The sequence below is a fragment of the Dipodomys merriami genome, unplaced genomic scaffold (genome assembly GCF_024711535.1).
Source record: "Dipodomys merriami isolate MVZ:Mamm:240054 unplaced genomic scaffold, mDipMer1.0.p SCAF_52, whole genome shotgun sequence".
In the NCBI taxonomy this organism is placed as follows: domain Eukaryota; kingdom Metazoa; phylum Chordata; class Mammalia; order Rodentia; family Heteromyidae; genus Dipodomys; species Dipodomys merriami.
Genome location: NW_027206091.1, coordinates 7,117,491 through 7,229,289, shown reverse-complemented (window position 1 = coordinate 7,229,289; position 111,799 = coordinate 7,117,491). Strand labels below are relative to the sequence as shown.

At 43.8% G+C, this 111,799-nt stretch overlaps 7 protein-coding genes and 2 non-coding genes across 20 annotated transcripts in view; 6 read left to right on the top strand and 3 right to left on the bottom strand.

The window, feature by feature from the left end:
• The first annotated feature begins 619 nt into the window (after positions 1 to 619).
• On the top strand, positions 620 to 15,922 carry LOC138811289 (WD repeat-containing protein 87-like). The gene is made up of 5 exons (XM_069999020.1): positions 620 to 737; positions 1,352 to 4,203; positions 4,711 to 4,982; positions 6,270 to 12,473; positions 15,357 to 15,922. Exons 1-5 carry the CDS (start codon positions 711 to 713, stop codon positions 15,920 to 15,922), a joined length of 9,921 nt encoding a protein of 3,306 aa, XP_069855121.1. The 5' UTR covers positions 620 to 710.
• A 2,205-nt stretch (positions 15,923 to 18,127) lies between these two features.
• Positions 18,128 to 31,702, bottom strand: LOC138811111 (zinc finger protein 420-like). Of its 3 annotated transcripts, none has more exons than XM_069998704.1 (5): positions 31,389 to 31,702; positions 27,930 to 27,996; positions 25,174 to 25,300; positions 23,515 to 23,610; positions 18,128 to 19,808 (listed from the first exon to the last, which is right to left on the bottom strand). In XM_069998704.1, the coding sequence occupies exons 2-5, from the start codon at positions 27,936 to 27,938 to the stop codon at positions 18,352 to 18,354; spliced, it is 1,689 nt and encodes a 562-aa protein (XP_069854805.1). In that variant the 5' UTR covers positions 27,939 to 27,996; positions 31,389 to 31,702; the 3' UTR covers positions 18,128 to 18,351. The 3 variants fall into 3 exon arrangements, with proteins under 3 accessions (XP_069854805.1, XP_069854804.1, XP_069854806.1); XM_069998703.1 differs by having other exon boundaries at positions 31,484 to 31,702; XM_069998705.1 differs by lacking the exon at positions 31,389 to 31,702 and adding an exon at positions 31,282 to 31,322.
• Positions 31,703 to 33,495: 1,793 nt separating this feature from the next.
• On the top strand, positions 33,496 to 43,061 carry LOC138811116 (zinc finger protein 30 homolog). 6 transcript variants are annotated; one of them, XM_069998728.1, is made up of 7 exons: positions 33,496 to 33,821; positions 34,202 to 34,320; positions 34,406 to 34,517; positions 35,388 to 35,473; positions 36,374 to 36,500; positions 39,671 to 39,763; positions 41,468 to 43,061. In XM_069998728.1, exons 4-7 carry the CDS (start codon positions 35,465 to 35,467, stop codon positions 42,832 to 42,834), a joined length of 1,596 nt encoding a protein of 531 aa, XP_069854829.1. In that variant the 5' UTR covers positions 33,496 to 33,821; positions 34,202 to 34,320; positions 34,406 to 34,517; positions 35,388 to 35,464; the 3' UTR covers positions 42,835 to 43,061. The 6 variants fall into 6 exon arrangements, with proteins under 6 accessions (XP_069854829.1, XP_069854830.1, XP_069854831.1 ...); XM_069998729.1 differs by having other exon boundaries at positions 34,159 to 34,320; XM_069998730.1 differs by lacking the exon at positions 34,202 to 34,320.
• Positions 43,062 to 48,345: 5,284 nt separating this feature from the next.
• Positions 48,346 to 64,901, bottom strand: LOC138811102 (zinc finger protein 540-like). Of its 3 annotated transcripts, none has more exons than XM_069998674.1 (5): positions 64,815 to 64,901; positions 57,445 to 57,492; positions 55,618 to 55,744; positions 54,774 to 54,869; positions 48,346 to 52,821 (listed from the first exon to the last, which is right to left on the bottom strand). In XM_069998674.1, exons 2-5 carry the CDS (start codon positions 57,451 to 57,453, stop codon positions 50,591 to 50,593), a joined length of 2,463 nt encoding a protein of 820 aa, XP_069854775.1. In that variant the 5' UTR covers positions 57,454 to 57,492; positions 64,815 to 64,901; the 3' UTR covers positions 48,346 to 50,590. The 3 variants fall into 3 exon arrangements, with proteins under 3 accessions (XP_069854775.1, XP_069854774.1, XP_069854776.1); XM_069998673.1 differs by lacking the exon at positions 64,815 to 64,901 and adding an exon at positions 60,070 to 60,373; XM_069998675.1 differs by lacking the exon at positions 64,815 to 64,901 and adding an exon at positions 59,958 to 59,976.
• A 303-nt stretch (positions 64,902 to 65,204) lies between these two features.
• Positions 65,205 to 80,158, top strand: LOC138811104 (zinc finger protein 790-like). Of its 3 annotated transcripts, none has more exons than XM_069998682.1 (5): positions 65,205 to 65,297; positions 66,883 to 66,950; positions 73,605 to 73,728; positions 73,850 to 73,945; positions 77,591 to 80,158. In XM_069998682.1, the coding sequence occupies exons 2-5, from the start codon at positions 66,942 to 66,944 to the stop codon at positions 79,615 to 79,617; spliced, it is 2,256 nt and encodes a 751-aa protein (XP_069854783.1). In that variant the 5' UTR covers positions 65,205 to 65,297; positions 66,883 to 66,941; the 3' UTR covers positions 79,618 to 80,158. The 3 variants fall into 3 exon arrangements, with proteins under 3 accessions (XP_069854783.1, XP_069854784.1, XP_069854785.1); XM_069998683.1 differs by having other exon boundaries at positions 65,205 to 65,316; XM_069998684.1 differs by lacking the exon at positions 66,883 to 66,950 and having other exon boundaries at positions 65,227 to 65,297.
• Positions 67,431 to 67,557, top strand: LOC138811369 (small Cajal body-specific RNA 23). Its single transcript, XR_011367364.1, has one exon. It is a non-coding gene; the product is annotated as a small Cajal body-specific RNA 23 (non-coding RNA).
• A 1,052-nt stretch (positions 80,159 to 81,210) lies between the features above and the next one.
• Positions 81,211 to 92,757, top strand: LOC138811118 (zinc finger protein 790-like). Its single transcript, XM_069998734.1, has 5 exons — positions 81,211 to 81,582; positions 84,198 to 84,265; positions 88,827 to 88,953; positions 89,449 to 89,544; positions 91,059 to 92,757. The coding sequence occupies exons 2-5, from the start codon at positions 84,257 to 84,259 to the stop codon at positions 92,381 to 92,383; spliced, it is 1,557 nt and encodes a 518-aa protein (XP_069854835.1). The 5' UTR covers positions 81,211 to 81,582; positions 84,198 to 84,256; the 3' UTR covers positions 92,384 to 92,757.
• LOC138811376 (small nucleolar RNA SNORA5) lies at positions 88,612 to 88,746 on the top strand. The gene has a single exon (XR_011367369.1). It is a non-coding gene; the product is annotated as a small nucleolar RNA SNORA5 (small nucleolar RNA).
• A 7,555-nt stretch (positions 92,758 to 100,312) lies between the features above and the next one.
• LOC138811101 (zinc finger protein 585A-like) overlaps positions 100,313 to 111,799 on the bottom strand; it is a 38,248-nt gene continuing 26,761 nt past the window's right edge. The window contains exon 6 of the mRNA XM_069998672.1: positions 100,313 to 102,894. Within this exon, the coding sequence (XP_069854773.1) occupies positions 101,297 to 102,894 (1,598 nt within the window). The 3' untranslated portion in view covers positions 100,313 to 101,296. The remainder of the gene's footprint in view (positions 102,895 to 111,799) is intronic.

Sequence of the window (111,799 nt, the reverse complement as noted above, 5' to 3'; positions counted from 1 at the left end):
CCAGGCCCTGAGTTCAAGCCCCAGGACTGGCAAAAAAAAAAAAAAGTTTCTGCTGAGAAGGGGGAGTCCCCAGAAAAAAAAAACCTCATGAATCTTCGTTTAGGATAATCTGTATAAAGAGTTCACATAAATAAACCATAGTGTGTTGTTTATTACAAGTTAGGTATCTCTGTTGCACATACATATACATATAGGACATAATACAGAACTTTAGAGCTCAAGCATAGCTAACCTCATGTTCTAAATAGCACATTTTTCTCTTTGACACATAAGAACAGTGAAGGAAGCCATGTTTGTGGCTCACACCTGTAATCCTAGCTATTCAGGAGGCTGAGATCTGAGGGTCTTTGGTTTAAAGTCAGCCTGGGCAGGAAAGTCCATGAGATTCTTATCTCCAAGTAACCACCAATAAGCTGGAAGTGAAGCTGGAAGCACCAGCCTTGAGTGACAAAGCTCCAGGCCAGTGCCCAGGCACTGAGTTCAAGCTCTAGTGCCAGCACACAAAAAAAGAATGAATGAATGAATGAATGGATGGATGGATGGGGACTCATGTCTTAGCTCAGGCCATTCTTCTCTCTCAGATTGGTAATGATGTGGTTGTCTTGAGTGACTGGCCGGAGACTCTATACCAAGAGTCTCACAATCCCAAGAACAAGTCTTTTATCTGTTTCTACTCTACTGACAGCAACTATTTTGTCTCCTTAAACTGGATGGAACGGTTTGGAAAAGTACAGCAGGTAATACTACTTCATCCTTCCCCTCCCTGCGCCCCTCGCCATACACACACCTTTTATAATCCAATTTACCTGCACCTTACCAAAACTTTTCAAATTGCAGGATGATGAGTAACTCTGAATTAACTCATTTTCATTAACTCATGTAAGATCATCTCTATATCCTGATTTTACACAGTGATCCTTTTCACCTCCAGTTGTCACATCTACAGAATTCATATTCCCTATAACATAGACTGAAGGCCAAGAAAAGGGCCTTGAACCAATACTTCTATTACATACCAAATGCATAGTAATGCCCAGAGTCAAACTGTCCCATCTTTTTTTTTCTTTTTTTGGACCTACGCACTATCCTTGAGCTTTTTTGCTCGACTAGTGCTCTACCACTTTGAGCCACAGCTCTATTCTTCTGTTGGTTAACTGGAGATAAGAGTCTCACAGACTTTCTTTCCAAGGGCTGGCTTCAAAGCATGATCCTCAGATCTCAGCCTTTTGAATAGCTAGGATTATAGGCATGAGCTGCCAGTGCCCAGTCACCATCTTTCTTGAGAACAAAATCTAAGTATTTGGCTGATTTTTGGGAGATGATCAGGTTTCCATTTCTCATTCTCTTCTAGGCAGTGCTCTGGATGCAGGATACAGATCCGAAGACAAAAGGAATGATTAAGAGGATGAAGTTTCACTTGGTGGATCCAGTGCCAGCCATTGAAGCCATGGTCCACACGGGTTCCTACCACATGTTAGTTGTTTACTGTGGTGACTCATACCTGCGGTTCTTTGGAGATCACCATCGAGCATTCACATCTCTGGGTATACAGCCCTGTCGTTTCATCATCAACTGTCTCTGCTATGATGCAGAATCAGAGATATTGTTGTCGGGCACTGTGGGGGCTGTGGTTACCTGGTTTATCTTGCCAAATGGCAGGGGCCTCCAGATGGCTCAAACAATGCCCATTCCCAAACAAGAGCTTGTACAGGACCTTTCTTCAAATGGCCCCGAGGGATCCGTGCTGGCTCTGTGTGAAAATGTGGTGAGGGTCTTTACCCACCAGGGTCAGGGCCAGTTGAAAGAAGTAAAGACATTTACACTTGTAACCAGTGGGCACCCAGTCACTTGTTGTTTTACTTGCATCCCTAAAGGGATTTTTTATGCTGGAAATACTGCTGGAGAGGTTCACGCTTGGGGTTTAGACCAGAGTAACTTCCTCCATCATTTCCAAGCTCACTCTTCACCTATGATATGTATCCAAAGCCGGCCAGAGAACCACACCTTACTAACAGCAGACAAAGAAGGTGTACTAAGGGAGTGGGATTTTGCTTCTGGGAACCTAATGAGACAACTGAGTGTTGGTGAGCATCTGGAACAACTGCAATTTATTGATGATGCCACATTTTTCTGCCAGACTACATCGACCTTCTTGGTGAACCACCTGCCCTACTTTTACAGCCTCTTCAATGTTTGTGGTTCTACTACTCAGTGGATAAAGCGGGTCTACTGTGGGCCTAACTGGACTCGGATCCTGTGTGTCACTGAAGATGGGTTAATGCGCTTCTTGTCTCCAGTAACTGGGGAGCTCCTGATTGTCACCTGGCCTCTGCTTGTCACAGATAAGGCTGTGGCTTGGGCCTATGACTCAGACAGAGAGGAGCTCTTTGTAGCACTAGGAGGCCCAGATGTGATAGTGTTTGATACAACACATTCTCCCTGTGCAGCCAAGTATTTCATGAGTCCTTCAGAAAACAACAGGGATAAAATAAACTGCCTGGCCTATGGGAGGTACTATTTAAGTAAGGTTCTAAAAGGAGTGATGTTCTCTGCCCATGAGAGTGGCATCGTGAGAGTCCTCTCCAACTGTACTTATGCCCGAATAGAAAAGACTCTTCACTCTGGGGCAGTGTTGGCATTGTCTACCCTAGATGGTGAAGCTGAAGATCCCTTACTCTGTTCCTATGGCAGAGACAACATTGTACACCTGACAGAAGTTGTGCTTCAAGAGATGAAGTTGATCTTACAGCCCATCAGCAAAATTCTCTGTGTTTACCCCCTGAAGTACTTGATACTCATGCCAGGTTCGGTGGGTGCCCTCACACAGAAATCCTGCTGGTGTCTCTGGCGCTTTCAAGACTTTCTAACAATGTCAGAAGTGAAACCAAGTTCTATGTCAAAAAGCTTGCATACGTGTGCTATTACTTCCTTTGATGTCTGCCTTCCCTTGAAACTTTTTGTCACTGGAGCTGTGGATGGCTCAGTCCGGATCTGGGACTTTGCTGGTAAGCTTGTAACTGAGGTAGACTCAGCATTGCATTTTGGTCCACTCTGCTTTGCCAATGATCGGGGTGACCTGCTTTTGACATTCAACCACAGTATCTACATAATATCCTGCTTAAAATTGCTCCCTCAAAATAGACTGATTCAGCTAAGTAACCTAAACAATGCAGATGAAATACAAGAAATCCCTAAGCCCTTCCTTCCTAGCTTCTTCCTTTTGTTTGAAACACTGTATATACCCAAATTTGTCTATCTGAAAGATGGGATACAGGAATTAAAGGGGCTAGAGACTCTTGTTAACCAACGGGTCATTGCCTTTGATAATAATGTGCCCCATGTTGTAGGGGAAGAGACACGTACATCCCTTGTGTCTAAAGAGAAACCCAAATTACATTTTATGGAAATTGAGGCTACTGAATCGCCTATTCATGAACGTCAACATAAGCATCCCTATGTTCCTCCTCAATTACAGCTGACTGGCTGGGATGGACTGGACATCTACCACAAGTTAAAGAGCTTCTTTGGCCAACAACGTCAGTGGCCCTTTGCTCCTGATTGCTACATCCCCAACTCAGTGGTCCGTGCCAGACTCTGGCCGGATGGTACCCCAGTCTTCCTACACTATGATTTTTTTTCACCCTATCGAGATAAGTACAGAGATGTGACTGAACTCTTAAGATTGCAGTCTGGCTCTGAAGAAAATCTGCAAGTTGCAAGGAAAAAACAGAAGGATGAATTCTGGGAACAGAAAAGAACTTCTTTTACTGTCCTTGAAAGCTTGCTTGGCAAAAATCAGTTAGGAAGAAAACTTAGTGATGGGCTTGTAGCTAACATAATAGAAAACATTCTCAACTTCACCATTTACTGTCCTGCACAGACATACAAGAAATATTTTGATATCATGGCACAAATTTTTGCCACTTACCAAATATTGCCAAGGTGGCGCACGGAAGTAGCACATCATCTGCTGAAAGATACAACCCATGAAAATCCAAAAATCTGTGAACTGGCCTGGGAGATGCTAGAGAAACTAGGCTTCATGAGCCATCTTTTTGCTATCCCATTGGCTATGGGACTAATGGACAGTGATAAGAATGTACGGACTAAGGTTTTGTACCTTATGACAAGATGTACAGGCATTCAAACCAAAACCATGCTGATACGCCTGCTGAAGAACAAAGACATTCTCCAGAACCTACAGTAAGTTGAATGGTGATTATTTTATCTCAGTCTCTTCAATTTGACCCACCCATTCTCTTTCTCTCCCTTCCTTCCGCCCTCCCTCCCCTCCCTTCTCTCAGTTTAATTTTAATTTTTTTTTTAGTTCTGGTCCTAGGGCTTAAACTCATGGCCTAGGTGCTGTCCTTTTGCTTCTTTTGCTCAAAGTTAGTGCTCTATCACTTTGAGCTACAGCTCCACTTCTGCTTTTCTGGTGGTTCACTGGAGGTAAGAATCTCACAGATTTGCCTAACAGGCCTGGCTTTGAACTGTGATCTGCAGATCTCAGCCTCCTGAATAGCTAGGATTACAGGAGTGAACCACCAGTGTCTGTCTTTCTAACTTCCTTTCTTCCTTTCTTTCTTCCTTTCTTCCTTTCTTTCTTTTTTTCTTTCTTTCTTTCTTTCCTTCCCTCCCTCCCTTCCTCTCTCTTTCTTTCTTCTTAATTTTAATTCAATTATCATTAACTCTTCTCTTTGACTTTTGTAGCCAGGAAATGATCGGAGAAGTCTCTCTGGGGAAACTGCTTAGGCTCCAAGCTAATGATATCAAGAACCTGCTTACCCATGTGCAGGAGCGGCTGAATGAAAACCTGACCTTATCATACAAAGATGACACACTTACTTTTTCTTTTGATATGGAAAAGGAGAATGAACTTGAGATCATTGCAGAACAAACATTCATACCTTTGTCAAATCCTGAAAAGATCACTGAACTGAAGAAAAAAAGGAAACTTATTCAAGAAAAAAGAAAAAAGAAGAGTATGTATGGGGAAGTATATGGATATATTAGGACATATTCGAAACATTAAACTTCATTAAGCCAGGGCTAATAAGGTCTAAGTATATAAAAGAACACCAATGGAAACAGAGAAGCCAAAGGATATTATTCACAAAAAGTAGACTGAAAAAGATCTATACACAGCAAAATACCAAGGTCTTTCTTTAATATATAGAAGAAATAAAACAGGAATTTATAAATCCTAAATTTATAAATCTCTAATAGTCCACTGAGCCCGGTACTGGTGGCTCATGCTTGTAATCCTAGCTACTCAGGAGGCTAAGACCTGAGGATTATGGTTAGAAACCAGCCTAGGCAGGACAGTCTGTGAGACTCTTAGTGCTGCTAAACTACCAAAAAACTGGAAACTAAAAGTGGAACTGTGTCTCAAAAGAGTAAAGTGCTAGCTTTGAGAAGAAGCTGGCCTTGAGTTCAAACCCAAGGTTTGGCACACACACACACAAAAAAAAGAGTTCCTGAACTAGATTATAACTTAGATTATGACTTCTATGTGTTTTCTTTTTTCTTTTTTTTTTTGGGGGGGGGGTCCGGTCGTGGGGCCTAAATTCTGGGCCTGGGCGCTGTCCCTCAGCTCTTCAGCTCAAGGCTAGCACTCTACCACTTGAGCCACAGTGCCACTTCCGGCTTTTTTCTTATGTAGTGCTGAGGAATCGAACCCAGGGCCTCGAGCATGCAAGCCAAGTGCTCTACCACTGAGCCACCTTCCCAGCCCCTCTATGTGTTTTCTTTTCTTTCTTTCTTTTTCTTTTTTTGCCCATCCTGGGGCTTGGGCACCGTCCTTGAGCCTCTTTGTGCTCAAGGCTAGCGCTCTACCACTTGAGCCACAGTGTCACTTCTGGCTTTTTTGAGTAGTTTATTGGAGATAAGAGTCCCACAGGGCCAGGCACTGGTGGCTCATGCCTGTAATCCTAGCTACTCAGGAGGCTGAGATCTGAGGATCACAGTTCAAAGCCAGCCTGGGAAAGAAAATCTGTGAGACTCTTGTCTCCAATAAACCACCAGAAAACAAGAAGTGGTGCTGTAGCTTAAGTGGTAGAGCACTAGCCTTGAGCTGAAGAGCTGAGCGACAGTGCCCCAGGGCCCAGAGTTCAAGCCCCACGACTGATTAAAAAAAAAAGTCTCACAGAAACTTTTCTGTCCAGGCTGGTTTCGAATTGTGAACCTCAGATGTCAGTTTCCTGAGTAGCTAGAATTACCCAGCTCTGTATTTGTTCTTACCAAATTTTTCTCTTCTAACATATCTGCAGTTAAAAATGACCTGGCTCTTGCCAAGAAGTACAAAAGGCTACAACTAAAAAGACTTATTCCCATAACTGAGTCTTTAGAAGACAAAGAAGAAGAAGAAGGAGAGGAGGGAAAGGAGAAGAAGGAGGAGGAGGAAGAGGAGGAGGAGGAGGAGGAAGAAGAAGAAATGGCCGGCAAGTTTGGTTTTGATTATGAGGAGGCTGTCTCAAAGCTACCCCAACTCCAGGAATATGCTAAAACAATGGAAAAGCTACCCCAACTCCAGGAATATGCTGAAACAATGGAAAAGCTACCCCAACTCCAGGAATATGCTGAAACAACGGAGGCTGATGAAGAACCTACAGTTGATGAGGAAGTGATTCACAAGGTAGGGAAAAAAGAACAGGCAGACAAAAATGGCAAAAAAATATTACCTATGAAAAGAGAAGAGAAAGAAGCTCCAAAGGATCTTTTGGAGGTCACTATAGAAGAGCCTAAGAAAGAAGTTATAGACATTCCTAAGCCAGTGAAACCTTATATAAAGAAACCTGGAAAAAAGGGTCATGGTTTAGCTGGAACCCCTGGGCACCAAAGTAGATCAGACATTAAACCTTGGCAAAAGAACATCCACTATTTTATCACCCCAAGTATAGAGAGTACCCAACCAACAATGTTAGTGGATGTGGCTAAAGAAGTATTGGACCAGGCTGAGACAATATTTGATGGTTTACAGCTCAACTGGAATCTCGTCCCAGAAAGCCAAGTCTCACAAGAACTGGAGGAAGTAGAAAAAACACCTGTCAGAAAAGGAAAAGATGAAGAGAAAATAGAATCAGAAGAACAAGAGTATAGCTACATGTTAAACAAAGATGAGGCATTTGCTCCAAAAGAAAAGGAAGTTATGGCACAAAAGAAAGTTGAGGCAAAAGAAAAACTGGCTGAGCAAAAGGGGGAAATAGTTGAAGAAGAAAGGAAACTGACAAAGCCTGACAAATCACCAGTGCAAAAACAGAAGAAACTAACCAAGAGTATTAAAAAGCCAATGCATTTGGAAGAAGAAAAAGAAGAGGAAGAGGAGGAAGAAGCAGAAGCAGCATCAGAAGTTCCTTCGAAAAGAAAATTAACTACAGAAGATCAGAAGTTAGTCCTAGAAGAAGAGAGACAAACTACAGAAGAGAAGATGCCACGTGGAAAGAAAGTGACCTGGAAAGAGGGGAAGTCAATCCATGACAGAGAAATGTGGAAAAGGGAAAAGGTGGAACCCGATGAGCAAGCTGTAAGGACAAGACAAAAGGAGTTGCTGCTCCCAAAGAAGAAATTGGTCCAGGAAAAGAAGAAGCTAGATGAAGAAGAAGAACTGACTGGGGAGGAGGAGAAACAAGTTGGGAAAAGGAAAAAAAGGTTCCTGTGGAAGGGAAAACCTGTGGAAGAAGGGGAAGAGAAAGAGAAAGAGGAGGAAGAAGAAGCAGAAGCAGCATCAGAAGAAGTTCCTTCAAAAAGAAAATTAACTACAGAAAATCAGAAGTTAGTCCTAGAAGAAGAGAGACAAGCTACAGAAGAGGAGATGCCACGTGGAAAGAAAGTGACCTGGAAAGAGGAGAAGCCAATCCAAGACAGAGAAATGTGGGAAGGGGAAAAGGTAGAACCCAATGAGCAAGCTGTAAGGACAAGACAAAAGGAGTTGCTGCTCCCAAAGAAGAAATTGGTCCAGGAAAAGAAGAAGCTAGATGAAAAAGAACTGTCTGGGGAGGAGGAGAAACAAGTTGGAAAAAGGAAAAAAAGGTTCCTGTGGAAGGGAAAACTTGTAGAAGAAGGGGAAGAGAAAGAGAAAGAGGAAGAGGAGGAAGCAGAAGCAGAAGCAGAAGCAGAAGAAGTTCCTTCCAAAAGAAAATTAACTACAGAAGATCAGAAGTTAGCGCTAGAAGAAGAGAGACAAGCTACAGAAGAGGAGATGCCACGTGGAAAGGAAGTGACTTGGAAAGAGGGGAAGCCAATCCAAGACAGAGAAATGTGGGAAAGGGAAAAGGTGGAGCTCTATAAGCAAGCTGTAAAGACAAGACTAAAGGAGTTGCTGCACCAAAAGAAGAAATTGGTCCAGAAAAAGAAGAAGCTAGATGAAAAAGAACTGTCTGGGGAGGAGGAACAAGTTGGAAAAAGGAAGAAAAGGTTCCTGTGGAAGGGAAAACTTGTGGAAGAAGGGGAAGAGAAAGAGAAAGAGGAAGAGGAGGAAGCAGAAGCAGAAGCAGAAGAAGTTCCTTCCAAAAGAAAATTAACTACAGAAGATCAGAAGTTAGCGCTAGAAGAAGAGAGACAAGCTACAGAAGAGGAGATGTCACGTGGAAAGGAAGTGACTTGGAAAGAGGGGAAGCCAATCCAAGACAGAGAAATGTGGGAAAGGGAAAAGGTGGAGCTCTATAAGCAAGCTGTAAAGACAAGACTAAAGGAGTTGCTGCACCAAAAGAAGAAATTGGTCCAGAAAAAGAAGAAGCTAGATGAAGAAGAACTGTCTGGGGAGGAGGAACAAGTTGGAAAAAGGAAGAAAAGGTTCCTGTGGAAGGGAAAACTTGTGGAAGAAGGGGAAGAGAAAGAGAAAGAGGAAGAGGAGGAAGCAGAAGCAGAAGCAGAAGCAGAAGAAGTTCCTTCGAAAAGAAAATTAACTACAGAAGATCAGAAGTTAGCGCTAGAAGAAGAGAGACAAGCTACAGAAGAGGAGATGCCACGTGGAAAGGAAGTGACTTGGAAAGAGGGGAAGCCAATCCAAGACAGAGAAATGTGGGAAAGGGAAAAGGTGGAGCTCTATAAGCAAGCTGTAAAGACAAGACTAAAGGAGTTGCTGCACCAAAAGAAGAAATTGGTCCAGAAAAAGAAGAAGCTAGATGAAGAAGAACTGTCTGGGGAGGAGGAACAAGTTGGAAAAAGGAAGAAAAGGTTCCTGTGGAAGGGAAAACCTGTTGAAGAAGGGGAAGAGAAAGAGAAAGAGGAAGAGGAGGAAGCAGAAGCAGCATCAGAAGAAGTTCCTTCGAAAAGAAAATTAACTACAGAAGATCAGAAGTTAGTCCTAGAAGAAGAGAGACAAACTACAGAAGAGGAGATGCCACGTGGAAAGGAAGTGACCTGGAAAGAGGGGAAGCCAATCCAAGACAGAGAAATGTGGGAAAGGGAAAAGGTGGAGCCCTATAAGCAAGCTGTAAAGACAAGACTAAAGGAGTTGCTGCACCAAAAGAAGAAATTGGTCCAGAAAAAGAAGAAGCTAGATGAAGAAGAACTGTCTGGGGAGGAGGAACAAGTTGGAAAAAGGAAGAAAAGGTTCCTGTGGAAGGGAAAACCTATTGAAGAAGGGGAAGAGAAAGAGAAAGAGGAAGAGGAGGAAGCAGAAGCAGCATCAGAAGAAGTTCCTTCGAAAAGAAAATTAACTACAGAAGATCAGAAGTTAGTCCTAGAAGAAGAGAGACAAACTACAGAAGAGGAGATGCCACGTGGAAAGGAAGTGACCTGGAAAGAGGGGAAGCCAATCCAAGACAGAGAAATGTGGGAAAGGGAAAAGGTGGAGCCCTATAAGCAAGCTGTAAGGACAAGGCAAAAGGAGTTGCTGCACCCAAAGAAGAAATTGGTCCAGGAAAAGAAGAAGCTAAATGAAGAAGAACTGTCTGGGGAGGAGGAGAAACAAGTTGGAAAAAGGAAAAAAAGGTTCCTGTGGAAGGGAAAACCTGTTGAAGAAGGGGAAGAGAAAGAGGAAGAGGAAGAGGAGGAAGCAGAAGCAGCATCAGAAGAAGTTCCTTTGAAAAGAAAATTAACTACAGAAGATCAGAAGTTAGTTCTAGAAGAAGAGAGACAAACTACAGAAGAGGAGATGCCACGTGGAAAGGAAGTGACCTGGAAAGAGGGGAAGCCAATCCAAGACAGAGAAATGTGGGAAAGGGAAAAGGTGGAGCCCTATAAGCAAGCTGTAAGGACAAGGCAAAAGGAGTTGCTGCTCCCAAAGAAGAAATTGGTCCAGGAAAAGAAGAAGCTAGACGAAGAAGAACTGTCTGGGAAGGAGGAGAAACAAGTTGGAAAAAGGAAGGGAAAACCTGTGGAAGAGAGGGAAGAGAAAGAGAAAGAGGCCTGGAAACTAGGCATAATGACTCAGTATCATTTGTTCAGAAGAATGGAGAGATTAGCTGAGAAAAAGAGAAGACAAGCATTGGAAAGGGACAGGTTGGCAGAGCAAGAGAGTAAATTGGCCAAAGAAAAGAAATGGTTTGTAAAAGAAGAAAAAGAGGTCTATAAAAAGCCACAAATCCAAGAAAAGAAAAAACAAATCAGGGAATCAGATGAAGAGATAAAACAAGACCAGAAAGAGGAGTGGGCACAGAAAGAGAAGGAAGAGGTCAAGGAGAAAAAACATTTAGCTCAGAAAAGAAAGAAAAAAGAGGAAAGAGCATTAGAAACACCAGAAGAGAAAGAAATTAGGAAAGAAAAGGAGAAATTGCCCCGGGAAGAGAAGAAATTGGCTTATGACATTAGGACCAAGGAGAGATATGTTTCCAAGGGGGAAGAAATAACTAAAGAGGAAAGACTTCCAGCAACAAGGAAACTGGACATGGAAAAAGGGATTCCTTCTGAAGAAAAAGAAAGTCTCAAAGAAAAAGATACAGAGATACAAAAGAAGCAACTGTCCAAGGCCAGTGATGGGATAATTATAGAAGAGAGACCATCCATGATGGAAGGGAGTGAAGCAGATAACCAGAGATGGGAAATTTTAAAGAAAAAGGACATAACTGAAAAGAAAATGGAAGAGGCGCAGGAAGAGAGAAAACTAGAAGATGATAGTATGGCAATGAAAGAAAGAACACTGACTGATAAACATGACTTGGAAGAAGAACGAAGGCTGTCAGAGGAGGCCCAGGAAGGTTTACTTGATGATGCTCAGATAAAGGCTAGGTTAAGGAAGATCGATGAGAAAGATCTGTTAAGGAAAAAGGCGCTAAAGGAGCTTCTGAAGAAGGAGAGTGACATAGCAGAGATCCAAGAAAAGTGGACACTAGATGAACTCACAAAGGAATCATCTGAGACCAGCAGAGAGGAAGGTTTGGCTAGGGAGAGGGAAGAGGAAAAGAGCTGGCTAGAAGAAGGGGAAGAGAGGGAAATTCTACCTGAGAAAGAGAAAAGGAGACACATGATTAAGGAGAAAAAGATAAGCCTAAGTGAAGAGAGATTGGAGGAGAAGTTGGCTGAGGGGGAGGAGGAGGAACATAGTGAAGAGAGTTTGGCCCAAAAAAGAGAAAAGCATTTGGCCAGGAAAAGGAGAAGAGAAAAACAGCATTTGGCCAGGAAAAAGAGAAGAGAGAAGCAGCGTTTAGCCAGAAAAAGGAGAAGGGAAAAGGAGCGTTTGGCCAAGGAAAAGAGAAGAGAGAAGCAGCGTTTAGCCAGGAAAAGGAGAAGGGAAGAGAGGTTGGCCCAAAAAAGGGAAAAGGAAGCGAGGATGGCCCAAAAAATGGAAAAGAAAAAGAAGTTGAAGGAGAGGCTGAGTGAAAAGGAGGGCCCAGATGAGGAAAAGGAACACTTTATCCAGGAAGAGTGGGGGCGCCTGAGTAAGGAGGAGGTGGAGGAAGAGGAGCTCATGATTGAAGAAGAGGAAGAAGAGAGCCTGAGTAAAGAGGAAGAGGAGAGTCTTAGTGAGGAGGAGGAAGAGAGCCTGAGTGAGGAAGAGGAAGAGAGCCTGAGTGAGGAGGAAGAAAGTCTGAGTGAGGAGGAAGAGAGCCTGAGTGAGGAGGATGAAGAGAGCCTGAGTGAGGAAGAGGAAGAGAGCCTGAGTGAGGAAGAGGAAGAGAGCCTGAGTGAGGAAGAGGAAGAGAGCCTGAGTGAGGAAGAGAGCCTGAGTGAGGATGAGGAAGAGAGCCTGAGTGAGGATGAGGAAGAGAGCCTGAGTGAGGAAGAGAGCCTGAGTGAGGATGAGGAGAAAAAGAAGCTGACTGAGGAGGAAGAGGAAGCAAGTCTGAGTGAAGAGACTCTAAGCAAGGAGGAGGAAGAGAGCCTGAGTAAGAAAGAAGAGGAAAGTGAGGAAGGGGAAAGAGGGAGAAGAATGAGAAGAGGGAAGAGAGTGTTGAAATCAAAACTCTCAAAGAAAAAAATAGACACATCTAAGCCAGTGATAGAAGACAAGGGTCTTGCTGAAGAAAGGGAGGATAGGGCTAGAAAGAAAACGCTGCCTCAGGAAGATAAGAGTCTTGCTAGGGAAAGGGAGGGTAGGGTTAGATGGAAAATGCTCCCTGAGGAAGATGAGGGTCTTGCTGGGGAAAGGAAGGATAGGGCCAGAAGGAAAACGCTTCCTGAGGAAGATGAAGGTCTTGCTAGGGAAAGGAAGGATAGGGCCAGAAGGAAAATGCTTCCTGAGGAAGATGAAGGTCTTGCTAGGGAAAGGAAGGATAGGGCCAGAAGGAAAATGCTTCCTGAGGAAGATGAGGGTCTTGCTGAGGAAATGAAGGATAGGTCCAGAAGGAAAATGCTTCCTGAGGAAGGTGAAGGTCTTGCTAGGGAAAGGAAGGGTAGGGCCAGAAGGAAAATGCTTCCTGAGGAAGATGAAGGTCTTGCTGGGGAAATGAAGGATAGGGCCAGAAGGAAAATGCTTCCTGAGGAAGATGAAGGTCTTGCTGGGGAAATGAAGGATAGGGCCAGAAGGAAAATGCTTCCTGAGGAAGACGAGGGTCTTTCTGAGGAAAGGAAAGATAGGGCCAGAAGGAAAATGCTTCCTGAGGAAGATGAAGGTCTTGCTAGGGAAAGGCAGGGTAGGGCCAGAAGGAAAATGCTTCCTGAGGAAGATGAAGGTCTTGCTAGGGAAATGAAGGATAGGGCCAGAAGGAAAATGCTTCCTGAGGAAGATGAGGGTTTTTCTGAGGAAAGGAAAGATAGGGCCAGAAGGAAAATGCTTCCTGAGGAAGATGAAGGTCTTGCTAGGGAAAGGCAGGGTAGGGCCAGAAGGAAAATGCTTCCTGAGGAAGATGAAGGTCTTGCTGGGGAAATGAAGGATAGGGCCAGAAGGAAAATGCTTCCTGAGGAAGATGAAGGTCTTGCTAGGGAAAGGAAGGATAGGGCCAGAAGAAAAATGCTTCCTGAGGAAGATGAAGGTCTTGCTGGGGAAATGAAGGATAGGGCTGGAAGGAAAACGCTTCCTGAGGAAGATGAACATGTTGCTAGGGAAAGGGAAGGCAGGGCCAGAAGGAAAATGCTTCCTGAGGAAGACGAGGGTCTTTCTGAGGAAAGGAAAGATAGGGCCAGAAGGAAAATGCTTCCTGAGGAAGATGAAGGTCTTGCTAGGGAAAGGAAGGATAGGGCCAGAAGGAAAATGCTTCCTGAGGAAGATGAAGGTCTTGCTGGGGAAATGAAGGATAGGGCCAGAAGGAAAATGCTTCCTGAGGAAGTTGAAGGTCTTGCTAAGGAAAGGAAGGATAGGGCCAGAAGGAAAATGCTTCCTGAGGAAGATGAAGGTCTTGCTGGGGAAATGAAGGATAGGGCCGGAAGGAAAATGCTTCCTGAGGAAGACGAGGGTTTTTCTGAAGAAAGGAAGGATAGGGCCAAAAGGAAAATGCTTCCTGAGGAAGATGAAGGTCTTCCTAGGGAAAGGAAGGATAGGGCCAGAAGGAAAATGCTTCCTGAGGAAGATGAAGGTCTTGCTGGGGAAATGAAGGATAGGGCTGGAAGGAAAATGCTTCCTGAGGAAGGTGAGCATGTTGCTAGGGAAAGGGAAGGCAGGGCCAGAAGGAACATGCTTCCTGAGGAAGATGAGGGTCTTGCTGAGGAAAGGGAGGGTAGGGCCAGAAGAAAAATACTTCCTCAGGAAGATAAAGGCCTTGCTGTGGAAAGGGAGGGTATGGCTAGAAGGAAGATGCTTCCTGAGGAAGATGTGGGTCTTGTTAAGGAAAGGAAGGATACAACCAAAAGGAAAATGAGTCTTAAGGAATACAGATTGTACCATGTAGCAAGACTTATGGACAAGAAGAGGCCCTTCAAAATACCAACCCTAAAAGTGCCAAAAAAGCACTTAAGTTGGAAAGAAAGAATGGACAGGAAACTTCTTAGAGCACGCCTCAAGATAACTTCATTGGAAAGACTAAACCCTGTGCTCTTGGAAAAAATTAGCAATACAATTTTACAAGTCATGAAAACAGACTTAGTGACTCCAATCCCAGATCTCCACAGGCCAGCACTCCATGTACCTGAAATCATCAGGGAACCCCAGAAACCTTTAAAAGAGAGACCAAAAGGTAAAAGGAGCAGTTGGTACCTCAGACATCATATCATAACGGAGGAAATGACAGACCAAATTCCAGGTGAAGCTTTAGCACCCCTTGCCCCTTCACTTGAAAAGCCACCAGACTTGGAAGCAAAGCTCTCAGATGAGGACTGGATTAACCGTGCCTTGACGAGGCTGGAAGCAGGTGAGCAACTCTCCAGGGACAGTTTCTGTCGCCTGAGCCAACTCCTCAGAGACTTCATTTCCAAGACAGACTGGAGTTGGATACAGCTCTTAACTCTGAAGACCATTGGGAAACATCTCACACAGAATCTAGAGTTAAGTCATACTGATATGTCCCAACCCTGGAAGGATGGTCTACATCCAAGGCTCCCTCCAGTTAGAAGACAAGAAAAAGAGAGCCAGCCAGAACCAATACCTGAACCAATGTTAGCACCAGACACTAAGACTCAAACTCCAAAGGTTCTCCGGTGGCATCTCTTGGATGAGTCCTTCAGGGAGAAGCAGGTACCACAGCTAGCCAGCACAAGAAAAGACACTGAAGAGTTTTATCCAAGCAGAAGGGATGTTCCCACTGTTGCCTATCCCTTTGTGGGTAAAGATTCCCTGGCTTTGATGTTCCCGAAGGACTTCCCAGCCTTGAAGAGAGCAGAGTTCCCTATATTTTCCAAGACAAAGAGGAAAACTGTACCTTTCCCTCTGCCAGCATTACCATCAATTACCGAAAGGATCACAGACCCAAAGGCTAGAACCTGGCATCTTCTAGGAGAACCTTATAGGAGTGCAAGAATAGAACAGTTATCTAATATCAAACAAATGGAGATGCGACGCTTCTATCCTGTCAAAAGAGACCTCACAGATGCCTACACTTCTGTAGACAGACAAACCCTGGCACTAATGTTTCAGAAAGATCTCACAGTTTTTAAGGGTAAGGGCAGGCCTCCCAAATTGCCCAGGTTGGTGAAGAAGAAACAGCCCATCTCAAGACAAAAAGAAGAGGTACCTCTGTGGGAGAAATTCATGGCACTGTACTATGTTTTGCGGATGCTGCAGCAGCGTTATGGCAAAGACACAGCTGTGTGGATGGAACAGTTCTACCATGTCATGGACATGTATCAGCTTAAGTCCCCAGGAATCCAGAGGCTGCTACAGGAGTTGCTTCTGAGAGAGAAAACTCAATCCCAAGAAGTCATCAGCGAAGAGACCCTGAAGGCTGTGGAGGGAGTACCTGGAGAGCGGTTGTTCTACTGCCTGATTTGTGGTAGTTCTCATTCCCCCTCAGGTTCCCTTAGGTTCCACCATGTGATACCACTCTCTGGGAAAAACATGGTGGAAACTTTTGAACCCATGGGTATTGCCCAGTATGGATTCCTAGAACTTGCCTGGAAACGCCTACCACAAGTCAGTCCTGACTGTAGCACCATCATGCCTCTAATTCTCTGATTTGGCCTAATAGTAAGACTTTTAAGATCCTGCTGGGAAATGGTCCTGAGCCAAAGGTCATAAGATTCCTTACTTGTTCCCCACTGAAAGATGAGTCTAAACAAGGCTCCATCTTTATTCAACTCCATAAATCACTGTACTAAATAAAATGGCATTTTCTCATTTATAACAAATACTCTGGTTTCTTTTCTTCCCTAAGCTGTGAATTCCCTATAAACTTGCCCAGAGGTAAGAGGTACCCTTTGTTCCAAGAACAAGGTTTTGTTTTTCTTTTCTAATGGAACAAATCCTTTGGAGGAAAGAGGCCAGTATATGATCACTTTCTGATTAAGTGTGTATGTATATATATTACATGTTCAAAACATTATAACACTTTAAAAAATAAATTGTCTTTTAAATTAGTTAAGAGAAAATAAATATCAAATCATATCTCCCATATAGCTGGGATTACAGATATGCACCACCATATCTAGCTTGTTTGTTGATGGATGAGGGTTGGAGGGTCGTGTTAATTTCTTTTCCCCAAGCTAGCCTTGAACCTTTTGAAATAGGGATACTGGGTGTAACTGGTGCCATCTTGGCTTCTTGGTGGATGAAGGTAAGAGTCACAGCTCCCTGCGACTCTGCCCTCTGACCATGACCATATTTAGGGCCCAACCAGCTCAGCCACCATTTTGCACCATGCTTCATGTCTTCTGATGCTTCTTGGGTCATCATACCATTCCTCTTCAGCTCTCCATTGGAATTGATCTCGTTTGTTGAAACTGTTTTTCTGCTCTCTACTACCCTCAGAGCTCGGTTTCCTAACAGTATTAAGTATAACCAAGGCTGCAAATGTTTTGGGGACATGCATCCACTTGAAGTTGCTGGCTTTCTAATAAAGACTCCTAATTTGACCTCTCAAAACGTGCCTTCTCTGAATCTTGGGATCAAATTCCTGTGAAACACTTCATCCTCCTGATCATCTCTCAAGCAGCTGGACGTGAACCACAATGTCCTGCTCCGGATAAGCAATTCTTGGTGATTTGGAGGAGGTTTTATAGCACCTTGGATATGTTAGTCCAATGCTTTCTGGTCCTTACTGCTTCTTTTTTTTCCTTCAGGTGTCAGTACTGGAGTTGAACTCAGAGCCTTGCACTTGCTAGGCAGGCATACTACCACTTGATCCACTCCTCTAACCCTTTCTGCTTTATTGACTTTTTTTAAGTTTTGGAGTATTTGCATATATACATTTTTTGCATATATATATTGAGAGAGAGAGACAGACAGACAGACAGATGTGGGGATGGTAGCCAAGTCTAAACAGCCTGAAGATACTTTGTCACAACAGTTATGTGACATATAAGGATGTTTTGGTCTATGACAGGCCACATATAGGACAGTGGTCATGAAAACTTTCCAAGTATATATTATGATAATAGCACTATAATGAAATAAGGATACTGGATCTAATCAGTGTCTTCTGGGCCATGTGGTGGATGATAGGGTACTAGTTAAACTAGTACCATCTTGTCTTCATAGAAGAGGCAGGAAGTTCTACCTTCAGGTAATGGGCATGCCTGAATTCCTAGAGACTGGGGAAGGGACTTGGACGATAGGTTACTGAATCTGTCAGTCTTGTGCCTTGAACTGGAGATCACTCTTGAGTGTCCTGTAACCCTGCCCTCTGACATGGTATTTAGGCCCAGACCAGCTCAGATGCCATATGCCATGCCTTGTGTTACTGTATCACCTGTCTCCTGGCTTGCCTCAGTCATCATGGCATCCCACTTCAGCTCTCCATTGTGGTTGATCTAGTTTGTTGGTATTGTTTTTCTGCTCTTTCTTTCCTCTCCTACTCACATGGCTCAGTTTTTTGACAGTATTAAGTGTATTCAAGGGACTACAGGTCTTTGTGACAACAGTCCACCTGCAGCCACCAGCTCTCCAATAAAGACTCCTAATTGGATGACTTCTCAAAATGTGGCTTCTCTGTTTCTCGCAACTGAGTTCCTGTACTATAGGTACAATTCTCATCAATTTTGGAAGGCTCTCAGAAGGATAAATATCTTTTCCAATATACAAGGAGTGGAATAGAATGGCAATCAAAATAATTTTCCTACATTTATTAGATCAAGTGGTTTTCTGTGGTATAAGTTTAAAAATAACTGATAGTGCTGGAAGGCTTTTTTGTAAAACATAAAACATTTTTACATTCCTATAAATAAACACAAATATTCTATGTTACAATAAAATACATTAGAAATTCTCTGAACATGAATACTTGAACTGAAAAAATATATTCTGAGGGGTTTTCATATGTACAAAAGCCTTATGAGAAATGAATCATATTTAAAAATTTTTCCATATTCTTTATGTTCAAATTGTTTCTCAGCATATGAATATGCTGATAATCCACACATTATCTAATGCCTCTTCTCACAATGCTTTCATTCATCATGTTTTTCTCTAGCATGAATTCTTAGATGTACTTTAAGACTTGAATTATGTCTAAAGGACTTTCCACATTTATTACATGCAAATGGCTTCTCACTACTGTGAATAGTCTGATGTCGAGTAAGACGTCCATAGACACTAAAGGCCTTCCCGCATTCCTTGCATTCATAGGGCTTTTCACCTGTATGAATTCTCTGATGTACTTTTAGCTGGTGGCCACTCTTAAAAGCTTTCCTGCACTCTTTACATTCATAGGGTTTCTCCCCAGTGTGAAGTTTATGATGCATTCTAAGGCTTTCAACATGACTAAAGGCCTTCCAACATTCCTTACATTCATAGGGTTTCTCACCAGTGTGAATCCTCTCATGTCTAAGGAGATCTGATGTACAACCAAAAGCCTTTCCGCATTCTTTACATTTATAGGGCTTCTCACCAGTATGAATTTTCTGGTGCATCCTAAGGCTACCACCATGAATATAAGCCTTTCCACATTCTGTACATTTATAGGGCTTCTCACCAGTATGAATCCTCTCATGTTGAATAAGGGTTGAGGCACGAATAAAGGCCTTCCCACATTCATTACATTCATAGGGTTTGACACCAGTGTGCATTCTCTGATGGGGAATAAGCTGATAGACACGACTGAAGGTCATCCCACATTCTTCACATTTATAGGGCTTCTTGCCGGTGTGAATTCTCTCATGTTGAACAAGATTTGAGGCAGAACTAAAGGCCTTCCAACATTCTTTACATTTATAGGGTTTTTCACCAGTATGAATTCTATGATGTACTGTAAGATCTACACCACGACTAAAGGTCATCCCACATTTGTGGCATTCATATGGCTTCTCGCCAGTATGAATTCTGTCATGTTGCACCAGGTGAGAGGCTTGGCTAAAGGCCTTCCCACAAGTCTTACATTGGTAGGGTTTCTCCCCAGTATGGATTCTCTGATGCATTTTAAGTTTTCCACCTCTACTAAAGGCCTTCCCACATTCATGACATACATAGGATTTCTCTCCACTATGAACTTTTCCATGTTGAGTCAGGTATGAGACACGACTAAAGGCCTTCCCACATTCTTCACACTGATAGGGTTTCTCACCTGTATGGATTCTTTGATGAACTCTAAGGTCTATATTGCGACTGAATGTCATCACACATTCTTCACATTTATAGGGCTTTTCACCAGTATGAATTTTTTGATGTTGCCGAAGGTTGGACGCACGATTAAAGGCTTTTCCACATTGACTACATTCATAGGGTTTCTCACCAGTATGAATTCTCCGATGTACTATGAGGTTTGTAGGACGAGTAAAGGACTTCCCACATTTGTCACATTCATAAGACTTCTCACTACTATCAAATCTTTGCTGTAGAATGACAGAGGAATGTATTCTATAAATGTCAACTTTTCCAAGGTTGATATTTTCACACGCAGGCTTGAATTCTAAAAGAAGTAATAAAAACCTTTTGTTTTATTAGATGCCAAAAATAAATGCTCTATAGATTTTTTATTTTTTTTTTTTGTTGATTGTGGGGCTTTAACTCACAGACAAGGCATTGTCCCTGAGCCTTTTTGTTCTCAAAGCTAGCACTCTACACAGCACCACTTCTGGTTTTTTGAGTGGTTACTTGGAGATAAGAGTTTTATGGGTAATTTTCTACCCAGGCTTTGCTTACAGGCATAAGCCACTGGTGCCCGGCTTAGACCATTTTTTTAAGTGTATAATTTTATTGTTATTATTAAGGTGTTATACTTACCATTTCGTAAGTCAGGTAATGAATACATTTCTTTCTGGACAATGTCACCCCTTCCTTTGCTTTCTGAGCTTCCTTCACCCATTCTTTTTCTTTTTTTTTTTTTTTTTGGTCAGTCTTGAGGCTTGAACTCTGGGTCTGGGTGATGTCCCTCAGCTCTTCAGCTCAAGGCGAGCACTCTACCACTTGAGCCACAGCACCACTTCCGGTTTTGTGGTTTATTGGAAATAAGAGTCTCACGGACTTTTCCTGCCCGGGCTGGCTTTGAACTGCAATCCTCAGATCTCAGCCTCCTGAGTAGCTAGGATTATAGGCGTGAGCCACTGGTGCCCGGCTTCCTTCACCCATTTCTGCCCACAAGTTGCATAATTCATTTTCCACATAGTGTATACTAAATGCTCTGACTGCATTTTTCACCCTCTCTCCCTCCATTTCTACTCTCCTCCTTACCACCTCTCAAAAGATAGAAAGAACAAAAAGAAAAAACCACAAAGTAAAAACAAACACCACCAACAAACAGAAAACTCCCATGTTTGCATTGTACAGATTCTTTTCTAATAATTTAAATGTTGCCAACTAGAAATGAACATTTGTAAGAACTCTAAAATCAGCTGTACAGTTTATACTTGTTACTGTCAAAATGACTCCACAACTCTCATTTATTACTTTGCCACAGTGATAAAATGGGTGACTTCCTATATTAGCTACCATGTGTAATATAAACAAACATATCAAGAATTAAGATAGCCCAGGAATATAATAAGGATAAAAGAAAAATAAAGGGCTGGGAAGGTGGCTCAGTGGTAGAGCGCTTGCCTTGCATGCCTGAGACCCTAGGTTCCAATCCTCTGCACCACATAAGCAAAAAGAAAAAAACCGGAAGTGGTGCTGTGGCTCAAGTGGTAGAGTGCTAGCCTTGAGCTGAAGAGCTGAGGGACAGCACCCAAGCCCAGAGTTCAGGCCCCACGTCCGGACCCCCCAAAAAAAAAAAAGAAAGAAAGAAAAATAAAGTTTAGAATGCTAATGAATGTTAAGTGAAGAAAGCCGGGTGCCAGTGACTCACACCTATAATCCTAGTTACTCAGGAAGCTGAGATCTGGGGATTGCAGTTCAAAGCCAGGCCAGACAGGAAAGTCCATGGGACTCTTTCTTTTTTTGGGTCCGGTCGTGGGGCCTGAACTCAGGGCCTGGGCGTTGTCCCTCAGCTCTTCAGCTCAAGGCTAGCACTCTACCACTTGAGCCACAGTGTCACTTCCAGCTTTTTTCTTTTTTCTTATGTGGTGTTGAGGAATCGAACCGAGGGCCTCATGCATGCAAGGCAAGCGCTCTACCACTGAGCCACCATTCCAGCCCCTCCATGAGACTCTTATCTGCAATAAACCACCAGAAAACTGGAACTGGCACTGTGGGAAGATTGAGATTTTTTTTAAGTGAATATCTGAAAAGCATGAATACGAATAATTCGCCAATCTATATTGATTTAATGTAGAGTTCTATTAAACTTTTTTTTCTGTTTTTTCTTGCCAGTCCTGAGGCTTGAACTCAGGGCCTGAGCATTATCCCTGAGCTTCTTTTGCTCAAGGCTAGCACTCTACCCCTTGAGCCACAGCTCCACTTCCGGCTCTGTTTATGTGGTACTGAGGAACCAAACCCACGGCTTCATGCACGCTAAGCAAGCACTCTATCACTGAGCCACCTTCCCAGCCTCTATTAAGTTTTATTTAAAATTAAAGATATAGGGCTGGGAAGATAGCTCAGTGGTAGAGTGCTTACCTTGCATACATGAGGCCCTGGGTTGGATTCTTCAATACCACCTAAGCAGAAAAAGCTCAGTGGCGCTGTGGCTCAAGCTGTAGAGCTCTAGCCTTGAGCTGAAGAGCTAAGGCACAGCACTCAGGCCCAGAGTTCAGGCCCCACAACCAACAAAAATAAATAAATTAATAAAATAATAAAATTAAAGATATAAAAATTTAATCAAATCATGGATCCTAATTAACCTTAAGAAACAACTGTAGGGCTGGGAAGGTAGCTCAGTGGTAGAGTGCTTGCCTCAAATGCATGAGGCCCTGGGTTCAATTCCGCAGCACCATATAAACAGAAAAGGCCAGAAGTGTCGCTGTGGCTCAAGTGGTAAAACACGAGCCTTGATCTGAAGAGCTGAGGGACAGTGCCCAGGCTCAGAGTTTAGGCCCTACAACTGACAAAAACAAAAACAAAAATAAAAACAAAAAAAAAACTGTAGTTCTTCTTAATAAATGATAATACTTACTAATACATAATCATTCGTGACATACTGAGTTTATTTTATCCTTTTTTTTTTTTTGGGGTGCCAGTAATAGGGTTTGAACTCAACACTGTCCCTGAGCTTTATTGCTCCAGGATAGCGCTCTACAACTTGAGCCACAGCTCTACTTTCCAACTTTTTGTGGCTAATTGGAGATTCTTTTTTTTTTTTTTTTGTCAGTCATGGGGCTTGAACTCTGGGCCTGGGCACTATCACTGAGTCTTCAGCTCCAGGCAAGTGCTCTACCACTTGAGACACAGTACCACTCCCAGTCTTCTAGTGGCTAATTGGACATAAGAGTCTTCCCAGACTGGCTTTGAACCGTGATCTTCAGCTCTCAGCCTCCTCAGTCGCTAGGATTATGGGCGTGAGCCACCAGCACCCTGGAGATTCTTATAGACTTTTCTTGCCTGGGCTGTCTTCAAACCTCAATTGTCAGATCTCGACCTTCTAAGTAGCAAGGTTTACAGGTATGAGCCTCCATTACCTGGCAATTGTGATATTCTTGCTGCTCCTAAAACTGACAATACTCACACCCTCTTCAAGATCTTCATATGAGCTGTTCACTCTTCTTGGCATATTACTTTTAATATACTTGAATGACCTAAGCCCTTATAATATACCATCAGCTGAGTCCAAAATCCAGAGCACAGTGCCCCTTTCTGAACTGGAATAGGAATATGAAGCTGAAAAAACTGAGTAACTAACTAAAGTGAAGCTCATGGGGAGTATTTCTCTCCTCTCAGGACCACAAACCTTTCCCCTCTATCCCCTGTGGTGAGACTTTGAACTCAGGGTCTGGGCACTGTTCCTGAGCTCTTTTGCTCAAAGCTAGTGCTGTAGACATAGTACCACTTCTAGTTTTTGAGTAGTTAATTGGAGACAAGAGTTTCACAGGAGCTGTTTTGGCCAGGTTGGTTTCAAACCAAAATCTTCAGATGTCAGCCTCCTGGGCAGCTAGGATTACAGGTGTGAGCCACCAGTGCCTGGCACAAGCCTTTTCTTTACTATGAGATTTCCAACCAACATTCTAAGTGTGTGTCTCTCTTCTTTGGCCAGTTGGGCCTCTGCCTGAAAATGGCTTCCTATAGTCAGAGTTACTGTTACTTACCTCTAAAGCCCTTTCTTGTTTCTTCCCTCACAATCATCCAGGGATCTTTTCCTTGTTCCAATAATGTAATTATATCTGGCTTAGAAATGGAATGTCCTATTTTTAAAAAATGAACACATTAAAATGTAGAAATGCTTTGCTTAGTCAAATTCATATTAATGGTAAAAGAAAAAGTGATGTTATATAAAAACAGATGAGAACATTGAAGGAATTATTATTATTATTATTATTATTATTGTGCCAGTGCTGGAGCCTAAACTTAGGACCTGGGTACTGTTCCTGAGCTTCCTTTGCTCAAGGCTAACATTCTATGACTTGAGCCACAGTTCTACTTGTGGCGTTTTTGTATTTAAGTGGAGATAAGAGTCTCATTGGGCTGGGAAGTTGGCTCAGTGCATGCATGAGGCTCTGGGCTCAATTCCTCAGCACCACATAAGCAGAAAAAAGCCAGAAGTGGCACTGTGGTAGAGTGGTAGAGTGCTAGCCTTGAGCTGAAGAGCTGAGGGACAAAGCCCAGGCCCAGAGTGCAGGCCCTATGACCAACAACAATGAAAAAAAAAAAAGAGTCTCATTAACTTTTCTGCCCAGGATGGCTTTTAACTATGATCCTCAGATCTCAACCTCCTGAGTTGCTAGAATTATAGGCATGAGCCACTGGTGCCTGGTGGAAATTAAAGAATCCTTAAAATCATATAAAGTTTGTCTTAGGAAGCAAAATAATTTACTTCAATTTTAAGGGAATCCACCATTATATAAATTGTAGAAGTACATTTAGTAATTAGAACAACTCAGAATCATCTGTCAAGCTGTTCTTCCTGAAAATGGATCAGATAACATAATATAGTAAACTTGGGCATAAATAGGCAACCTAAGTCCTTTAACGATGCTTATACTGTACATGCCCAGAACCCTAATCTAGCTAAGGAACAGAGATAATTCTAAGTGAGATTAGAGAAGGTTTAACTATGATTGAAAGATGGGAAAGACAAATGCGTTTATAATGGACTTGCCATTGTAACCTAACCACTTCTTTTGAGAAGGAAAAGAAAAAAGAAAAAAAAATTAACCAGTTTCCCATAGTTTGTCTTCAAAATAGGAGTAGGAAAAGAAACTGTTAGCCAGGCCCTGGTGGCTCTTGCCTGTAATCCTAGCTACTCAGGAGGCTGAGATTTGAGGATCATGGTATGAAGCCAGCTTAGGCAGCAAAGTCCATGAGACTCTTTTTTTTTTGGTCGGTTGTAGGGCTTGAACTTTGGGCCTGGGCACTGTCCCTCAGCTCTTCAGCTCAAGTCAAGCACTCTACCCCTTGAGCCACAGCACCACTTCTGGTTTTCTGAATGGTTTATTGGAGATAAGAGTCTCAAGGACTTTCCTTGCCTGGGCTGGCTTTGAACCATGATCCTCAGATCTCAGACTCCTGAGTAGCTAGAACTATAGGCGTGAGCCACCAGCACCCAACTTCCAGGAGACTCTTATCTCCACTTAACCACCAGAAAACAGGAAGTGGTTCTGTGGCTCAAAGTGGTAGAGTGCTAGCTTTGAACAAAAAAGCTCAGGGACAGTACCCAGTACATGAGTTCAAGCCACACTACTGACCAAAAAAAAAAAAAAATTCTAGAAAAGATCTAAATTATCCATTATTTGAATCAGAAAACATACCCAATGAGACCAAGTTACCATAGTTCTCCATCATCACATTCCGGTACAAGTTCTTCTGGGAAGAGTTGAGGCATTCCCACTCCTGCTGGGAAAAGTCTATGGCTATATCCCTGAATGTCACTGGTCCCTGAAATGGCAAACCCATATATCACTGGAGAAATTAAAGGAATTACTTTAAAGATTGCAGCCAGGCGCCAGTGGCTCACATCTATAATTCTTCCTACTCAGGAGGCTGAGATCTGAGGAACATGGTTCAAAGTCAGCCTGGGCAGCAAAGACCGAGACTCTTTTTTTGGGGGGAGGGGGCCCAGTCGTGGGGTCTGAACTCTGGGCCTGGGCGCTGTCCCTCAGCTCTTCAGCTCAAGGCAAGCGCTCTACCACTTGAGCCACAGCACCATTTCTGGCTTTTTTCTGCTTATGTGGTGCTGAGGAATCGAACCCAGGGCCTCATGCATGTGAGGCAAGCACTCTACCACTGAGCCAACTTCCCAGCCCCAAGACTGAGACTCTTATCTCCAATTAACCACCAGAAAACCAGAAGTGGGGCTTGTGGCTAAAGTGATAGAGCGCTCACCTTGAGCTCAAGGATAGTGCCCAGGCCCAGAGTTCAAGCCCCAGGACTGACAGGAAGGAAGGAAGGAAGGAAGGAAGGAAGGAAGGAAGGAAGGAAGGAAGGAAGGAAGGAAGGAAAGAGTATAGAAAAGAAAGATTGCAGAGATGAGAAATGGACTGCATTATACAAAGAGGGCAATAAAATCAGCCCAGGTGCTGATTTATACAAATTTATAATATGCAAAGTGCAGAATTAACAGTTTTTTTTTTGAAGCAAACTTCTAGCATAAACAAAACTGTCTGGTGCATTTTGGGGAGGGGGGGAGGGCTGGTCGTCAGGCGTGAACTCTGGTCCTAGGCACTTTCCCTCAGCTCTTCAGCTCAAGGCTAGTGCTCTACCACTTGAGACACAGTGTCACTTGTGGCTTTTCTGCTTATGTGGTGCTGAGGAATCAAACCCAGAGCCTCATGCATGCAAGGCAAGTACTCTACCACTGAACCACCTTCCTAGACCTAGTGCACTCTTAAAGATGCAAAACATTTGGTGATAAATAAGGTTTATGTATTAAAATAGTGAATACAAGTATAATCTCTGATATCTGCCAAATAAATTGTTTTGGGGTGGTGATACTAAGAACAGAACCTGAGGCCTAGTGCTTGCTAAGTAAGCACTCAACTTTGCTTTTTAGATTTTAATTCTTTTAGGTAGGGTCTCAAGCTAACCTTTGGCTCAAAAATCCTCTTACCTCTGCCTTTTGAATAGTTGGGATTACAGGCATACACCAACACACCCAGCAAAATTTTTGCTTTTAAAAGAAAAAGTAAAGCCGGGTGCTGGTGGCTCACGCCTGTAATCCTAGCTACTCAGGAGGCTGAGATCTGAGGATCGCGGTTCAAAGCCAGCCCGGACAAGAAAGACCATGAGACTCCTATCTCCAATAAACCACCAGAAAACCGGAAGTGGTGCTGTAGCTCAAGTGGTAGAGCGCTCGCCTTGAGCTGAAGAGCTGAGGGACAGCGCCCAGGCCCAGAGTTCAAGCCCCACGACCGACAAAAAAAAAAGAAAAAGTAAGTGGTGCTGTGGCTCAAGTGGTAGAGTACTGGCCTTGCGCTGAAGAGCTGAGGAACAGCACCCACACCCAGAGTTCAAGCCTACGACTGACCAAAAAAAAAAAAAAAAAGAAAGAAAAAAGAAGAAAAGAAAAAGTTAATCCAATGTTTTGGTTTTGGTTTTGTTGTGCTAATCCAGGAGTGTCCCTGGGGAGATTTTTTGTTTTGCTCAAGGCTAGCACTCTACAGCCACAGCTCTGTCTGGCTTTTTTGGTGGATAACTGAAGATAAGAGTCTCATAGATTTTCCTGCTTTGAACAGCAATCCTCAGGATTACAGGTGTGAGCAATTTTCCTTGTTTTGACAAGCCCATGTGGTTTATCTAATTTTTTTTTTTTTTGTCGGTTGTGGGGCTTGAACTCTGGGCCTGGGCGCTGTCCCTCAGCTCTTCAGCTCAAGGTGAGCGCTCTACCACTTGAGCTACAGCGCCACTTCTGGTTTTCTGGTGGTTTATTGGAGATAGGAGTCTCACGGTCTTTCCTGCCCGGGCTGGCTTTGAACCGCGATCCTCAGATCTCAGCCTCCTGAGTAGCTAGGATTACAGGCGTGAGCCACCAGCGCCCGGCTAAGCCCATGTGGTTTAGAGTATCTACATAAGCTTTTTATGTAGCTATAACACATATACGTGAGTTCATTTTCAGTTCTCTCTCTTTTGTGTCCATCTAATATTTCTCATTGACTCTTTGTCCTGAGTGTGTTATGCAGCTTCTATATGGGTTACCAATAATCCCCAAGTCCCAGTATGATGTCCTGTGTAAGTCTGTTCCCTTACACATGAACTAAACCAAATGGCTTGTTTGTAATAAATGAAACAGCTAAAGTTCAATTCTGAATGAGCCACACAGTAGAAGAAGCTGGGTAATTTGGCATCACATTTGGCATCAGTGAAAGAATGAGAATTAGAAACAAGTTATTTTGAGGAAAAATTTCCTCTGGTGAAAACTTCAAGAAAATACTTGCATGACCTAATATATATATATATATATATATATATATATATATATATATATATATATATATATACACACACATACATACAAATATACATATATATGCACACACATATACATTTCAATAAAGAAACATCAACTTACATAGGCCATGATTTTCAAACTTCAGGACTTTACAGTTCCACTCTCAGAAAAGCATGGATCCAGAGAGCTAGAAATGGAAGAAGAAAAGACCTTCAGACTAGGATTCTGCTGTGTTCTAAGAGGACAGAACTTAAAAGTTACTTAGTAACTGGGCACTAGTGGCTGACACCTATAATCCTAGCCACTGAGGAGGCTAAGATCTGAGGATCACAGTTCAAAGCCAGCCTGGGCAAGAAAATTCATGAGACTCTTATCTCCAAAAACCACTAGAAATCCAGAAGTGGCACTGTGGCTCAAATAGTGCTAGCCTTGAGCTGAAGAGGACAGCACCCAGGTGCAGAGTCCAAGCCCCACAACCCAAAAAAAAAAAAAAAGGAGAGTTACTTAGTATTGCTGTTAAGCTTTTCCATCCCCATTGCACATAATTTCAGCAGATTGAGGTTTCTAGATAAATCTATTTCCATGTAAACCTATACACCAAATATTAAAAAGTCATTATCTCACTAAGCTAAATGTCTGTTCTATTATTTAAGCTACTTGGGAGGCAGAGATCTGAAGGATAGTAGTTCAGATGGGGCAAAAATTTGTGAGGCTCCAGGTAAATGTTGAACTAAAGGCATAGCTCAAGTGATAGAGCACCAGCCTTGAGTAAAAAAGCTGAGCTAGAGCCTGGAGCTAGTGGCTCACACCTGTAATGCTAACTACTCAGGAGGCTGAGATCTAAGGCAGTTCAAAGCCAGCCTGGGCAGGAAAGTCCATAAGACTCTCATCCAATTAACCACCAGAAAACCAGAAGTGATGCTGTGGCTCAAAGTGGTAGAGGGCTAGCTTTGAGCAAAAGAGCTCAGGGACAGTGCCCAAGCCCTTAGTTCAAGCCCCATGACTGACCAAAAAAACAAACACTAACACCTATAGATTACAACTATAAACTACAACTATCTGTACAATTTCAAGATGCTCCTATATACTCATAAACACACACACAGAGACAATGACTTAAGAACTCCTGGAACACTTGAGTCACTGTCTCACTCTAATAATTTGCATGTTGATTTCTCATCTGTAGAAACCTAAAGGGTGCTAGTGGCTCACTCAGGAGACTGAGATCTGAAGATCACAGTTTGAAGCCAGCCCAGGCAGAAGAGTCCCTGTGAGACTCTTATCTCCAATTAACCACTCAAAAACCGGAAGTGGAGCTGTGGCTCAAAGTGGTAGAACACTAGCATTGAGTACAAAGAGGCTCAGGGACAGCACCCAGACCCTGAGTTCAAGCCCCACAGTCAACATGAAGAAGGAAGAGGAGGAGGAGGAAGAGGAGGGGGGAGAGGAGGAGGAGGAAGAGAAGTGTTGGGAGCCAACAGTAAAGTTTAAAGGTCATTCTTGACCCCGGTGCTCACTTGAAGGCATGTACAAGGAACTGGCTTACTTAAAAAACACCAGGTGCCCAGGATTGCTTTGCTATGTCTGCAGAGTTTGTTTTAGTTTCTACCAGTTGACCTTGTCTTGTTTTTACTGCACTCTGTTTTTACTGAAATTTTCCTTGTTTTTCTGGAAAATTAAAAAACACCAGGTGCCCAGGATTGCTTTGCTATGTCTGCAGAGTTTGTTTTAGTTTCTACCAGTTGACCTTGTCTTGTTTTTACTGCACTCTGTTTTTACTGAAATTTTCCTTGTTTTTCTGGAAAATTAAAAAACACCAGGTGCCCAGGATTGCTTTGCTATGTCTGCAGAGTTTGTTTTAGTTTCTACCAGTTGACCTTGTCTTGTTTTTACTGCACTCTGTTTTTACTGAAATTTTCCTTGTTTTTCTGGACTATTGTAACCTTATGTTACCTCTTGACTTCTAATAGTATATATTAGGGAAAGTTAAAAATAAAAGGTGCTGCAGTCTTGAGCTGCAGACCTCCCGACCCCATCCTTTGTCTCATGTCTTTATTTTTCCGCATCTTCACCCCCTAATTCAGGATTCCCTTTCGTTGCCGGCAGGCTCCGACAAAGGAGGTGGTGGAGGAGAAAGGAAGGAAGGAAGGAAGGAAGGAAAGAAACCTAAAGGAGAAAGAAGAGTAACCACATGTAATTATTATTACATCTTTCAGGGTTACTCCTGCTGAATAGGGGTGGGGTTGGGCTGGGGTAGGTAGTTCAACTGGTAGATCACCTTCCTAGCAAGTGCAAGATCCTTTGTTTATTTGTTTATTTATTTTTGGTCCGGTTGTGGGGCCTGAACTCTGGGCCTGGGCGCTGTCCCTCAGCTCTTCAGCTCAAGGCTAGCCCTCTACCACTTGAGCCACATCGCCACTTCTGGCTTTTTTCTTTTTGCTTATATGGTGCTGAGGAATTGAACCCAGGGCCTCAGGCATGCAAGGCAAGCACTTTACCACTGAGCCACCTTCCCAGCCCCAAGATCCTTTGTTTAAAGCCCTAGTACCACCCAAAGGAGAAAGGAAAGATAGTCTATGGCATCTGTATCACAGTTCATAGCAGTCCCTAGGCTCAGAATTTAAGGGATGCTACATTTCTCAAACATATAAAGGGACCCCAAAGGACTCCCAACTAAGAATTCCATACTCCTAATCTTACTCCTGTTTTGCTTTATAATTTCTACCCTAATTGCACATCTGTACTTTTTTGAGGAGAGGGGATGGTGGAGATTGAATTTAGGGTCACCCATTTGATAGGCAGGCAATATCACTTGAGCCAGCAGAGTAACTTCTTGCTGAAAGGCCTCAACACCTAATTTCTCCTCTGAACTGTATGTGTGTCTTGAACACAGCATCTGATCCCCGACCCTCAGCTTTTTTTCACTCAAGGGTGGCACTCTACTACTTGAACTCTAGGTTCACTCTCCTCTGCTTTCTGGTGCTTAATTGGAGATAAGCACCAGATATTCTTTTGTATGACTTTGAATCTTTTATTGTTATAAAGGTGATGTACAGAGGGGTTACAGTTATATAAACCAGGTGATGAATACATTTCTTTTTGGATCGTGTCACCCTTTCCCTAGCTCTCTCCCAGTTTTTCCCTCCCGTCTCCACCCATAAGTTGTATAGTTCATTTTCAACATAGTGGGTGAGAGGCCACTTCTGCATTTGTTCACCCTTTGTCCCTCCATTTCCTCACAGACATTCTTGCCTGGGCTGGTTTTGAACCTCGATCACAGCCTCCAGAGTAGCCAGGATTACAGATGTGAGCCCACCAGTACCAGCCCTGAATGGTTTGGGGGTTTTTTGTTTTGTTTTGTGGTTTTTTTTTTGGGGGGGGGGGTCAGTCATACGTGACTGAATGGAGGACGCAGAAAGCAGCAGGGAACCTAGGTCACAGGGACACTCGCTCCACAGCCACGACAACGCACCCAGTTCGCCGTCCCGTTAAGGGCCGCAACGCACAGTTCAGTCCCGCAACCGCACCCACTTCGCAGAGTCGCGGCCGGTCCTGTCTCCCGCGGCCCGGGCCTCTCACCGTCGCCGTCGTCTCCCACCGACACCGTCACCCTCCTCGCAGCCGCCAGAGCCGCCCGCCGCCCGGCTCTCACCGCTACGCGGGGCGCAGCGTACCTGCAGCCTCTCAGCGAGCCGCTCCGCCTTCTTCCTCACATAGGACCAAGTCCAGCACGGCATGCCCGGGGAGGAGAGGTAGGAAACAGAGCCAGAGTTCGGAGTGATCTCCGTCGCTGGTGGGATATGTAGTCCCCGGCAGATTACCCAGTGCCTCAGTCCTTGTGGGAAACCGAGGCAGCAGCCTCGGTTCTCACAGCAACCGTGAGGCGCGCAGGCCCCGCCCACCGCCTGCAACTCGGGGGCCGCGCAGGCCCCGCCCCCGCTTGCGTCTGGAAGCGTCATGCCACGCCCACCTCCAATATCCCGGAGGCGCGTAGGCTCCGCCCCCTTTCCCTCCCCCCGCTCTAGGCGGCGCGAAGCCCCGCCCTCAGTCCGAGCCCCAGAGCCTTCCGGGAGTGGCTGTCAATACCTGGAGGAGTGTGCAAGAGCGCATGCGCGAACGCTGCAGGAGCTGACCAAAGGCTGATTTTTTTTTTGTTCTAAAATTCTCGGAACATAGAGGAGACAAATCAGGATGGTCCAGACTTCAGGGGTCTGAGAAAAGAACTATGGAGTTCTGCTCCGAAGCCTACGACCTGTGTGTGATCTGGCGTGGATATTCAGTGTAATGGACCCAATGCATTCAGGACACTGGGGTAAACTATGAAAGAAAAGAGGAGAGCTAGGGAAGTAGTAAAGCCTCCAAGCAAAGGATAATGAATCGATGGGAGGATTTTTCAGGACGAAATAGGACAATTTGAAAATAGTTTAAACCTGGCATCAGTTGGGGAATTAATTCAAAGCTGTTTAATTGAAGATTCTGGGTTTCCATTGGGCTCCTGTGGCTCATGGGATCATGGTTCAAAGCCAGCCTGGGTAAGAAAGTCCATGAGATTCTTTTTTTTTTTTAATTTTAATTTTTTGTGAACATACTGTACAGAGGGGTTACAATTACATGGGCAAGATAATGAGTACATTTCTTATCAAGCATTGCAGCCTCCTCCTTTGTCCATGAGATTCTTATCTCCAATTAACCACTAGGAAACTGGAAGTGGCACTTGGCTCAAATGGTGGAGCACTAGCCTTGAGCTGAAGAGCTCAGGGACAGCGCCCAGGCCCAGAGTTCAAGCCCCATGACCAACAACAACAGCAACAACAACAACAAAGGAATTAAAAATTAGGAGTTAGAACTATGAAATATAGAGATAAGGACACACCCAGGAGCCTACAGAGCCCACAGTGATAACCAAACTCGGCCAGAAGCAAAGCCAATAGTAATAACTAGACGTGGCCACAAGCGAAGAAGCCCAGGCTAAAACATACAAAACCGCAGAGCAGCAGAGACCGAGTGAGACAGCCTCCCCGAGCGAGACGACTCCACATCAGACCAGCCCTCCACAGGAGCGCCTCCGCAAGGCAGCTGCTACTCCCTCCAGCGACTTGGAGCAGCCCAGTGGACACCCTCGGCGGATTCCCCTCGACCTCCGGCCCAAGCGTCGTGCCACGTGAGCTCCCTGGGTGTGGCATACGCTTAGTAGAATTGGGCATGAGCTAGTTATTGGTGTGGATTATATTTGAAGTGTTCGAATAAATTGAGTAAAACTTACTAAGCGTGATGCCATATGCGTGTTCGGCACATGATCTTTGAGCCAGGAGTCCACCATGCAGTCTCCGACCTTTTAATAAATACTCCGAATTCGAATTTTTGAAATGTGGCATCTCTGTACCCCGTTCATTGAATTACCGTATAATAATATATAGTGACAATTCTGACTTTATATGTGAGGAAACTAGTGCACAAACTCGAGCCCACAGTCCCCTATCTGTGAGTCCCACCCACACACATTTGATGGTGTTGTTTGAATTATTAAAAAATTAACGAAGGCGGCCTCAGCCTCGAGTTCTTTCTGTGAGAGGTTTCCCCCCCAGCACAATACCAGATCCTGGTAGCAAATTCCCTGCTTTGCGCTTGCGCACTGTGCGGGGACAGGAAGTCAACTTCCGGCGCGTTAGTGACGTAGTGGTGGGGGGCGCGCCTTTTCGCCGAGATACTACCGTTTATTTGGCTTTATAGTTTGACACTAGAATTCTCAAAGGGAAGAAGGATTGTATTTAACAGCATCTGTCACGACGGTAGTCACCTCTGGAGGCCTGAGACACCAAATACCGGCCTCAGTCGGGTACTGCTTCTCGACTCCTCCACCTTCATAGACCCGATCTCCCTCCCCGGACCCGACGAGCCCCGAGGCCCGCCTCCGTCCCCGCGCATGCGCGCTGCAGATGCCACTGGTCGCTGTCCAGGAGCCCAGGAATTCCTGGACGGCTCTGCCCTCGGAATAAGGGTGAAGACAGAGAGGTGAGCCAAGCTGGGGGATGGGGGGCAGGGGGTTTGCCGTTTATTGTTCTGGGGGAGATGAGGGCGGGACCTGCACGGCTCTGAGGATCCGGCCGAAAGCAGGAATCATAACTGTAATAACGGTGCGGAGCCCTGTTGGTAAGGGCGGCCTGTCTTGAAGTCCTGGTCACGTCTGTCTGCCTTCAGCCACCTAGGCCTGGCTGCAAGAGGCCCGAGTGGAAAAATCATAGGTGTTAGCCCCACTAGGGAGGCTTGGGCAGGCCTCTAGGGGCTGGGAGGACCCGCTGGGACTGTTCCAAACCAGACACTGTGGGCAGACTCATTGTCGTTACTACAGGGGACCTTCTGTCTCCCTCTCGTTTGCATTCATGTGCACGCAGGACGAGGAACAGCCAGGGTCTGGGGACCATAGGGACTTTGGCTTACTCAAGAAAAGCCTGGAGTGTTGTAAGCCCTCTCTGTTTATCCTTGCCAATTCGCAGAAAAGGCTCTTGAAAAGGTGATTGTGAGTTTGTGTTGTTTGGTTCTTGCTGTGAAATGCATTTGATTTTCAAGACATGAAATTATTTTTTTTCCTTTTTAAGGTGAACTGGCTTGAACCTTAGGATAAGCATACCTAGTCAATGCAAAGGACGTAATAGGAAATTCCTCTTTCTAGTGTCTAGTGCCTGCAATTGTCTACAGTTAGTTAACCAGGTGAGCACAGTATTTCTAAGCATTCTCATGAGATGTTCAGGTTATTCATGCCTATAATCCTAGCTACTGAGGAGGCTGAGATCTGAGGATCATGGTTCAAAGCCAGCCCAGGCAAGAAAGTCTGCGAGACTCTTATTTCCAATTAACCACTAGAAAACCAGAAGTGGCGCTGTGGCTCAAGAGGTAGAGCGCTAGCCTTGAGCTGAAGAGCTGAGGTACAGCGCCAAGGACCAGAGTTCAGGCCCCAAGACTGACAAAAAAATATTCTCAGACTTTCCTTCCTAGGCTGGATTAAAACCACAATCCTCAAATCTCAGCCTCCTGAGTAGCTTGGAGCCAGGAGTTGGTATTTCTGAAGTTCTGTATGTGACCAATTTGTAGTAAAGCTTGGAAGATTCTTGTCTCACTGTTTCTTGGAGGTTTGAGAAGCTGGCGAGATTCCTAAATCCAAGAAGGAAGTTCTGGTTTAGAGGATATAGTTTTAGAGGATATAGTTTAGAGGATATAGTTTTAGCTAGAAAGGTAGACTGGAGTGAGGAGGCCACTTTCAGGCCAGGTCTGTGCAACCAGGTCCAGATTTCAGGTCCATATTGTCCCCTGTGGTGGGGGACAGGAACTTAACTGGAATCCCTCCTGGGAAGTGACTGGCAATGAGATTTGATGGAGACTGTTCAGTGTCTCTTCCTAGCATAGCTGATTTCTCCATGTTTGGAGGAGGAGATACATTTGTCTAAAGAACCTCTGGCTGCATAACTGATCTGTGTGTTGGGAGCAGGTTGCATGTGGGAGTGGAAAAGTGCAGTATACTGTTTCTCAAATGTGGAAGCTCTAAGGTGATTCTGTTCTTATGGCCCCACATTCTCCCCACAGCTCTGACAACTGTGGACTCTGCCTCTCCAGTGAAGGAACCTTGAGGAAAACTGACCTGTTCTTGCAGTTCTAAAATCATGGCTCATGTAAGTAGATGTCTGTCCTTCCTCCCTCCCTCCCTCCGTCCTTCCCTCCCTCCCTCCTTCCCTCTCTTCTGTCCTTTTTTTATTTCCAGAGTACCAGGATTAAGCTCAGAGCCTCCAGCTTGCTAGACAAGTACACTACTGCTACCTCCCATCATTTTTTTTTCTGATCCTTAAAGGAAAGAAGATAGGCTAAATCATGAGAGTTGAGAATATCTTGGCCATCTGCTAACCATGTTTATATGAACTTGTTTTGGTTAGTATGGTTGTTAGCCAAGAACAAGTTTGCCCCATAAGCCAAATTGGGATTCTGGCCTGTTTGTACAGTCTGCAAGCAAGTTATATTCTGAAAGAATGTAAAAAATTAAAAAGTAAGAATGCCACATGCTGGTGGCTCATGCTTGTAATCTTAATTACTCAGGATATCAAGGTTCACAGCCAGCCCAGGCAGACAACTCTAATTCCAAAATAACCATCAAAAGCTAGGCTGGAGCTGTTGCCCCAAGTGTAGATCCCATAAGGCCTGGAGTTCAAACTCTGATAATGGAAAAGAGAAAGAAAGAAAGAAAGAAAGAAAGAAAGAAAGAAAGAAAGAAAGAAAGAAAGAAAGAAAGAAAGAAAGAAAGAAAGGAAGGAAGGAAGGAAGGAAGGAAGGAAGGAAGGAAGGAAGGAGCAACAGAGACTATATGTGGTAGACAAAGCCTACTATATTGGCCCCTAATAGAAAATGTTTGCTAATCCCTGGAATACATCAACACATTTTCAAGAACATGTAAATATTGCTACCTACATCACAGACTTCCAGTCCAGCCCATTTAATAGATAAAATGAGAAAATGTCTTTAAGACTGGTATTCCATCTTAAAAATACTTTATCTTATGGTTATTGGGTTTGTCATTTCAGGATTTGGTGATGTTCAGAGACGTGACTGTTGACTTTTCTCAGGAAGAGTGGGAATGTCTGACTTCATACCAGAGGAATTTATACAGAGATGTGATATTAGAGAACTACAAAAATTTAGTGTCACTTGGTAAGATTCTCTGTGCCACTTTGGAAAGCAGTCTGGAGGGTCCTTAGAAAGCTAAAGATTGACCTCCCTTACGACCCAGTCATACCACTTCTAGGCATCTACCCTGAACAACAGAAACCAATATACAAGGACAAGTGCACATCCATGTTTATTGCAGCACTGTTCACAATAGCTAGGATATGGAAACAACCCAGATGACCCACCACAGATGAATGGATCCAAAAATTGTGGTATCTATACACAATGGAATATTATGCAGCCATTAGAAATGACAAAATAATGGCATTTGCAGGGAAATGGATGGAGCTAGAAGGAATCATGTTGAGCAAAGTAAGCCAAGAGCAAAGAGACAAACGGTACATGGTCTCCCTGATAAGTGGATGCTAAATCCAAAATGTTAGGTGATACAACAAAATTAACAGGACTTAAGAAACAAAGAACTCCCACTTATCTGGTCGAACCACTACTAAATATCCCCATGCTGCTGACCACATGTATGGTGTATATGTATACACCGTTATATGTTATAGACTGTGATAGACAATTTGCTCCAGGAAAGTTAGAATGAACTTGTGACTTTAAATGAGCATCATTATTCCACAATACTGTGAAATTTGGGAAATTATGTAATCACTTAATCACAATTAAAAAAAAAAAAAAGAACCTCGGGGAAGGTAAGGAGAGAAGGGATGGTAAGGGAGAAACAATGGAGGGGGTAACAATGCTTAATAGGAAGTGTACTCATTACCTTGCTCATGTAACTGTAACCCTCTGTATAGTATCTTTACAATAAAAATTTTAAAAAAAGGGCTGGAAAGGTGGCTCAGTGGTAGAGCGCTTGCCTTGCATGCTCGAGGCCCTGGGTTCGATTCCTCAGCACCACATAAGCAAAAAGTAAAAAGCCAGAAGTGGCGCTGTGGCTCAAGTGGTAGAGCGCTAGCCTTGAGCTGAAGAGCTGAGGGACAGCGCCCAGGCCCAGAGTTCAGGCCCCACAACCGGACCCAAAAAAGAAACATTTACAAAAATTAAAAAAAAAAAGATTCTCTGTGGCAAAATATTGAAATTCTCTCAACCAAAATTCAGGGCTCAGTTTCTAAAACCCAACTAAACATGTCTTTGTGGTTCAGGAGTGAGCACCTTTGTTGAGCCCTTACATCGTTCCAAAACTCCATGGCTTTATTTCCCTCTTCTGTTATTGCTTCTCCCTAATAACTGTTGTATGGAACCTCCTAGCAAAGAAATCTAGGGTCATAATGCTGTAGATATTCATGTTAGTTGTGGACTCCTCTATGATGAGAATAGAAGATGGATGTCTAGCTTTGTATACCTATTAAAAGTTTAATTCCTGGGCACTGGTGGCTCACTAGGTACTCAGTACCTAGTACTGAGGTACCTACTACTGCTAGGTACTCAGGAGGCTCAGATCTGAGGATTGTGGTTCAAAGCCAATCCAGACATGAAAGTGAGACTTTCATGAGACTTTTACCTCCAATTAACCACCAGGAGAGTGGGGGGACGGAAGTAATGCTGTGGCTCAAAGTGATAGAGCACTAGCCTTGAGTGTAAAAGCTCAGGGACAACACCCAGGCCCTGAGTTCAAGCCCCATGACAACCAAAAAAAAAAGTTTATTTTTTCAAACTAAAATAGACATGTCCAATTTTCTAACACAGACATATAACCCTGTAACTGCTTTGTGATTAAAAGTCTTAAATACCTGAAATTTGCACTCTTCTTATTTTTCTTCTTATTTTGTCAGTAATGAAACTTGAAGTCAGAGCATCACATTTGTTAGGCAAGTGCTCTACTTCTTTTTTTTTTTGGGTCCGGTCGTGGGGCCTAAACTCTGGGTCTGGGCACTGTCCCTCAGCTCTTCAGCTCAAGGCTAGCGCTCTACCACTTGAGCCACAGCGCCACTTCCGGCTTTTTTCTTTTTGCTTATGTGGTGCTGAGGAATCGAACCCAGGGCCTCTGGCATGCAAGGCAAGTGCTCTGCCACTGAGCCACCTTCCCAGCCCAGTGCTCTACTTCTTGAACCACACCTCCGGTGTCTTTTGCTTTAGTTATATTTTGGATAGAGCCTTATGTTTTAGCCTGGACCTCGGTCCTCCTATCTGTGCCTGTCAGGTAGCTGGTAATACAGGTATGTACTACCACATCCAGAGAAGGAGGTCTTGGTAGCTCTTTTGCCCAGCTGGCTTCTAAAAGTGTTACCCTCCTGAGATCCTTTTCCCAAGTAGTATTTGGGGATTATAGGCATGAACTTCTGTGCCCAACATTGCATTTAAAATTATGTGAATATCCTGGCAAGAAACTTTATTTTCCTCTTAGCAAAACAACAGCAAAGGGTCTGGGAAGGTGGCTCAGTGGTAGAGTGCTTGCCTCGCATACGTGAGGCCCTGGGTTCAATTCCTCAGGACCACATAAACAGAAAAAGCTGGAAGTGGCATTGTGGCTCAAGTGGTAGAGCACTAGCCTTGAGCAAAAGAAGCTCAGGGACAGTGTCCAGGCCTGGGTTCAAGCCCCATGGAAAAAAAAAAAAAAAAACAGCAAAAAATAGCAAAAAACAGTGCTTAATAAAAATTATAGTGCTGGGGCTGGGAAGGTAGCTCAGTGGTAGAGTGCTTGCATGCATGAGGCCCTGGGTTCGGTTCCTCAGCACCACATAAGAAGAAAAAGCCGGAAGTGGCACTGTGGCTCAAGAGGTAAAGTGCTAGCCTTGAGCTGAAGAGCTGAGGGACAGCGCCCAGGCCCTGAGTTCAGGCCCCATGACCAGCAAAAAAAAAAAAAAAAAATTATAGTGCTTACAATGTAGTTGGTACTCATCCTAACATTTATCAGTTCAGAATAATCATATGTGTACACAGTACCATTCACCCCTTTTTACTGCTGAGAAAAGAGGTACAAAAGGATTAAATTACTTGTCCTCATGACCTAGATTACAAGAGGCAGGATGTGAAACCAGTGTTCCCAACTGTTATTCCCTCTTACAAGACAAAGACTGTATGAGTTTAAATTAAAATAAGCACCATATCCCCTACTTCTTAGTTCTTTTTTTTTCCCTACTAGTCCTGAGTAATTTAATTTGAATATATTTTAGTCTTGATAGTCATCTTCAATATGAAGCCTGGTCCAATAAATTTTTAAAAATTTCTTCTGTTTTCTCAAACAGGATGTTCCATTTCTAAGCCAGATGTGATTTCCTTACTGGAACAAGGGAAAGAACCCTGGATCATTGTAAGGGAAGAAAGAAGATGGAGCCTGGGTAAGTAGGTGCTCTACAGCCAGAGGCAAGTAACAAAGCACAGACCTGCTGCCAGGATTATATGTTTCTTTAGAACTCATCTTTTGTATTTCAGCTTTTATTATGTCTTCTTTTTTTTTTATCATCACTCTCATTTCATGAGGTTTACATTGTAGTAGGGGAGTCAGACAGTAAAGAAATAAATGGTGGGGCTGGGAAGGTGGCTCAGTGGTAGAGCGCTTGCCTTGCATGCCTGAGGCCCTGGGTTCGATTCCCCAGCACCACATAACCAAAAAGAAAAAAGAAAAAAGCCGGAAGTGGAGCTATGGCTCAAGTGCTAGAGCGCTAGCCTTGAGCTGAAGAGCTGAGGGGCAGCATCCAGGTCCATAGTTCAGGCCCCACGACCGGACCCAAAAAAAAAAAAAAAGAAAAAGAAATAAATGGTTCAGGCTAAGGGGTATCTCAGTGCACATGTGACACCCTGGATTTAATCCTTAGAAACATAAAACAGACAGTGGCTTACTAAATGTCCTGAAATGTTAAGTGAATAAAGTTATGATATGAGATTAAAATGAGTGAATGGGGTAATTTGACTAGAGTGGTCAGGGAAGAGAAGCCAGTATGACAGTTGCCAAAGATGGGACCATTTGAGCATCAGGACCGCTGATAACTTCAGTGCATCACCCATCCTGACTCCAGTCATTCCTCCACTGCATGGTTAACCACTATCCTTACTTTAACAACAGCATACATTAGTTTAACTTTTTTTTTTCTTTTTTTGTGCCAATACTGGGGCTTGAACTCAGTACCTGGACACTGTCTCTGAGCTTTTTCACTCAAGACTAGCATTCTACCCCTTGAACACAGCTCCACTTCTGGCTTTTTGGTGGTTAATTAGAGGTAAGAGTCTCACAGAATTTTCTGCCCCAGCTGGCTTTGAACCACAATCCTCAGTTCTAAGTCCTGAGTGGCTAGGATTACAGGTGTGAGCCACTAGCACCCAGCAGGAAAATGGTGATTTCTTTACAAATACTACCCTCCCAACTGCCTATCTACCTTACACTTGCAGATATTTCCAGTATAACTCAGTTCCTCTTTTGCATAATTGTAAGTGAACTCTTCTCCTTCTACAAACGGGTAGTAAGAAATTGTATATTGGGGCTGGGAAGCTGGGTTACTGGTAACGTGTTTGCCTAGCATGCATGAAGCCCTGGATTTGATTCCTCAGCACCACATAAACAGAGAGACAGAGACAGAGATAGAGACAGAGAGAGAGAGAGAGAGAGAGAGAGAGAGAGAGAGAGAGAGAGAGAGAGGAGAGAGAGAGAGAGGAAAGGGAGAAAGAGAAAGAGAAAGAAAGAAAAAGAAAGAAAGAAAGAAAGAAAGAAAGAAAGAAAGAAAGAAAGAAAGAAAGAAAGAAAGAAAGAAAGAAAGAGAAAGAAAGAAAAGAAAAGAAAAGAAAAGAGGGGTGGGAATGTGGCTCAGTGGTAGGGTGCTTGCCTTGCATGCATGAGGCCCTGGGTTCTATTCCTCAGCACCACATAAGCAGAAAAAGCCAGAAGTGGTGCTGTGGCTCAAGTGGTAGAGTGCTAGCCTTGAGCTGAAGAGCTCAGGGACAGTGGCCAGGCCCACAACTGACAAAAAAAAAAAAAAGAAAGAAAGAAATTGTATTTTGTCTGGACCAAGAAGATAAAACCTTACCTTGTGTGGTTTTTTTCCTTTCAGACTTGGAATCCAGGTATGATACTAAGAAGTTATTTCAAGAAAAGAAAGTTTATGAAATGAATTTATCTCAGTGGGAAATCATGGAAAGAATCCAAAGCCATGGCCTCAAAGAGTCCTTTTTAGGAAAAGACTATGGGTATAAAATGTTTGGGGAACAGGAAGGTCCTCCCGGGGTCTATTTCAGGCAAGGGAGAAAAACCACCACTGAGAAAATAGCCATGGACAGAGAACTGGGACCCCTTCCTTTCTACCAGAAAACCCCTTATAGAGCAAAGCCCTATGAGTGTGGGGACTGTGGGAAGGCTTTTAGAGCACGCCAACAGCTTACTTTCCACCAGAGAATCCACACTGGTGAGAAGCCCTACGAGTGCAAGGAATGTGGGAAGACCTTTCGCCAGTGTGCCCACCTTAGTCGACATCAGAGAATTCACACATCTGACAAACTCTATGAGTGTAAGAAATGTGGAGCGATCTTCCCCTGCAGCTCAGACCTTCGCCTGCATCAGAGGCTTCACGTGGGCGAGAAACCCTACGAATGTCAGGAGTGCAGGAAGGCCTTCAGAGTGCGGGGACAGCTGAATCTCCACCAGAGGATCCACACTGGTGAGAAGCCTTACAAATGCAAGGAGTGTGGGAAGACCTTCCGACAGTACGCACACCTCACCCGACACCAGAGACTCAACTTTGCTGAGAGGTGCTACGAGTGTAAGGAATGTGGCCAGGCTTTTCTGTGTAGTACGGGCCTTCGGCTGCATCATAAGCTTCACACTGGTGAGAAGCCATACGACTGCAAGGAGTGTGGGAAAGCCTTCCGAGTACGGCAGCAGCTCACCCTGCACCAGAGGATCCACACTGGTGAGAAGCCCTATGATTGCAAAGAGTGCGGGAAGACCTTCAGTCGTGGCTATCATCTTACCCTCCACCAGAGAATCCACACAGGGGAGAAACCCTATGAGTGTAAGGAGTGTCAGAAGTTCTTCCGTCGTTACTCAGAACTTATTTCACATCAGGGCATTCACATCGGGGAAAAGCCCTATGACTGTAAGGAGTGCGGGAAGGCCTTCCGGCTCTTCTCCCAGCTGACCCAACATCAGAGCATTCATTTTGGCGAGAAACCCTATCAGTGTAAGGAGTGTGGGAAGACTTTCAGACTGCTCTCCCAGCTCACTCAGCATCAGAGCATTCACACTGGTGAGAAGCCTTATGACTGTAAGGAGTGTGGGAAGGCCTTTCGACTTCACTCCTCCCTTATTCAACACCAGAGGATTCATTCTGGTGAGAAACCCTACACGTGCAAGGAATGTAAGAAGGCTTTTAGACAGCACTCACACCTCACATATCATCAGCGCATTCATAATGTAACCTAGTTATAACCACCTCCCCACTATGAATGTTGGGTTAGGAGCATTAGAAAACATCATTTTTGAATGTACAGAAGAATGAGTTAATGTAGTGAACATACAGAAACCTTTTATCCCATTCATGTTAAATTCCAGGAAATTCATTCTGAAGGAGAGCTTCATTAAAGCTTTATTGTCCTTATTCTATGGGAGTTGCCAAGGCACCCACTTGTTTTGAAAATAAAGAAAAGAAATGGCATTAAGTCTGCATTTCCTGTGTAAATTATATATCAAGGAAATTGGCTTTTGTGATAGTTTTTTCTTTACTAGAGAATCCCAGCTAAAGAATTATAGAATTAGAAAATTATATCAGAAACCCCATTTTATAACGATGTAATAGTGAATAGAGGGATTATTTTCTGTAGAGATTTAGACCCTTAAGTGAGAGATAGACTTGAATTTTCTAGTGAATAGATCAGGTAACCACACCTGAGCCTGCTGACCAATCTAACGTTCAGAAAAATAGTAACATAAATATTGCCTCCTAATGTGACACAGTAAAATACACACCTTGCAATAGTACTTCAGTACTGAATTTAGACTTGAAGATCAAACTTCCAGTTTTGAGAATAGGAATAGGAGTACAGATCACATGACACAACAAGAAGCAACTATATCTAAAATATGGGTACTTGTACAAGAGGAATGTCCTGGCTTCTCAGCCAGTAAGTGGCATTGAAAAAGGGAGACAAAGCTGGGCACTGGTGGCTCACACCTGTAATCCTAGCTACTCAAGAGGCTGAGATCTGAGGGTTGTGGTTCAAAGCCAGCCCAGGCAGGAAAGTCCGTGAGACTCTTATCTCCAATAAACCACTAGAAAACCGGAAGACCGCAAGGACAGTGCCCAAGCCCAGAGTTCAAGCCCCACGACCGACAAAAAGAAAAAGAAAAAGGGAGACAGAACTGAGGACAGTAGAAGAGGCTTAAGCCACCTGTCAGATGCAGGGAAAGAAATGGTTCTTATGAGATCACAAGTGGAACAAACATGGTAAAATGACATTTTTGTATAATTGAGAAAATTGGAATATTAATAGTTCATGATACTATTTAGGTATGGGTCTGTTAGAGATAAATTTTGAAGTTTTATAAACACGAAGTATTTGGAATGTCTTAAAAGACACACAAAAATAGTGGATAACAAGTTTGGCAAAATGGTAGACTGTCTCGGACCTATTCATTTTATTTTTGTGATATTCACTATTATGTATTTAAATTTTTCATGTAATGTTCTAAAAATAAAGCTAATTCAAATTATAACCAATTTGAAGTGATCTTTTTAAAGAAATGTCTTTATACTAAAATTTGGGTGTATTTCCACATTGGGATGTTAAATATGTGTGCAGAAAGTGAAGGTTGAGGTTGTAGACTGTTTCTAACTCACTTCCTATCTCCAGATCTACCACAGAAGGAGTTCCGTAGAGTCCATATGCTTAAAGAATGAGTACAAGAAAACAATTGATATCTCTCCCTTTTAGAGCACCCACACTCAGAGTGCCTTCTTCTTTCTGCTTGTCTGTGTGTCTGCTTGCCTGCTTCCTTACTCAATAAAACTCTGCCAAGCTGGGCGCCAGTGTCTCACACCTGTAATCCTAGCTACTCAGGAAACTGAGATCTGAGGATCACGGTTCAAAGCCAGCCTGGGCAGAAAAGTCCATAAGACTCTTATCTCCAATTGACCACCAGAAAACCAAAAGTGGTGCTATGGCTTAAGCCATAGAGCACTTGCCTTGAGCTGAACAGCGCAGGGACAGCACCCAAGCCAGAGTTCAAGGCCCATGACTGACAAAAACAAAAAACAAGAAAAAAAAAAACAAACTTTACCAAGGTTTCTTACCATTGGGGGGGGGGGGAAGCCAGGTGCTGGTGGCTTATGCTTGGAAATCTGAGGAAGACTATAAACGAAGTGGCACTGTGGCTCAAGTGGTAGAGTACTTACCCTGAGCAAAAGAAGCTCAGGGACAGTGCCCAAGCTCAGAGTTCAAGCCCCAAGAATGGCAAAAAAAAAAAAAAAAAAGGAAACAATTACCATATCTAAGTGGTAACTAATGGACTAGACGTGTACTAATGTGGTGTCACCACAATTGAAATATGGCCAGCCCAAATTTAAAATGGTTTAAGTGTCACATTTGAGATACTATTAATTAAAAAAGGATGGTAAGAGCTGGGTATCACTGGCTCACACCTATAATCCTAGCTGCTTGAAACCACAGGAGGGTAAGTGGTGCCACTGGGCTGCTTCTCTGCAGGCCTCCAATGAGAAGCTGCTCAGAAGCTTCCCAGGTCAGTGGTCAGTGAGTCCTGGGCTGCCCACTACTTCCTGGGCAATGAGTATGTGTACAGGTAGACTTGACTGTTTTTGGGGGTCCTCTACAGGCTGGACCACTCGAGGTGAGCCCATGTGTTTTCCTATGCCAGCAAGGATGGCTGCTTCACAGGAGAAGGTAAGGAGAGTGTTCAAGATGGCCGCCCCTGCAGTAGGACATGGGTGTGGGAATCCCAGTGTGGGCTGCACATCCTCAAAATTGGAAAATTACTGTGCAAAATAGCATAGTTAATTTCCATCAAACCTATGCATCTGCACATCCTACTGTATACTTAATTATAGATTGCCTAATGTAATATGAGTACTATGCACATAGTTGTATGTTTGATTGTTAAGGGATAATGACCAAAGAGTACATGTTCAGTGGTATGGTTAGAATGTGTTTATGAGTAAGATACACTTTTTGTTTTGGTTTTTATTTTGGGTCCGGTCGTGGGCCTGAACTCTGAGCCTGGGCGCTGCCCCTCAGCTCTTCAGCTCAAGGCTAGCGCTCTACCACTTGAGCCACATCACCACTTCTGGCTTGTTTTTTGCTTATGGGTGCTGAGGAATCGAACCCAGTGCCTCAAGCATGCAAGGCAAGCGCTTTACCACTGAGTCACCTTCCCAGCCCGCAAGATACACTTTTTTTAAAAAGCAGGAAATAAAAAAGGGTTGGCATTTTCCTGTCTCCCTCTCCCCATCCCCACCCCCACAAAAATAAGTTTACCTTCAGAAGACATTAAAAAAGAAAATTTGGATCCTTGTAACTGATGAGTGAAGAATGATGAGAGCCAGCTAGTTGTGGAACTTGAACTGAGGGCTTGGGTGTTGTTCCTGAGCTTTTTTTGCTCAGTGCTAGTGCTCTACCACTTGGAGCCACAGCACCATTTCTGGTTTTCTGGTGGTTCATTGGATATGAGTCTCACAGATTTTCCTGCCCTGGCTGGCTTTGAAATAATGACCCTCAGATCTCAGCCTTCTTGAGAAGCTAGGATGGCAAGCATGAGCCACCAGTGATTGGCTTAGTTCCTTTTTTTTTTTTTTTTGAGAGGGGGTATGTGGCCTAAGCTCTGTCAGTGAGCCTCTCTGTGCTCAATGCTATCACTCTACCACTTTGAGCCACAGTACCACTTAGTCAGCTTTTTCTGAGTGGTTTATTGGTGGTAAGACAGATTTTCCTGCCCAGGCTGGCTTTGAACCTTAATCCCTCAGATCTTAACCTCCTGAGTAGCTAGGATTACAGGCATGAGCCACTGAGCCCTGGCTTAGTTCTATTCTTTAAAGGCCATGCAGAAGGATAAATGAAGTCAGGCTTCTCTCACTGTAATCTTTTGTTGGTGGTGGTGGTGGTGGTTGTGGGCTTGAGCTCAAGGCCTGGGCACTGTCCCTGAGCCTCTTTGCATTCAAGGCTAGAGTGCTACCACTTGAGCCACAGCACCACTTCTGATTCTTGTGGTTAAGTGGAGGTTGAGAGTCTCATGGGGACTTTTCTGCGCAGGCTGGCTTCAAACTGTGATCCTCAGATCTCAGCCTCCTGAGTAGGGTTACAAGCATGAGACTGGCACGTGGCTGTCTCACCATAATCTTAGAGGGCTTGGGGCCTTATTTCTCAAGGACTGTGATTCAGCTGGTTCTGAGTATCTGTGTGACTTTGAGTTGTATGCATATGTGGTACCTCATGTATCCTTGAGACTAGGTGTGCATGCGCAAACTTGTGTGTTCATCCTTGGCCAAATGCCAGTTTTAGACAGTGTGTCCCCATTGCACAACAGTGTGATGATATGCTACCATTGGACAGAGGGTGCTATGAGGGGCTGCTGCTGAGGGACAGAATGTAAAGGTTGTTCTGATGAACAGAACATGCATGTAAGCTGGGCACCGATGGCTCACACCTGTAATCCTAGCTACTCAGGAGGCTTAGATCTGAGGATCAAGGTTCAAAGCCAGCCTAGGGAGGAAAGTCCGTGAGACTCATCTCCAATAAACCAATAGAAAACCAAAAGTGGCATTGTGGCTCAAGTGGTAGAGCGCTGGCCTTGAGCTGAAGAGCTGAGGGACAGTGCCAAGCCCAGAGTTCAAGCCTCACGACCAACCAAAAAAAAAAAAAAAAAAAGAACATGAATGTATGTGCTGAATGAAGCTGGTGCTGTATAGTTTGTCTCTGCTGGGAGGGAAGTGAACAATGCTATGAATTGTTGTTACTGCCAGTAATGAACGTATACAGAAAGCTAATTTTTGTGCTGGTCCTGGGGCTCTAACTCAGGGCCTAGGAGCTGCCCCTTAGCTTTTTCACTCAAGGCTGGTGCTCTACCACTTGAACTACAGCTCCATCTGGCTTTTTGTGAGATGAACCTCAGATTTTCCTGCTCAAGATGGCTTCAAACCTCAATTCTCACATCTGTCTCCTGAATATCTAAGATTACAGGCGCAAGCTATTGATGCCTGGTGTGTGTGTATATATATATATATTTTAAAATTATTTTGTCTGTTGTGGGGCTTGAACTCTGGGCTTGGGCACTGTCCCTCAGCTCTTCAGCTCAAGGCAAGCACTCTACCACTGGAGCTACATACATCGCCACTTCCCATTTTCTATTGCTTTATTGGAGATAAGTCTCACGGACTTTCCTGCCTAGGCTGGCTTTGAACCATGATCCTCAGATCTCAACCTCCTGAGTAGCTAGGATTACAGGCATGAGGCACTGGGGCCTGGCTTTTATATTCTATGTTGGTATCATGTACCATTTTATTTCTGAAAGTATCATCTTGCATTTTTGCAATAATTTTGGTTTAATTTCCTTAAAGCCAATTTATCAGGTCTTGTTTATATTATCTCATGTATATTGTTTTGTGTTAGATCAGACCTTCCAGGGAATATATTCTAAGTTTTTGTTTTTGTTTTTGTCAGTTGTGGGGCTTGAACTCAGCCTGGGCGCTGTCCCTCAGCTCTTTAGCTCAAGATGAGCACTCTACCACTTGAGCCCCAGAGCTACTTCTGGTTTTCTAGTGGTTTATTGGAGATAAGTCTCATGACCTTTCCTGCCTAGGCTGGCTTTGAACCGTGATCCTCAGCTCTCAGCCTCCTGAGTAGCTAGGATTACAGGTGTGAGCCACCAGTGCCAGCTATTGAAAGTTTACATAAACAGAACTAACAGTATATTGATACAAAATACACCTTTTCTCTGAAGGAAATAAGAGAGTTTATTTTGAGCTAAACAGTGAGCAAGGCCTGGGAACACTGGAGAATACAGATTCAGGTTCACCTGGATAACATGCTCAACCACAGAAGAGGTTACATGGGCTGCTAAGAGTCACAGATCAGAAAGTCATACATTGGTACATTAAACAAACACATTGGTTGGAGGATCAGGCAGTGGGCTACAGCAAAGCAGGCAAATCTTCTGTAGGTTTGATTTTTTTCATCATTCTTAGCTTTAGGGATAATAGAAGCTAGTCTACTCAGCTTAGGGATGTGTTCTAAGAGTTTTATCTACTAGTCACAAGAAAGTTAGGTTAGACACAGAGGTGGAGTGAGGTGCTGGTGGCTCATGCTTCTTTATCACATCTGGTTCCTTCCAGATACTCCACAACTAAAGTTTCAGACTTCCCAATTCATAATTCAGTTTTGGGCATTCTGTTTCTGAGCCCCTTCATATTGAAGCTTCTTAAAAAATTGACTTTTAAAAGTTCTAAAGTGATCGTAGATACACAGGAAATTGAAAGATGTACACAGAAATCTTCTGTATACCTCATAGTCTTCCCCCATAGCTACATGCACAAGATTACAGTTCAATATCAAAACACAGAATCTGACATTGGTACAGCATGTGTATCATCATGTGTTACTTTACTGCATATGCAGATTCATGCAACCACCACTGCAATCAAAATACAAATCGAAGCTAGGTGCTGGTAGTACATACCTGCAGTCCTAGCAACTTAGGAAGTTGAGATCTGAGGACTGTGGTTCAGAGGTAGCCCAGACAGAAAAACTCAAGAGACTCTTATCAACAATTAACCAGCAAAAAGCTAGAAGTAGAGGTGTAGCCTAACAGGTAGAGCATCACAGCTTTGAGCAAAAAAGCTAAGTGACAGCGTGAGGTACTGAATTCAAGCCCTAGTAACAGCACAAAAAAGAAAAGAATGTTACATAAGTGGAATCACAAAGTGTGTGACATTTTTAAAGTTGACCTTCAGAATTCAGCATAATGTTCTTGTGATCTAACTTGATTATATCTATTCTTTTCTTTGGGGGGCGGGGGCGGGTGCCAGTAGCAGTGCATGAACTCAGGGTCTCAAACAGTGTAGTTGCTTGCTCTACTGTTGCTCTACCACCTGAGCTACAACTCCAGCATGGATTTGGTTGATTATCCAGAGATGGAAGTCTTGTAGAGTTTTCTTCCCCAGGCTGGCTTCAAACCTTCTCAGATCTCAGCCTCCTGAGTAGTTAGGGTTATGGGCCTAAGTCACCAGCACCCATCAAGGAATCAGTGTTTTGCCTGAAGTTGTTTTGCCTGCTACTAAAGTGTGAGAGAAGGCAATGATGATCACAGACATCATTGCTAAAAGTAGTGCCCACAATTGTTATATTAACATGTTTATTTTCTGGTATGAATTCCCTTAAATTGAACAAGGACTGAGACTTTTCTGAACGCTCTCATATATTTACTAATAGGTGTAAAGAAAGATCAACATAGCCGGGCACCAGTGGCTCACGCTTGTAATCCTAGCTACTCAGGAAGCTGAGATCTGAGGATCATGGTTCAAAGCCAGCCCGGACAGAAAAATTTGTGAAACTCTTACCTCTAATAAACTATCCCCCTCCCAAAAAAAAGCCAGAAGTGGAGCTCTGGTTTAAGTGGGAAGGAAGGAAGGATTGTGGTTCAAAGCCAGCCCAGGCAGAAAAGTCTGTGACACTCTTATCTCCAATAAACTACCCCCAAAAAAGCCAGAAGTAGAGTTCTGGCGAAGGAAGGGAGGAAGGAAGGAAAGGAAGGAAGGGAAGGAAGCAAGGGAAGGAAGGAAGGGAAGGAAGGAAGGGAGGGAAGGAGGTATGGAAGGGGAAGGAAGGAGAGTAGGAGGGAGGGAGGGAAAAGCCAGAAAAGGAAAGAGAAAAAAAGAAAGAAGGGAGGGAGGGAAGAAAGGAAAGAGAAAGAGAAGAAAGAAAGAGAACGGAAGGGAGAAAGAAAGAAAGAAAGAAAGAAAGAAAGAAAGAAAGAAAGAAAGAAAAGAAAAAAAGGAAGAAAGAGAAAGAAGAGAGAAAGGAAGGAAGGGAGAGAGAGAAAGAAAGAAAGAAAGAAAGAAAGAAAGAAAGAAAGAAAGAAAGAAAGAAAAGAAAAAGAAAAAGAAAAAGAAAGAAGTGAATGAACAACCAACATATTAACAAAAATTTTCTGGCATGAATCTTTTGATCATCTGTAACTATGGTGTGCCTGGAATGGCTTTCTTCTGTTTAGTTACCTTGTGTGTTTTCTTATGTTGATAAAGATGTGCACGTTGTCTAAAGGTCTTCCCACATTCCTTACATTCGTAGGGCTTCTCCCCAGTGTGGATTCTCTGATGTTCAGTTAGGTGTGAATTAAGTCTAAAGGACTTCCCACATTCTTTACATCCATAGGGTTTCTCACCAGTATGAATTCTCTGATGGACTCTGAGGTCTCCAGTACGATTAAAGGCCTTCCCACATTCTTCGCATTTGTAGGGTTTTATACCTGTATGAATCTTCTGATGTTGAGTAAACTGTCCACGCCAACTAAAGGCCTTCCCACATTCCTTACACTCATAGGGTTTGACCCCAGAATGAGTTTTCAGGTGTTCTTTCAGATTTCCTCTACGAATAAAGGCCCTTCCACATTCTTTACATTCATAGGGCTTTTCACCCGTATGGACTCTCAGATGCTCACTAAGATAGAAACCAAATCTGAAGGACTTCCCACATTTCCCACATTTGTAGGGCTTCACATCACTATGAAATTTCTTATGAAGACTAATTTGAGAGCGCCCTCGAAAGGTTTTCCCACATTCCTTACATTCATAAGGCTTCAGACCAGAATGAATTCTCTCATGTTCAGTAAGGGCTGACCGAAGCATAAAGGCCTTTCCACACTCCTCACACTCATATGGTTTCTCACCAGTATGGATTTTGCGATGGACTCTCCGGTCCCCACTGTAATTAAACTTCTTTCCACACACTTCACATTCATAGAGTTTTTTCCCTGTATGAATTGTTTTATGCTGAATAAGGAGTCCTCGTTCATTGAAGGTTTTCCCGCATTCCTTACATTTATAAGGTTTCTTACCTTCATGAATTTTTCGGTGCTCAGTGAGGTTAGCACTAAGTCTAAAGGCCTTCCCACAGTCCTTACATTCATAGGGTTTTGGACCAGTGTGGCTTTTCTCATGCTGGGTAAGTTGTTCTTGTGTACTGAAGGTTTTCCCACATTCTTTACATGGGTAGGTTTTCTCCTTTACATGTGTTTTCTGATGTTGTGTAAGGTAGAAACCAAATGGAAATGTTTTTCCACATTCCTTACACTCATAAGGTTTATCCTCAGCATGAACTCTCCCATGCTGAGTAAGTTCAAAATTACTTAAGAACCTCTTGCCACACTCCTTGCATTTATAACGTTTGTTATGGGTATGTGTTTTCTGATGACGATTAAGTTGGGAGTAAAGACCAAAAGTCTTCCCACATTCCTTACATTCGTGGGGTGTTTCACCAGTATGAATTTTCTGATGTAGATTAAGTTGATACTTGTAACTGAACAACATCCCACATTCCTTACACTTATGAGTCTTTTCACCAGTATGAATTCTCTGATGTAGATTAAGTTGGTACTTAAGACTATAGAACTTTCCACATTCTTTACATCCATAGGGTTTGTCACCAGTATGAGTTTTATGGTGTAGAGTAAGTTGGTACTTACACCTGAAGAACTTCCCACATTCTTTACACTCGTGAGGTTTCTCACCAGTGTGAATTTTCTGATGGAGAGTAAGTTGATACTTACGACCAAAGAACTTCCCACATTCCTTACATCCATGGGGTTTCTCGCCAGTGTGAACTTTCTTGTGTAGAGTCAGGTGATATTTACGCCTGAAGAACTTCCCACATTCTTTACATTCATAGGGTTTTTCACCTGTGTGAATTTTGTGATGGAGCGTCAGTCGATACTTACGCCTGAACAGCTTCCCACATTCCTTACATTCGTGGATTTTTTCACCACTGTGAATTTTCTCATGTAGGGTAAGTTGGTAGACACTCTTAAAAGTTTTCCCACATTCCTCACAGTCATAATGTTCTTCAAAATGAACTGGTTCACGTTGAATTGAGCTAGACTCACAACCAGTGGTTTCCCCATGTTCCCTGTCTTCATTAGAGTCCTCGTTATTATCAACTCTCTGATCCAGAGTAGACAGTTGCTTTCTATTTGTTGGTCCTTTTTCATGGCTGATTTTCTTTTGAGTAGTGCTCCTTCCTTCAGCTTCCTGAGGGCCATTAGAGTCACTTTTGTTCTGGCACACATTTTTCAAAGTTGATCGTTTGAGATTGAGTGTTTTACTTGTTTCTGTTGTCTTTGATTTAGATACACTTATTTCACCAGTAGATTTTTGTGGAGATAATTTCTTGGTCTTATGCCTGGAGGAAAGACCTGGTAACAAAAAAGCAAGCAAAAATTATTTTCCTATAACCAGCAAAACATAAAGCTTTCCTCTTCAAAAGAGGAGGCAAAAATGAAAATGATTATTAGTAGAAGTGAATGGCTTTAAAAACATTTTTACAGGGCTGGGAAGGTGGCTCAGTGGTAGAGTGCTTGCCTGACATGCACGAGGCCCTGGGTTTTATTCCTCAGCACCACATAAACAGAAAAGGCTGGATGTGGTGCTGTGGCTCAAGTGGTAGAGCGCTAGACTATGTGCCATGTTATGTTATGTTATGATTTTGATATGTAATGTTCCCCACAGGCTCATGAATTGAAGCCTGGGTCCCCAAATGGTGGTGCTAGTGAGAGGTGACTGGATCCCAGGGGCTCTACATAAGGGCAGTTCATTGGGGGAAGAATATGAAAGAAGAGCTTAGAGACAATCTGTGTCTTAAAATAGTTTGCTTTTCCTGGTGAGAAATCTGAATTCTCCTTTTTGTAGAGTGTTTGGAAGCAATAATCTCTGTTTTTCAACAATCAGCCTAGATATTGTGTAGATGATCTTTTAAATGTGGAGGGAAGACTGGAAGAATTATCAGCTAATAGGCTGAACTGGCGGTCTAAACTAAAAGTGATAGTAACTTGTATTCAAGTGGCAGTAGTGAGCTAGGTGCTGGTAGTTCACATCTGTAATCCTAGCTACTAAAGAGGCTGAGATCTGTGGATCATGACTTAAAGCCAGCCAAAGCAGAAAAGTCTATGAGAGTCTTATCTCTAAGTAACCATCAAAAAGCTAGAAATGGCCAGGCCCCGTGGCTCACACCTGTAATCCTAGCTACTCAGGAGGCTGAGATCTGAGGATCATGGTTCAAAGCCAGCCCGGGCAGGAAAGACCATGAGACTCCTATCTCTAATAAGCCACTGGAAAACCAGAAGTGGCACTGTAGCTCAAGTGATAAGAGTGCTTGCCTTGAGCTGAAGAGCTGAGGGACAGCACTCAGGCCCAGAGTTCAAGCCCCATGACTGAAAAAAAAAAAAAAAGCTGGAAATGAAGCTATGGTTCAAGTGGTAGACCACAAGCCTTGAGTGAAAAACTAAGGGACATGTGCTCGCTTCGGCAGCACATATACTAAAATTGGAACAAAAAACTAAGGGACAGTACCCCGGCTCTGAGTTTAAACTCTAGAATTGGTGCACATGTGTACGCATGCCCACACATGCGCGTGCATGTACACACACACACACACACACACACACACACACACACACACACACACCTGTGTGTGCATGCACATGCATACAATAGTTGGAAGCTAGGATGAAGTTCTTTTGTGAGTTCATGCTAAGAAATCTGTTTCAGCTGGGTGCTGGTAGCTCATGTCTATAATCCTAGATATTCATGAGGCTGAGATCTATGGATGGTAGTTCAAAGCCAGCCCAGGCAATTAAGTCCATGAGATTCTTCTTTTTTTTTTTGGTTGGTCGTGGGGTTTGAACTCTGGGCCTGGGCACTGTCCCTCAGCTCTTCAGCTCAAGGCAAGCATTCTACCACTTAAGCCACAGTGCCACTTCCAGTTTTCTAGTGGTTTATTGGAGATAAGAATCTCGTGGACTTTATTGCCTGGGCTGGCTTTGAACTGCAATCCTCAGATCTCAGCCTCCTGAGTAGCTAGGATTACAGGTGTGAGCCACCGGTGCCCAGCTAAGTCCATGAGATTCTTATCTCCATTTAATCATCAAAAAGCAAGAGGAGCTATGGCTCAAATGACAGTATGCTAGCCTTAAACAAAAAAGGTCAGGGATAGCACCCAGTCCTTGAGCTCACACCCCAGGACTTGCACCCCAAAAAAAGTCAATTTTTTCCTGTCTTCGACTACAACAATCTGATGCAAAGCCTGCATCTCTGCTCTTACTACATGCCCTTTGCTGGCTCACCAGCTAAGTAGTGAGCCCTCACTTACTTGTAGACCTTCTTCCTAGCACATCCTTCATCACTGGGAATGGCTCTTTGCCTTGTTCCAGTAAGGTTATCACATCTGGCTTTGAGGGAGAATATCCTGCATACAAGAAGGAAAGAAAACAAGATGTAGAAGTAAAATACTATTACATTTTCAAAATCATTTTAAGACTTCATTTATATTAAACACGTGGGGCCATATAATACACCAGAGAAAACTATTAAAGAATATTCATGGTAGGACTGGGAATGTGGCTTAGTGGTAGAGTGCTTGCCTAGCATGCATGAAGCCCTGGGTTCCATTCCTTAGTACCATATAAACAGAAAAAGCTGGAAGTGGCACTGTGGCTCAGTAGTAGAGTGCTAGCCTTGAGCAAAAGAAGCTCAGGGACAGTGCCCAGGCCCTGAGTTCAAGCCCCAGGCCTGGCAAACAAACCAACAGAAAGCACATTCAAAACTGGGTGCTGGTGGCTCATGCCTGTAATCCTAGTTACTCAGGAGGCTGAGATCTGAGGATCAAGGTTCAAAGTCTTAGCAGGAAAATTCAGGAGACTCTTATCTCCAATTAACCACAAAAAAGCCAGGAGTGGAGCTGTGGCTCATGTGGCAGAGCACTAACCTTGAACAAAAAAGCTCAGGGACAGAACCCAGGCCCTATGTTCAAGCCATAGGGACTGGCTGGTTCACACGCAAGCGCAAGCGCACATACACACACTCATGCATGCACGCACGCGCGCGCACACACACACACACACACACACACACACACAAAACAGAATCCCAATTCATGGAAGAGAAAGCTATTATTTTAGAGAACAGTCCAAAGTGTTTGGTGTAGATGACCTTACCCACTGACACCAGGTTCTTATAGTTCTCCAACATCACATCCTTATACAAATCCTTCTGAGTAGACTCCAGGAACTCCCACTCCTTCCGAGAGAAGTGGATGGACACATCCTTGAAAGTTACCAGTGACTGAAACCATAAATCAAGATACTGGTCAAATGATATACAGTATGTGTTTTCACCTCTCACAGATTCCCAGGAAATATCCCGCCATCAATTTCTCATAAACAGAACCCGACCACTAGGACTGAGACTGAGGTTAATCACCCTGAACCTATACTGTGGTTATTTTTTTTTTTTGCGGGGGGGTCCAGTCGTGGGGCCTGAACTCTGGGCCTAGGCGCTGTCCCTCAGCTCTTCAGCTCAGGGCTAGCGCTCTACCACTTGAGCCACAGCACCACTTCCGGCTTTTTTTTCTTTTTCTTTTTTTTTTTTTTTTTTTTTGGCTTATGTGGTGCTGAGAAATCGAACCCAGGGCCTCAGGCATGCAAGGCAAGCACTCTACCACTGAGCCACCTTCCCAGCCCATATACTGTGGTTTTTATAGACATAGATCTGTAGAAAACTTGTCATCAAATGAGTCCATGGCTTTGTTTCTTTATACCTCAGATCTGACAATTGTTATATTCATTCCCTTAGGGATTTTGTGCTCCCAAGTAGAGGCTGCATAGCGAATGCTAGATGATTTGGTCAATGTATAGCCAGGACTTGTTAGAGAAGACAGAGACATACAGGAGGCACTAGGAGATTGGAGATGAAGAAAAACTTCTAGTAGATAGGAAACTTAAGTATAAAGCATAAATATTCAGAAAATTCTTTCAAGTGATCTTTTTATTGTGGTGGTTTTGGGATTTGAAATCAGAATCAGGTTTGCTTTGCTCTACCTTTTTTTTTTTTGCGGCTGTAGAGCTTGAACTCAGGGCCTGGGTGCTATCCCTGAGCTCTGTTGCTCAAGGCTGGCACTCTAGCACTTAGAGCTACAGCTCCACTTCTAGTTTTCTGGTGGTTAATTGGAGATTAAGAGTCTCACGGACTTTCCTACATGGGCTAGCTTTGAACAACAATCCTCAGATCTCAGCCTCCTGAGGAGCTAGGATTGCAAGTGTGAACCGCCAGCTCCCGGCTTCAGCTCTACTTCTTCTTCTTCTTTTTTTTAGGTTCGGTCGTGGGGCTTGAAGTCTGGGCCTGGGCACTGTCCCTGAGCTCTTCAGCTCAAAGTGAATGCTCTACCACTTCAGCCACAGTACTACTTCTTGTTTTCTGGCGGTTAATTGGAGATAAGAGTCTCATGGACTTTTCTGCCTAGGTTGGCTTTGAACGTGATCCTCAGATCTCAATCTCTTGAGTAGCTAGGATTACAGGCATGAGACACTGGTGCCCAGCATCAGCTCTACTTCTTAAGTCATAACTCTAGAACATTTTGCTCTAGAGATAGTTTCTTATTTTTAGTCCTACCCTGGTATAAACTGCAATTCTTCTATTTACTAATCCTATTGTGGCTGGTAAAACAGCCATACCCTCCATTATCAACCTTTTCAGTCAAGATTAGGTATCATGAGCAGTTTTTGCCTGAGCTATACTGTGACCATGACCCTCTGGATCTCAGTTCCTTAGAAAGCGAGGATGACAAGTGAATGCTATTGGTTGAGATATGAGTCTTGAGAACTTTTCCCCTCCTTCTGGCCTTATACTGATTCTACTGATCTCTTCCTCCTGAGTTGCTAGGATTACAGGCATGAGACACTGGCACACAGTCTCAAGTGATCTCTTCAAGAAGATAAGATAAAAAAAAAAAAAAAAAGAAGAAGATAAGATAAACAGCAACTTACATGGGCCATGGTTTGGGAATCTGAAGAACTCTTCAGTGTTTCTCTAGGCTGTGGAGAAGCAAAGTTGACAGCGTTTAAAAAAAATAAAAAATGAAACCAAGCATACTTCAAAGATAACAAAAAGATACAAGTAATCTTTCATTTTACATTTTTGGTTTACAATACGTCTGCCCCCACACTGCCTTCCCCTTTTCCACAAATGCTGTCACTCTACCAGGGAACCTACGCTCCTGTGAAAGGTGAATACAGAGCAAACGTTTATATTAGATACAAGATTAGTGCCTTCAGCAGGAGAGTTGAAGCCAATCCCCATCATGAAGGTGCTGATGCAGGACTGAGACTAGGAGGTGGAAAAGTTCCCTGAGTGGATTCTCAACTTCAATGCTCACCAAACAAGAGAGATCACATAACCAAAGCAGGCAGCTGAATTAACAGCTTTAAGCACCTGTGGCTCATGCCTGTAATCCCAACTACTACTCAGGAGGCTGAGATCTGAGGGTCATGATTTGAAGTTAACTTGGGCAAAAAAAGTCCTTTTGACTCTTCCCCCCAATTAACTAGCAAAAACAAGCTGGAAGTAGAGCTGTGGCTCAAGTGGTAGAGCACCAGCCTTGAGCAAAAAAAGCTAAGGGACAGCACCCAGGTCCTGATTTCAAGCCCTATTACACATACACTTACACACACACATACACACACACACACTTAATTTTTTTTTGGGTCCGGTTGTGGGGCCTGAACTCTGGGCCTGGGCGCTGTCCCTCAGCTCTTCAGCTCAAGGCTAGTGCTCTACCACTTGAGCCACAGCGCCACTTCTGGCTTTTTTCTTTTTGCTTATATGGTGCTGAGGAATCGAACCCAGGGCCTCAGGCTTGCAAGGCAAGCGCTCTACCACTGAGCCACCTTCCCAGCCCGGCACACACACACACACACACTTAATAATGAACTTAAGGAGCTGAGAATGTAGCTTAGTGGTAGAGTGCTTGTTTAGCATGCATGAAGCCCTGGGTTCCATTCCTCAGTACCACATAAACAGAAAAAGCCAAAAGTGGTGCTGTGGCTCGAGTGGTAGAGTTCTAGCCTTGAGTGAAAGACACTCAGGGACAGTGCCCAGACCCTGAGTTCAAGCCTCAGGACTGGCAAAAAAAAAAAAAAAAAAAAAAAAAAGAAGAAGAACTTAAACAACATTATAGTTGTAATGGGAATGGGGTCTGTTTTCAAGACCTCTGACATGCAGTCTGGAAGGAAGACTGAGGTTATAGGTTAGTGGATATGTTTTATTTCAAAAGGATACCAGATTGTTTCCATGTCCTGAAAAATGAGATATGATTTATGGACTGAAAGGGAGGCAATAAAATTTAGATATGCAGCCACCATTCTCTCCCTCTCACCAGACTTCTTTTTTGAGGAGGGGAGGGAGAAAGGGTTTTTTTGTGGGGAGGGTGGAAGGGGTTGTTTTGCCAGTCCTGGGGCTTGAACTCAGGGCCTGGGCACTGTTCCTGGGTTGCTTTGGCTCAAGGCTAGCACTCTTATCCCTCAAGCCACAGCACCACTTGTGGCTTTTTCTGTTTCCATGGTACTAAGGAATCAAACCCAGGGCTTTGTGCATGCTAGACAAGTACTCTACCACTAAGCCACATTCTCAGCCCTCTTACCAGACTTCTTTGGAAAATGGCAGGACAGGGTTAAATGGGCGCATGAGGTACATTGTTTGAAGACTGGTGAGACCCCAGCCTCTTACCTCTATTCCTGCCCCCCCCCCTTACAGGCTGCGTTGGGGAAGGAGGGGGAAGGCTAGAGCGTTTGAGTTTCAATCTGGTTATAGGTAGGTCTCACAATCAACAAGCCACAATGAAAGCAGCCTTTTGTCTTTCCTTTCTTTCTTTTTTTTTTTTCCTCCCAGTACTGGGGCTTGAACTCGGGGGCTGAGCATGGTCCTACAGCTTTTCTGCTCAAGGCTGGCACTCTATCTCTTGAGCAACACATCCACTTGCAGCTTTTTGTTGGTACTGGAGGTAAAATACTCACTGACTTTCCAGCCTCAATCCTCAGATCTCAGCTTCCTGAAATAGCTAACATTACAAGCAGAAGCCACCAGCGCCTGGCTCCTTTGCCTTTTTTTTTCTTTTTTAAGAGAACCGTTTTATTCATCCTGCGCAACTTCAACAGCTCCCTCCCACCCCATACTCAATCCTCAGCATTTCACTCGGGGTCCTTCACTCTAGGGTGGGTGTCCCACCTCCAATTTTACCCTTTGATTTTTTTTCCCCCTTTTGCAAGCTGATCTCAAATAGCTGCGTCACCAAGTTGGGCCCCCGCATCAAATTACTGCTACATACACAAGGTCGATCTTGCATCCCAGGAGAATGAACAAAACCCCCCACTCCCCCACCCACCTCCACAAAGCCAGGCCAAGCCCTAAGCTCTCCCCACCACACCCCCAGCTCCAAGCCCGCGTTCTTTCCCCGCGGAAAATCTGCAGCCCGCACGGATTGGGGAGGGAGAGGGGGGCTCACCGTCCTCGAGTCCTTGAGGTGGGGGGGGGGGGTAGGGAAGGGGCTCTGAGATCCGCCAAGCTCCCCGATCAGCAGGGATGGGGGGGTGCCTCGGGGGAGGGGGGAAATGCACCTGTCTCCGTAACCAGACACCAAGCAGCCGGCGACAGCACAGGAGGGCGCCCAGCCGAGGAAGACGCAGACGTTTCAGGACGAACCCGTGACCAGTGCTGCTGAGATTCGCTCGGGCCCTGTGCCCTCTGGGAAATGTAGTACAAGGCTGGAAATGTCTTGAACTACTGGTTGTTGATGCTGTTTGTTTTGTTTCCCATACCCCACTGCGGGTGACAGGTTCTGTGCTCGGGTCCTTCTGGACCGCGCTGCTGCGCAGACAACAGCCTGGGAAGCCGCAATCCCGAGTGCGCAGGCGCAGTGCATCGAGGATGCTTCCCACGCATCCTCCAGGGGGAGGAGAAGGAGAAGAAGGAGGAGGAGGAGGGTGCTCGGCTTGAATCTCCCCCTGGAGGGGGAATGGGTCGGGGGAGGGAGCCGATCCTGTAGCCAAGACTGGATTGGTGCGCCTGACATGTAACCATGGAAACAGTGCGCCTGCGATGTGCAGACCGCTCTGCCCAGGACTCTAGGGAGACAGACCACTGTGACGTCAGATTGTGACGTTAAAGACCCTGAGGTTATGAATTGGCTGGTCAGGTGCCTGAGGCTACAGTTTTGTGAGAATATGTTTGTGCCCTACCAACAAGGTGTGTGTGTGCATGCACATCCTTGTGCGCACCAGTCCTGGGGCATGAATTTAGGGCTCTGGGCGCTCTCCCTGAGCATCTTCTTTTTTCTTTTCTTTTTTCTTTTTTTTTGTCGGTAGTGGGGCTTGAACTCTGGGCCTGGGCGCTGTCCCTACGCTCTTCAGCTCAAGGCGAGCGCTCTACCGCTTGAGCCACAGCCCCATTTCCTGAGCATCTTCTGCGAGAGACTAGCGCTCTACTACTTGAGCCACAACTCCATTTCTGGTTTTGGGGGGAAGGGGAGGAGGGGGCAGTGGGTAGTTTATTGGAGATAATGTCATAGAGCCAGGCACTGGTGGCTCACACCTGTAATCCTAGCTACTCAGGAGGCTGAGATCTGAGGATCTTGGTTCAAAGCCAGCCCAGATAGGAAAGTCCATGAGACTCTTATCTCTAATAAACCACCAGAAAATCGGAAGTGGCACTGTAGCTCAAGGGTAGAGTGCTGCCTTGGGTTGAAGAGCGCAGGACAGCGCCCAGGCCCAGAGTTCAAACCTCACGACTGACAAAAAAAAAAAAAATGTCATAGGGCTGGGAATGTGTCTTAGTGGTAGAGTGCTTGCCTTGAGCAAAAGAAACTCGGGGACAGAGTGCTTCCCTGGCATGCATGAAGCTCTGGGTTGGATTCCTCAGTACCACATAAATTCAAAACAAAAAAACACCAGAAGTAGATCTGTGGCTCAAGTGGTAGATTACTAGCCTTAAGCAAAAGCAGCTCAGGGACAGTGCTCAGGCTCTGAATTCAAGCCCCAAGACTGGCAAAGGAAAAAAAAAAAGGAATCCCACAGATTTTTCTGCCCAGGCTGGCTTCAAAGTAATGATCAGATCTCAGCTTCCTGAGTAGCTTGGACTACAGGCATGAGCCACCAGCACTTGGCTAACAGGATCAGTTTTTGATGGCTAGATCTTCTGGTTAATGTTACCTATTCAGATTGTGCTTCTAGGTTGGGTCACTGTTTGACTAAGGACTTTGGTGTGGCTTTTTTAAAATTATTTTTTCCTCTTTTAATTTTATTTCTTTCACTTAATTTTTGTGTAAATGAGGAATCAATGAGGAATCAAACCCAGGGCTTCATGCACTTGAGGCAAACACTCTACTACTAAGCCACATTCCCAGCCCCGTGTGTGTGTGTGTGTGTGTGTGTGTGTGTGTGTGTGTGCATGCATGCACACGCACACTAATACTAGGCCTTGAACTCAGAGTCTCATGTTACTTGGTTTTTGTTTCTTCTTCATAAAGCACTCAGAGATGGTACTCCATGAACCACATTTCGTCTTCAGACTTTTCTGTCAAGGATGGCCTTGAACTGAATTTCTCCAAAGCCTTCAGATTAGCGAGGAATATAGGCATTAGCCTCAGCACCTGAAATTATTCTTTCTTAATTAAAATGTGTGTCTTTGTTAAAAATCAAATGGCTCTAATTGTTTGAATCAAATGGCTCTATTTGTGTGAATCAAATGACTATATTTGTGTGGTTCTCTTTCTGGACTGTATTCTGTTTCATTGTTTCTCTCCATTCACTAATAACACACAGTCTTCATTAATAAGGGTTTCTCAACTTTGATATTACTGATGATTTCTTTCTTTTATTTATAGATACAGCCCTGGTGTCTACCAGTTGCCCTTCTCCTTTGGTTGATGTGACAACCAAAATCTTCTCTAGACACTGCCAAGTGAGTCTTGTGGAACAAAACTACCACTGGGTAAGAAATACCGTATTGGGCCAGGTACCGGTGGCTCTCATCTGTAATTCTAGCTACTCAGGAGGCTGAGATCTGAAGATCACGGTTCAAAGCCAGGAAACTCTGTGAGACTCTTATCTCCAATAAAAACGCACTAGAAAACCAGAAGTGGTGCTATGGCTCAAGCAGTAGAGCGCTCGCCTTGAGCTGAAGAGCTGAAGGACAGTGCCCAGGCCTTGAGTTCAAGCCCCATGACTGACAAAAAAAAAAGAAAGAAAGAAAGAAAAGAAAGGGCTGGGAAGGTGGCTCAGTGGTAGAGCACTTGCCTTGCATACTCAAGGCCCTAGGTTTGATTCCTCAGCACCACATAAGAAAAAAGCCAGAAGTGGCGCTGTGGCTCAAGTGGTAGAGTGCTAGCCTTGAGCTGAAGAGCTGAGGGACAGCGCCCAGGCCCAGAGTTCTTGCCCCACGACTGGACCCCCCCCCCAAAAAAAAACAGAAAAAAAAAAGAAAGGAAGACAGACAGACAGAAAGAAAGAAAGAAAGAAAGAAAGAAAGAAAGAAAGAAAGAAAGAAAGAAAGAAAGAAAGAAAGAAAGAAAGAAAGAAAGAAAGAAAGGACCTTATTTTATTTATTTATTTATTTTGTTGGTTGTGGGGTTTGACTTCAGGGCCTCAACACTATCCATGAGCTCTTTTGCTCAAGGCTAGCACTTTACCACTTTGAGGCACAGCTCTACTTCCAGTTTTCTGGTGGTTAACTGGAGATAATAGTCTCATAGACTTTCCTGCCTGGGCTGGCTTTGAACCATGATCCTCAGATCTCAGCCTCCTGAGTAGCTAGAATTACAGGTGTGAGCCACCAGTGCTGGTCAAGAGCTTTAAAAATACTAATTATCCTTCCCTTCTTCCTTCCTTCTTTCCTTTCTCTTTTTCTTTTTTTTCCTTCCTTCCTTCCTTCCTTCTTTCCTTTCCTTCTTTCTTTTCTTTATCTTTCTTTTTGTGTGCACTTGAGCTTAGGGCCTGGGTTCTATCCCTTAGCTTCTTTCAATAAAGGCTGGTACTGTACCACTTGAGCCACACCTTCACTTCATTTTTGCTACTTCACTGGAGATAAAAGTCTCTTGGACTATTCTGCCTGGCTAGCTTTGATCCTCAGATCTCAGCCTCCTGCATAGCAAAGATTACAAGTACAAGCCACTGGCTTAATCACAGTAATTTTAATTTGCTTATTGGATAGTCCAACATCTGGATATTATCTGAGTCTAGCTGTGTTGCTTTTGCATTTTAATTTTTCTTCCTTTTTTTTTTTTTTTGTTGGTCCTGGGGCTTGAACTCTGGGCCTGGGTGCTGTCCCTGTTCTCTTCAGCTCAAGGTGAGCGTTCTACCACTTGAGCCACAGCACTACTTCCAGTTTTCTAGTGGTTTATTGGAGATAAGAGTCCTGCCCAGGCTGGCTTTGAACAGTGATTCTCAGATCTCAGCCTCCTGAGTAGCTAGGATTACAGGCATGAGCCACTGGCGCCCAGCAATTTTTCTTCCTTTTAAATTCACCTTGTATTCATTGTTGTTGGAGGACAGTAGTGTACAGAAAGGTTCCCACTATTCACAGTTCAGTATTCCAGAACTGTTTGTACAAAGGTATGGCTTATGTTAAACACCTGCTTTCCTGCTGAGAATGTGACGTTCTGATATTCCTGAATCACAGCTCTCTATGGGACCAGCCCCAAGAAATTAAAAACAAAACAAAACAAAACCAAAAGCAAGGAATCTCTAATAAAATTTCTTGTTTGGCAACATGTCCTATGCATTGTCACAAGTCATTGCTGGAAGAATGGATGCCTGGGATGATTTCACTGTGAAAATTTCCTTAGGAGCATGTGGCTTGTTTCCCCTGGACCTTACCTCCACGTTCCTTTTCTCTATGTAGATTTTGCTTTGTGTCATTTCACTGTGACCCTCCCAGTGAATCACCAAAGCTTGGGTTGATTTGGAGGTCCCTTGACCTCAGTAGTAATTGAAGAAAAAATTTTTATGCCTGGGTGGGCATACCTTTCCTTCTTGAAGGCTTTTCACTTGGTAGGGGGGGGGGAGGGTTAAGGCAGGAATTTTAATAACTAAGGATGAGACAAGATTCATACAGTCCGATTGCATGCATGCAAATTTCAAAAATAGATTAAAACTGACAAGTCAAGGTATTAATATTCTAAAAATCAGGATGGTAGTCTTCCGGGAGCTGTTTCTGTGGATTCTCAGACACAAGACCAGGTTTGGGCTGGGTACTGAGTCCTACAAGCTCCCTCTCCCGTTCGTTTAAAGCTAGCCCCAGGTTGGTGCTCTAAAAAGGAAGGCAGGCGGCTTAAGGCTTACGCACAGACAATACAGACTGGTCCTACCTTGACACCATTTTACAGGAATTTCAAGGCTACGCCACAGAATCTCACCGTTCTTGTCTTCCCAGCCTCTGGACTACATTTCCCAGGAATCATGTCATCCTAGCGACTCCGAGTCCAAGATGGCGTTGGTAAGGTTCCGGTTTGCACAGGAAGAGCAACAGGGAGGCTCAATAGGTATATTTAAATGGGGCCTATACAAATTTCAAGGTTTTGGACATAGATGTGAGCGGTGTGTAGACGGTGGCTTATGCTAAGAGAAAGAGTACAGTCTAAAGTCAGTACCTGGAGATTGAGATAGCTTGGTAATTGTCTGTTAAAAGACCCTCCTGACTGTGGACTACATTTCCCAGAGTGTCCCGCGGCCCGGGTAACTTCCGGTTGGAGTTGGGAGTCCTTTAGAGGACGGGAGAGCAATCACGGCGGGTCCTGACATGAGTCCCGGCTGGACGTTCTAATTTTTTTTTTACCTTGCGCAGTTAGTCGGTACGGAACCAGTGTCAGTGTAAGGCCTGGAGCGGTGTTGTGTCTGGTTGTGGTGTTGTTGGTGCGTGTGTGCGTGTGCGGATTGTGCTTCCTGCGGGATTCGAGGTAAAGAGTGTGAATTTGACCCTGGGGGGAGGGTGAGGAGTGGTGTGTAGCGGGATCGAGGGGTGTTGGTGTGTTTGCGTACTGAGTGGTGACAGGAGCCGGCTGTGTGCGTGATGAACAGTTCGGATTAGATATACATGGTTACGATTGCACTACTGTGTGAGGGTCCATGGTTATGAATGTAATAGCAGCGGGGGGCGGGGAGGAGCACAAAACGTGGTGTTTAATGACCTAATCATTTCTGGAAGTGAAGGTGTAAGTGGAGGCGATGGTTAACTGGTGAATGCGGACATGGAAAGCACAACCAGGAGATAAAAAGAACAGGAAGGTTTATTAATCACCGTCGTTGAGGAGAACACTGGGTTATTTTGCAATATTGTCTGGAAGGAAGAATTCTGGGAGCCATAAATACATATTTGATAGTTGATATATGTATGTAACATATAGATATATATGTATGATATATGCACATATACTGTATGTATACATAACATGCACATACTATGTGTGTACATATATATGTATATATACATATATATGCATGTAGGACAACTCTTTTTTTTTTTTTTTTTTTTGCCAGTCCTGGGACTTGAATTCAGGGCCTGAGCACTGTCCCTGAGCTTCTTTTTTCTCAGTGCTAGTAATCTACCACTTGAGCCATAGCGCCACCTCCAGCTTTTTCTGTTTATGTGGTACTGAGGAATGGAACTCAGGGCTTCATGCATGCTAGGCAAACATACTACCACTAAGCCATGTTCCAGCTCCTAGGGCAACTCTTTAAGTGGGCTACATTCCTAGACTTACTTTAAGGTATACATTTCTTTTTTCTTTTCGTGTGTGTGTGTGTGTGTGTGTGTGTGTGTGTGTGTGTGTGTGTGTGTGTGTGTGTGTGTGTTGTTTGGAGGACTTGAACTCAGGGCCTGGATGCTGTCCCTTAGTTTTTTCGCTCAAGACTGGCACTCTACCAATAACAGCTTGTTTTTGGTTGTTCATTGGAGATTAGAGTCTCTCAGACTTTCCTGCCAAAGCTGACTTTAAACCACCATCCTCAGCCTTTTGAGTAGCTAGGATTACAGGTGTAAGCCACCAGTGCCTGGCTACATTGTGATGTTTTTACCTTTGACATTTATTAACTTCTTTCTTTGCGATCTAAAATATGGTCAATCTGTAGTTACGTACTGGTTTTGCCCTTAACAATTTGTCTTAGATTGAGAGAGATATATGGAAATACTCCAGGATTGATGAATTTTTATTTCTTATTCAGGAGAGGCTTATTAAGAAGGGCCTGGCTCCAGGGTCTCATGCATTTGCAGTCAAACTCTGCACTAGGGCCTCACTTGCTTGAAACTCCATTCCATCTTAGTTCTGTCTCTTTGGTTTTTGATAGAGCCAGATTTCCTCAGATTTCCATTAGGTTTTCTCCATGTGAACACCCTGAAGAAAGCCTGGTCATTCATTTCCTTTTGCTCTCCTTTCTCAGGACTCTCCTTTGCCAAGAGAGGATTCCACAGGACCTGTCCACTCTTAGAATTTTAAATCATGGCCCAGGTGAGCTGAAATTTCCTCCACAGACATAATCATTTATATCATACAATCTTTTTTTTTTTTTTTTCTGGTCCTAGGGCTTTTGAACTTTGGGCCCAGGGGGCTTTTGAACTTTGGGCCAGGGGACTGTTCCTGAGCTCTTTTGCTCAAAACTAACATTCTACCACTAAGGCATGGCTTTACTTTTTCAGATTAATTTGGCATAAGAATCTCATGGGCTTTCCTGCCATGCAGGCTGGCTTCAGTGATCCTCAGTAGTACATCCTGAATGGTTAGGATGACAGGTGTGAGCCTCTGGTGCCTGTTAAATTTTTTTTATTTTTATTTATTTATTTATGTGTTTGTTTGTTTTCAGTCATGGGGCTTGAACTTAGGGCCTGGGTGCTGTTCCTGAGTTTCTTCCATTAAGGCTAGTGGTCTACCACTTTAAGCCACAGTGCCACATCCAGTTTTCTGGGGTTAGTTGGAGATAACAGTCTCACAGGGCTCACCAGGGCCAGGTCTTCTCCTTGTGGTGATGACCTATACCTTCATGAGCAAGAGTATCAGGACTGGTTTGGGGGTGTCCCACTTGAGTGGATGTGGTGATACCACGGTTTTCAGAACAACAAGCAAAAAAAAAAAAATGTTGCACAGTCTTCCCTGCACAGGCTGGCTTTGAACCTTTTTCTTCAGATCTCAACCTCCTTACTAGCTAGAATTACAGGCTTGAGCCATCAATGCCAGGCTTATCACTTATCTTTAAACTATTTACCTTTGTCAGAGTGAAGTGGTGTTCTTGAACCTAGTAACTTCCCTCGATGGCCCTTCTTTGTCCAACTAGTATTCCCGAATGTATCTCATAGAGCAAGCTGTATCTTCTATGCCCTGATCTTCTACAGAGCATTGAAGGAGAGGAAATATATTTCTGTGGAAGGAATATTAGAGTGTTTGATTTCTAATCCATAGCTTTACAAGGTGTGACTGAATGGTGAAATGAGATACAGGACATGAAAATGTTCATTTTTTCCATACAATGGAGTGCTTGAATTAGTCAAGGTGGGAATTGGTATTGACTGGTAATTCATTTCAATATGTGGTGTTTTGTGGTGCTTAAAGGTTATATGGTGACACTGAGCTCAGAGATCTAGCATCCTACCAAGAAATTAGTGAGACATGAATGTCATATGTCAAACATATGTTAATTGGCAAGCTGCCTGGCAATGTCTTGAAACCTTACACATTCTCCACAGAAAAAAAAATTTTTTTTTTTTTGGTCGGTCGTGGGGCTTGAACTCTGGGCCTGGGCGCTGTCCCTTAGCTCTTCAGCTCAAGGCGAGCACTCTACCACTTGAGCTACAGCGCCACTTCCGGTTTTCTGGTGGTTTATTGGAAATAGGAGTCTCACGGTCTCTCCTGCCCGGGCTGGCTTTGAACCGCGATCCTCAGATCTCAGCCTCCTGAGTAGCTAGGATTCAGAAAAATATTTTTAGAAATTTACTTTGTTATCATAGTGGTGATGTATAGAGGGATTACAATTACATGAGTCAGATAATGAGTGCATTTCCTTACCTTACAGTGTCTTCTGTTCCCTCATTTTCTTCCAGTCCCTCCCTCCCATCTCCACCCAAGTGTTGTATAGTTCACTTTCTTCTATGTCCAGTGAGCTCCATTGCTTTACTTTTTCACCCTTTTCCCCTCCAGTTCTGTGTCCTCCCCATACCACCCTCCCGAAGATACCCATGTCAATAACTGTACGTAAGGTAAAGAAGTCAGAATCATGAAAAACTTAAAAAACAAAAAACTTTTATTTCTATATCTTGGAATTTGTTTTTATATTATTTTATATAAATATGAACAGTAACAGGCATTTTGCCTTTGTGTCCTACTGTATGTATGTAGAATCCTGTATAATTTGTAATGTCCCAGAGCATTTTAGATCTAACTTCCACATATTAGAGAGAACACATGCTGTTTGTCTCTCTGAACTTGTCTAAACTTGGCTTACCTCAATTAACATGATTTGTTCTAGGTCCATCCATTTCCCTGAAAATGCCATTATTTTATTCTTTCTAATGGCTGTGTAAAATTCCATTGAGTATAGGTATCACATTTTTTTGGATCTACTCATCTATTGTGGGGCATCTAGGCTGTTTCCATATCTTGGCTATTGTGAATAGTATGGCAAAGAACATGGATGGGCAGGTGTCCTTGTCATATCCTGGCTCATGATGTTCATGGTAGATGTCTAGGAGTGGTATGGTGGTATGACTAGGTTATAGAAAAGGTTTGTGTTTAGTTTTGGAGGAACCTCCAGACTGCTGTCCAGAGTGGTTGTACTAGTTTACATTCCCACCAGCAGTGCAATAGGGTTCCTTTTTCCCCAGCAACATTTGCTGTTCAAATTCACAATGTTGGACAATTTTACTAGAGTGAGATGGAATCTCAGAGGTGTTTTTTGTTTTTTGTTGTTATGTTTTTACTAATCCTGGGGCTTAAACTCAGGGCCTGGGCACTTTCCCTGAGCTTTTTGCTCAAGGCTAACACTCTACCACTTGAGCCACAGTGCCACTTCTGGCTTTTTCTGTTTATGTGGTACTCAGGACTTCATGCATGCTAGGCAAGCACTCTACCACTAAGCCACATTTGCATTTAGATTTTATATTTGCATTTCCTTTATGGCCAGGGATGATGAACATTTCCTCGTGTTTCTTTGCCATTCTTACCTCTTCTGAGAAGTTTCTCCTTAGCTCCCTTGCCCATTTAGTGATTGGTTTATTAGGTTAGGGAGGGGTTTGTTTCTTGAGCTCCTTGTATATATTGGATATTAAGTCTTTGTCTGATATATTGCTGGTAAAGATCTTTTCCCAGGTTGTTGGCTGTCTTTCTAGTTTGGTAACTATATCCTTAGAAGAAACTTTTTATTTTAATGTAGTCCCATTTGTCCAGTCTCTCTCCTATCTATTGTGCCCTTGGGATCCTATTCAGGAAGTTCCTTCCTATGCCTATAAGTTTTTTGTTTTTTTGTTTTTTGGGGTTTTTTTTGGTCTGGTCGTGGGGCCTGAACTCTGGGCCTGGGCACTGTCCCTCAGCTCTTCAGCTCAAGGCTAGCACTCTACCACTTGAGCCACAGCACCACTTCCGGCTTTTTCTTTTTGCTTATGTGGTGCTGAGGAATTGAACCCAGGGCCTCAGGCATGCAAGGCAAGTGCTCTACCACTGAGCCACCTTCCCAGCCCCTATGCCTATACGTTTTAATGTCTTTCCTACTCTCTCTTGTAATAGTTTCAGAGTTTTAGGTCTGAGGTCTTTGATTCACTTTGAATTGATATTAGGGCATGGTGACAAACAGGGATTCATTTTTACTTTTTTGCATATGACAGTTTTTCCAACACCAATTGTTGAAGAGGCTATGTTTTTTCCACTGTATATCTTTGGCTCCTTTGTCAAATATCAGATAACTATAAGTGTATGGTATTTCTGGGTCTTCTAATCTATTCCATTGATTTTTGGTTCTATTTTTTGTGCCAAAACCAAACTGTTGTTGTTATTATGACTCTGTCATAGAGTTTGAATTCTGGTATTGTAATATCATCCAATGGTTTTGTTTTTGTTGTTGTTTTGGTTTGGTTTGGTTTTTTGGGGGGGGCTCCGGTCGTGGGGCCTGAACTCTGGGCCTGGGCACTGTCCCTCAGCTCTTCAGCTCAAGGCTAGCGTTCTACCACTTGAGACACAGCACCACTTCCAGCTTTTTTCTTTTTGCTTATGTGGTGCTGAGGAATCGAACCCAGGGCATCAAGCATGCAAGGCAAGCGCTCTATCACTGAGCCATCTTTCCAGCCCCCAATGGTTTTCTTTGTTGGTTTTGTTTTTTTGTCATGGTTCTTTTTTTTTTTTTTTGTATTTTTATTTTTTTGGGTCCGGTTGTGGGGTCTGAACTCTGGGCCTGGGTGCTGTCCCTCAGCTCTTCAGCTCAAGGCTAGCACTCTACCACTCAAGCCACAGCGCCACTTCTGGCTTTTTTCTTTTTGCTTATGTGGTGCTGAGGAATCGAACCCAGGGCCTCAGGCATGCAAGGCAAGTGCTCTACCACTGAGCCACCTCATGGTTCTTGAACTCTGGGCCTGGGCGCTGTCCCAGAGCTCTTCAGCTCAAGGCTAGCACTCTACCACTTGAGCCACAGTGCCACTTCTGGTTTACTGGTGGTTAATTGGAGATAAGAGTCTCATGGACTATCCCGCTTGGGCTGGCTTTGCTTCGATCCTCAGATCTGAGCCTCCTGAATAGCTAGGATTACAGGTGTGAGCTACTAACACCCGGCCCATTGCTTTTTTTTCTCTAGAATTGTTTTGGCTTTTCTAGGTCTTTTGTTGTTTCATATAAATTTTTTTATTGTTTTCTCTATCAATAAAGAATGTAATTGGGATTGCATTGAATTTGTCTATCATTTTTGGCAGTAGAGCCGTTTTCATGATATTGATCCTACTTATCCATGAACATGAAAGGTCTTTCCATTTCCTGGTGTCCTCTTTGATTTCGTTCTTCAGATTTTTATAGTTTTTGCTAGAAAGATCTTTTGTGTCTTTGGTTAGGTTAATTCCTAGGGTTTTTTGGTTGTTTTTTGTTTGAGACTATTACAAATTCAGTAGTTTCGCTGGGCGCTGGTGGCTCACGCCTGTAATCCTAGCTACTCAGGAGGCTGAGATCTGAGGATCGCGGTTCAAAGCCAGCCCGGGCAGGAGAGACCGTGAGACTCCTATTTCCAATAAACCACCAGAAAACCGGAAGTGGCGCTGTAACAGCTCAAGTGGTAGAGCGCTCGCCTTGAGCTGAAGAGCTGAGGGACAGCGCCCAGGCCCAGAGTTCAAGCCCCACGGCCGACAAAAAAAAAAAAAAAAAAATTCAGTAGTTTCATGATTTTCCTTTCTGTTTGTACATTTTTGTTTGTTTGTTTGTTTGTTTTTTGGGTCCGGTCGTGGGGCCTGAACTCTGGGCCTGGGTGCTGTCCCTCAGCTCTTCAGCTCAAGGCTAGCGCTCTACCACTTGAGCCACAGCGCCACTTCCGGCTTTTTTCTTTTTGCTTATGTGGTGCTGAGGAATCGAACCCAGGGCCTCACGCATGCAAGGCAAGCACTCTACCACTGAGCCATCTTCCCAGCCCTGTTTGTACATTTTTGTCATACAGAAAGTTAGCACCTCTTTTTAAATTTTTTTGTTATTATAAAGGTAATGTACAGAGGGCTACAGTTACATAAATCATGTAAAGAATACATTTCTTGGGGCTGGGAAGGTGGCTCAGTGGTAGAGCGCTTGCTTTGCATGCATGAGGCCCTGGGTTCAATTCCTCAGCACCACATAAGCAAAAAGAAAAAAGCCGGAAGTAGCGCTGTGGCTCAAGTGGTAGAACGCTAGCCTTGAGCTGAAGAGCTGAGGGAGGCCCAGAGTTCAGGCCCCACGACCGGACCCAAAAAAAAAAAAAAAAAAAAGAATACATTTCTTTTTGGATAATATCACCTCTTCCCTTGCTCTCCATTTTTTCCCCTCCCATCCCTACCCATAAGTTGTATGATCCACATAGTGTGTAGTGAGTACCACTGCTGCATTTGTTTAACCTTTGTTCCTCCATTTCTGTGCCCCTCTTACTGTCTCAAAGACAGATAAATGAACAAACAAGACAAAAAGAAAATAAAACCAAAATAGCAACAAAGAAAAAAAAATCTCTGGTTTCCATTTCCTGGAGTTTATTTCAATAAATATTATTATTATTTGTTTTTTTTTTTTTTTTTTTTGCCAGTCCTGGGGCTTGAACTCAGGCCTGGGCATTGTCCCTGAGCTTTTGCTCAAGGCTAGCACTCTAGCATTTGAGCCACAGTGCCACTTCCAGCTTTTTCTGTGTATGTGGTCCTGAGGAATCGAACCCAGGACTTCATGCATGCTAGGCAAGCACTCTACCACTAAGCCACATTCTCAGCCCAATAAATATTATTTTATATGATCAGATGCACATAGGTATTGCACTTTTATGTTCCTCTCCTAAGAGTATCTTCCTTTGGTCTCACTGGGTGTGAATGCCTAGAGTCCTGTATCATTTATCATGTATTTAGCACCATGGCTCCAGTGTCTTGGGCTCAATTTCTTGCAAACCTGTGGACTTGAGGAACAACCTGAGATTTATTGCGCCCTCTCTCTCTCTCCCTCTCTCTCTCTCAGTGTTTCTCGCTCTATGTCTCTCTCTGTCCGTCTCTCTGTCTCTGTTGCCCATCCTGGGGCTTAAACTCTGGGCATGGACACTGAGATCCTTTTGCTCAAGGCTAGCACTTTACCACTTGAGCCACAGTGCCACTTCCATCTTTTTTTGAGTAGTTTACTGGACCTAAGAGTCTCCTAGACTTTCCTTCCGAGGCTGGCTTTGAACTGTGATCCTCAGATCTCAGCCTTCTGAGTAACTAGGAATACAGGCATGAGCCACCAGCACCCAGCTGAGCCATAGTTTTTAAGAGCTTATAGGTACTCAGCTTTAGTCATACATATTTCCATGTTATTTCTCCCATACCCTAGAATTCCAAGTCTAGTTTTTGTTCATTTCATGTCTCATTCCCTGCTGTGTCCTTTTCTGTCTTTTCCATCTAAAAAGTTTGTTGGAATTTATCCATTCATATTTGTTTTTCCTTCCACTAGTTGATGACCTTCAGAGATGTGGCCATACAGTTCTCCCAGGAGGAATGGGAGTACCTGAACCCAGAGCAGAGAAACTTGTACACAGATGTGATGTCTGAGAACTATAGTAACTTTGTCTCAGTGGGTAAGAACAGAATCTGATGCTAGAAACTTCTGCATTCTGTATTTCTGATGATTGCATGTTTTTCAGATGTCTAGGAGATTTGACATGTATTTCCAGGAAAATGACATGTATTTTTATTTAGGACTTAGCATTTACCAGCCACATGTGATCTCCTTATTGGAAAAAGAACAAGAGGCTTGGATAGAACTGGATGAGGAGAGAAGAGGATTTTGCCCAGGTGAGTAAGGACTGAGAGACAGGGTGGCCCTGATTATAGAAGAGATCCTAGTTACCTAGTGAGGAAGCAGTACCTCTGAAAGGTCATTCTGGAGTATCCTTTCACTGGCCAGAGGACTTAGATAAAAGCCAGAGATAAAGCTAAAAAGCATTTCTGAAAGAAATCTCTTTTACATACACTATTACATTTCTGTGTTTGTTCCTCATGTTACAAAATGCTAAGCTGCTATTCTTTTTCCCCAGGGGCCATTATTTTGTGCATGGTTTAGATCGGGTGCCTTCCATTTGTTGGGTTAATTTCATGGAGAAATACTCCAAACTGGAAGGGACCAGCAGTCCAGAAAATGATTCATACAAACCATTTGTATGAGTTAAAAGATGAGTTTTTAGCCAGGCATTGGTGGGTCATGTCTGTAATCCTAGCTATGCAAGAGATCTTAGGATTGCGGTTTGAATCTAGCCTGGGCAGGAAAGTCCAGGAGATTCATATCTCCAATAAACTACTTAGAAAAAGCCCAAAGTTGTGCTGTGGCTCCAGTGGTAGAGAATCATCCTTGTGCACAAAGTAGCTTAGGAACAGTGCTGAGGCTCTGAGTTCAAGCCCCAGGACACTGAGCGGCGGGGAGGAGGGGGAGGCGCGGGGGGGGGGGGGGAGTATATGCTGGTGGCTTGTGCCTTTAATCCTAGCTGCTCAGGAGACTGAGATCTGAAATCATGGTTCAAAGCCAACCTGGGCAAGAAAGTCCAATTAACCGCCAGAAAACCAGAAGTGGAGCTATGGCTCAAAGTGGTGGAGCACTAGCCTTGAGAAAAAGAGCTCAGGGACAGCGCCCAAGCTCTGAGTTCAAGCTCCAAGATCAACAAAAAAAAAAAGTTTTAAGGGCTAGGAAGGTGGCTCAGTGGTAGAGTGCTTGCCTTGCATGCCTGAGGCTCTGGGTTCGATTCCTCAGCACCACATAAGCAAAAAGAAAAAAGCCGGAAGTGGCGCTGTGGCTCAAGTGGTAGAGCCCTAGCCTTGAGCTGAAGAGTTGAGGGACAGCGCCCAGGCCCAGAGTTCAGGCCCCATGACCAGACTCAAAAAAAAAAAAAAAAAGTTTTAATAAGGATGATTTGCAGCCTGATGGATGACTACAAAAGGCTGTGTTCACTGGAAGTTGCCCAAGTCACCAAAGTCATTGTGACTCTTACCTAGTTCTTATATGGCTCTGAGGACTTAGGAGAAATAGGCCTAGTGTGCTCCTCGTGTCCATGTAGCCAAAGTAATCACAGGCTCAAATAATGGAAAACAGACTAAATCAGGACCTGGGAAACTTTTACATTTATTCATACACCATCCTTGCTCTTAGAGGGATTCTGCTGGCCTCACAAAACACTGACCATGTGAAAGAGGGTTGCTTGTTTTCTGTGATTGGGATGTAGGACAGTCAAATTGGAGCTTGCTGGACTCTGGGTAATATTTGGAAGCCAGTCTTAATTATACTTGTAGTTTGGGATTTTCTTCCTCTTTTGTGATAATTTTGAGCCATACGTCCTCCCCTTTTGCCAGTTAATTGGAGACTCTTTTTTTTTTTTTTGTCAGTCATGGGGCCTGAACACTGGCCCTGGGTGCTGTCCCTCAGCTCTTCAGCTCAAGGCTAGTGCTCTACCACTTGAGCCACAGCACCTTCTGGCTTTTTCTGCTTATGTGGTACTGAGGAATCAAACCCAGGGCCTCATGCATGCAAGGCAAGCACTCTGCCATTGAGCTACCTTCCCAGCCCCAATTGGAGACTCTTATCTCCAATTAACTGCCAAAAAACAAAAAAAGCTTTAAGTAGAGTTGTGGCCCAAATGATAGTATACTAGTCTTGAGCAAAAAAAGCTAGGGACAGTGCCCAGACCCTGAGTTCAAGCTCTAGGATTGGCACAAAGGAAAAAAAAAAAAAAAGATCTAATAGCTTTTTCCTTAAAGGCACCATAATAGAGAAAAACAGACTCTAGACACAGTAAGGAGAAAGTGGCAAAAGAAAGGTTAAAGTGGGGCTGGGAAGGTGGCTCAGTGGTAGAGGGCTTGCCTTGCATGCATGAGGCCCTGGGTTCGATTCCTCAGCACCACATAAGCAAAAAGAAAAAAGCCAGGAGTGGCGCTGTGGCTCAAGTGGTAGAGCACTAGCCTTGAGCTGAAGAGCTGAGGGACAGTGCCCAGGCCCAGAGTTCAGGCCCCATGACCAGACACACACACAAAAAAAAGAAAGACAGAAACGTTAAAGCTAATGGAGGACAAACAGGAATGTGCAGTATCTCCAAATGCAAGCGCTGTCTTGCTAGTTCCCTATCTTTTCCCTTTTCTCCTATAGTTCTTGTGATCATTTACTCAAAGGTTGAGCACTTACCAAGGTTCTTCTTAGAACTAGTTTACAGTTTCTATCTTGTCAACAGAGCTCTGATGAGAAATATTTTATGTTCACTGTCATGTAGAAAAAAAATGCTGTCATGTAGGAAAAAAAATGCTGTCATGTTCAGAAATTTTCCCATCACTGATAGTTTTATTTTTTATTTTTGTTGGTCATAGGGCTTGAACTCAGGGCCTGGGCACTGTCCCTGAGCTGTTTGGTTTAAGGCTCATGCTCTGCCACTTTGAGCCACAGCTCCCCTTCCGGTTTTCTGGTGGTTAATTGGTGATAAGAGTCTCACAGAGCTTGGTGCCAGTGGCTCATGCCTGTAATGTAATCCTAGCTACTCAGGAGGCTGAGATCTGAGCATTGCACTTCAAAGCCAGCTGGGTCAGGAAAGTCCATGAGACTCTTATCTCCCATGAACCACCAGAAAACTGGAAGTGGCACTGTGGCTCAAGTGGTAGAGAGCTTGCCTTGAGCTGAAGAGCTGAGGGACAGTGTCCAGGCCCAGAGTTCAAGCCCCGTGACCGACAAAAACAAAAACAAAAATCTAGCATGTGCTGAGATTATACCACATGGTGTGAAACAATTGAAAGTCTTTAACTTGGACAGTCCTTTTTTTTTTGGTGTTGGTACTCAGGCTTGAACTCAGGGCCTGGGTGCTATCCCTTTGCTTTTGTGTTCAAGGTTGGCACTCTACCACTTGAGCCACAGCTCCAATTTTGGCTTTTTTGTTTGTCAATTCAAGTGAAGAGCCTCATGGACTTTCCTGCCCATGTTGGCTTTGAGTGAAAAAGCTCAGGATCAGCACCCTGGCCCCTGAGTTTAGGCCCATGACCAACAAAAAATAAATAAAAGTTTTGTTTATTTACTGCCATTTCTTTCATGCTATCCAGAATTTCAGATTTTATTTATTTATTTATTTTTTGTTGGTCATGGGGCTTGAACTCTGGGCCTGAGTGCTGTCTCTGAGCTCTTCAGCTCAAGGTGAGTGCTCTACCGACTTGAGACACAGCGCCACTTCTGGTTTTTTGGTGATTAATTGGAGATAAGAGTCTCAGGGACGTTCCTGCCCAGGCTGGCTTTGAACCATATTCCTCAAATCTCAGCCTCCTGAGTAGCTAGGATTACAAGTATGAGCCACTGGCGTCCAGATTTTTAAGCTATTCTTTTCATAGGTGCTTTACATTATGATTTTCTTTCTATCACTACACTGGAATTGTTTATTTTTGGACAGTAAAACAGTATGTGTTTACCTTTTTCTCTTTCAGATCTACAATCCACGTGGCAGGCCAGGAAGATATTATCAAAAAATAGGTCACTTGAAAGTGTATTATCCCCATGGGAAATCCTAGAAGTCTGTACAAATGACAGCCTTGAAGATTTCTGCTTTTCAGGTGATTGTGAAAGTAAAAGTCCATCAGAAACACAGTATGAAAATGATTCACATTGCCAGCAAGTCACAGCCACCTATGAAAAGACATCTACTTCCAACCAGCTCTCAACTTTCACTCAACATGGTGGACTCAGTACAGGAGACACACTGTATGCACATAAATGTGAAGAAGACTTTAGTTTTGGCTCAGATGATACTCAAAATCAGTTAATTCATATGGGTGAGAAATTATGGGAAGATCAGGAGCATGGGAAAACTTTTATTCTTGATTTAGAACTTACTCAATATCAGTCAGTTCACCCTGGTAAGAAAACATTTGAATGTAAAGAATGTGGCAAGGCTTTTAGTTTCCGGTCAAGTCTTACTGGTCATATGCGAATTCATACAGGGGAGAAACCTTATAAATGTAAGGAATGTGGGAAGGCCTTTCGATTTCACTCACTACTTAGTGTCCATAAACGAATTCATACTGGGGAGAAATTTTATGAATGTAAGGAATGCGGGAAGTCCTTTAATTATAGCTCAGACCTAACTCGACATCACAGAATTCATACTGGTGAGAAGCCCTATGAATGTCAGGAGTGTGGGAAAGCCTTCAGCTGTGGCTCAGACCTTACTCGACACCAGAGAATTCATACTGGTGAAAAGCCCTATGAATGTAATGAATGTGGGAAGGCCTTTAGTCAGCAATCCCATCTTATTAAACATTACAGAATCCATACTGGTGAAAAGCCCTATGTCTGTAAGGAGTGCGGGAAAGCTTTTACTTGTGGGTCACAACTCACTCAACATCAGAAAATCCATACTGGGGAGAGACTACATAAATGTAAGGACTGTGAAAAAGCCTTTAGCTCTGGCTCCAACCATCCTCAACATCAGTTTCTGTATACTGGTGAGAAATTCTTTGAAGATAAGGAAAATGGGAAGACCTTTTTGCCTGACTCAGAACTCAGTGAGTATCCCTCCATCCATACTGGTAAGAAAACATATAAATGTAAAGAATGTGGCAAAGCCTTTAGTTTGCGCTCAAGTGTTAATCGTCTAAAGAGACTTCCTCCTGGGGAGAAACCCTTTAAATGTAAAGTATGTGGAAAGGCTTTCAGTTGTGGATCAGACCTTACTCGCCATCACAGGAGTCATACTGGTGAGAGGCCCTATGTGTGTAAGGAATGTGGGAAGGCCTTTAGTTGTAGATCAGACCTGAGTCGTCATCAAAGAATTCATACTGGTATAAAACCTTATCAGTGTAAGGAATGTGGGAAAGCTTTTACTCGTGGCTCCAACCTAACTCAACATCAGAAAATTCATGCCAGTGAGAAAACTCATAAATGTACAGAATGTGGGCAAGCCTTTCGTTCTGACTTAGACTATACCCAGCATCAATTAATTCACAGTGCTGAAAAGATATGTGAAGATAAGGGATGTGGAGAATCCTTCCAACTTGATTCAGAACAGACTCCATGTCTGTCAGTTCATGGTAGTAAGAAAAAAGGTGAATATAAAGACTGTGACAAGGATTTTAGCTGTGGTGCAGGTGAGACTGATCTAAAAGGAATTCATACCAGGAAGAAACCTTTCAAATGTAAGGAATGTGGGAAGGCATTTAGTTATAGCTCAGATCTCACTCGACATCAGAGATTTCATACTGGCGAAAAGCCTTATGAGTGCAAGGAATGTGGGAAGGCCTTTACTTCTGGATCTGATCTTACTCGACACCAGAGAATCCATACTGGTGAGAGGCCCTATGAGTGCAATGAGTGTGGGAAGGCCTTTAGTCAACAGTCCCATCTTATTAAACACCAGAGAGTTCACAGTAGTGCAAAGACAAAGAATGTATTGGTTGTAGAAAACCCGTTAGTCAGTGACCATATCTTATTAAACATAGAGAATTCACCTTGGTGAAAAACCTTATGAATGTAAGAAATAATGGGAAAGCTTGTAGCTCTGGTTCACACCTAGCACAACTTTAGAAAATTCATGCTGTTGAGAAGGAGTTTACCCAAAATCAGAATTTTGATGTTGGTAGGAAATCCTGTGAATGAGAGATGAGTTCAAGGCTCAGTACTGAATGTAGCAAAGTACACCACAAGAAAAAAAAATCCAGAAAACATTCCCTTATGAAGATAGATGAAGAAATACATATATTTGGTGAGTATTTATTGATCCATGATCCTAGGTACATAACTTGGGATATATAAACTTTTGTAGGAATGGATAAGAATTTTTTACCTTGAAAATATACTTTTAATTCAGTAATTTCTCATGAATACAATTCCTGGTATCTTTTAGTATTATACAAATTAAGCAATGTTCTCTATGTGTACACATAGTAATTTATAAATTACTTTTAATTGGCAGTTCATTCTCAAAGTATTGCCATTATGGAATTTCACAAGTTGGGAAAATTTGTTCTGTAACTATTACAATAAACAGGCCATTTTTATTCATGGTGATCAGATTTCTTTCTTTTCTTTTCTTTTTTTCTTTTTTGTCGGTCATGGGGCCTGAACTCTGGGCTTGGGCACTGTTCCTCAGATCTTCAGCTCAAGGCTAGCACTCTACCACTTGAGCCACAGCGCCACTTCTGGCTTTTTCTGCTTGTGTGGTGCTGAGGAATCAAAACCCAGGGCTTCATGCATGCGAGGCAAGCACTGTATCACTGAGCCACCTTCCCAGCCCTTCACACTGACTTCTAACATGTTCCCACATCAGTCTCCCTATATGCTCCTCTAGCTCCTAGTAGCCTATGGTTTTATTAACCTTCCTACAACTGTACTTAACCCAGGGACTGCAAGGTGGCTGCAGCCTATAAGCAAATCACACCAAACATTCACACTGTTGGTGTGTGTGTGGGGAGGGGGGTTCTTACACTAGCTCAGCTTGCTTGCTCAGAGCTGGTGTTCTAATCACAAGTCATGCCTCAAGCCTGATTTTTTTTTACCTCCCACCCCCCTACGGTCCTGAGGCTTCAACTCAGGAGCCTAGGAGCTACCCCTGAGCAACTTTTGCTCAAGGCTAGCACTAGGTATCACTTGAGCCACAGAACCATTTCCAGCTTTTCCTGTGATTAATTGGAGATAAGCATGTCAAGTACTTTCCTGCCCAGTCTGGCTTTGAACCACGATCCTCAGATCTCAGCCTCCTGAGCCACCAGCACCTGGCTTCAAGCATGATTTTTGTTTACTTGGAGATCTCAGACTTTTCTGCCAGGCTGGCTTCGTTGAGCTGCAATTCTCCGGGTATCAACCTCCCGAGTAGCATGAGCCACCCAGCAACCTAATATTTTAAATTTTAGTGAAATATGTGTAATTTTTGGTTGGGTGCCGGTAGCTAAGTTGACAGCCACATGTTACCTGTCAGTGCACTGCAAGCACCCGCTGAAAACTGCACCACCCTCCGGGAACGAGTTTCTACGCCTCCCAGCCTTGGGACTACATATCCCAGAAGCCTTCAGTCCAATACCACTTCCTGTCTATGACGCATTCCGGTCCAAAGACAGAGGTGGCGCGAGACCTGGTTTCCGGGAGGTGCCACTGGTTTGCGGAGAAAAAAGCATGAAGTCCTTAGGTGAAACAATGTAAACAGACGTGGAGAACTCTGAGGCGCTTCTCCACAGGTACCAGAAGTATGTTGTTGTTTTCTTTGCCGAGTGAAGGGATGCAGTGTAAAGCCGGGGCCTGCGCTTGAGGCCGTCAGGTTCTAGACCGTTAATGGGTGTCTGGGCTCCGGACTACATGTCCCAGAGTGCACCATACCTGAGGCAACTTCCTGTCCTCTGTACGACTTCTTTCCGGACCGTTGAGAGATCGCTTGAAGTCACCGTGGAGGGTTCGATGGTTTTTAGAGGGATTTCAGGATCGGACAAAGGTGAGTCTGAAGCCGGGAATCTGAAGGACTTGGGGGCGAGGAGGAGAGGCGGTGTGGTAGGCGTGCAGGGAAGAGCGTGCCGGTGAGAGAAAAGGAAGTCCAGTTGTGAAACTCATAAAGGGGGCTGCAGGTGATGGTGGCCGGGGCCGTCAGGGTGTGTGAGAGAAATTGTGGCTCTCTTGTTTATTACTGTTGTTACTATATGAGTGACTGTTGTATAAACGTGGTGACAAGCAGGTGTGGGGACCAAAAAGAAAAAATCATTGCGGTGAGTGATGTCAGGGAGTGAGAATGTAGCTTAAGGCGAGTGTTTTTTGTTTTGTTTTGTTTTTTGCCGGTCATGGGGCCTGAACTCTGGGCCTGGGCACTGCCACTCGGCTCTTAGCTCAAGGCTAGCACTCTCTCACTTGAGCCACAGCACCACTTCCTACTTTTTCTGCTTATGTGGTGCTGAGGAATCAAACCCAGGGCCTCATGCATGCGAGGCAAGCACTCTACCACTGAGCCACCTGCCCAGCCCCCTAAGTCGAGTTTTCACTAGCGATTGCAAAGGCCAAAAAACAACAAAAAATAAAAAGAAAGAAAGAAAGAAAGAAAGAAAACCCCACACAGCAGCACAATCAGGAGACTTAAGAGATTGGAGGCAGATTTATTATCTGCACCAAATTAGGAGATCATTGGAATTGTTACCAAAGTAATATTCTCTGTGATGGAAGAAAGTGTGAGTATTTGGGAAGCATAAACATCTGTAAGATGGAAAGCTTTTTTTTTTTTTTTTTTGAATGAGGCACATTTCTGAGCATGCTTACATGTAAGATGTTAATTTATATTTGAAAAAGGAAAGATGGTCACTTTTCTGGGCCTGCCTAACTCAAGGTCATAAAGTACATTTTCAACAAGGTTAAGATTGGGGGCATACTCTGTTCAATATTATGGGCTGAGATTAGTCTAGATTGCCTGAAAGGATAAGGAATCATGTTTTGGCTTCAGTGCTGTGAAGTCAGGATCTCTGTGACATTAAGGGGAATGCGACCCTAATTGGTCTTATGCAGACTTCAGGTGAAAGATAGGGAACATAGTTTTGCTACATTATGCTACTTCTTAACTTTGGGATTTAATTTTTTCTCTTTGGACCTAATATAGTTAGTACTTATTTGACCTAGTATAGTTAGTATTTATTTGTTTTGTACTTGATTTGTGTTGAAATGTGGGAGATGTATTGACATCATCTATGATTTAAAAAATTTTATGTAAATTGTAATATCTGCTTAGTGAAAGCTGCAGCTGTGTGTGTGGAGGTGTTTGGAAATGAACTCACACCTTGTCTATGCTAAACAAATGTTTACCACTTGGTTGCAACCCAGCTTAAATGTTGCAGTTTTGCTAGCTGATATATAGATATTCCTACTGCATGTGCTTACTGTGAATTGTAGACTACACGATCTTCTTTATTGAAAATTTTTGTCATATGTGTGTCTCCACAATTAATTGTGTGTGTGTGTGTGTGTGTGTGTGTGTGGCCTTTTTGTTCAAGGCTGGTGCTCTACTACTTGAACCATGCTTCCAGCTCCTTGAATCCATATTTGTTGTTGTCATCCTAGAGCAGGACTCATTGTTGGTCAGGACTATTCACTCAGGCTGGGAAGGTGACTCAGTGGTAGAGTGCTTGCCTTGCATGCATGAGGCCCTGGATTCATTTCCTCAGCACCACATAAGCAGAAAAAGCCAGAAGTGGCGCTGTGGCTCAAGTGGTAGAGTGCTAGCCTTGAGCTGAAGAGCTGTGGGACAGCGCCCAGGCCCAAAGCTCAGGCCCCATGACAGGCAAAACCAAAACAAAAAAACAAAAAAAAAACTATTTATTCACTTCTGCAAGTCTTTACATTGATTGAAGAGGCTGCAGTGACAATGTAAGAAAGCAGAGACAAAGAGTGTGGTGGAGCTTGCTATATCTCTTAATTTAAACCTTGTTTTAAAAATGTAGAATGGTTACTTATTACTTCTGAGATGAAGCTATAACCCCAAAGCCTTTTTTTTTTTTTTTAGGACTGTTGCCAGAACTGGGAGGGAATTGACAGTCTACCTGGGCCAAACACTCCATAATTTGTGTCCCAGAAAAGGCTATTTAGTCATCTCACTAAATGTATCTAATCAGGATGATCTGGGCCTCATAATTACCTTTGGTTTTCTGGTATGTTTTCGATGAAAATGAAAATGGCAAGTGTCATAGACCTTGTTGGACATGGAAGAAGTAAAAGGCACTGTCTTTAAAGTACTCAGGAGATGATTGGGTAAGCATATTTGGAGAGTTCCATTGTCCTCGAGGTGACCCTGGGGATTTCCAACTGAGGGTCTGTATAGTTGTAGGGGACATTTAGGGCAACCATAGTTTTATATCTTGATTTATATTTTGATCCTTCATGACTTTGGCACAATCCGTTGGGTTGAAATACCATTATGTTTTAGTTATGTCTCTGGTTTTGGATAGGGCCAGGATTTCCTCAGATTCCCACTGACCTTCTTCCAGCGGAGGAAAAATGATCTTGTCATTTGTCTGTGAAAACTCTAAGGAAAATTTGACCTACCATAATTCTTTCCCTTTTGCTCTGTGTTCTCAGGACTCTGCTTTGCCAAGAAAGAAATCCAGAAGACCTGTTGACTCTTGGAATTTTAAATCATGGCCCATGTGAGTTGGAATCTTCTCCAAAAACACTTATGTATATCATGTGATTTTTTTATTTATTTATTTTTTTGTTAGTCGTGGGGCTTGAACTCTGGGCTTGGGCTCCGTCCTTGCACTCTTTAGCTCAAGGCAAGTGTTCTACCACTTGAGCCACAGCACCACTTCCAATTTTTTAGTGGTTTATTGGAGATAAGAGTCTACGGACTTTCCTGCCCAGGCTGGCTTTGAACCACAATCCGCAGATCTCAGCCTCCTGAGTAGCTAGGATTACAGGCATGAGCCACTGGTGCCTGGCCTAATTCACTTTTTTTTGTTGTTGTGTCCTTGTCTGGTTTTGGAAATGAATATTAAACTGGCTTCAGTTATTTGGCATTATTTTTTCCCTTTCCATTTCATAGAAAATTTTGAAATGTATTTGTGTAAATTCTTTTTATTTATTTATTTTTTTTTGCCAGTCATGGGCTTGAACCTCAGGGCCTGATCAGTATCCCTGAGCTTCTTTTTTTGTTCAAGGCTACCACTCTACTACTTGAGCCACAGCGCTACTTTTGGCTTTTTTCTGGTACTAGGGAATCAAATTCAGGGCTTCATGCATGCAAGGCAAGCACTCTATCACCAAGCCACATTCCCAGCCCTCTAGTCACACATATTTCTCTTTTTGTAAAAAATAATTTTTTAAACTGGGTGCCAGTGGCTCACGCCTATAATCCTAGCTACTCAGGAGGCTGAAATCTGAGGGTCATGGTTCAAAGCTAGCCCTGGCAAGAAAGTCCGTGAAACTCTTATCTCCAATAAACCACCAGAAAACCGTAAGTAGCACTGTAGTTCAAGTGGTAGAGCGCCAGCCTTGAGCTGAAGAGCTGAGGGACAGCGCCCAGGCCTAGAGTTCAAACCCCACGACCAACCAAAAAAAAAAAAAAATTTTTTTTACTGAGATTGTGCTTACATAAATTTCACAAATATCACAGTATTGTGGAATAGTGATACTTAAAGTCACAAATACATTTTAACCTGCACAAGGCAAATTGTCATTATCATAGTCTATAAAGTTTATGAATTCTATAAGCTTTGACAATACAACTATTTCTTCTATGGGGCTGGGAAGGTGGCTCAGCGGTAGAGTGCTTGCCTCGCAGGCATGAGGCCCTGCATTTGATCCCTCAGCACCACATAAACAGAAACGGCTAGAAGTGGTGCTGTGGCTCAAACAGTAGAGTGCTAGCCTTGAGCTGAAGAGCTCAGGGCAGCACCCAGGCCTAGAGTTCAAGTCCCACAACCGATGAAAAGATAAAAATTAAAAGCTATTTCTTCCACATCGGGTGATATGTACATTTCTTTCCTTTTGCTTAGTGTAAGCTATTCCCTCTTTCCCTCTCATTCCCTCCCTCCCATCACTGCACTTGAGTTGCTTAGTTCATTTTCATCAATGTCCAGTGCAGCTGATGGGCCCCTCTGTTGTATATTTTCCTGTTTCCCTCTGATTCTGTGCCCTCCTCCTAGCTTCCTTCAGATATGCACATATATATACCATATATGAGGTCAAAAACATGGAGTCCTTTAGGAATATGACAAATTAAGTAGAGGTCTTTTGTTTCGTGAGTCTAACTTTGTCATATCTCCTTGTATTTTGAATTTAACAGCCACATATCAGGGAGACTATGTGCTGTTTTACCTTGCTCAAAATGATTCGCTCTAGTTCCATCCATTTTCCTGTGAATGCCATTATTTTGTCCTTTCTAATGGCTGCATAATATTCCATTGTATATAGGACCACAATTTTTGGATCCATTCATCTGTAGTGCAGCATCTAGGTTGTTTCCGTATGTTCGCTATTGTAAACAGTGCAGCATTGAACATGGAGATACATGTGTCCTTGTATCCTGGTTCCTCTCCTGGCAAGAATGGTATGGCTGGGTTGTAGGGGAGGTCCATATTTAGCTCTCTGAGGTACTTCCAGACTGCTTTCCAAAGTGGTTGTATTAGTGTACATTCCCACCAGCAGTGCAATAGGGTTCCTCTTTATTTGGTGGAGGGGTCCGGTCGTGGGGCCTGAACTCTGGGCTGTCCCTCAGCTCTTCAGCTCAAGGCTAGCGTACTACCACTTGAGCCACAGCACCACCACTTCTGGCTTTTTTCTTTTTGATTATGTGGTGCTGAGGAATCAAACCCAGGGCCTCAGGCATGCAAGGCAAGTGCTCTACCACTGAGCCACCTTCCCAGCCCCTAGGGTTCCCCACCTTCCCAGCCCCTAGGGTTCCTCTTTGTCCCCAGTCATGCCAGCATTTGTGTTGACTGAATTTAGGATATGGGCCATTCTGTCTGGGTTAAGGTGATATCTCAGATTTGTTTGTATTTGCATTTCCTGTATTGCCAGGCATGATGAACATTTCCTCATGTGTTTCTTTGCCTTTTTTTTTTTTTTTGGGGGGGGGGTTAGTCATGGGGCCTGAACTCTGGGCCTGGGCTCTGTCCCTCAGCTCTTCAGCTCAAGGCTAGCACTCTACCACTTGAGCCACAGCACCACTTCTGGCTTTTTCTGCTTCTGTGGTACTGAGGAATCGAACCCAGGGCCTCATGCATGCAAGGCAATCATTCTACCATTGAGCCACCTTCCCAGCCCCTCTTTACCATTTTTATCTCTTCTTCTGAGAAGTCTCTTTAGTTCTCTTTCCCATTTAATGATTGGTTTGTTAGATTTGGGAAGGATTGGTTTCTTCAGTTCCCTGGATATAATATATATTAGGCTTTTGTCTGATATATTGCTGGTAAATATTTTTTCCCAATTGGTTGGCTGTCTTTCTAGTTTGGTAGCTATGTCTTTAGATGTACAGAAACTTTTTTTTTTTAATTGCTGGTCATGGGGCTTGAACTCTGGGCCTGGGCGCTGTCCCTTAACTCTTCAGCTCAAGGCTAGCACTCTACCACTTGAGCTACAGCTTACTTCCGACTTTTTCTGCTTATGTGGTACTGAGGAATTGAACCCAGGGCCTCATGCATGCAAGACAAGCACTCTACCACTAAGCCATCTTCCCAGCCCTTACAGAAACTTTTTATTTTAAGTTAGTCCCATTTGTCAAGTCTCTACAGTTTGTTGTGACCCTGCAACTCTGTTCAGGAAGTTCCTGCCTGTGCCTATAAGTTCAAATGTCTCTCCTACTCTGTCCTGCAGAGTTTCAGGTTTGATGTTAAGGGTCTTAAATCAATTTTGAGTTGATGTTTGTGGATGGTGACAGGCTGAGGTCCACTTTTAGTTTTCTGCATGAGTCACACATATTTCTTTTTTTTTTTTTTTCAAATTTTTTTATTGTGATTAAGAGGTTACATAAAAATGCCCAAATTTCACAGTATTGTGGGATAGTGATGCTTAAAGTTACAAACACATTTTAACTTTCATGGAGCAAATTGTCTATCATGGTCTATAACATTTATGAGTTCTATGAGCTTTGCAATACAGTTATTTCTTCCACATTGGGTGATATGTACATTTCTTTTGTTTTGCATAGCATCAGCTGTTCCCTCTTTCCCACTTGTTCCCTCCCTCCCATCGCTGCCATTGAGTTGCTTAGTTCATTTTGATCAATGTCCAGGGCAGCTGATGGGTTCCGCTGTTGTATGTTTTTCCCTGATTCCCTCTAGTTCTGTGTCATCCTCCTGGTTTCCCTCCGGTGTGCACATATATACCATATATGTGATCAGCAGCATGGAGTTATTTAGTAGTGATTCAACCAGATGAGTGGAAGTCCTTTGTTTCTTAAGTCTTGTTAATTTTGTCGTATCACCTTACATTTTGGATTTAGCATGCATTTATCAGGGAGACCACGTGCCGTCTGTCTCTTTGCTCTTAGCTTACCTCGCTCAACATGATTTCTTCTAGCTCCATCCATTTCCCTGCAAGTGCCATTATTTTGTCCTTTCTAATGGCTGCATAATATTCCATTGTGTATAGATGCCACAATTTTTGGATCCATTCATCTGTGGTGGGACATCTAGGTTGTTTCCATATCCTGGCTATTAGTCACACATATTTCTAAGTCATTTCCTCCCTTACCATAGACTACCAACTCGAGTTTTTTATTTTTTTTCCTTTTTTTTTTTTTTTTTTTTTAAATCAGTCATGGGGCTTGAACTCTGGGCCTGGGCGCTGTCCCTAAACTCTTCTGCTTAAGGCTAACACTCTACCACTGGAGCCACAGTACAACTTCTGGTTTTCTGGAGGTTTATTGGAAAAAAAGAGTCTCATGGACTTTCCTGGTGGGCTGGCTTTGAACTGTGATCTTCAGATTTCAGCCTCCTGAGTAGCTAGGATTACAGATGTGAGCCACTGGTGTCTGGCCTAAAGAATTTCTTGATGCAGTCAAGTCAAATTCAACTTCCATCCTGCCATGGTGGGGGCTGGCCCAGATGACTGCTAAAGCAAGCTTGCTGCTCATGGGCCCTGGGTCTCTTACCTTGGGGCCTGGGGATAAATTTGGCTGCAGATATTGTGAAGAAGAAAATTTAAAAAAAGAAAAGAATTTCTTTAAAATTTACCATTCACCATTCACATTGGTGTTTTTCATTTTAGCAAGTGATGACGTTCAGAGATGTGGCCATAGATTTTTCTCAGGAGGAGTGGGAGTACCTGAACCCAGAGCAGAGAAACTTATATACAGATGTGATGTCTGAGAACTACAGCAACCTTGTCTCAGTGGGTAAGAACAGATTTAAACTCTGCAAATGCTTGCATTTTTTTTTTTTTTTTTTTGGTCCGGTAGTGGGGCCTGAACTCTGGGCCTGGGCACTGTCCCTCAGCTCTTCAGCTCAAGGCTAGCACTCTATCACTTGAGCCACAGCGCCACTTCCGGCTTTTTTCTTTTTGCTTATGTGGGGCTGAGGAATCGAACCCAAGGCCTCGAGCATGCAAGGCAAGCGCTCTACCACTGAGCTACCTTCCCAGCCCCAATGCTTGCATTTTGTATTGTCAATTACTGGATTATTTTTCAGATGTGTGTAGGGGTTTCTGGACAGTGTGTTTTGTAAAGTTAGCAATAGTGGTCATCACTGGGGACTGCTCCATCCTTTAGAAATCCTGTATCTTGTTTTCTTGCCCTTCTAGCTATTGTTTCTCTTCCTTAAACAAGGGACTAGAGGCAAACTTTGGAATCCTTGCCCATGTGTTTATTTCCTATTTTTAATCTTTTGGGCAGGACTTTATATTTATCAACCACATGTGTTCTCCTTCTTGGAGAATGGTCAAGACCCCTGGTTGGATTTGAGTGATGAGACAAGAAGACTTTACCCTGGTGAGTAAGGGCTGAGGGATAGGGTAGCCTTCATTACCAATAAAAGTCTAGTGCTTGGTGAAGCTGCAGTGTCTCTGAATGAACAGTCTAGAATATCTTCTCACTGGCCAAAGGACTTAGATAAAGCAATAAAGCTTTGCTTGAGATGTCTAAGTCTTTTCAAGAGAAGTCTGCCTGCACTCCAGATACCACTGCTTTTTTGTGCTCCTGTTGCCCCTCACATTAAAGAAAGATAAGTAACATTCTTTTTGTTGTTGTTGTTGGTCATGGAACTTGAACTTCTGGCCTAGGTACTGTTCCTGAGCTCTTTAAACTCAAAGCTAGCATTCTGTCATTTTGAGCCACAGCTCCACATCCGGTTTTCTGGTGGTTCATTGGAGATAAGAATCTCATGGGTGGGGCTGGGAAGGTGGCTCAGTGGTAAAATACTTGCCTTGCAGGCATGAGGCCCTGGGTTCGATTCCTCAGCACCACAGAAGCAGAAGAAGCCAAAGTGGCGCTATAGCTCAAGTGGTAGAGTGCTATCCTTGAACTGAAGAGCTGAGGAACAGTGCCCAGGCCCAAAGTTCAAGCCCCCCAACCAGAAAAAAAAAAAAAAAATCTCACGGACTTTCCTGCAGACGTTACTGCCCAGGCTGGCTTTGCACCACAATCCTTAGATTTTAGCCTCTGAGTAGCTAGGATTACAGGCTAGAGCCACCAGCACCTGGCTGTAAGTGTCTTTTTTTTTTTTTTTTTTTGTCAGTCGTGGGGCTTGACTTCTGTGCTTGGGCACTGTCCCTCAGCTCTTCAGCTCAAGGCAAGCACTCTACCACTTGAGCTACAGCGCCACTTCATACCTGGTATTTTTTAAAACAATTTTCTGTCCCTCTTATGACTGAACTCTTTTTTTTTTTTTTTTTTTTTTTTTTTGCCAGTCCTGAGACTTGAATTCAGGTCCTGGACACTATCCCTGAGCTTCTTTTGCTCAAGGCTAATGCTCTACTACTTTGAGCCACAGCCCCACTTCCAGCTTTATCTTTTTTTTTTTTTTTTTTGTAGGTCATGGGGCCTGAACTCTGGGCCTGAGCACTGTCCCTCAGCTCTTCAGCTCAAGGCTAGCACCCTACCACTTGAGCCAAAGTGCCACTTCCAGCTTTTTCTGCTTATGTGGTGCTGAGGAATCGAACCCAGGGCCTCATGCATGCAAGGCAAGCACTCTACCACTGAGCCACCTTCCCAGCCCCCCACCTTTATCTTTTTTTGTGGTACTGAGGAATTGAACCCAGGGCTTCATGGATGTTAGGCAAGAGCTCTACCACTAAGTCACATTCTTAGCCCCATGACTCAACTCTAATTAGGTGTCTTAAATTTCTGTTTCTTGCCCTTTTTTCCCTGTTGCATAGAACTTGGGAATTTTGAACCACTGACTTATGTGCTTTACCTTACAATGAACAATGTAAGAATCTTATTTCAAGTGGACAGTAAAACCATATATATTTTATATATTAACATTCTTGCTTTTCATCCTGTAGGGCAGACCAAGAAGTTATTTCAAAAAAATAGCGCTTCTGTTACAGAAGTGTGCCAGTGGGAAGTCCTAGAAATTTGTAGAAACCATAGCCTGAGAGGTTTATGTTTTAGAAGAGATGGTGCAGAATTAAATCAGCTTCACAGACAGCACGAAAATCATCAGGAATATTTCAAGCCATCCACGGTCACCTGTGAAAAGGTGTCGACTTCAAATCAGAACGAAGCTTATAACCAGCACCAGCAACTCGATGCAGAAGAGGGACTGAATGAATTTAAGTGTGACAGAGCCTTTAATTCTGCCTCAGACCACAATCAACATCGAACAGTTCACACTGGTAAGAAAACATACAAAAATAAAGAATGTGACACGACATTGAGTTTCTTTTCAGGTGTTCCTGGTCCCAAGAGAATTCACAGTGAGGAGAAACATCATAAATGTAAGGAATGTGGGAAAGCCTTTAGTCTGGACTCCGACCTTACTCAACATCAGCGGTCTCACACTGGTGAAAAGCCCTATGAATGTAAGCAGTGCGGGAAAGCCTATATCCGGAAAGCTGACCTTATTGGCCATCAGAGAATTCACACTGGTGAAAAACCTTATCAGTGTAAGGAGTGTGGGAAAGCATTTACCCGTGGCTCATACCTGACAGAACATCAGAGAATCCACACTGGCGAAAAGCCCTATGAATGTACCGAATGTAGCAGGGCCTTTGTTCAGCGAGCACATCTTACTAACCACCAGAGAATTCACACAGGTGAGAAACCTTACGAGTGTAAGGAGTGCGGGAAAGCTTTTACACGTGGTTCACATCTAAGTGAACATCAGAAAATTCATGATGGCGAGAAGTTGCATGAGTGCAAAGAGTGTGGGAAAGCCTGTATCCATGATTCTAGTGTTTCTGACCATCAGAATGCCCACGTTGGTCGGAAGCCCTATGAGTGTGAGAAATGTGGGAAAGCCTATATCTGGAGCTCAAACCTTGCTCGCCATCAGCGAAGTCATACAGGAAGAAAACCTTACGAGTGTAAGCACTGTGGGAAGACATTCATTTGGGCTTCATATCTGGCTCAACATGAGAAAGTTCATGAGAAGAAACTCTATGAGTGTAAGGAGTGTGGCAAGACCTTTCTTCAGGGCTCAGACTTTAATCGGCATCAGAAGATTCATAAGAGTGAGAGAATGAATGCATGCAAGGAATGTGGAAAAACCTTTGGTCATAGGTCCGAGCTAGATCAGCATGAGAAAACGCATACTGGAAAGAGACCCTATGAATGTGAAGATTGGGGAAAAACTTTTCTCTGGGGTTCACAACTTACTCGACATTAGAGAATGTATGTCAGCAGGGAGCTCTTGGTAATGAATTTGAGAAACTCTTTGTCTGAAACCCAAGCTTACATGATGTAGAAAAGGCTTCCTACTGATGCTGACCCCTGTGACTGTTCATGATTTACTGAGGGAAAAAAAAAATCACAATGGTGAATAAGCAGGCTATGGGAACATCTTTCATTATAGAAAACTGCTTACACCCTGGATATTATACTTCGTTATACATTTTTGTTTTCTGGAGGTGCTAGTGAGCAAACCAAAGGCTTTGCATATAAGCTAAGCAAGAGTGCCACCTCTAAGTTATATTTCCAGCCTTCAGAATATTTATGCTTTTGGAAATCCTATGAATATAAAGATTTTTGAGATGAAATTTCCCCAAGGTGTCACGTAGTTTCAGTATTGTGAAATCTTATGAAATATAGGGAAGTGTTTATTCATGACTCATTGTTTGATGTTAATTCCTTCTTTTTTTAATTTGGTGATGGGGCTTGAACTCAGGGCCTGGGTACTGTCTCTGAGCTTTTTTGTTCTTTTTTTTTTTTTTGGGTCCGGTCGTGGGACCTGAACTCTGGGCCTGGGTGCTGTTCCTCAGCTCTTCAGCTCAAGGCTAGCGCTCTACCACTTGAGTCACATCTCAGCTTTTTTGTTCAAGGCTAGTGCTCTATCACTTTTACCCACAGCTTGACTTCCGGTTTTCTGGTGGTTAATTGGAGATAAGAGTTTCAGATTTCCCTGCTTCATGGCTTTCAGCCGAAATGCTGAGATCTCAGCTTCCTGAGTAGCTAGGATTACTAGTGTTTTTTTTTTTTTTTTTTTTTTTTTTTAAATTGTATTTTTTTTTATTTGAGAACATACTGTACAAAGGGGCTACAATTACATGGGCAGGATAATGGATACATTTCTTACCAAGCATTGCAGCCTCCTCCTTTGTTTACCCTTCACTTCCCTTCCCCGCCTCCCCCCTCCCCCCACCCAATTTTACCCCCCTCCCCCCACCCAATTATACCCCCCTCCCCCCCCCCACACCGGCATTGTAAAGCTGGTTTTGACATGACATTTTGTACTTCTCATTGTTGCAACAGGTCCACCTGAATCCTTAAACGACTTGTTTGTCCCCATCTACTCCACATGTTATACTGACATCAAATATAGTGAAAACGGGGGTTACACTGTGGGGGAGGGACATACAAAGCAACAAAGAAATAATCTTATAAAAGGATTACTAGTGTTAACTGCCAGTGCCTGGCCCAGTTCCTTCCTTGTTAGTTTTTCCTTGAGAAATCCAAGAAGTGTAATATTAGTAGACTTTTTGATCGGAGCATGATACATCCATTATCAGAATTCATAATCTTTATTTAGGATAGGATTTTTTTACTTCATCAGTTATGGAATACCAGGATGCATTATAACTATAAGTGATATAAATATATAATATATACATATATATTATATATATTTTAGAGGGTATTTAAAAACTTAAGTATGTGGAGAACATGCAGTATAATTTTTATATATGGATAACATTTTTCTGAAAATATGTTGTTTTGAATATAACCCAAAATGGCCAAATGTTTTTTTTTTTTTAATTGTTAAAAGTCACGTGATCCTAGCCGGGCGCTGGTGGCTCACGCCTGTAATCCTAGCTACTCAGGAGGCTGAGATCTGAGGATCGCGGTTCAAAGCCAGCCCGGGCAGGAGAGACCGTGAGACTCCTATCTCCAATAAACCACCAGAAAACCGGAAGTGGCGCTGTAGCTCAAGTGGTAGAGCGCTCGCCTTGAGCTGAAGAGCTGAGGGACAGCGCCCAGGCCCAGAGTTCAAGCCCCACGGCCGACAAAAAAAAAAAAAAAAAAAAAAAAAGTCACGTGATCCTAGGTGATTATACAGACTCTACCCTGGTGGAAAAAAGTATCCTATGGAAAAATTTCCAGTTTATGCTAATATAACTGTTATAATAAAATTAGAGGAGGTTTGCCTCAATAAATTCACTCATTAAGGTACATGAAAAATATACAATAAGCTGGCCACAAGTGGCTCACACCTGTAATCCTAGCTACTCAGAAGGCTGAGATCTGAGGATATCAGTTCCAAACCAACCTAGGCAGGAAAGTCCATGAGGTTCTTATCTCCAGTTAACTACCAAGAAATGCTGGAAGTAGAATTCTAGACCAAGAGATAAAGCGCTATCCTTGAACGCAAAAGCTCATTTACAGCACCCAGGCCCTGAATTCAAGCCTCAGAACCAATATACACGTATATACACACACACAATAAAATTATATACATATATATGTATGAATATGAATGATAGATGAATGTAGTATTTGATAACATACTTGCTTGGATTTTTTATTTTTGTGTCAGTTCTGGGGCTTGATCTCAGCACCTGAGTCCTGTCCCTAAGCTATTTAGCAAAAGCTATCTCTCTAGAAGCCAGGCACCAGTGGCTCATGCCTGTAATCCTAGCTATTAGGGAGGCTGAAATCTGAGGATTGTGGGTCAAAGCCAGCAGAAAAGTCTGTGTGACTCATTCCAATAATTACTTAGAAAAAGCCACAAGTGGCCCTATAGCTTAAGTGGTAGAGCACTAGCCTTGAGTATGGAGAGGCTCAGATACAGTGCCCAGGCCCTGAGTTCAAATACTAGAACCAGCAAAAAAAAAAAAAAAAAAAAAACAACTAGCACCTTACCACTTGAGCCACATCATTTCTGGCTCTTTTGACAATTGGAGAATTTCATGGACTTTCCTGCCCTCGTTGGCCTCAAACTGTAGTTCTTAGATCTCAGCCTCCTGAGTAGCTAGGATTATAGGCATGAGTATCTGGTGCCCGTCTTGGAACCATTTTTTAAAAGAAGGGACTCCCCCCCCCTCCCCCGTTGGTTGTGGAGCTTGAACTCTGGGCCCAGGCATTGTCCCTGAGCTCTTCAGCTCATGGCTAGTGCTCTACCACTTTCAGCCACAGCACCACTTCCAGTTTTCTGGTAGTTAATTGGAGATAAGAGTCTCACATACTTTCCTGCCCAGGCTGGCTTTGAACCACGATCCTCATATCTCAGCTTCCTGAGTAGCTAGGACTATAGGCGTAAGCCACCTGAGCAGACTTCCTTCCTTCCTTCCTCCCTCCCTTCCTCCCTCCCTCCTTCCCTCCCTTCCTGTCTTTCTGTCTTTCTTTCTGTCATGGGGCTTGAACTCTTGGCCTGTACACTGTCCCTGAGTTCTTCAGCTCAAGGCTAGCGCTCTACCACACCACAGTGCCACTTCCAGTTTTCTGGTGGTTAATTGGAAATAATAGTCTTATGGACTTTCCTGCCCAGGATGGCTTTGAACTGTGATCCTCAGATCTCAGCCTCCTGAGTAGCTAGGATTAAAGGCATGAGCCACTGGCACCCACTAGAAGGACTTTTTTTTTGGGGGGGGGGTTCCAGTCGTGGGGCCTGAACTCTGGGCCTGGGCGCTGTCCCTCAGCTCTTCAGCTCAAGGCTAGTGCTCTACCACTTGAGCTACAGAGCCACTTATGGCTTTTTTCTTTTTGCTTATGTGGTGCTGAGGAATCAAACCCAGGGCCTCATGCATGCAAGGCAAGCGCTCTACCACTGAGCCACCTTCCCAGCCCCTAGAAGGACTTTTTGATAAGAGTATTGATTTATAGCTGAATAAGCTTTGGATAGAATTGGATACATTTGTGGATGGTTTTAGCAGGATAAACTGATATATCAAGAGATATAAAACCAACCAAGAAACAACCATGAAGATTTCAGGTACAACTTAACCTCAGTCTCATGAGGTTGCAGTTGAATTCTCCTATGGCTATACTCGTATATGAAGCATATTTGAACTATAGGGTTATTCAACATGACTTCATCATACATGGCTTTGAACGCAGGGCATCATGTTTATGAAGGCAATTGCTCAACCACTAAGCCATATCTCCAGCTCTTGTTGTGCTGGTAATTTTTGAAAAAGGGTCTTGCTTCTTGTTTGGGCAAGTGTCAGGACTGTGATCTTTTTTTTTTTTGGGGGGGGTCCGGTTGTGGGGTCTGAACTCTGGCCTGGGCGCTGTCCCTCAGCTCTTCAGCTCAAGGTTAGTGCTCTACCACTTGAGCTACAGAGCCACTTAACGGCTTTTTTCTTTTTGCTTATGTGGTGCTGAGGAATTGAACCCAAGGCGTCATGCATGCAAGGCAAGTGCTCTACCACTGTGCCACCTTCCCAACCCCAGGACTGTGATCATTTAGTTAGGCTTCTTGCCATAGCTGAGTGCAAGACATTTGTCACCACAGTCATCTCTGGTAAGATGGAGACTCATGGGATTTTTTCTCCCTGGGGCTAGCCAGAAATCATTATTGTCTTCATCTTAGCCTCTCAGGGAGCTAGCTAGAATGATGGGCATGTGCCACCATGGCTAACTATTGGTTTAGAAGTGATTGCTCAACTTTTTCTGTCCAGTCTGCTCTAGTATGATGATTCTCCCTAGTCAGCCTTCAAAATTGCTAGGATAACAAACATGGTCCACAGGTGTCTGGCTCACAATGGCTGTCTCACAAACCTGTTGGCAGTTGTCCTTTTCTCACTGAGTAAGCTTCGCCATAAGGCTGTGCAAGTGTCCTCATGCTGTGTCATCCAACTTTCTCCAGAGCAAATAGGGACAGTACATGAGGTGAAGCTGTATGGATTAGGACCAATTCACCTTCATGTTCCATCACTCACACAATATTTTAGATATTAGGATCAGTCATTTTTCATAGTTTTTATTAACTTTGGAGGCTCTTTCTTTTGTAAATGGGATCTCTTTGTGTCCTGTTGCCAGCTGTCATTTTTGGAATAGCCATATATGGTTGTGTGTGTGTGTGTGTAAAATATATATCGTATCCATCTTCCCTTCTGGAATTTCAATTCCATGTGTGTCCAACCTGGTTTGTACCTGGTTTGGGGTTTTTTTGGTTGTTTTGTTTTTTTTTTGTCGTGGGCCTTGAACTTAGGGCCTGCATGCTGTACATGAGCTCTTTTGCTCAAGGCTAGTGCTTCTAGACCACTTTGAGCCACAGCGCCATTTCCAGTTTTTGAGTGGTTTATTGGTGATAAGTCTCATGGATTTTCCTGCCCGAGCTGGCTTCAAACCACAATCTTCAGACCTCAGCCAACTGAGTAGCTAGGATTATAGCCTTGAGCCACCAGTGTCCCATGGGTTCAGTTTTTAATTGATACTTTTATCAGATGTCCATCATGCCCTTTGTGGGACCTGTTAATTAACTTATCCATGCTGGCTATAACATAACCCACTTCCCTCCCCAGAATCAGATCCACTGTGATCATCTCATGCCACCAGACCACAGCCAACACCGCAGTGGCAGAAGTGACCCAGATAGCTGATGGGTCAGATCTTCAACTCTTGATCCTATCAGTAATCCTGGCAGTAAGGATTTGAAGCCAGTCCTGCTTTTGTGTGTGCATCTGCCAACCAACCTGGTAACTATATCCACAGTGACCAGTGAGGTTGCCTAGGATATGCCCATGAGGCTTTGCAGGACAGACACCCTGCCTTCCCTCACAGTGTACTGGGTTTCACTCTGACCATCCTAGGCTGATGGTCCTCTGGATCTGAGGCATTGATTAGAGCTATATGGAAGGGGCGGAGCATCATCGGGTGGTAGCACAGTTTGTGTGCCACCGGATCCTTCATCAGGTTTCCTGCAGGCTGCTCTATAATACCAGAACAGGGCCTTGCAGTCCAGAAAGCTGTTTTGTATGTGAATGAATGGGGCTTCTGTGATGAATTACGGCCTGTCTTGTGTTTACTCCCAGAGACTGTCTTTGTGTCTTGCGTATATAGTATTGTGCGTGTGCATGTGTGCACACAGGTGCTGGGGCTTGAACTCAGGTCTGGGCACTCTCTCTGAGCTTTCTTTTGCTTAGGTCTAGCACTCTATTACTTGAACTACTGCTTTACTTTTGGCCTTTTCTTTTTCTGTTTTTAAGTTTATTGGAGATAAAGTCTCATGGACTTTCCTACCAGGGCTGACTTCAAACAGTGATCTTCAGATTTTAGCGAGGCTTACAGGTGCCAGCCACCAGTGCCTGGCTTCTTTTGTTTTAAAAGTGGTGGAGGTAGTCCTGAATGGCTCTGCTGAATGTCTGTCTTGGCTATAGGGGCAACTTTCTAAAAAAAAACAACAAACCCAGCAACTTTCTAGAAGAATAAAAACCTCACAGAACTAAGTTTAGACATAAAGAGCTTTGTTTTCCTTAAAAGTAATAGCCCCAACCACAGCCTAATGATCAAGAAGAGAACAACTTGGGATGCTTTCAGGAACTAATGCCAGCCTCTGTGGTTGGCTCATGACACTACTAAACAGGCTCCTCTCAGCAGCTGACTTCTCCTCTAAGACCTACAGGCTTTACCTTCCTCCATCATGAACTTGAATACTTTGAGAGGCCTCTTTATCCTGACCACATTTCAAGAACCTGCCTTTGAGGGGCTGGGAAGGTGGCTCAGCGGTAGAGCTCTTGCCTTGCATGCCTAAGGCCCTGGGTTTGATTCCTCAGCACCACATAAGCAAAAAGAGAAAAGCCAGAAGTGGTGCTGTGGCTCAAGCGGTAGAGTGCTAGCCTTGAGCTGAAGAGCTGAGGGACAGCGCCCAGGCCCGGAGTTCAGGCCCCATGACCGGAACCAAAAAAAAAAAAAAAAGAACCTGCCTTTGAAACAGTAGGGATTTCTTGGGCACCAAGATGGAAGTTAAGCATTCGTAGAGCTCTGTTAAATGGTGTGGAAGTACTATTACTGCTAAGTTATTGTATGCTTTGGCATCTTTTTTTTTTTTTTTTTTTTAAGGTAAATTGCTGAGATGTTGGGGGCTGGAGAGATCTGTCATTTAAATTCACTCCTTTGTAGGGATGGGTGATGGTCTCATTTCCTATTCACAGATGTTCACTGAATCATTAAAACTGGATTTAGTTAAGGATAGAGAATTGAGTGCTTATAGTCAGAGATGACATCTCTTAAAAGTATCATTTTCAAATTCTGCTTGTGGCTTTGGCTAGCTGTGCTCTAAATCCTCCTCTTAACATTATTAAGAACCACAGCGCCACTTTTGGCTTTCTAGTGGTTTATTGGAGATTAGAGTCTCACAGTCTTTCCTGCCCGGGCTGGCTTTGAACTGTGATCCTCAGATCTCAGCCTCCTTAGTAGCCAGGATTACAGGCATGAGCCACTGGCACCCGGCTCCTCTTAACATTATTGAAAGCAGCAAGAATCAAGAAGCACACACATTCTGGATCACTCCTAACATTTCCTCTACCCTTGATGCCCGGATCATTGTTATCTGCCTTTTAACAATAGCAGGCAGTCTCGCTATCATGCCTTGATTTAAAAAGCCTCAATTTTCTACTTCTTTTTCTGGATTCCATGTTCTTTGTAGCCTTAATGCCACATATTTCATTTTGTTTTTCATCCACAGAACCCCATTTCTTTAAAGGAAGTTCTATTAATAAGAGAACTACACTAAAATCAACAAATATGAGGTTTGTGATAAATACAAAAGGCAGGCAGTTGCCATGATTTTTCAGCAAAATTATCAGGGTTGCAGAATCAAACCTATGTTTCTGCTCTACCATCCACCATCCAGAATATTCCTTCTTAGATCCATTCCTTTCCTTTCTCCTTCGCTCTTTCTTGACCAGTACTCCAGTTTGGTACCTGATGCTTTTGCTATCATTAGGAGAAGAAAATGGGGTTTCTTTTTTTTTTTTTTTTGGGTCCAGTCATGAGGCCTGAACTCTGGGCCTGGGCGCTGTCCCTCAGCTCTTCAGCTCAAGGCTAGCACTCTACCACTTGAGCCACAGCACCACTTTGGGCTTTTTTCTTTTTGCTTATGTGGTGCTGAGGAATCGAACCCAGGGCCTCACGCATGCAAGGCAAGTGCTCTACCACTGAGCCACCTTCCCAGCCCAAAAATGGGGTTTCTTAAATGCCCTCACACAAGTACAGCTTTCATCTGGTCAGCATATAAGGAAGGCTGCTGTTTTTGATGTCAATATTAAAACAGGAAAATGGCAATTGTTGCTAAAGTAGGAAAGTGGATACTGATAGATCACTATTCTTTCATTATTTTTCATTGCAAAATAGTTAATGACACAGTTTTTATTTGTAGTTTAACATTCCCTAGTAGACTTACTTGATTCTACCTAGTTTTTCCTTTCTAAAGAATATTAGTGGTTGAGGTCAGAGGTGGTATAAAATACAGTATTTGGACTTTGTGACAATTCAGTTGTGCTCAACAACCCACTGGATTTCTGTTCTATGTGATAGGAGATTTGAATGAAAGCATTCTTGCACCCATCACACATATACAGGCCCTCACCCAAACAGTCTGGGACAAATGCAATTCAAAAATTCCTTGATGATAATTACATTTACATGCACTCCCCTCATGTACATCTCTTAAGGCCACAATAACGAGCCTGAATATTTGTAATATGCTATGTTCAAGGCACTGTTCTAAGAGATTTTACATATAAGATCATATCAAAAATTTTACAGAAAAAATTATTGATAGGTCCCCCTTACAAACAAACCAAAGAAAAGTTACTGATGATGTCACAAAGGAAATCAACTAGAAGAGAAAAGGTAATATAAAAGACATTTACTATGGCTAAAGGCCTTTCTGTATTTAACTACATTAATAATTCTTTTCCTCTGCATCTGATAATTGTTTAGTAGGGCTCCAGTAATGAAAGGTTTCCCATAATGAAAGGTTTTCTTGTATGGATTACATGAACAATTCCATTCTCCCATCTCAATTCTCTGATGCTAAGCTTTATAAAACAAATATAGATCACATTCATATTTGAAATTCTTTACTGATAATGGATGACCAGAGATAGCACTCCATGTTTATCACAAAGGACCAAATAATTCATATAAAAACTTGTGAACCATGACTGAAGTCTATTCCACATTCCTTACAGTCAAAAGATTTCTCACGGATATGAATTCTCTTATGTTGAGTTAGTTGTGAACCCCGGGTAAAGGCCTTACCACATTCCTTACATTGATATGGTTTCTCACCAGTATGAACTCGCTGATGTCGAGAAAGATGTGAGCTCTGCGTAAAGGCCTTGCTACATTCTTTACATTCATAGGGCTTCTCACCAGTATGGATTCGTTGATGCAGGGTAAGTTGAGAGCCATGACTAAAGGCCTTCCCACATTCTTTGCATTCGTAGGGCTTTTCTCCAGTGTGAATTCGATGATGCTGAGTAAGCTGTGAACCACGAATAAAAGCCTTCCCACATTCCTTACACTGATAGGGTTTCTCACCAGTATGAATTCTCTGATGTTGGATAAGCAGTAAGCCACGAGCAAAGGCCTTGCCACACTCATTACACACATAGGGTTTTTCACCAGTATGAAGTCTCTGATGTTGAGAAAGATGGGAACTCTGAGTAAAGGCCATTCTGCATTCTTTACATTCATAAGGTTTTTCACCAGTATGGATTCGCTGATGTTGAGTAAGTTGTGAGCCACGAATAAAAGACTTCCCACATTCCTTACATTCATAGGGTTTCTCACCAGTGTGAATCCGCTCATGTTGGGTAAGTTCAGAACCACGACTAAAGTTTTTCCCACACTCTTTACATTCATAAGGTTTCTCACCTGTGTGAGTCCTCTGATGGCGAGTAAGAAGTGAGCCCCGGTTAAAGGCTTTTCCACATTCCTTACACTGATAAGGTTTCTCACCAGTATGAATTCTTTGATGTTGAGTAAGCTGTGAGCCATGGCTAAAGGTCTTTCCACATTCCTTACATTCATAGGGCTTTTCATTGGTATGGATTCGCTGATGTTGAGTAAGTTGTGAGCCACGGATAAAGGCCTTCCCACATTCTTCACACTTGTATGGTTTTTCGCCGGTATGAATCCGTTGATGTTGCATAAGGAGGGAGCCCCTAATAAATGCTTTTCCACATTCCTTACATTCATATGGCTTTTCCCCATTATGAATTTTCTGATGTTGGGAAAGCTGAGAACCACAAATAAAAGCCTTCCCACACTCCTTGCATTCATAGGGTTTCTCACCAGTATGAATTCTTCTGTGCAAAATAAGTTGTGAAAGCTGCGTGAACACCTTTTGGCATTCCTTACATTCATAGAGCTTCTCACCAGTATGAAGTCTCTGGTGCAGAGTAAGTTGTGAGTTCTGAGTAAAGGCTTTACCGCATTCTTTGCATTCGTAAGGCTTCTCACCAGTATGGACTTTCTGATGTCGTGTGAGCTGTGAGCTACGAATAAAAGCTTTTCCACATTCTTCACATTTATATGGTTTTTCACCAGTATGAATTCTGTGATGTAAAATAAGTTGTGAGCTTTGAGTAAAGGCCTTTCCACACTCCTTGCATGCATAGGGTTTTTCACCAGTGTGAAGCCTCTGATGAAGACTGAGCTGAGAATCGCGACTGAAGGCTTTCCCACACTGCTTACACTCATAGGGTTTCTCACCAGTGTGAATACTCTGGTGTTGTGTTAGGTGAGAGGCTCGTCTGAAGGCTTTCCCACATTCCACACATTTATAGGGCTTCTCTGTAGAAGGACATCTTGGATGTTGAGATAAGTATGCATGCTGGTTGCAAATGGACATTTTATCATATGTGATCATCTCTTGTCTGGAATATTCCCTGTGGTTTCCTTGAGTCTTCTCCACCTTGCCTTTCACTTTTAAATGATCTCTAGAATGGGTCTCCTCAATGTCACAGGTTACAAGTCTGCCACTCATTTCCCACTGACATACTTTTATTTCAGTAGTTTGCTTCTTTGAAGATAAGTCCGTAATTACACACCTTAAAGACAGGTCTGAAAGACAAGACAATAGGAAACCATGCAAGCGAAATAGAACTGCTACAACAAAAAAGGCAAATAACTAGGAAAATAACACACATAAAAATTATAAGGCCGGGTGTCAGTGGCTCACGTATGTAATCCTCAGGAGATTGAGATCTGAGGATCACGGTTCAAAGCCAGCCCATGCAGAAAAAGTCCATGAGACTCTTATCGCCAATAAACCACCAGAAAACCAGATGTGGTGCTGTGGCTCAAGTGGTAGAGCACTAGCCTTGAGCTGAAGAGCTGAGGAACAGGGCCCAGAGTTCAAGCCTCACAAACGAAAAATAAAATAAAAACCCACAAAACTGAATTTGATGGTGAAATATTACAACCTAAAATCTTTTAAAAAAAAAAAAGAAAGAAAGAAAAGCTGGGAAATTGACTCAGTAGTGAGCTACTGGTGCTTTATTTATTTATTTATTTATTTATTTATTTTGGGTTGGTCATGAGGTTTGAACTCTGGGCTTGGGCTCTGTCCCTGTGCTCTTCAGCTCAAGGCGAGTGCTCTATCACTTGAGCCACAGCGCCACTTCCAGTTTTCTGAGAGGTTTATTGGAGGTAGGAGTCTCACAGACTTTCCTGCCCAGGGTGGCTTTGAACCGAGATCCTCAGATCTCAGCCTCCTGAGTAGCTAGGATTACAGGCGTGAGCTACAAGTGCCCGGCTATTTATTTTTTAAGAAACCTGGGAGGGGCTGGGAAGGCGGTTCAGTGGTAGAGCGCTTGCCTTGCATGCCTGAGGCCCTGGGTTTGATTCCTCAGCACCACATAAGCAAAAAGAAAAAAAAGCCGGAAGTGGCACTGTGGCTCATGTGGTAGAGCGCTAGCCTTGAGCTGAAGAGCTGAGGGACAGCGCCCAGGCCCAGAGTTCAGGCCCCACAACTGGACCCAAAAAACAAAAAAAAAAAAAAAAAAAAAAAAGAAACCTGGGAATAAAAGCAGAGAAAGCCATTCAAAAATTAAATCCTGGCCAGGCGCTGGTGGCTCACGCCTGTAATCCTAGCTACTCAGGAGGCTGAGATCTGAGGATCGCGGTTCAAAGCCAGCCCGGGCAGGAGAGACGGTGAGACTCCTATCTCCAATAAACCACCAGAAAACCGGAAGTGGCACTGTAGCTCAAGTGGTAGAGCGCTCGCCTTGAGCTGAAGAGCTGGGGGACAGCGCCCAGGCCCAGAGTTCAAGCCCCACGACCGACAAAAAAAAAAAAAAAAAAAAAATTAAATCCTGGCTGGTAATGTGGCTTAGTTGGTAGAGTGCTTGCCTAACATGCATGAAGCCCTGAGTTTGATTCTTCAGTACCACATACACAGAAAAAGCCAGAAGTGGCACTGTAGCTCAAGTAGTAGTGCTAGCCTTGAGTAAAGGAGTTCATGGACAGTGCCCAGACCCTGAGTTCAAGCCCCAGGACTAGCAAAAAAAAAAAAAAATTAGATCCTGAGAACAAGGGAAAGATACTCTTACCTAGTGATACCAAGTTACCATAGTTCTCCAACATCACATCTCTATGCAGATCCTTTTGGGCAGAGTCCAGGCATTCCCACTCTTCCTGAGAGAAGTCAGTGGCTATATCCCGGAGTATCATGGGCCTCTGAAACAATAAATTTAATATAACCTGTAGAAATCAAGGACAGGGGCTGGGAAGGTGGCTCAGTGGTAGAGTGCTTGCCTTGCATGCATGAGGCCCTAGGTTTGATTCTTCAGCACCACATAAGCAGAAAAAGCTGGAAGTGGTGCTGGGGCTCAAGTGGTAGAACACTAGCGTTGAACTGAAGAGCTGAGGGACAGTGCCCAGGCCCAGAGTTCAGGCCCCACAACCAGCAACAACAAAAAAAGAAAAGAAAAATAAATAAAGGACAGAGGTTTTCAATGGAGGGGGAGGTGAAAGGGAACAGTATAGAATGGAAGCAGGAGAGCAAACAGACTAGAAAGTTTCTAACATGGGAGGATCCCAGTTTGAAGCCAGCCCAAGCACACAGGTAAGGTGTGAGGCCCTAAGTTCAAGCTCCAGTCTTGACGCACACAATGTATACACACACGTACACAATGCCAGGCACTGGTGGCTCATACGTGTAATCCTAGCTACTCAGGAGGCTTAGACTAAAGGATCACAGTTTATAGCCACCCTGGGCAGGAAAGTCTATAAGGTTCTTTTTATTTATTTTTTTGCCAATCCCGGGGCTTGAACGCAGGGCCTGGGCACTGCCCCTGAACGTCTTTTGCTCAAGGCTAGCACTCTACCACTTGAGCCAAAGCATGACTTCCAGCTATTTTTTTATGTGGTACTGAGGAATTGAACCCAAGGCTTCATTCATGCTAGGCAAGTACTCTACCAGTGAACCACATTCCCATCCCTCAGAGACTCTTAGCTCCAATTAGCCACAAGAAAACCAGAAAAGCAGGGTGCTGGTGGCTCATGCCTGTAATCCTAGCTACTCAGGAGGCTGATATCTGAGGATTGCAGTTCAAAGCCAGCCCAGGAAGGAAGGTCTGTGAGACTCATCTCCAATAAAGCACCAGAAAACCAGAAGTGGTGCTGTGGCTCAAGTGATAGAGCACTAGCCTTGAGCTGAAGAGCCAAGGGACAGCACTCAGGCCCAGAGTTCAAGCCCCACAACCGACCACAAAAAAAAAAAAAAAAAAAAGCAAAAAATCTAAGGGACAGTTAGCTCCCAGGCCCTGTGTGTCCTATGTGTGTGCATGCATGCACACACACACACACACACACACACACACAGTGGTTTTTTTTTTGTTGGTTGTGGGGCTTGAACTCTGGGCCTGGGCGCTGTCCCTCAGCTCTCCAGCTCAAGGCAAGTGCCCTACAAATTGAGCTACAGTGCCACTTCCGGTTTTCTGGTAGTTTATTGGAGATAATAGTCTTACAGACTTTCGTGCCTGGGCTGGCTTTGAATGGCAATCCTCAGATCTCAGCTTCTTGCATAGCTAGGATTACAGGCATGAGCCACCAGAACCCGGCCAGAGTACAAATTTTCTTGGCTCAGATAGTACCAAATATTGGCTTTGTTCCTACATCATCTAAGGTACGAAATTTCAAAAAGAAAGCAAAATATACACATATATAAAAAGTTATGCTGAAACTCATTAAAATGTACCATGTAAGGGAGGAACAAAGAAAACAAAAGATGCCTGTTTTTTCTTCCCCAATCCTAGGGCTTGAACTCAGGGCTTGGGCACTGTCCCTGAACTTTTGTTCAAAGCTAGTACTCTACCACTTGAACCATAGCATCACTTCTGGCCTTTTCTGTTTATATGGTACTGAGGAATTGAACCAAGGGCTTCATGCATGCTAAGCAAACACTCTATCACTAAGCCACATTCCTAGCCCAAAGATGCCTATTTTTAAAAGATTCAAAGTCAGTTCAGGAAAGAAAGATGAAAACATCTATTTACCTTGAACTGAACTTTTCTTTCTTCCTCTGTGCTCTACTCTCAGAAAAAGAAAATAGGATGGAATGAGATGCTATGTATTTGGAGGTTTTTATGTTTTGTTTTGTTTTTGGTCGTGGGGCTTGAACTCTGGGCTTGGGCGCTATCCCTGTACTCTTCAGCTCAAGGCGAGTGCTCTACCACTTGAGCCACAGTGCCACTTCTGGTTTTCTAGTGGTTTATTGGAGATAAAGAGTCTCACAGATGTTTCTGCCTGGGCTGGCTTTAAACCATGATCCTCAGATCTCAGCCTCCTGAGTAGCTAGGATTACGGGGGTGAGCCACTGGCGCCCGGCTCCCTGAGCTCTTCAGTGCAAGGCAAGCACTCTACCACTTGAGCCACAGCACCACTTCCAGTGTTCTGGTGGTTAATTAGAGATAAGTCTCAAGGACTTTCCTGTCCAGGCTACCTTTGAACTGCAATCCTCAGATCTCAGCCTCCTGAGTAGTTAGGATTGGATTACATGTGTGAGCTACTAATGCCTGGGTATGGAACATTCTTTAAATTAGGATGCAATGGGGCTGGGAAGGTGGCTCAGTGGTAGAACGCTTGCCTTGCATGAGGCCCTGGGTTCAATTCCTTGGCATCACATAAGCAAAAAGAAAAAAGCCGGAAGTGGCGCTGTGGCTCAAGTGGTAGAGCGCTAGCCTCGAGCTGAAGAGCTGAGGGAGGGACAGTGTCCAGGCCCAGAGTTCAGGCCCCACGACCGGACCAAAAAATAAATAAATTAGGACACAACCTCTTCCTCTATCTACATGATGTAATCTTCATTTAATACAAGAAAAGTCAAAAGGAGCTGGACACCAGTGGCTCCTGCTTGTAATCCTACTCAGGAGGATGATATCTGAGGATCATGTTCTCACCCAGCCAGGGCAGAAAGGTCCATGAGACTCATCTCCAATTAACTACCAAAAAGCCAGAAATGGAAGTGTGTGTCAAGTGAATAGAGTGCCAGCTTTAAGCAAAAAGAAACTCAAGGGCAGCACCTAGACCCTGAGTTCAAGGCCAAGGACCAGCACACGTGTGCACGCGCGCACGCGCGCGCACACACACACACACACACAATCACAAGGTGACTAGAACAACTACAACTTTTCTATTGGAAAGCTGTCTTGGGCTTGAGTTTATTTCTACACTCAAAGCTGCCTACTGGAAACAAAGCCCTGCACTTCTATGCTACAAATTCTAAAGTATGTGGCTAGCTCATTTAACACTCTCTCAAGTATTCTACTTCTGTAATCCCATCACATTTCTAGGTGGCCTGTTCTGAATGTGCTCCTAAAATTCTGATCCCAAACTGGAGTTTGTGGTTCAAGAATATGGGGGGGGGGGCAGGGAGGGGAGTGGAGGGATTCACAAGACCCTTTCTCAACCAATAGGTGCATATCATCTGTCATCACTGGTGTGGACCCCTAATATAGGAAGATTGCAGACCAAGTATATTCCAGACAAAAGTCAGGACCCTATTTCAAAATAACCAGTGCAGGGCTGGGAAGGTGGCTCAGTGGTAAAGTGCTTGCCTCACATGCATGAGACCCTGGGTTTGATTCCTCAGCACCATATAAACAAAAAGCTGGAAGTGGCATTGTGGCTCAAGTGGTAGAGCACTAGCCTTGAACTGAAATGCTGAGGGACAGCGCCCAGGCCCAGAGTTCAATTTCCATCACTGACAGACACAAAAACCAAACCAAAACAAATAAAACACAAAATAACCAGTGCAAGGGCTGGGAATGTGGCTTAGTGATAGTGCTTGCCTAGCATGCATGAAGCCCTGAGTTTAATTCTTCAGTACCACATAAACAGAAGAGCTGGAAGTGGCATTATGGCTCAAGTGGTAGAGTACTAGCCTTGAGCAAAAGAAGCTCAGAGACAGTGCCCAGACCCTGAGTTCAAGCTGCAGGACTGGCAAGATAAACAACCAGTGCAAAAAAAGGGCTGGAAGTGTGGCTCAGCAGGGTACCTAATCTGGCAGTAACAACAAAAAATAACAAATTGCCATCTGAGGATTAGGTCTGTAGCTTGGAAATAACTCCTTTTCTTTGCTCTGAGGCACAATTTTCTGACTTCTTTCCTTCCTGCCAATTCCCTTAGGGCCATAAGGTGAGAGAGCTCTGGGAAGAAGCAGCAATTCTATAACTACGATTCCAAGATGAAACAGGATAGATACAGGAATGAAGTAGCACAGGCCAGGTGTGAGTGAAGAGGCACTGTGGTCAAATCAGAAGGTGAGTTGCGGGCTGGGAAGGTGGCTCAGTGGTAGAGCGCTTGCCTTGAGCTGAAGAGCTGAGGGACAGTGCCCAAGCCCAGAGTTCAGGCCCCATGACCAGACCCAAAAAAAAAAAAAAAAAAAAAGTGAGTTGCTAAGTTCTCACGGAAGAACAAAACATAGGACTCATGATAAATAGGTAGACTAGCCCAGAACAAATTCCGGAAATAGTGGTGTGAAGTTTTACTTTACTTCACTATCCCACTAAAGTCCCATAAGATTGTAGAATATATGATACACAAACATGGAAAAAAAGGACTAGCAGTGTAACTCAAGTAGCTGAACACGTGCCTATCTAACAGGTACGGGACTCTCAATTCAAACCTCAGTGTTGTCACAATAAATCCTAGCTACTTAGGAGGCTGAGATATGAGAGTCGAGGTTCAAAGCCAGCCCAGGCAGGAAAGGCCGTGAGACTTTTTTTTTTTTTTTTTTTTTTGCCTGTTGTGGGGCCTGAACTCTGGGCCTGGGTGCTGTCCCTCAGCTCTTCAGCTCAAGGCTAGGAATCGAACCCAGTGCCTCATGCATGCAAGGCAAGCGCTCTACCACTGAGCCACCTTCCCAGCCTGGCCATGAGACTCTTATGTTCAATTATTCACAGAAAAAGCCAGAAGTGGTGCAGTGGCTGGAGCACTAGCCTTGGCCACAAAGAGCTCAGGAACAATGCTCAGGCCCAGAGTTCAAGCTGGAGGGGTGGGGGTGGGGGTGAGAGGAAAGAAGGAAGGAAGGAAGGAAAGAGGGAGGGAGGGAGGGAAAGAGAGGAGGGAAAGAAAAGAAAAGAGCCGATTGCCAGTGGCTCAAGCCGGTAATCCTAACTACTTAGGAGGCACCTCTTATCTCCAATCAACTACCAAATATCCATAAGTGGAGGTGTGACTCAAGTGGTAGAATGACAACTTTCAGTGAAAAAGCTGCCGGGCGCTGGTGGCTCACGCCTGTAATCCTAGCTACTCAGGAGGCTGAGATCTGAGGATCGCGGTTCAAAGCCAGCCCGGGCAGGAGAGACCGTGAGACTCCTATCTCCAATAAACCACCAGAAAACCGGAAGTGGCGCTGTAGCTCAAGTGGTAGAGCGCTCGCCTTGAGCTGAAGAGCTGAGGGACAGCGCCCAGGCTCAGAGTTCAAGCCCCACGACCGACAAAAAAAAAAAAAAAAAAAAGCTAAGGGACAGTGATCAGACCCTGGGTTCAAGTCTCACTCCTGGCACTAAGATCAGACCCTGGGTTCAAGTCTCACACCTGGCACTAAGACTAATGACCACACGAAATCACATGCAATCATTCCCACAGCCACACAACCAGAGTGACAATCATCAGGCTACACTGTGTGAGACTTGAGAATCCAAGTCCCACTCAGGGAATATAAACACAAGCACCTTGTCGGAAGATACATATACCCAAATCAACCACTCCCTCCGGACCCTCAGAGCGGCACTGTCCTGTCTTCCCACTGTCACGGAAACAGCACAACCCCATAGTCACAGAAATAAAGACCCACATACAGCAGTCACCCCGATCGTGTTAACAGGTTCAGGAAACCAGTCTGTCACGTAACGGTGTATCCGCCACAACTGTCATCATACACATAAACTTCACGCACCCGTGAGAGCAGGCATATCTGCAGCATCCCCTCGGGAACACATGCACCTCGAAACACCCTGTCACCACAGCAGTCACCAAGGTCCACCATGACACACTTATAAATCTGCCGGGAAACGCACAGAACACTCAGTCACACGCGCGCAGTGGGTCTACAGTCACCGACAGACAACACGGACACGGCCACACACGTAATTCCACAGTCGCATCGCTTCCTCAGGACGTTTCTTTCTTGTCACGGTGGACACTTTTACCTCTGCATAAGCGCAATTCGCTGTTCGCTCGAGTTCAGCACCCGATAACTGGGTTGGTCTCCCGTCAGCCAAGTACAGTACTGTAAAGCTTCCCACACAGCCTTGGCCCTTCTCACAACGCGACAACGGCCAAGTCTCGCGATGACGCGAAAGTGAAGCTGAGGCGGGAGGCTAAGCGCGATGCGTTCTGGGAAATGTAGTCCAATTCCGTGAAATCGGGTGGGCTTGCCCGCGTGGAAGGTAGTGGCAGGCAGCGTGGCACGCGCGGCGGAATTCGTGGACTGAGCCTTGAACTCGACGGCTCGTTAAACCGGCGCGTCCCGCAGATTTCTGGGAATTCCCGCCAGTACCCGGGGTGGACGTTTCAGGCTCTCAGTTCAAGGCCAGGATCATGAAAGGGTCATTAGCCACTGGCAGGAGAATGGAGGAAGCCTTACCAGGGTTTGGGGCTCAAGCCTGTAAGCATAGCTAGGTTGTTGAGGATTGTGGTTTGAAGCCAGCCTGGGCAGGAGTGTGTGGGAGTCTTCAGTTGTGAGAGATAGTATTATTTTCCGTCAAGTTGTATTTGGTATTGTGTGCTGATATTTCCTGGAATTACTTAAGTAGTTACTATTCTGTATTGCTTGTTACCAACTATCTGTGTTAGGGAGCTAAATCTTGTGTTGAAGAATAAACTAATTGATACGTGAAAAAGAATAAAGTTTTGATAGTGTTAAGCTAGACTTTTCCAAGAAACCACACAGATATCCATGTACCAAGAATAAGGAAAAGGCTTATTGCCGAAGGGACCAGCGAGACTCCTTACAAGAGAGGAGGGAAGTGTTAGCTTTTGTTTCAGGTGACTTTTATAACATCTGAGATTTGGGGAATCTTGCTGCCTTATATAATTTTAGCAGTCCCAAAGGAGTGCCCTCTCAGGTGACCATATGACCTTTGAGATTTCAGGGATCTTGCTGCCTTATATGGTTATAGCTATCCCA

Excerpts from the sequence above, each read along its gene's own strand:
- LOC138811111 (XM_069998704.1), bottom strand. Across the intron at positions 23,611-25,173 it reads TGGTAACTTGGTCTCATTGG|GACATTCCATTTCTAAGCCA; the intron begins GTATGTTTTCTG and ends TTTTAAAAATAG. Across the intron at positions 19,809-23,514 it reads AACAAGAAAGGGCTTTAGAG|AATTCAAGCCTGCGTGTGAA; the intron begins GTAAGTAACAGT and ends TACTTCTTTTAG.
- LOC138811118 (XM_069998734.1), top strand. Across the intron at positions 88,954-89,448 it reads CAGCAACCTTGTCTCAGTGG|GACTTTATATTTATCAACCA; the intron begins GTAAGAACAGAT and ends TCTTTTGGGCAG. Across the intron at positions 89,545-91,058 it reads GACAAGAAGACTTTACCCTG|GGCAGACCAAGAAGTTATTT; the intron begins GTGAGTAAGGGC and ends TTCATCCTGTAG.
- LOC138811104 (XM_069998682.1), top strand. Across the intron at positions 73,729-73,849 it reads TAGTAACTTTGTCTCAGTGG|GACTTAGCATTTACCAGCCA; the intron begins GTAAGAACAGAA and ends ATTTTTATTTAG. Across the intron at positions 73,946-77,590 it reads GAGAAGAGGATTTTGCCCAG|ATCTACAATCCACGTGGCAG; the intron begins GTGAGTAAGGAC and ends TTTCTCTTTCAG.
- LOC138811116 (XM_069998731.1), top strand. Across the intron at positions 36,501-39,670 it reads CAAAAATTTAGTGTCACTTG|GATGTTCCATTTCTAAGCCA; the intron begins GTAAGATTCTCT and ends TTTCTCAAACAG. Across the intron at positions 39,764-41,467 it reads AGAAAGAAGATGGAGCCTGG|ACTTGGAATCCAGGTATGAT; the intron begins GTAAGTAGGTGC and ends TTTTCCTTTCAG.
- LOC138811102 (XM_069998674.1), bottom strand. Across the intron at positions 54,870-55,617 it reads TAAGAACCTGGTGTCAGTGG|GATATTCTCCCTCAAAGCCA; the intron begins GTAAGGTCATCT and ends TCTTGTATGCAG. Across the intron at positions 52,822-54,773 it reads GCTAGGAAGAAGGTCTACAA|GTCTTTCCTCCAGGCATAAG; the intron begins GTAAGTGAGGGC and ends TTTTGTTACCAG.
- LOC138811289 (XM_069999020.1), top strand. The coding sequence starts at position 711 with ATGGAACGGTTTGGAAAAGTACAGCAG. Across the intron at positions 738-1,351 it reads GGTTTGGAAAAGTACAGCAG|GCAGTGCTCTGGATGCAGGA; the intron begins GTAATACTACTT and ends ATTCTCTTCTAG. Across the intron at positions 4,204-4,710 it reads GACATTCTCCAGAACCTACA|CCAGGAAATGATCGGAGAAG; the intron begins GTAAGTTGAATG and ends TGACTTTTGTAG.